At 42.3% G+C, this 144,179-nt stretch overlaps 1 protein-coding gene across 1 annotated transcript; it reads left to right on the top strand.

Annotated features, from left to right (window-relative positions):
* The first annotated feature begins 1,569 nt into the window (after positions 1–1,569).
* Positions 1,570–44,616, top strand: SLC13A1 (solute carrier family 13 member 1). Its single transcript, XM_065404416.1, has 15 exons — positions 1,570–1,668; positions 11,599–11,727; positions 14,618–14,754; positions 18,138–18,325; positions 18,432–18,489; positions 18,573–18,621; positions 20,431–20,591; positions 25,708–25,827; positions 32,540–32,638; positions 32,733–32,834; positions 38,088–38,191; positions 40,072–40,181; positions 42,641–42,802; positions 44,187–44,324; positions 44,473–44,616. The coding sequence occupies exons 1-15, from the start codon at positions 1,570–1,572 to the stop codon at positions 44,614–44,616; spliced, it is 1,800 nt and encodes a 599-aa protein (XP_065260488.1).
* Positions 44,617–144,179: the final 99,563 nt, after the last annotated feature.

Here is a 144,179-nt window from a genome sequence, read left to right on the forward strand (position 1 = left end):
CCTCTGCTGAGACCTAAACCCATGTTTTCTTGTCCAGATTCCTAAATCACATTTTATTAAAATCTTATAGAGTTGTTTCTTCCAGTTGTTCTGCATGTTGCTTTTTATTTTTATTTTTTGATTTAATTTTATTGTTTTGCAATCTGATTGCATTTTCCATGATGGAATTCTGCAAGGGTCAGAAGTGATTATTCATTGGGAGGGAATCAGAAAAAGGGAACATGATAAAAGTGTAGGTTTAAAGTGCATCAGATTGCATCCCCCTTAGTAGGTATGTGCGTACGTATGTATTAAATACTGCAGCTGGTCAGAGAGTCATTTCTGACCCCATATTGCTTATGAGTTCAGAAAAGGGAGCTCTTGAATACGTGGAAAGAAAAGTGGATAGTACTGTCTGCCACTCCATTGGCTAAATCCTATTAATGTCATGGCCTTTGCCCAATATCCATTGCTTCTGTCCCTCCCTTTGCTATTCAGAGAACTGACTCCTCATCAGGGCCCAGCACATTGCCATCTCCTCTTTACATCACCCGTAATTTGATGGGAGGCATCATGGGCATCAGTGAAGCGGGAGACATCCTGGCTCTGCTACTCGTCTGCTGTGCAGCCTCAAGCGAGACCCTCTACCTCTCTGTTTCCTCCTCTGTAAAAGGGAGATAATGATATTTTCCTTCCTTGGTGATCTATGGATGAAAAATGCTATTTAAGGGCTGAATATTAGTAAATTCCAGCTGCCAATCACTCTGCGCAGTGGAGGAAATGAAAATGGATCGGTGGCAGTGGGAGCCTGGCAAAGCTTTTCTGAGCTGAGTGCATCTCTCACAGCACATACGAGGCCATGGGCCATTACAGTCAGAGATGTGACTTTCACTCCATTCTACTTTACATTTTGTAGGCATGTGTTCTCAATTATGTCTTTCAAAAATGTCAGCTTATGTTGTGTTCATGCTAATGAAGCCTGTTTTTTCACTAACAGTAAAGCTGTATTAGAAGTGCCATGGGTAGGTAGAGAATTTTCTTCTTCCAGATCACATGTTTTCTGTGGATCTTGTTAGTTCCTGGGCTCCCTTTAAAACAGAGCAGGCTAGGCTTGAGCTTAACATAAATAAAATGTCAAGCATAGAGATATAACCTGTCTTTGGGCCTGAACTTGCAAGGGGCCACTCCTGTAAGTGTGGGGGTCTTCAGTTCCTATTTAGGTCAATGGTAGTTAAGAGCTTTCTCAATACCTTGCAGGATCTAGCTCTCTACGCCCTATTCCAGTTATAGGAATATATTATGGGGGAGAAGAAGATAGTAATGAGAAAACTACTACACCATAAATGCAGGCACATTTCTAGCCTTGGGTTTACAGGTGAACACCGATCTTATCTTCCTAGTGTTAGTAAAGACACTAAAACAATAAAGAGAAAGATTTGTTTTTAACTTAGCTTGACTAACCAGTCTGTTGCAAAGGCTAAAGGTGATAGTTTAGAGAAATATTAATCAGAGTCAACTATTTATAGGCCATCTGATTTTTTTTTTTTTTTGGTAGTTTCTACCAGAAAACTGAGCCGTCAGCTCTCAGCAATGAAAATTTTCAGTCAGCTTTGGATCTACCGAAGGTTCCTACTGATTCTCTTCACTCCACTGCTTTTACTTCCACTGCCTCTCATCATTCGAACCAAAGTAAGTGAACTGATGTTATAGGCAATTATTATATACTGTATGTCTGTGTGAGTTTCCCACGTCCTTTCAGAATGGCTAGATTCTCAAATATGTTTGCGTCAGGGATTATTTTCAGCACATTGCAGTGTTTTTACAGAAATATATAAAACAGAACAAGTTTAATGTAAACAGCAAAGTGACAATTATTTCTCACTAACATTGGGAATTGGACTTCCAAATCACATTGCCTATTCTGAAAATCCTACCCTGTTTGGTTTGTTTTAATTTTGGACACAATGAAGTTGCTCAATCTATTTGCAGTATATTTTACAGTATAGATGAACTAAAAAGGGGGAAATATGGGTTTTTGCCTTTTATTTTGTTTCTTCCTGATGTATAAAGAAGATCTCTGTGTTTCATATTTTTAAAAGGAAGGTTCTGCTTCTTCTTTACCTTAGAACTATCAGGAGTATCAATTTTCTTGTCTAACCTGGAGGTCTCTTTGGAAGACTGGAGAACTGGAGTAGGAGCTGTTGCATTCCTTATTTGAATACAATGGACAGGTGAAAAATTGTTTCACTGGCCTGTCCCAAAACGTTAAGTACAGATCTCAGCTATTCCACAACATCTGCAGCAGACCACGTTCCCCAGTCCCTCTTTGCTGCACTCTTAGGCCTGCCCTAGGCCCATGTTCCTGGAGCCCAAAGCAGAAATGAAGAGGTTTGCTACAGAGCAAGTGCTCCTGCTCCACTTGACAGGCTTCATTGGCTCATATGTGTAGAAAGAAGAAAAGGGAAGAATTTGATCTTAGATCTAGGCAGGCTGGACATGTCTTCCTAATAAAGTGGAATTCCTTATGTTTGTCCATTGCTCTAGTTACATTTAACCAACTTTTCCCTTCAACTGGTATCTTTTCCCCTGCTCTGCACTTGTTCTCAAGTGTGTCTGCCTGAATCTTTCAGATGAAATTTGCAGCAACTATTTTTAAAGGGGAAAAAATGCTTTGTGTAATCTAACAGCAAAAGCCAAATTTACATTTAAGAAAATGTCCAATTGTTGCACATAAGATCAGTGTTTTAGATTACAGTCCTTGCATTTACTGAGCATCTAACACCCAACCGAATTTGTCCCTTTGTGGAAAACGATAACATGATTATTGTTGGTGAAATGTGGCCATTCTTGTGTAATCAAGACATTCGTTAAAAGTCAATAATAATGTTAATGAAAAGATTTTTCTCTGAGCAGTAAAGTGATCTGAATGTTATGGGTATGCTAAATGTATTCTTAATCAGTCCATCTGTCACCAATCAAAGCAGGAATGTATTGATTTGAATTGTTTCTTGTCCTCCATCAAAGCAGCATGTTCTAGGAAGGAAAGTATGTCCTTTGAGGTTAAAAATGTATAAACTGAGACACTGCTTTAAAAATGAAAGAGATAGCAATAGATAAATGGAAACATGGGGCCAACTTCTCTGCTGGTATAAACTGGCACAGATCCAATTACTTCAATGGAGCAGCATTCATTTGCACCAGCAGAGAATTTGGCACATGGCCCAAACCACTGGATCCAGTTCAAACCAGTGAAAATGCCAGTGGAACAACACTGGGTTAAATTAAGAATCTCTGTTTGAATATGTCAGTATTAAAAGTGAGATCATGGCTGGCCCTGTGCAAAAGCACAAGTGGAAGAGGGGGCCCCAAACCTTCCATGCTTGTGCACACTTGCCCAGAGGCCAGTGGCAATGTGTCTGGGGAATGCAGAAAGTCCAGGTGGGTAGCACTGCCAGCCAGAGGCACTGGAACTAGGAGTGCTGAAGATACGGCAGCAGCCGAATACATGGCTTCCTTCACATACGGGGTTTACAGTTTTGTTCAATGACTTATTATAAAAAATCTTCCAGGGTCTCCGCTGCCAGCAGTGTTGCTATGCAAGAAGGATGAGAAGGGGGCAGGTGTGTTCAGAGTACGTATTCCCTCTCCACCACCCGGCTGAGCTGGCCAGTTTCTTTCAGGACTTAAAGCACCTAATGGTAGTTGAAATGATAGCAATTTGCTAGCAACCACTTTTAAAGTTTAATAAAAAAACCACCGCACCATGTTTCAGCTAATCTTAACTGCAAGAGCTGAGATTTATATTAAAGAAAACATCTAATTGTGTCATCACTGCTGATGCTAATGGGCATCCTTCCTGACAGGCTGTTTTAGGAAGCCAAAGTCTGCCCGGACATGCACACTCAGCCAGCTTTCCTTCTCTGGCAGAGGGCTCAATGTTAGGAATGGAGCACACTGGCAGGGCAATGTGATGAAGCTTGCAGTGCTGGTGCCTGTGCTGTACCTGTTTGGTGGGTTAAAAGGAGGGCTTCAAGCAATCCAGGACACTTTTATTTTTAAGTTTTGTTTATGGCATAAGCTTCCCTTTTCTCCCAGGATGAGGAGGTTGCAGGAAGTAGGGGGGAAGATTAAAAATTTCAAGCAATAAAGCGGATATATGAATGCACTTAATCAATTTCATTCATTTAAAAGCACTGTAATTAAGAGATGTATAATATGGTCTGGGACACAGAGAACTGATTCTTATAAACATGCTGGTTTTTTTTTTAATAGTTTCTTATAAGAAGGCCTCTCTGTAATGTATTTGGAAAATGAATATATGAATATTGTTCAAAAGGGCTAATCAAGAGTCAATGGCTACAGTAGTTTTACCATAACACAAAAAGCTATATTAAAAGAACATTTTTAAGACTGCAAAGGTAGGTAGAAAATGGCAGAATTAAGATTGCCTGTGCAACCTTAATGGGGCCCCCTTGTGTGTATGAATTATGATATAGATTTTAAATGATCACATATTATTTTTTCCTTAGGACCCCTCCTCAATCAGTGGATGGTGCTCACTAATTGCGCAGGTTTCAGTGGTTTGTTTTCTTCTCATTGTTCAAGGCCTTATTTACTGCACTCTATGCAAACCCTGCTCTGAAGACAGAGTTATTAGTTTCCTCATGGACTTTTCTGTAGTACTCATCACTGTGGCATCTGAGTGCATCCATAAATATTAATGAATTTATTTTCACAGCATCCATGAGAGGTGAGGGGGTGGTATTATCCCTATTCCTATCCCTATACCTAGCACCTGATTTTTCAGAGTACTTAGCATTAGTACTCTATATGTTCAATGTGCAGTTCTTATCTACTTCAGTCAAAGCTGTGAATGCTCAGAACTTATGCAAATTAGACCCCTGGATCTCAAGTCAGGTATCCTAGCATGGACAATTTCAGTGATTAAAGTTTGGCAAAGTAATAAGCAACTGAACACAAGGTCTTATAATGGGAAATGTTGAGCAACCTTAATAAAAAGCGGTGATACCAGCCCTGCCTACAATAAACAGATTTATCTATAGCTCATTTCCTAGCAATTTATGAGTTGTTGTCAAGGATAGTGGCTTCCATATTATGACATTGTGGTACAATGAATTCTGGAAGGCAGCCAGAATTCTCCTTGGTCAACATATACTTTTCTCAGGGCCCAGAGAATATGGCTGTGCAGCAACATAAATTGATGCATAATTGTTCTTCTTTTTAAACTACCCATGTAATTTTTCTCCAGAATCTACATTTTTCAAAAATGGCTCTATCGTCTACGATTGTGAAAACAACCTTCAAAATATTAAATTAATTTATGTTAAATTAATGAATGTCAGAATTTGCACTGTTTTCCTTAAAATAACTCTGTAGAGGTATGAACTGCCCCATTCAGGTCATGTCTTGAAATGTAATTGTAAACATGGAATCATCATCGAGCAGGTGTATTTCTAGTGGGGTCCTGTAAAGATAGGTTCTTGTTCCTCTGCTATTTAACATTTTTATCAGTGACCTGGAAGAAAACATAAAATCATCACTGATAACGTTTGCAGATGACATAAAAATTGGGGAAGTGGCAAATAATGACGCGAACAGGCCACTGATGCAGAGCGACCTGCATCATTTAGTAAAAATGGGCACAAACAAACAATATGTGTTTTAACATGGCTAGATGTAAATGGATACATCTAGGAACAAAGAATGTAGGCCATACTTACAGGATGGGGGACTCTATCCTGGGAAGCAGTGACTCTGAAAAAGATTTGGGGGTCGTGGTGGATAATAAGCGGAACATGAGCACCCACTGCGACACTGTGGCTAAAAGGACTAATGAAATCCTTGGATGCATAAACAATGGAATCTCAGTTAGGAGCAGAGAGGTTATTTTACCTCTATATTTGGCACTGGTGCGACCACTGCTGGAATACTGTGTCCAATTCTGGTGCTCACAATTCAAGAATGATGTTGATAAATTGGCGAGGGTTTAGAGAAGAGCCTTTAGAATGGTTAAAGGATTAGAAAACATGCCTTATAGTGATGGACTCAAAGAGTTCAATCTATACAGTGTAACAAAGAGAGAGCTGAGAAGTCATTTGATTACAGTCTATAAGTACCTGTATGAGGAACAAATATTTAATAATGGGCTCTTCAATCTAGCAGAGAAAGATATGACATGATCCAATGGCTGGAAGTTGAAGCTAGACAAATTCAGACTGCAAATAAGGTGTAAATTTTTAACTGTGAAAGTAATTAATCATTGGAACAATTTACCATGGGTCAATTGCTATCACTGGCAATTTTTAAATCAGGCCTGGATGTTTTCCTAAAAAATATGCTCCAGGAATTTTTTCGGGGAAGTGATATGGCCTGTGCTATACAGGAGGTCAGACTAGATAATCATTTCTGGCCTTGGAATTTATGGATCTATGACGTCTCAACTCTGAAGTCTCATGATAAGTTTAATATTGGTAATGCTTTCACTGCTGATCCTTTTAGCAGAAAAATCCATCTAGTCCCTCTGTATTGTTGTTGGATGAAGTAAGGTGTAGTTTTGTTGGGGTGGCAAATGAAGAATTCAACCCTGCATCCACTCCCAAATTTAGGCCCCTATTCAGCAAGGTACAGAGTGTGCATAACTTTAAACTCGTGCGTAGTTTCATTGATTGCAATGAGTTAATTTAAGCATGCACTCAATTATCTTACTGAATCAGGATTTTAAAGAGCAGATGCACCCACTCGCCCATATCAAAGGCTTCAGTTGCTTTGCAGCTACAAAAACAAAATGTTCCCACATCTCCCTGAGTGTCAGAAGCCTCAGCTATCACCTCTCCAACTGTCAAAACCCCTAAATTTCCACCAGCACTTTTGATAATGCTGTCATGCATTTTTTCAATACAAAAATCTGCAGGATGCAGATACATGCCTAGGATTACCTTTAGCCAATTATTATTACCCCATAGTGTTTGGCATAACTTTACAAGATGTTAATTTCTTAATATTTTTCTTTCTACCTGCTAATAGACTAAAAAGCAAACTGTTCTTGTGTGCAAGACTGAAGTTCAGAGCAAATGCTAAATCACTGCACTTGTTGAACGTATGAGAATTTTAGGACAAAATCTTGTCCTTCTCTGAGGGAGCTGAGGTGAGGAAGCAGAGCACTGCTGATCATAATACATCCAATACAAAAGCTACAAAAGCAGTTGCCAGGCAGGATGGCTCAGTGCCCCCTTTTGCTGCTGCCATCATCGTCCTCTGGGCACCATGGCCTACCCCTGCTTGTCTAACTCACTCAAGTGAGTATTCTGAAACTTCACTTCACTGGTACTACTTATGTAAGGGGAGTTAGCCCTATGTGTTCGAGTTGTTATGCTTTCTGTTCACTTGTCGGAATTATGCTGTAAGCTCTTCAAGGAAGGGACTGTCTTCACTGCATTGGTGTAGCACATATACATTTCTGGCACTAATAATATTAATAAATAATAATAATAAAAGAAGAATGTATTGCAATAGCTGAAAGTACTTGCATGGTGTAAAGATTGACCTAGTCTTGTATCCAAGTGTTGGGCCAAGTGTAGGCCCGGGTATGTAGACTCTGATTCTCATTTACAGTAAGGCCCCTTTACACCACTCTGGCTGTGTAAATAGAATCTAAAGTGGGGAGTAAATATAATGATTCATAATATTTGTATAGCAGTGGCAGACCTTCCAACAGTCCTGGGTTTTGCGGGACTATCCCGCTTTGACCCCCCAGACTCTCTGTCCTGGTTGAAGTGGAACATTCCTGTATTCAGAGCCACCCGAGATTGGGGGGAGGGGGGAGAAGAAATGGGGCAATTTGCTCTGGGACACCCTGTGATAGTCTATAGCTTTGGGGAGCATCCTGGAACCCCCATATTCCTCTTTTTTATATAATCATGATCTTACATATAGAGCATGCCTTGTAAGGTATCGGGGGAAAGGTTATGATCTGCTGAACATCATTTCTCTATCCGTATACATATATCATTAACGCATATGAAGTTATGAGAAATGTGTTGTATGGTGGTCACTAAAACATGCTGTAAGTTGGGGAATCAGCCAGATATTAGCTCCCCCGAGGCAACAGCAAGGAAAGTAGCCAACACCCGGGCCGGGTGTCAGTCAACCCACCAACAACCATTGTCCAGCAAGGGAGCTACAATGCAATGACTCACCTGCATGAAGCCACACCAGGGGAATTGCTCAACCTTGCCTGGAGACTCAGCAATGCCCCAAGACATGCCTGGACTTGTGCTCCCCAAGCACATGGGACTGAGTATATAAAAGAGACACAGTGGCCACATGCTGAGCCTTTCTCCTTCACCCACCTACGTTGCAAGCAACAAGGACACTCTGAAGGCTCCAACTGAGGGGACTGGCCCAGATTTCAAGGGTGAAATCTGTATATTAAGGACTGCAATATACAGTGGGGTGAGAAAAACTGCTTAGTCTAGTTGTTGCCCAGGCTAATCAGGTTGAGAGTTTAGACTGCGTGCTTATATTTTATTTCTTTTGGTAACTAACGCTGACTTTTTGCCTATCGATTAATATCACTTAAAATATATCTTTTGTAGTCAATAAACTTCTTTAACTTTTTATCTTTACTTGTGAGTTTGCCTGAAGTGTGTGGCAAATCTGCTCAGGTTTTGCAAAGGCTGGTGTATATCCACTTTCCATTGATGAAGTGGTGAACCAATTGATACATTTTCACTGCTCATCTTGAGCAGTGCAAGACAGTATATTCCTGAGCTACAATGCTGGGAGCTGGGGGGATTTGGCTCTAGTTCCTTTCTCTGTGTGATTCATGAGTGGCTCTGGGAGCATTCATGCAATCTTGCTGGGTGTGGGGGCTCCACATGCTATTGTGTTGAGTGATCACAGCTCCTGGAGGAGTTTGCTACTGGTCACTAGCAAAGCATTGTGAGAGACAGCCCAGGCTGGAGAGAGTTTAGGGGGCACAGTGGTCTCACAGTCCCAGGCTGCACCCCAGGGATCCCTTCACACCCCCATTAAAAATGGCCCCCAAACCAAGTGGCATTGTGACCTGGCACACAGGGTAGCAGCACCACTCAGGTTTGGCCCAGCTGCCCTTCCATCGTTGTCTACGGTGAAGTAGATGGGCCAAATCTGAGTGGCGCTGCATCTTGCTTTAGCCCCTTGAAATGTTGGGAGATATGCAGTAGTGACAAGGTGCCCCCCCCCCACCATGGGCCAGAGCCCCATTATGCTAGGCACAGAACAAGAAGAAACTCCCTACCGTGAAGAGTTTTTAATCTAAGCAACAATCTACATGTACAGTCTCATTAAATGCAATTTTTACCCACTTTAAGGGCCCTTTGTACTTCCCGTGTAGGGCAAGGGGCCTAACTGTAAACAAGAATCAGGCCCTCTTACTTCAATGATTAAAAAAGTTATCATATTTAATAAAATCCTGATCTGACATGACCCATGTCTTCAATTTCAGGTCAGGTTACCTACATTTTAGTATGTATAAATAAATGGCATATAAAGATACCATATCAAGACAACAAGGTGACCTACAAATATAGTGAAAGGTTATAGCAGGGATCATTTTTTAATTTTTTTTACTTAAAATAAATGTATGAAGTCATTTCAGGCCAGTAACTTCTGAGGCTTGAATGGCTCCTGGTATGCCAATTCCATGTTGGCAGAACAATCACACTGGATAAGGGTTTTTCTGGTACTTCTTCTTGGCACTGATCTAATGTTAGTAGAAAAAATGATAGCACGTAAAAGTCTAGTTCAGAAGTCATTGAGTCTCAGTGGAAAACTCCCATTATAAAATTACACAACCAAAAGCGGGAAAATAAATCATTCACTGAATCCTTCGGAAGTAGCTGCATTAAGCCACTAAGGATTTCACTGAACCTGACAAAGGTTATATGCAATCCTGCACATTAATTTGACTTTTGGGGGCCTAAATTTTGCTGATATCGGAGAAACTACATGAGATGCTTTCATACATATTCCAATGTAAACACCATACACAGCGATGCAAAGGATACCACTGCTTGCTTGCTTTTCTAAACTATTAGTATATTTTTACTGCAAATAAAAGGCGCTAGATTGAAGGTCCTGGAGAATGAAGGTGTCTTGTTATCCACAGAACAGACACTATCAGATAGCAACCTTCTCCACATGCCTCACAAATCCACCTCCTCTTTTTTTCTGCAGGATTCACCATTAGTTGGTGGGGAGCAGTCCAGTTTCTGCTAAATCTGTGAACAAAGGTGCAAATTAGTGTCAAATTTGATAGAAGTTTTGCAATACAGACACTTCCGCTTATTTCACATAGACCAAAAACTGCCAGTAGAAGGAATGTTTGGCCATTACTCCCTTGGGTTGGATTTGAACCAGCCTTCCTAAGGTAAAAACTGTATCCCATCATTTATCCCCAAAACTACATCTCTTAGTATTAGCCACTGTACATACATATGATGATCGTAACAAGTGGTGCCATCGTCTCCATCAGGGTATCAAAGTCCATGACAGAAGCTGGCTCCTACAGCCTGAACAGAAAAGAGCCTGTAGGAAGCAAGCAGCTCCCAAGCAAGATACATATATTTGCAATAACTGCCAAAGATTATGCAAATCTCAGATTGGACTGTTCAGTCACATGAGACATTGCAAACCATCATAGCCTGCAATTCCCACCGTCTCTTGTAGATGAAAGGATGCCAACAATACATATGCCATTTTCCTCTCCTGACCTCGCATGGTAAAAAAGGCACTTTTTTCAAGAGCAGAAGTATAAACCAGAGCTGTGCAAAGTATGCCTAACAGAATTCCAAACACAAGGCATTTGGTTTCAGTAGAAACCCAAAGCTCAGAGCAGGTTTGGCCAAACTCCAATTTTGGTAATTTCATTCTACCTACCCCAATTCCTTCTACAGTTTCAATTGCTGCAATGGTAGCTGCATTTCAGTGGTGAAGGTAAAGTGAATCCTGTGTTCAGGATTCAGAATGAAAGACATGTTAAAACTGCAAGACATAAGGACAACTGTATCGAAGCAGACTGGGTGAAATCCTTGCTCCATTGATGTCAACGACAAAATCTAATTATCTTCAGCAGGGCCAGGATTTCACGTACTGCTTGCACGGGAGTTCTCTGGGCAATCTTAAAGATCAAAAGGATATTTTTAGTTGCTGGGGGTTATGATTTATTTTAATTCTTGGGTGAAGAGAGGTTCCTGGCATAATCTACTTGTATAATTGTAGTTTCAAAATGTCTCATGAAGTGCCTGGAGCAAATAGCAGGCGTTTCTTTTTAATGGTGCATGTTTATAAACAGAGAAAAATAATAAATAAAATAATAAATAATAAAATAATAGTTCATCATAATGTTTTTTATTATTTATAAGGATATAAATCAAATTATCTGCTTCTGATGATAATATTAAGTACAATTAAGCTTTGGGCCCCAACTCAAAACTGAATTAAGTCAGCGCGAGTCCTTCTATCGACTTCTGTGGGGTTTGGATTAGTCCCCTATACCATTGTAGGATTGTTTGCTAGATGAATCCAATCTTATTTTTAATGATGTCTTGTGTATTCTAGGAAGCAGAATGTGCATACACGCTGTTTGTAGTTGCGATCTTTTGGCTCACAGAAGCTTTGCCACTGGCTGTTTCAGCTTTACTGCCTGCCTTAATGTTCCCAATGTTTGGTATTATGGCATCCAAGGAGGTAACCTTCCTCTTCTTCCCTATCTTCTTACGCTGCACATATTATATAGTCATAAACTGTGGAATCCCCAAAGAAAGAACTGCGTAATGCTGCAATTTCATCAGCTGTCTTTACTATGTGTTTCTGCAGCAATTATCACAATGGGGCCTCAAGCTCAGGACTACTCGCATGCTCAAAGTTAAGCACATAGATCTTTCTGGACCGAGATCTATTCAATTGGTTCCGCCTCATGCTCAAACCTGCAGCAGAAGCCAGCACAAATTATTGCAGGCATCATCTCTGAGCCAAAGTTGTCACATCTGTGAAATAGCGATAATAACACATCTCCCTTTGCAAAGTGCTTTGAGATCAATAGATGAAAAAGTGCTATGGACATCAGGGGCGTAGCCAGGTGGAGGGAACAGGGGAAGTGATAAAAAAAAAAGGCGCCACCCGCTGCGGCGCTTTTATTTTACTCACCTGGTGGCGCTCCGGGTCTTCGGTGGCACTGAAGGACCCGCCGCCGAAATGCCGCCAAAGACCCGCGGAGCGAGTGAAGGTCCCACCGCCGAAGTGCTGCCGAAGACCCGGAGCGCCGCCGGGTGAGTACAAAGGCGCCAGGAAATTGAAAGGAAATCGCTCCCCCCCAGTACGCTACTGATGGACATGCAAAGTGTTATTAAGGTTACACTACATTACATCAGAAATATGAAATGCTAAGGGCCCAATAACACCTACCTTGATATCAATGGGAATTGATACCAGTTGATCTCAAACCAGAAAAACATTTAAACATGTGACTAGTCCTGAGCTTGAGGCACCATTGTGATAGGCACTGTAGGATCGTGTTCTAAATCCTTATACCTCAAAGTGTTTGCAATGGAGAGGTAGCTGGATGGGTTAAATATAAAATGGACTAATGCAGCAGGCTTTCACCTTTAGCTTAGGTCATATGTGAAATGTGCTTGATGATCTTAGGTTGCTTACATCATGAACCTTATTATTAGGGCTGTCAAGCGATTAAAAAAATTAATCGCGATTAATTGCATGATTAAAAAAATTAATCGCGAGTAATCACATGGTTAATTGCTCTGTTAAACAAGAATAGAATACCATTTATTTAAATATCTTTGGATGTTTTCTACATTTTCAAATATATTGATTTCAATTACAACACAGAATACAAAGTGTACAGTGCTCACTTTATATTTATTTTTTATTACAAATATTTGCACTGTAAAAAATAAAAGAAATAGTATTTTTAAATTCACCTAATACAAGTACTGTAGTGCAAGCTCTTTATCATGAAAGTTGAACTTGCAAATGTAGAATTATGTACAAAAAATAACTGCATTCAAATATAAAATAATGTAAAACTTTAGAGCCTACAAGTCCACTCAGTCCTACTTCTTGTTCAGCCAATCACTCAGACAAGCAAGTTTGGTTGCAATTTGCAGGAGATAATGCTGCCTGCTTCTTGTTTACAATGTCACTTGAAAATGAGAACAGGCGTTTGCATGGCACTGTTGTAGCCGGTGTCGGAAGATATTTACGTGCCAGATGCGCTAAAGATTCATATGTTCCTTCATGCTTCAACCACCATTCCAGAGGACATGCGTCCATGCTGGTGATGGGTTCTGCTTGATAACAATTCAAAGCAGAGTGACGCATGTTCACTTTCATTATCTGAGTCAGATGCCACCAGCAGAAGTTTGATTTTCTTTTTTGGTGGTTTGGGTTCTGTAGTTTCCGCATCTGAGTGTTGCTCTTTTAAGACTTCTGAAAGCATGCTCCACACCTCGTCCCTCTCAAATTTTGGACAGCATTTCAGATTCTTAAATCTTGGGTCAAGTGCTGTAGCGATTTTTAGAAATCTCACATTGGTACTTTCTTTACACTTTGTCAAATCTGCTGTGAAAGTGTTCTTAAAACGAACATGTGCTGAGTCATCATCCAAGACTGCTATAACATGAAATGTGGGTAAAACAGAATAGGAGACATACAATTCTCCCCCAAGTTCAGTCACAAATTTAATTAACGTATTCTTTTTTTAATGAGCATCATCAGCATGGAAGCATGTCCTCTGGAAGCCGAAGCAAGAAGGGGCATACAAACATTTAGCATATCTGGCATGTAAATGCCTTGCAACGCCGGCTACAACGGTGCCATGCAAACGCCTGTTCTCATTTTCAAGTGACATTGTAAACAAGAAGCAGGCAGCATTATCTCCTGCAACTTGTAACCAAACTTGTTTGTCTGAGTGATTGGCTGAACAAGAGGTAGGACTGAGTGGACTTGTAGGCTGTAAAGTTTTACATTATTTTGTTTTGAGTGCAGTTATGTAACAAAAAAAATCTACATTTGTAAGTTACACTTTCACGATAAAGAGATTGCACTACAGTACTTGTAGGAGTTGAACTGAAAATACTATTTCTTTTGTTGACCATTTTTACAGTGCAAATATTTGTAATAAAAATAATATAAAATAAGCATTTGTACACTTCGTATTCTGTCTTCTACAGAAATCAATAAGTTTGAAAATGTAGAAAAACATCCAAAAATATGTAATAAATTTCAATTGGTATTCTATCGTTTAACAGTATGATTAATCTTGGATAATTTTTTTAATTGTGATTAATTTTTTTGAGTTAATCGCGTGAGTTAACTGCGATTAATCGACAGCCTTACTTATTATCCTCTTCCTTCCATTGTTTCACACCTATTTAACTCCATTACCCAGTGGGTTTAAGCAATAGCACTGACCTAATTAAAAGAAAATGGGACCTTTCCAGCACATATTTCAATGCATGCCTTAACTTGTTTCTGCTGAGGCTGATATTTTTTACTTGGTCATATTAAAAATGATAGATAAAAAGCACCTGTTTCAGCAACAAATTGTTTTTGATTTCAGGTGGCAGCTGCTTATTTCAAAGATTTTCATTTGCTATTAATTGGAGTAATTTGTTTGGCCACATCAATAGAAAAATGGAATTTGCACAAGAGAATTGCTTTGAAAATGGTGATGATAGTGGGTGTGAACCCTGCATGGTATGTACTAAATACTACATTGGAAAATGGTAATGCTCATGGAAAACTTGGTACTACAGAAATAATTGCCTACAGAGGGGTATTGTTTTGTTCCTTAGTAAAAATCCAGGCACCTTTTGCTGCCGAAATAAAATGAAAATATGTGAAATGCTTTGGTTGAACTATAGTAGGTGAAACATTATTCTTTTGCTGAAATTCTAATTATAGGGATAATTAGGATACGAATGAGTTCTATTTCTAATGCCTCTGATATTCACAATAACTATGTAATATTCAGAACAACTATATGATGAATTTGTGAATATATTTAAGATTCATATTTCTTAATGATTGGTCGTAAAGCCCACAATTGAAGAGTCACGTCACATGCTTATTAATAGTAATTTGTATTTTAGAAGTACTTGCAGTGTTCTGGGCACTTTCAAAATATACTGTAAAACAGTCCTCACCCCTAATAGTTCACAGTTTAAGGTAGGAAGGACAATAAGTCTGGTGGAGGAGAGGGGGCAAAACATATTTTACAAAAAGAAAATTGAGAGCCTCAGCTATCTACACCTAGGCTCCTCTTTGCCATTATCTGTGAAGAAAGCAGCTCCCAAACAGAACTGAACTTCTCCAACTCAGGCTATGTCTACACTACTGTACCGCTGCAGCCGCGCCATTGCAAGGTCTCCTGCGTAGCCACTCTATGCCAGCAGGAGATAGCTCTTCCGCTGGCATAATTAAACCACCCCCAATGAGTGGCAGTAGCTACATCAGCGGGAGATGCTCTGCCACTGACATAGCATTGTCCACACCAGCATTTTTGTCGGTGTAACTTTTATTGGTCAGGGGTGTGTTTTTTTTTCACACCCCTGACCGACAAAAGTTTTGCTGACAAAAGTGCTAGTGTAGACATAGCCTCAGAATGGTCAGATGATGCAGTGAAGGAACTGAAGATACTCATCATACATTCATCTCTTGATAATGAGCTAGCGATATCATATGAAGTGAAAACCCTACTCTTGGCTTCTGAACAAGAAGCTCTGGGCGGGGTAGAGGCCTCCATCAGCACCTCTGTAAGACTGGACAGGAAATGTGCTGTGTCAGTCTGGCTCCCCAGAATATGAGATTCTCATAATCCTACTTTAAGAAACAGACGTTAAAAGCTAGATGTTAAAAGGCCAGACAAAAAGAATTCAGATATTATCGGTGGAAAATGCCTATTAGATCATCTAATCTCTCCTTCTGGCAGTGCAGAATTATCCCTATTCTCCAATCCTTTGTCTGCCCTAGTTTTCAATAATTTCTCTAAAAGGCCTTCCACCACTTCCTTTAATAACTATTCTCTTCCCTGACAGGCTTTATTATTAGAAAAATGTTCCTGCTATTTTACATTTTACTGCGTTCAATTTTCTCCCATTACTCTTAACTATCCTCCTTGAGCCCCGTCAAGAATTCTATTCCTTCCTTGATGTTCATGCCTTTCAAATATTTGTACCGAGCTTTTGTATCTCCCCTTCTCGTTGGTTAGCCAAGCTTTGCACATTAGCTATTTTAATCTTTCCTAATCACTCACACTCGCCAGGCCTTTCATTTTGGCTGAAGTCTAGTAACCTGGCAGATGACCTGAATGCTGTGCTGAGTACTCTGCTGGGTAGCCCCCTGTGCAGTTATGGAGAAAGGAATTCTGCCCTCAAGCCATAGAGTGGACGTAGAGCCATTCCACAGGCAATACTGAAACCGTGAGGATTGCAGCAGTTCCGCTCTCCCACCGCCCCACCGCTAAACCACCATCTCCTCATGAGAAGGTTCTAAGTAGTGGAGGTTCCTCGAGCCTCACCCTCAGCCCCATCCAGCTCATGCCCAATTCTCACATGCCTACTGCAAACTACCAGACACAAGCTCTCTGTGCTGAGCTCTCTGCTTCTCTGAGCAGCAGCCTGCACCCGAGCCCTACCCTTGCATATAGGAACCACAGCAGTTTCTCTGACAGGAGACTATAAAGCCGCAGAAGTGAAAGCTGGGTTTGCCCATTTTTTCTTCTTCTCTAAATCCCCTCCAGTTTTGTACTATGTATTTTGCATTTCACAGTATTTTAGATGCAGTGTCACCAGTAAAATACAGAGAGGCCTACAACCTTGACAGTTTGAGATGTAATACCACCACTTTGTATGCAGGCCAAAATCATACAGGGTAGAGATGCCTTCTTAGTCAACCAGGCTAGCTGTGTTTTAAATGCTCAGTTGTGACATCTGTGCACCATCTGACCTGGAGTTCAGGTTAGAACTGTGCCCTAGACCTCAGCACTGACACGAGGTGAAATCGTGATCTCATTTAAGTCAATGGGGGTTTTGGCATTGACTTCAATGGAGCCTTTAGTCATTAGGGAGAGAAATGCCATGGGAGTAATTTTGAATTTTTAAAAAATACTCTAATTATTTTGCATATTTTTTTTTTAAATCTGCTCCTGCTGAGTTGAGTAATCCTTATAATTTATGTAACACCTTTCATCTAGGGAAGTTCCAAAGTGCTTTGCAACCTTTACAAACTGGTTGCAAAAAATTATATTCGTTCATTTCAATGAACCCACTGCTGAACTGCTGCCATCTCTTGGTGTGAAAAATGTCAGCTGTTTAACTGCACTCAATAATACACAACCATTTAGTACAGGAAGTGAAGCAGGCCGTATTAATTTAAAATTACAGAGAAAAATATAGGTAGACACATGATAAATTCCTAATTAAAACTTGTTCATGATGCTAGGTTTAACACGTCTGCTGTTTCAGAAGGTGACTTGGAGCATCAGTTTCTGGTGTACTTTCAGTGGTGGTAAATCCAATGAAGTCAACAGAGTTACATTGGTGTAAAACCACTGTAAGTGAGATCAGTGCCAGACCAAGGATCAGTAACAGCTGATACGATCTAACCTCAGTTTTATGTTTCCTTTGAAAGACAGTATGTGTTGCAGGTGACCCCTAATACCATCCAGGGATCAGTGCTGACTTTATGTATGCCTGCACTGCAATCAGAGCTGTGACTGCAGCATGTGTAGATGTCCATTTGAACTTGATATCATGACACATCAGACTGTTTCTTGAATCAAGTATTGTCCAAATGGATAATGATCCCATAAGTAAATAACATTACTCTTGTTTTAATTGCATAATATATTTAATCTGTACACAATTTTACAGTATATACGATTTGTATGAATAACTCTTCTTTTATATATTAAAAAAATCACAATCAAATTAACAGCTCTTATAACGCTGGTGTTTTTTATAGTCCCATCTTTATGCTGAAAAAGTTATCCTTTTGTATTAAATTGGATGCTGATAGCAAAGGTTAATGGAACAGTAATAGACTGGAATGGTAATAGACTGAAGTATTTCTCATTTCAGGCTTACGCTGGGTTTCATGATTAGCTGTGGCTTCTTGTCTATGTGGCTTAGCAACACCTCTACTGCTGCTATGGTGATGCCAATTGTAGAGGCTGTAGCTCAGCAGATCATGGGTGCTGAAGCAGAAGTCGATGCCTTAGAGATGAATTGTGCAACTGGATCCACCAATGAGGCATTGGAACTTGATGGTAGGCATAGATACAGTTTTGATATCGATCCACCCTCATTCTTCAGTTTGAAAGTGACCAGCTAAATTGAAGTATTTATCTTTCTAATTCCACTAATATTTTACAGAAAGTGTTAGTGAATGTGAAGCTAGTGACTGGAAAGAGAAAACAAAAGAAGTTAATGGGTACAATTTATGGATTTCATCATTCATATTTTAATAATTTAAGAAAAATAGTTCTTTTATTACAGTAAGGAATTTTTTTCCAGATACACCAATGGTGAGGGTCACACTGTGTGCAAGATTGAAAAGGAAAAGGTATTTAAGCTGTGATTATTTTGAGAAAAAAAACCATGCAGTTACTACATGTTAATTAACATAATTTTAACCTAGCGATCAAATCTAAGTTTTTACATAGTACCTTTCACTGTTATCTAAATGTTTAATTTTTTATATGTACACACACATATATATATAGATATTTAAATACATATGACATGCAGTTTTTATTATTTTATTGTTATTTCATTTATTTGAATGCTCACACTGTGCTTGGCGCTACATAACACTGTCACTGCCTCAAGGATCATATTACAACCTACTTCAAATACTCACAAATCAGTTCAGAGATATATAATACCTTGGGTTAGGGAACAAATTTGAGCCCCAGCCCTGCAAATGTCTATGCATTGCTTAATATGACACACTTGGGTAGTCCCACTGACTTCAGTGTGATTACTCCCACACATAAAGATAAGCACATATGTAAAGTATTTACAGGTTTGGGGCCTTGAGATGGAGCAGAAAGCTTCCAGAAGTCACTGCTGAACCACCTCTTGCAATAGTGAAATCAATGAGAGTTTTGCCATTGACTTAAATAGGCACAGAATAAGGACCTAAGTGTGTTTTAAGGAGGAATTTTAGTTCCCCCCATAATGGAGTTAAATTAGTACCTTCCACCAAAAGGCAAATAGTACACATCACCATCCAGTCAGGATTCCCCAGAATTTGAAATGTGTGTGGGCCAAATCCTGAAGTTATTAATCAGTTATTACTCATCCTTATTCTGGATTATTAATTTCAGTGAGAATTTTACTTGTGTAAAGACTGAGAAAAACTAGGGAAAAACTCTTCTCTGTAATATTTCTATCATCATAGTTAGAGCCCTACCAAATTCATGGCCATGAAAAACACGTCATGGACCATGAAATCTGGTCTCCCCCTGTGAATTCTGGTCTTTTTGTGTGCTTTTACCCTCTACTATACCGATTTCACAGGGGAGACCAGAGTTTCTCAAATTGGGGGTCCTGACCCAAAAGGGAGTTGCATGGGGGTTGCAAGGTTATTTTTGGGGGGATCGTGATATTGCCATCCTTTCTTCTGCACTGCTGCCTTCAGAGCTGGGTGGCTGGAGAGCAACGGCTGTTGGCCAGGCACCCAGCTCTGAAGGCAGCGCTCTGCCAGCAGCAGCGCAGAAGAGTGGCAATACCCTATACCATGCCACCCTTACTTCTGCGCTGCTGCCTTCAGAGCTGGACGGCCAGAGAGTGGCAGCTGCTAACTGAGGGCCCAGCTCTGCAGGCAGCAGCACAGAAGTAAGGGTGGCAATTCCATACAATCCTTACCTCTGCACTGCTGCTGGCAGTGGCTCTGCCTTCAGAGCTGGGTTCCTAGCCACTAACTGCCACTCTCCAGCTGCCCAGCTCTGAAGGCAGCGCCACCATCTGCAGCAGTGCAGAAGTAAGGGTAGCAGTACCGCAACCCCCCCTACAATAACATTGCAACCTCCACACACACAGAGCTCCTTTTTGGGTCAGGACTCCTACAATTACTACACCATGAAATTTCAGATTTTAATAGCTGAAATCATGAAATTTACTATTTTTAAAATCCTATTACTGTGAAGTTGACCAAAATGGACCGTAAATTTGGTAGGGCCCTAACCATAGTCCTAGGCACCAACAAATGCTGCATATGACAATACTCCTAGCAAATGAAACAGCCCTGTGGAATGCTGGGAAATCCTGAAAGCTGGTTGCTTCTTAAAGACACTGGTTTTTATGTAGAGTTTATAATGTCAGATGAACCCTTCTCATACATTAATCAATATGTATTCTTATTGAGCAGAATCTGCCCCCAGCTGAGACAGGAAGGAAATACAGAAACCAGAAAGACCAGATGATGTGCAAAGTGATGTGCTTGTGTATTGCTTATTCTTCTACCATTGGAGGGCTGACTACAATCACAGGAACATCAACAAATTTGATTTTTGCTGAGCAATTCAATACGTAAGAAATATCAAGTTATTTCTATACCTGTTACCCAGAAGTCCAAATGCTACTTTTTGTACTCTTAGCTGGTTCCCCCAAGTGTGTTATAGTCTGGAGTTTTAGACCATGGCTTGGCAGTGCCTGGCAGTGCCTGGCATCACGACTGACATCATGACTTTGTTGTTTTCCCATAAGACATACAATGAAATTCCATGATGATATCTGATTTGCGTACATTCAGTTGCATTGGAAAAGATTGCAAGGACTCATTCTACAAATGCAAAATGACAGCCAGATTCTGTCATCCTTCTCAAATTGAATAATACCTTATTCTTTGAATTCTCCCATTGAAACAGATGGGTTTATTCAAGGAGTTAGGTACCACTCAGTGTAAATACTGGCAACCAATGGCACAATATCTGGTCGTAAGAGACTTTTGTTCGTTGCTAAATAGAATTGGAGCTAAGTTTTTATTGCCTTTTAATTCCAAAGCAGCTGTGACAGCACCATTTAATCTTCCTGATACTATTTGGCATCTCTTTGAGTGATATCAGTGATCATTTTGTCAGTTTCACTTTGTGTCTCAAATGTCTCTAATGGGCTAATGTTATTTCTAAGTAGTAGGAATAATGTCTGACTGCTCCCTATGTTTTGTTAAAACTGGCATCATTGAAAATCGAACTTTTACAGCAGGGAATATACCATCATTTAGATTAAAAAAAACCCAGACAAACAAACCAAAACAGCTAAGGCCCCAGCTAAGGTCTATTTCCTCTTCTTCATCATCAGAATGGGACTTAAAATCAGTCTTATATCTGGACACTGAGCATTCTGCTGCTGTGAGGTAATCACCTGCTTCCTCAGCCTCTGGGAAAGAAAGAAACATGTTGGAGTGGAGCCAAAGTGCAGTGCACTCTTGTGCTCCTGTGCCAACTAGCATAACTTAGCGCAGCCCTGTGGCTACTCTAACTTGCACTAGGGGGTAGTTTGGTCCCCAGCTCATCCCAGGTAGCTCACAGCCAATTCCTGCTCTTGCTCACAGCTGAGGATTCAGCCCTATAGCTGATTTTCCACTCATTTGCACCAGTCTAAAGATAGGGTTTTCAAACCCTAAAACCTGTTTAATAGATTGTAAAATCAAATCTGTAGCACATAGTGGAAGTCATAAATAGTCTAAGACTTTTCATCTAAAAGCCCCTTTTTCATTTGCGTAAAACTTTTCTCAAACTTTCATCTTTTAAGACTGAAATTTTCTGGATCTGGTCTCTGACCAAACGTGTGTTTTTTTAGTTTGGACATTTTGAAGAAAAAAGTCCAACCATTTTCAAGAAGAGTTGGGGAAAGAATACGTTTGCCATTACTAAAAATAAATACATGAAAAAAAATTGTACAAGGTTTTATGAGCAGCTCTGGCGCCAAAGCAGGAGGGTAGGTAGGTAGATTTGGCACAGAGACACTCTAAACATATGACTTTCATTCTTCTTTGTTCCAACAGCATGAATCATACTCCACATATGTGTACTATTTTTCTAACAATAAGAGTTTGTTAAATAATGATCTCCTGGCATTGTACTGGCTCTGAAAGTGTGTATAAGTAAGCTGTGGAATATGCGATCTGACTAAAACATTTGAAACCCTTCTCATTCAGAACCTGTGTGTGACCCTTGCTGCATACTCAGGCAGGGAAGTAAGGAGGCCTGAACATTCTTTTCATTCCCCCGTGCTTGCTACTTGTAACACACATAGCAATGCAGAGGGGAGAGCAGCCACTGATGGGCTGCTACCCTTCCTGTGCCGGTGACCAGGGAGGGGAGGTGGGGAGTGGAGCCTTGGCTCTTACCCCACAATACACTGGCCACCACAGCTGAACTAGTATGGGGGGGTGGAAAGCAAACTGCACTAGGAGAAGGTCTGGTGCAGATTATGTCTCCCATGGAGCAATGAGGAAAGCAGGGACCAAATTATAACACAGAGTCTGCTTGTGGGGCAACACAATGACATGCTGCCCCTTTCTCAGGGTAGATTATGAGATCACAGTGTAGCCCTTAATGCACAGGGCTGTGCTAAATGAGACTGAGCCCTGCAGGAAAGACCTTTGTAAGTCTGTAGGGGTTCCTGCAAATTTCCAGAAATCTGTAGGAACAGCTAAGTGCTCATGCATTTAATGAAAAATCACTTAACTGATTCTGCTAGGCACCAGTTTCTTCCAGCAGCCTAGGAGGTCCCCAAGGCACTGGGGGTTAGGTTGAAGGAAACTGGCTCAAAGCCTATCTTCCAACTCCCCCTAGACTTTAACAGTCTTTTCAAGTGTGTGTAAGCAGCATTGTTCCCCATCCATCCTAGGAACACAGTATAGACTCACATCATCCAGTTTTACATCCTTCAGGGCATTTACTGATCATAAATCTCAAGCTTTTTTTCTCCTCAACCTTAGCATGGCTGTTCCCAGGGTTTTCACTGCAAACTCTTTTTTGTCCAAATGCCTAGTTCCCTCTGCTCCAAGAGAGGCTCCGAACCCATTTATATCCTGTTGGGAGTTAACTGAATTGCCCCACTAGTATGACCTACAGATCGTTGCACTATACTGTCATGGACAATTCAAAAACCTGATAACAGGATGATTCTGCAAAGGAGCCTTAAATCTAGAGTTGGCCACTTTGTTACAGTGCAGTTAAAATAGCATAATGGGGTTTCATATTCATTGTGTCTCACTGATTTCAATGTGAAATGCACTGAGTTTGCAAGTAAAGAAAGTTTTTCAGCTGGTCGTTCTTCCAAGACCCACTTTTAAGGCAGATTACCAAATGCAGAGGAAAGCCACAGAAAGGGTGATGCAGCCTTAAATTGCATTAACTTTTTGTAGGTTTGGGATGATGTGCTATCCCCAGATTACTTATTATCCAGCTACACATGCCTGGTCCCAGGGAGGGGGCGGCTGGAGATGGTGCCACAGAGGAGGTTGACTCCTGTCCCTACAACTGGACAGGGATGATCCTACAGAGGGGACCCTCTGTTTTCCTTCTGTTGGGCCCACTGAAAATTCCCTAGATTATTGCAAACATATTCAGGTAATTGACTTTGACCCGTATATAAACTCCACAAGGAAGAGTCAAGCCTTATCCAGAATTAATCATATAAATGCTTAAGAATGTTCTAAAAATAATAAAAACACATTACTAAGTAATAGCCTGTCCTTGGAAGGAAGGGAATTTTGTTTTCAATACTGAGAGTATAAGTCACTTTAATATAGGATGCATATTACAGTTTATCACAGAAGTTAAAGATGGAAAAAAGCTATTACAGCAGGTCATCCAGTCCATTTCTGTTCAAAGGCAAGATTGTATCAACGGGACAATCCCATCTGTGTCATCACTTAGGTCAACATATTAGATTAATTAGCATTTAAATAATTTTTAAATTCTAATGAGTCCAACAGTCTTTCAGAACAATACTTGCCAGAGGGCTAATGATTAGGTAATCTTAATCTTCAAGTTACTAGAACTACGTAAGTATAGCCTCAAATACCCCCAAAGTTACACTGCAATCTGACCCCAGTAAATGAGTAACTGAGAGCAGAACTTGCCCTGTAGTATAGAGAGGTAAAGAGCTTGTTCTTCCTGGCAAAAATTGCTAACTAATGTGAGCATAAATCAGGTACCAGGATGATAAGTACTATATCAAAACATTGGATAAATTGTGAAACTGAGTAATTGTAACAGTAAAGTCACTTGCCTACTATCTAAGAAAGAGGTATGTTCAAGGGAGTATTTTTAATCATTTAATAAGAAATAAACAGCCATGTAGTCAACAGAGTATGTATAATAATGTGCTATCTTTTCTTGTCTGAATTTAATTCCTGTTCCATGACAGCAATGAGTTCAAACATTGCTGTCTCAGCACTAGTTACAGATGAAGATTGGAACTTTAATCTCAAGAAGGAGGCAGACATTTTGGATCACTCCCAGATGGCATTATAATGACAGGATCTATTTTTTTTATTATTACTCTTATAATTAAATGAAATTAAAATTAGAGAAGCATATCTTTTTAATTATAAACTTGCACAGCACTTTGGAAAATGCTCCCTGCCCCCAAAGACCTATTTGAACATTACCAGAGGCTTTCCTTTAAAAATATTGGAATACAGAAGATTCAAGTGTAAAGAATTGTTAGGGTCTCTGACTAAATGTCCCAATTTCCTTTCCCTCTGACCCTAACAACGAGAGGAGAGACTGCCCCCATAGTATAGCATCTGCTCCATATGGAGTTAAAGGCTCTGTAGGTAGAGCTTGAGAGGGAAAAAATGTTGTTTATAGGAGAAAAGGTTTAAACACAACATTTGCTCATTTACCTCTTTCCCCAGTTGGTCTCCATCTCCTGCAACAGCCAGTCCTTTTCTTTCAGAAAATCCCACAACAACTCTACTTTCCTTAGATGTCTGCAGGTGGGGGGTGTTTGTGGCTGGGTGGCCCTTTTACCTGCAAACCGGCATGGTGGGTTCAGATTATATGGGGCCCCAACCAGATCGCAGGGCTCCACGCACCTCTCCCACAGGCTCCAACCCAGCAAATGTTCTTGGACATTTTATGAGCAATTATCATTGTTATTAAATGTGCATTGGCCCTTTTCCCTCCAATTCTTTCTTTCCCATCTCCATTGCCCATCTTAGAGCCCTAAGGCCCTATCTTCCTCCACTACTACCCCCTTCTCAGAGAAAGGCCCTTCCTTCTCTTCCTCCATTGCCCCAAAGTCCTAATGGCCCTGCCTCCTCCACCGCCATCCCCGTGAGCCATGAGGAGCCTTTACCACAGAGTAGATATTTAATTCTTTTGATCCAGGGAGCAATGGGGTATTCTGTTGCTGCTCTGATATTCAGTGCTCATGGCATGAGGGTTGGACACAGAGGTATGAGCAGCTCAGTTATTTTAATGGCCATTGTCATCATGGGACAGGATAAGAGTGAGGTGAGAGCAGGCCATTGACAGTCTCTGGCTGAAGATTCCTGCTCCACTGGAGGCAGCTGACAGCAGCAGCCTTTCCCGAGTATTCCTGTGCGGCAGAGCCTGATGGCATTTTATATATGGTTTGATTCCTCTTGCAATGCCTAATGTAAGTCTATTTTATTTTCATCCAGACGCTACCCAGATTGCCAATGCATCAATTTTGGATCCTGGTTTATACTTTGCATCCCCATCACTATTATTATTATGTTGCTCTCCTGGGTCTGGCTCCAGTGGCTTTTCCTTGGTTTCAAGTGAGTAAATGTTAAAAGCAAATAGTAAAATGACAGGTTGATAATGCATGAGATATTCTATACAGATAAAAAAGAACATCATATCTATATCTAATGCACACACTGTAGAATGGTGACAATTTATTGTTCTTTCATTGTCAAATAGCACAAATGAGTTCTCTGGAAGTGCTAGGAATTCACACTACCAGTTGTTATGGCTTCTCTGGACTGTCCAACAGGACACCACGGGAAAACTTATTCAAGGATTCATTTTGTAAAATATGTTGTACATTTCTATAGAATATATACACATCATTAGTAGAGAGTATCTGAGAGAAGAATTCAGATTTTACAGTTTGTGGTCCAAATCTTGATGTTATTGAAATAACAGTAGTTTCCTGGCTGATTTCAATGAGGCCAGCATTTGATTCTATGTTTGAACAATGTTTATCTAACAAACTTGATGAGCAGACTGACGTATTATATTTAGAGAAAAATACAATGGTTCCTGTTCACAGATATTCCTGTGTGTGTTTTTTGGGTGGGTTTGCTTCACCCCTGAGTTTTGTGCTTCAAGTTTTTGGATAGAATGACAGTTCTTTGGGCCCAATTCTCCATTGCCTTGCACTCTGGATACTTATTTACAGCTGTATGAAGTAGGTGCTCAAAAGTATGAAAAATGGAGCCAGGGTAATTTAGTGTGAAATGCGTCCCACATAGCATTTGCTTTCCACAGGTGTAAATGGCTGCTTAAGGTGAAGACAGTGGAAAATTAGGCCCTTTATATTTAATTTTAAATAGAAGCATCTTAAATTTCCTTCTCACTCCACTGATAGTTTGAAACGTTAACATTTCATTTTTCTAGGCCATTTTGACAGTGTTCTTATTAACACTGTGGAGTGGCTCACCTCAAGAGTGTGGACTGAAAGCCAAAATTGCTAATCTTGTCCCCTGTGAAAGATGCTACAGAACACTCTGATTAATGTGCTGGCTAGTTACACAGTAAAAACTTTCCCATTAGAAAAGAAGGCAATGTATTAACAGGAGAGAGTCTGATTCAGCGAAGACATAGATGACTTCCCTTAATTAGATGGATATGTTGTGTGCTTCATTTGTTCCTTTGGGAAAGCACACCCCTTCATGGGCAAACAAGCCAATTTGACTTTTAAGGCCTTTGTTCTTTCTGACAGAAATACTATGATGAATAATACTGCACAGGCATAATGATGATTGTCTAAAACATGAACTTCCAATGTTCGGACATGAGGTGGCTCTTAGCTATAGATATTTATTGGTAGACACACCAGTACTCCAGTCTTATGTGCCTGTTGTTGTTATTAATATCACTGCTTTGAGAAGCCTAGAGCCCTACTTGTGCTGGGTTCTGCATAAGCACATAGCAAGACACAGTGCCTGCCTCAAGTAGTTTACAATCTAAATAGAATAACAAAGAGTGAGATGGGACAGAGAGAGACAGAAGTAAAGTGACTTGCCTAAGACCACATCTTGGTCCACTGGCAGGGCTGGGTATTGTTATATTTGGACCCAGCAAAGAAGGAGATAGAGACATAGGCACAAAGAGATTTGACTGAACCACAGATCTCTATTGTGCTGGCTTTATTGTTCAGGCTGCAAAACTGAAATTAACATGAAAGTGAGGCTTTGCATTGGGGAGGATAGAGTGCTCAAACATTTAAAGGGGCAGGACATCACATTCTTCCAACCTACTATAAAAACTTTCCAAACACACATACATTATTGTTTACATAGCTAAAAATAAACACTATATAACTTAACTAAGAATTGTGGGCGGACTACAGCAGACTCTTAAAATGCAAGGGATTGTTCTGCGCTGGAATAGCAACTCACTAACTAAACAATTTAACTGGTTTTTGTATGCTCTTGGGACAATGTGGTGATGGTGGTCCAGCAGAGTTCTGAATAACAGGAACAGTCAGTGGTTAGGAATCAACTGCATCTAGTATGGAATCAACTGGATCGGGTACCACATTTTTTCCCAACAAGTCACTGAAACTAAGAGTTGCAAGAGAAGGAGGTTCAATTAGAGGAACAGATAGACTTACTGGAACATCCCTGGACTCTGGTACTCATCAAGACTGAAACTGGTCCATGTTATTTCCATAAAATACCATTGGATAGTTCTACCATGAACAAAACAGGTCCTGTGCATTTTACAAGTTCTCCAACTGTATTTGCAATTCTACATTAAGTCCCCAACTTGATGACGAGTCTCAAATGATTGATCAATTTGCATAGTTTGGGATTTGGCTACACATGAAGACATTTCAGGACGTAGCAGGTTCCAACAGGTACGCAAATACTGCTTCAAGAAAAGAGGTGTAGGTGACTCCTGGGTAGTAGCATGTGGAGGGTTCCTGGAGAGAAGCTAGAAATTGTCCAATTTCTGCTGATGACTCAAAATAGATTTGTTAGCTTTTAAGGCATGCTTAAGTGTTTACATAACGCATTCTGCTAGTTGATTTGTAGCAGGATAATATGGAGCAGAGCATATGTGCTGAATTTCATTTGAAGCTAGGAACCTGTGAAATTCTTCAGAACAGAATTGAGCTCCAATGTCACTCACCAACTGTACCAGTAAACCAAACTTGCTAAACAAAGTACAAATATGTCCAATGGTCTTAGTAACTGTTGTAGAAGTCATTCTGAAAACTTCTGGCCATTTTGAACATGTAATCTTCTAAAGGTCCAGCAAAGTCCACATGAATATGTATTCAAGGAGTCTGAGGCCATGACCAAGGCTGTAGACGAGATGGGTCAGGATCATGCTGAATTTGCTGACACATAGTACAGCACTTTACATTCCTCTCAATAGCTTTGTCAGTCCCCAGCCACCAGACATGACTCTAGGCTATGGTCTGCATCCGTACAATGCCAAAATCACCTTCATGAAGAGCTTCCAAAATCTGACCCTGAAGTGATTTTGGAACATTCACTCACATTCCCCATAAGATGCAACTATGATTCACAGATAATTCATATTGATGTGATACGAATTGTGTAAACTGGGGATTATGTTGATCCAGTGCCATACCATGTAGTACCATTCCCGTCATAGGCAAAAACACATTATCCTTAGCAGTTTCTTTGTGGATGTCTGTGCTAGTGATGAGTAACCTATCCCTCAAATTGAGATAGAATACTTCATCTGAAGTTCCTTTGGGTTGATGAGAGCTTGGGCATGACAGGAGTGACAGCTTATTGGCATTGCAGTGCTGAGTCTCTTTACAGAATTGAATAGCATAGGAGTGAGCTGAAAGACGTAATGCCCATCGTTGTATATGAGCAGCAGCTAATGATGGAAATCCATGTTTCAGTCCAAAAATTGAAAGTAATGGGTGATGATCCATCAGCAAGGTAAAATATCTATCATATTGATAGTTATGGAACTTCCGAATTCTGAAGATAATGTTGAGAGCTACTTGCTCTGGTTGCACATAGTTCTCAGGAGTAGTAAGTATTCATGATGCAAGGGCAGCTGGTTTCTTCATGCCATTAGGAAAAATGTGGGAAAGAACTGCACCCACACCATATGGTGAAGTATCGAAAGCCAACTGCAATAGTAGTGAAGTATCAAAATGTATAAGAACTTCAGCGGATGTCAACAGTTTCTTTGCTTCCTTAAATGCACACTCACACCCTTTTAGTCCATTTCCCTTTTTTCTTGGCATCTGACAGTTCATGTAAAGATGCCAATACTGTTGACAGATTAGGCAGAAATTCACCATAGTACTTAAGCAGTTCTAAGAATGAATATAACTGTGAAATGTTCTCTGTTGATGATGCCTGAAGATGGTGCGCTTTTTCTGGCAATTTCCTTAAGCCCATGGCACCAATTACATGTCCAAGGTATTCGACTGAAGGTTTGAAAAACTCACATTTGTCTCGACATAATCTTAGTCCATGGTCTTCCAAATGTTAAAGGCATCCAAATTTCAAAGATGATCCTTGTGATCCTTTCCTGTAACATGGATGTCATCCAAATAGCATTGAACTCCACTCAGTCCCTTCAGAATCTCATCCATGGCTTTCTGGAACAGAGGAGGTGCCAATGTGATACCAAAAGGCAACCAGTTGCAATAAATAAGTCTTTTTGTGTGTTGAATTTGAGATATTTGTGAGATGCTGGATCAATCTCTGAGCAAATCCAATTTACTGCAACACTGTCCACCACTAAGAGTGGCAAATAAATCTTCAGTAAGAGGATACTGGTCTGCATGTAAAACTGGACTCAGCATCACTTTGAGATCTCCACAAATTTGGACTGAGCCTCCTTCTTGAACACTGGTACAAGAGATGTAACCCACTCTTTGTGAAACCAATAACAAGACTCCAATGTTCACTAAACAGTCCAAATCAGCTTCTACCAGAGGCTTGAGAGCATAAGACATAACTCTGGGGTTGCAATATTATGGTTGGCTGTCAGACTTAACAGTGAGCTTCACTGACATGTTGCTCTGTCCAAAGATTTTGAAACAGAGCTTGAAGTGTCTGTCCAGTATTTCTTGAAGATTTTGAAGTGCTTTCGTGATCGCCCTGATCTCGGTTCAATTCACCTTGAGCATTTCAAGCCAAGATCTGCTAAATAATGGTGGATACTTTTGTTTTACCCTTGTATGTGATTGAACAACTGATAGTCCATCTAGTTGAACTTTTACCTGGAGTATCCTTTTAGGACTAACATTTCTCTGGTATCCCTTTTAGGACTAACATTTCAAAACCATGGAGGTTCCTTCTTGTGGAACTTGTGACAAAGTCTGGTGATAGGTGGATGCAGAAATCAATGACACAGCAGCTCCCCAGTATTAAGCTGAATTCTTGTAGGAACTCCTTCAATCAAGGGTGTGACCCAGATCCCATCTGTGACTCCATCTTCTGATAACACATGCAGTGCTAGATCTTGATCAGCATCACTACAGCTCTTGTCTTTTTCCACATTATGAATTCCCAACTTCCATCTTTTCTTAGGTTCAGTTGTCACAGGTGTCTTTTATGTATGTTTACTCTGTTACTGGTTGTTGAACTGTGCAACATCATGCTGATGTGTCCTTTCTTCTGCAAATGACCTGGTGTGCCCAGCAGTCCTTTTCAGCAGGCACAGCTTGTGCAAACTACCACATGGAAATTCCTTATGTTTCTGTGGTCCTCTGTCTTGCAGATTCACGAGATGAACTTTTCAGTGCACATTAAATTGCAGAGAATCCTTCTCTGTGGTTTCCATTGCAACTGCTACATCAACAGCCTTTCTGAATGTAACCTCTGATTGTAAGCCAGTAACTTCATTCCAATGTGGTCATTGTTTTTAACCCAGAGACTAACTGGTCATGCAGGGCATCACTTAACGTGTCTCCAAACTGACAATGCTCTGACAACTTCCTGAAAGCGGCAACAAACTCTCCACTTCCCTGATGTCACTAATGAAACCACTATCATTTAGCTATCATCGATGAGATAGGAGAAAAATATCCTGCATTGCTGCAGTAATTGCAGCATACGTGGCAGTTCTGGGCATAGTTGGAGACACAACAGTGTAAGCTTCAGACCCATCACAGTCAGCAAGGTTGAAATTCTTTGTCCATCTGGAATGGTGTTGCAGGTTACAAATTGCTCAGAATGTTTGAGATACACCACCCATTATTCACCAACATTGCCCATTAAAGATGCCATTTTACTGCTCTCCTGTTGAACTTCACACCTCCTGTACATCTCTTCCATAGGGAAATTCTCTCTTTTCTTTTCTTTTTTTTTTTTAATTGTACACTATCTGCTCTGGATCACCCTCTGCTGGCTGTGTGCTTACACTGCAAAATTCAGAATTCTTCCTTTGGCTGCATTTGGGCTCCCTCTGCTGGGTATAGACCCTGTAGTGCAGACTACAGGTTGTTTGCCTGCCTGCTTGCACCAGGTCAACAAAGATGGCTGCTTGCTTCTACTTCACTGTCTTGTTTGAACAGCTCCAACAGCAGAAACCTCTTCCTTTATTCTGCTTCTAATTGCCTACTTCCCCCTCTGTAGCTAACTGGTTCCCAGAAGCAAAAACAGCAGTCTGTCACCCTGTGCTTCCAGGTGAACTTTGTCCCCTTTTCACAGTATTATCTGGTTATTCTTTCTTTTTGTTGTTCAGGTAATGGGAGCACTGGACACTCATGGGCTATAAATCCTGTGTTGCCAATGTTATATTTCTGGACCCAGCAGAGAAGAAGAGAGTCACAGATACAGAGGGAACTTATAGAAAGACAACTGTCTGCTGTGCTCGCAAAACTGAAACTAACACAAAAGTGAGGTTTACACTGCAGAGTGCTCAAATATTTAAAGGGACAGGACATCACAGGAATAGATCTTAGGACTCTTCATTTCCTAGGCCTGTGCCTTAGCCACTAGACCATACTGCATCCTTGAAGAACCCAGGGCTATAGGTTGCCTCCTCTACCTTAATGACAAGCCTGAGTGTTGGGCTATATTTTGCTGCTGCCTCTGCCAAGCTCCCATTCACTTGTGTAGACTCTAGCCTGCTCAGTTTACTCCAAATCAGTATTGTAAAGTTCAGAGTGTGCACAATTAAATAGGAGATAATGAGCACTGGCTGGTAGAACTGAAATCTTAGCCTAGTAAATTGGTACACTTAGCTGGAAAGGCTGGGATCTGTGACTATCCTGTAAGAGTAACATTCCATTATTGTTAACTTACATTCCAGTTTCAAAGAAATGTTCCGATGTGGCAAGGAAAAAACAGCCAGAGAACAGGCCTCAGCACAGGTGATTAAAGAGGAGTACACAAAGCTTGGACCAATAAGGTAACACAGACTGCAAAACACCAGGCCATTTCAAAACGAGCACTGATTTAAATGTAAGGAAACCAGACACTAACAAATTGTGCTTTTGCTCCAGCTACCCAGAAATCATTACCCTTGTCCTGTTCATTTTAATGGCCCTATTGTGGTTTACAAGAGAACCTGGATTCATCCCTGGATGGTCTTCTCTTTTTCCTCAGTAAGTAAAACAGCTGAAATACCAACAATGACTGTATTGTATTTAATTAAATGTTTGCATTTTCTCCTAGATTTAAAGTGAACTTTAGTACTTGTGAAAGATTGTAGACTGACAGCACTGAAAATCTTTGTTTATCTACAAAATGGGTACAGCACAGGCAGCAATATTATTTCTTTGTACAATATTGAAAATGTAGTAGTACTAAAACGTACTAATTTTACAGAACAAATTCAAGGACATGGTGGACATTTGAGGCACTTCAGTCTAATTTTAGACATGCCCAATGAGTGAGATTGAGTACGGGGATGGATGGGGGTGGGGATTATGTAGTTATCTGAGAAATGAGGTTAGTTATGAGTGGGCACATCGTGGTGGTTCTTTTGAGTATGTAAAAATGTGCTTTGTTTACATTAACTCGCTGCTTATCAGCAATGCAGAGAAATGGGGTTTTAGAGTGGATTCGAATGAAGAGAGGGGATGTGGTTTGGTGAATAACCAATGAGATGACCAAACCAAACAAGTACGGCAAGCTTCTCCAGACTGTTCCCACCCTCTCCAGTGTGCCTCCAATTGAATCTGGAGGAAATACCTCCGGAGGAAAAGGTATTTCAATTTCCATGTCTTTTCAGTCCTTAGCCTCTCTGCTGAAACTCCAAACAGTGGTGCCAGATGTGATGTAGACAACCACCTACTAGGAATTCAATTGAAAGCACCACCTTGTTTCAGTCAAAACAGAAAACAAACATCTTGAACCATCATGACTGGTGTGTTACCTAAATGGAATAACCACCTAATCACATGTACATAACCTGTGCCCCTTTCTCACCTTCCCCTTCCTTTTTGCCTGTATGCAGTGTTGTTTTAGCCATGTCAATCCCAGGATACTAGAAAGTCAAGGTTCGTGGGGTAATATCTTTTACTGGACCAACTTCAGTTGGTGAGAGAGACAAGCTTTCAAGCTTACACAGTGTTCTTCTTCTGATCTGGGAAAGTAACTCAGGGCAGGCCTACACTTAAAATACTTCAACTGCACCGCTGTAGTGCTTAAGTGAAGTCTTTCCTGTTGGCATAATTAATCCACCTCCCTGAGAGGTGGCAGCTATGTCGATGGTAGAAGCTCTCCTGTCGTCACAGCGCTGTCTACACAGAGGGGTAGGGTCAGTATAATTACGTCACTCCAGGGTATGAATTTTTCACACTCTAAGCGACATAGTTATAACGATATAGGTCTGTAATGTAGACCTGGCCACAGAATGTCAAAGCTGAAAATGAGGTGGAACAAATTGTTTAGCACCTGTAGTTAACACATATTTCAAGGGACCATTCAAGGAGAAGTGGCCCGTTAACACCTTTCCTGTTGGGGAGGGGGCTGTTTATGACTTATTACAACAATCTATAATCCACTAACAACTCCCCTGAGCTGCGCTGCCCTCCCCACCATTCCTTTTCTCCCTCTGACTGGAGGGGTGTTAACCACCTTGTTTTTCTTTTTGCTGGTTATGTCTTCCATTTAGATTCTAAGATGTTGGGGGCAAGGATCTGTCCTTTTGGAGTTTTTCTGTGAAGCAACTAGCACACTCGTGTGTGTCATAAAATAATAAATATCAGTAACTTCATGCAGACCATAATGCAGTCACCAAATAGTGCATCTTTTGGTTATTTCTGGGCTTGGAAGGAATCCATCTGGTAGCCTACATTAAAATGTCCTATAACTCTTTATCACCCATTTCTCTGATGTCCTCCATCCACTCCTCCCTGTCCTACCTCACTCTTACATCGACGCCATAGTTTCCACACACAACTCTATCTTCTCATCCATTCTCAGCTTTTTTTGCACTTCTCTCAAACAGCCGTATTTATCCCTCACATGCCCAGGCTTGGCTCACTCCTTGCGTCTTCTTTCTCTGCTGCTGCTTGTGTGCCCCTGAATGACTCTTGAGAAAATCCAGAGACTAGCTATGCATGATTCCGCCACACAAGTGCATCCTCTGCTTTCAAATCCCTCCTCAACCTGCAATATCTGACTGACTTCTGCACACACAAAAATCAATGTGAGCCAGTGTGAAACAATCCCCCTCTCTCTGCCCCATTTCCCACAGCCTGCTATTTTCTCCTCCTTTAGCATGATCTCTGGTGCTAAAGTGTCCAACCTCCTCTCATTTGTATGTCCTTCAATCCTGTTCTGTCTCCTGACCTCCTCACGTCCTCCCTTTCCATCGCCCTTCATCTCACTTTCTCAAAAAGTCTGTCTTGACCCCACTTGCTTATCCGAGTACCACCCCATCTTCCTCTTCTTCTCTTCTAAATTTCTTGGGCACCTCATCAATAACTCAACTCCATTCTTACCCTTCTTGGTCTGTCTGCTGCCTTTGACATGTTGAACACTTGTTATACTGAAAACTCTCCTCCCCAAGCTCATGATTCTCTCACTTCTTCTGGTTCTATTCCTACCTTCCTAACCAATTCTTCTGCATATCCTCTTGTAGCTCCTCCTCCTTTTCAACTCTCCAGCTGTCTGTTGTTGTTCCCCCAGGGGCCTGTCCTTGGCCCCACTCTTCTCTCTATATATATCCTCTCCTTGGGCAACCTCATTCGTTCTGCTAGCTTTAAGTACTATCTATAATGACGCCCAGATCTATATCTCTTTCTCAGCTGGGATAGTAAGTTCTCTCCTTAGTATCTATAAATACACACACACACACACACACACACACACACACACGGAGTTGCCTGGTTTCCCAAAACTTACACAGGGAGGGTGTCGTAAGGAATAATTAGTTAATGGTTGTAGCTCTTTGAAAAAGTAAAGTGTTAAGTAGAGTTATTTTGTGACACCCAAAGAAAGATCATCAGTTTATAATGATCAGTATAACGCATCTTGGAGTTTTAAAATTGTTTTTTATCTTTTAAACATATTTCCTCAAACAATAGCAAAAATTCAAAAAAAATCTACCCCCACAGCAACAATAGAAGAGCTTCTGATCTTGCTCTTTCATGAAGCAACATCTTTTTAAAGAGGATTTTAAAGTGCTGAGCTAATCAAGCAATCAACCAATCAAGCAATCAAGCTGACTTGAACATGCCTACCTACTTTAAAATAGCATTTAATGTTCATATAGCATCACTTAATGACCTACCCCGATACTAAAAAAGCAATTGTAAACAACTTTTTAAAGGTGCACACACTGATATGTTCCTATATTATCTTCTCTGTTTATTGTTTATCAAACTATCTTGATCTTAAAAAGAGATGAGTGGAGTGTAGCTATACTATTCACAGGTACTGCACACGTGTGTTACTTGTGGATGTCCTTTAATGTTTTCATTTGGAATAGACTGCAAACATGTCTCGTTTCACATTAGGCTAAATCATGTTGTATTATATGATAGCTGACCTAACCTGTTGAAATACGAAGCCTGTACTGCTTTACAATGAAAGCATAAGAAACAACATGTTCTGCAATTCAATATGCTTCTTGTTATAATTAATTGATTGTATAATAATTTCCATAAAAATGAGCAGTTATATTCTTATTCTTACAGTCCTCCTCAGATTTATCAGAAATACAGTTTTGTCCAAGTTTTGTACATTGCAGTTTCAGAAGGGAGTTAAGAATTTGTTCAGGGGGTTGAATGACTTTAATTTTAATATAATAATGTACTGTGGAGTGCGTGCAAGGATGACATATATTGATTATATTTTTTTATTCAATTCTAATAGTAGGCCATCTACATGCACTTCTGGAAGGTGTTCAGATACACAGTGATGAATGTGGGACAAGAATCTGAATAGAATCATTCACATTAGGTTGCCACTGGGCCTATTTCCCAGGATTGCTTCAATTCAGCCCATTGTGAGATTTCCTTACAGGACAGTACCTAGCTGATATATGGGGCAATTAATTTTAAAGCACCTCATGCTGATACATATTTTGTATCCATGTATCATAAGTCAGGCAAATAGGTGCTTAAAAATCATATATTTCAATACACAGTGGTCTTTGGAAAACTACAGTTAGAGAGACACCCATGCCCATCATGCCAAACAGCAGTGACTGCTGCCATTTTTTAATTCCAGTTCAGGTATTGTTCTCCTTTTGAATCCATTTCTGTGTATGCAGTATTGTCCCAAGAGCAGAGTTTCCAGGAATAATGGAATTGCATCAGAAAATCTAATTCTGTAACCTCACTATTGTTCACAGATGTGTCTGCTGCCTAGACATAGTAGTTGCAGGCATTATATCATTACAAGCCAAATCCTACATTCCAGTACAACTCCCAGTGAGTTCATACCAGAGTACAGAATAGGATCCTCCTATAAATGTCTGCTTGGAATACCAGGGAGCATGTGGCTATACTAGGAACTGATGAAGTGGGAAGGTTGAGCAATATTGTCACATGAGTATTGTACATGCAGCCATAAGGGTATTGCAGTAGCAGGGGCATTAATGTGTCCCACATATTTCTAAAAATGATAGCCAGCAAAAACAAATCTTTTCCGTGGTAGCAGACAACAGAACAAAAATACTTTAAGGCACACTCCCAGACCATTCCTCTTTTTACATCCTTAAGAAGCTAGCTAGCAGTGTTCCTTTCACATGAGAGTTTGTGGGACAAAATTAGTTTTAGAAGAACTATGAGGTGGTTTCAGTGCAATATTCATATTAAAATATCTTTGAGTTTCACTCAGCATTGTTAATAGATTTAGGATATCCTAGGTTGCCCTGTTGGATTATACAATGTTATAAAGTGTAACAAAGTATGATGGTTTATTCCAAGGAAATAGCTAACATAATGTAAAACCTAAGGGTCAAATTATTCCTGGAACATATTAAACCAGGATAGGACCAAAAATATGTGGAAATGTAGCATGATGCTGGAAGGAAAAATACTCTGTATCAATCCAAAAATAAGGAGATCCCAGGGGTCCTTTGCAAAAAAAATAAATAAATACTAACAAGACATTGGCTCGGATCCTTCTTGCTCAAGCAAAATTCTCATTCTACTTAATGGGAGTTTTGGCTGAGTAAGAAGTGCAGAATTGGACACAATGGACTAGATCCTTGCCTATGCCTGAGAAGCACACAGCATAAATTGGGTGAGTATTTGTGTGTTAAGGTGGCATAAAGCTCACCTTTTCATTTAGTATTTATAATATTCTTCTTGTATAATATTTCTACAGAATATTATTTTTCCTGGAGCTATATATCCTTTATTCTTTGTTTACTAAACATACATTTAATCTCTCCTTAGATACCCAGGTTTTGCTACAGATTCAACAGCTGCCTTAATAATTGGCCTCCTCTTCTTCATTATTCCAGCAAAAACTTTGTCTAGGACTTCAAATGGAGAAAACAGTTGGGTATATTTTTATTGGACCTTTGCTAGAGCAAGGATTGTAGTGACCTTATGTGAATATAATTCAGTGTTTGTTCTAGGAACTCTATCAGGTATTTAAGCCCAACAGGTATAGTAGATTTTGTTAAATAAAAAGAAAAGTGGATAGGGGATGGAGGTTGTTAGAAAAACCTGATAGAAATAGAAAAATGTTCATGATATCAATTCAAATAGTTTTTGTTCCCATTTAAACATCTCCCTGCAGTGCTGGAAACCAGAACACAAGAGCGTTGACTTAGCGCCTGAGATCTAGGACTCATCTTCACTATCGGGGTAATTCAACCTAAATTACGCTACTTCATCTATGTGAATAACGTATCTGGAGTTGACATAGCGTAGGTTGACTTACCTCGGTGTCTTCACTGTGCTGCATTGACGGGAGACGCAATCTGGTCAACTTCCCTTACTCTTCTCGGGGAGCTGGAATACCAGAGTTGACCGGCGAGCACTCTGACGTCGATTTAGCGTGTCTTCACTAGACCCGGTAAATTGACACCCGTTGCATCGATTGCAGCAGTGTCAATCTCCCTGGTAGTGGAGACAAGCCTTCAGAAAGAAAAATTGACCTATGACGAGAAAGTGATACTGAGCTTAATTTCAGTGTCCAAACTGAGCGAAGACCAAATAGAACAAATTAAAAATAGCTGGATAAATGGCGAGAAGTACATTTGATTGTTAAAATTCTTTGGGCCAGATTTTGTTCAGTTTCACTCACGTAAATCCAGATTAACTCAAAGTCCATGTTACACTGAATGTTACTTTACATATTATTGTTGCTATAGTACATAAACTAGCTACATGTGTTCAAAAAAAGGGTTCACTGATATGTGCATATATGGGCCGGATTCTCATTTACAATAAGGTGGCTTTAAATAGCTTTGGCTGTGGAAAGAGGTTTTAAAAGGGGCATAAATGGAAAGGGGCCTTGAAATTTACACTTGCTTTAAGGTCCCCTTACAGTGGTAGAGTTGTGTAAAGTGTCTATAGCATAAATGAGAATCAGAATTGTGTATATATATATACGTTTTTCTAGATAACAAGTGTGGGATTTTTTGTGGGGGTGTTATTGGTTTGCGGGGGGGTTTCTTTTCTCACTAGGGGACTAATTCTGCCACCATCACAATGAGTAGTACCTTAGCGGGAAATTAATTCCTTGCCAAGGAAATCAAGTGGTAGTACTTGCAGAGTAAGAACAGACTCAGTGTAAGGGCAGCAGAAGTTCACTCTAAGTAGGCACATGATCCAAAGCCCATTGAATTCAGTGGAAACCTTTGCATTGACTTCAGTGGGCTTTGGATCAGACACTAGGGTTTGGTTTTTAACAAAATATTTTTAGCTCTTATTTAGATTAACCTTAGGAAAATATAAAATGGTGAATGAGTCTATTTTCATTCCTTTCTCCTGTCTTAGAAAGTAACTTACCTAGATTAGAATATGACCTGAGCTTGAATTCTGTATATACTCAAAACTCCTACTGAAATCAGTGAATTTTTTAGATGAACAAGGAATACAAGATCAGACCCTAAATGTGTCTCAGCGAAGCCCAGAATTTACACTGCAATCTATTTAAATAGAGTAGCCATCTTGCTGCATTAGTCCCATCAATAACTATCTTTCATAAGGGGGCAGCTTCTCAGCTGGTGTGAAGTATCATGGCTCCACTGAAGTCAATGGTGTAATGACAATTCAGAGCTGCATAGGGTCTTCCCCAGGAAGTTCAAGATGTTCAGAAGAAAAGCCTTCTTAATTTGATGATAAAGATTTGCCTTTAAATATTTCACTTGCATATCTGGAGAGAAGTTATATCGAGAAGTCTTTTTAAAACTTTTTTTCCCCCTAGCTATTTTTGATTACACTCCTCTGATTACTTGGAAGGAATTTCAGTCATGCATGCCCTGGGAGATAACGATTCTTGTTGGTGGAGGTTTTGCACTGGCAGAGGGCTGTGAGGTAATGCAATTTCTACAAGATTCTGAACAATTAACATGACCTGCGCAGAGAAAAACACAGACTACCGGCATATTCAAGGTTATTCTGTCATTTTACCAGTGTGTCTTGCTAACAATTAAACCTGGAACATGGAAATGCAGAGAAGATGCAAGAATATTCAGATAGGACACTAAAAAAAACAGATCCAAGCCTCAATTAACAGACTTCATAAATTATGTGCCTGAAGCTAGCAGCATCTAAGTCTTTGTGCACAGAAGTTTGACATAAAGACTTACTTGCTGAATTTCACTGTATATAAATGACTCCCAGTTAATCCAAATCCTTTGTTATCTGAACAGTTTGTATTTTTCTGCTGTTGAAAAAAAAAATCTAAAGGCAAGCAATGAATTGGAGAAAAAATACAAATATTTCGGTCAGTGAAGTCATTTCAAAATCTTTTAATCCTGTCGCAGTTTGTATTACTTGTTATTATTACTGTGGTAGCTGTTAGGGATCCAAAGAGGGATTTAGAATTCCATTGTATTAGAAACTATACAAACAAATAATACTCCAGAAAGCAGATTTGAATTTTGGTCTCCCGCATCCTAGGTTTGGCAAGAAACTGTGAGTGAGACAGACTCTGGAGCTATGTGGATGTTAGGGTATTCATCTAGCATGAGAGAGCCCCAAGTTCAAGTCCTACTCCACTGGTTAGTTAATTAATTATACACAGTAGAACAGCTTCAACTGGAGAGATTGAGAGGTACCCATCCCAGTGGCTAAGGCAATCTCCCTATAGTATAGGCTGGAGCTGAGTTTAAATCTCTTCTCAACATCAGGTAGTGAGGAGAACTGAGCCTGGCTGAGTGCCCCAACCACCAGGCTAAAAGTTATGAGAGCTCTGATTCCAGCCCCAAAAATTTAAAGGTTTCTCAGTTGAAACTATCCAGTGAAAACAACTTCACAGATAGTGTCAGGTTGCCCAAAACTGCATTTTTCAGTGAATAAACTATTTGCCAAAAAAATTCTTCCAGCTTTATTCTGCTTGGGTGGAGCTCCCATGTAGAGCACCACTGTTTTATCCCATAACTAAGGTGAGCAAGATTTGGCCCTAAAGGTTGTCAAGTAACATAAGAACGGCCATACTGGGTCAGACCAAAGGTCCATCTAGCCCAGTATCCTGTCTTCTGACAGTGGCCAATGCCAGGTGCCCCAGAGGGAATGAACAGAAGAGGCAATCACCAAGTGATCCATCCCCTGCCACTCACTCCCAGCTTCTAGCAAACAGAGGCTATGGACACCATCCCTGCCCATCCTGGCTAATAGCCATTGATTGACCTATCCTCCATGAATTTAGCTAGTTCTTTTTTGAGCAGACTAAAAACATTTGAGGTTAGAGTCATGGAGTCATAGACTTTAAGGTCAGAAGGGACCATTATGATCGTTTAGTCTGACCTCCTGCACAATGCAGGCCAGAGAATCTCACCCACCCACTCCCGCAACAAACCCCTAACCTATGTCTGAGCCATTGAAGTCCTCAAATCATGGTTTAAAGACTTCAAGGTGCAGAGAATCCTCCAGCAAGTGACTCGTGCCCCACGCTGCAGAGGAAGGCAAAAAACTCCAAGGGCCTCTGCCAATCTGCCATGGAAGAAAATTCCTTCCCGAAACCAAATATGGCGATCAGCTAAACCCTGAGCATGTGGGCAAGACTCGCTAGCCAGACACCCGCGAAAGAATTCTCTGTAGTAAATCAGATCCCACCCCATCTAACATCCCGTCACAGACCATTGGGCATATTTACCGCTAATAGTCAAAGATCAATGAATTGCCAAAATTAGGCTATCCCATCATACCATCTCCTCCATAAACTTATCAAACTTAGTCTTGAAGCCAGATATGTCTTTTGCCCCCACTGCTCCCCTTGGAAGGCTGTTCCAGAACTTCACTCCACTGAAGGTTAGAAACCTTTGTCTAATTTCAAGTCTAAACTTCTTGATGGCCAGTTTATATCCATTTGTTCTTGTGTCCACATTGGTACTGAGCTTAAATAATTCCTCTCCCTCCCTGGTAATTATCCCTCTGATATATTTATAGAGAGCCATCATATCTCCCTTCAGCCTTCTTTTGGTTAGGCTAAACAAGCCGAGCTCTTTGAGTCTCCTTTCATAAGACAGGTTTTCCATTCCTCAGATCATCCTAGTAGCCCTTCTCTGTACCTGTTCCAGGTTGTCTCTGTAAACATCTGTGAGGTATAAACATTGCAGTATAGTTTGTCCACTTGGCTTATGAGAAGAAATGCAATGTCTTGATATGAGAGCACTGCAATAAAAACACATGGTAGGATGAAGTATATTTTATGATCTGTGTTATCTCTAACTATACAAATATGCCACATATTAATAAGTGAATAAACTTCATTAATACTGTGTTGTTTAAATTTTTCATTCAATAATTGTATAATCCTATTCCTTATTCAGGTTTCAAAACTATCAGCTTGGATAGGAAGTAAATTAACCCCTCTGGGATCATTACCAATGTGGTCGATTATCCTAATATCATCTCTGATTGTCACCTCAGTAACAGAAGTGGCAAGCAATCCCGCTACCATCACTATATTCTTGCCTATACTAGCACCTTTGGTGAGTACTCTATCTAGGTCTGTTTTAACCTTCATGTTCCTTGCTCTATCCAAGAAAAATACACTATATAATTGTAATGTGTCTATAAACTCACACACACACACACTATACAGCTGCCAATCGTGGAGGCAGGCACCCACAGCTGCAACAGTAGAGAAAACAAAGCCTGCTATAAAGGGGAGAGTACAGAGCCAGAAGGGAAGGTAGAAAGCCCTGGGATAGCAAAGGGGTGACAGTCCTGTGCCAGGCTGCCTTCAAGAAAAAGTAAGGAGATGGCAAGTCCTAAAATTGAAGGACTGATAGACCTAATTGAAGGTGAGGGTCCAGGAACTGACCTGACTGAGAAGCAAAGTAAGGTGGGTCAGTCAGAAGAAGCTGAGACCCTTCAAGAGACCACCCCAAGAGACCATGACAATAATATATAATGGACTCTCAAAGCATGGGTGCCATCAGCTTAAAAACCAACCTGGTCAAAGAAATAGTTTAAAACAAACAAAAAACCTGATTTAAAAAAAAAATTCAAAATTTTGATGGAATTTTGAATGCTTTGAAAATCAAAAAATCCCCAACAAGCTCTAATCTTGTTTTTTAAAACTGAAGTGTTTCAAAGAAAATTTCTGATGGAGGGTTTTATCAACATTGAAATTTTTTGAGAAAACACTTTGTTGAGAAATCAAAAGTCAAAATCTTTGACAAGCTCAATCTGAAAAATAGTAGCAAGCCAACTGAGAATTGCTGAATATGTATTTCCCACTTTCTCAATCACTTCTCCATCTCTCCCTGTTCTCCTGATCAAATACTGGGGCAATGGCATAAAGTTCATCCTCTCCTTCCTTTTACCATCAGCACCCTCTGTGTTCTTTACCCTTCCACTCTTCTTCCTCCTTTGTAACCTACTATGTTCAGCTCCCCATCTTCTCGTCTTGCCTGGCTCCTATATAATTATCTTCTCCCACTGCTCCAGTCACATTACTTAACTTCCTGAATCCCTTTGCTAACTTCCTGTCTTTTACCACATCCAAATTCGAGTTCATCCCCTCTCTTTTAAAGCTCTTCCTTGAACTGTTGCACTGTATCTGTTAGAAAGTAAACACTCTGATGCAGGGGCCTTTGTTTTATTCTGTGGTTAATAAAACACTCTGTACTTACTATGCTAATGTTTATTAACTATAATTACAATAAGTATTGTAATGTAATCAAGCTGCAATTATAATATTTTGTTACACAATATAAACAAATAAGTCGTTCTTTCAAAAGGTTGTTTCTTTGTATTTGAACAAGTTATTCAGTTCATTCATGCGCTTGTATTATTGTAGCAAGTAAGCATTTGTAGGTATGTGTCCCTGGAAATCTGTTATTTCTCATTATCTTTACCATCTGGCAGGCTGAAGCTATTCATGTGAACCCACTTTATATTTTGATACCGGCTACACTGTGTACTTCATTTGCATTCCTGCTTCCCGTATCAAATCCACCCAATGCCATTGTATTTTCATATGGTCATTTGAACGTTATTGACATGGTGAGTTATTAACACAAATTCCATAACATCTAGTGTTGCTCTCTGATAATCACACTAATGCTAATGTCTGATTTTGCCATTTTGGAAATTTTCTTCAGAATTGCTTAGTTTTTCTGATACCAACTTTTGATTTTTATTATTACTCTAGGTGAAAGCTGGCTTGGGTGTTAATATCATCGGAGTTGCTGTAGTTATGCTTGCTGTCACAACATGGGCAGTGCCCCTGTTTGATCTTCAAACATATCCAAGTTGGGCACCAGATCTTTCCACTGTGAATAACACAGGGCCATAAAAACTAACTGGCAAGGTTTTTGTGGGGTTTTTTACTATTATTTGGTGAGTTAGTAGAAATGCAAAATACACCACAATAATGATAGTGATCCATGTTACTTTGAAGTCCATATTTCCCAGTCCCAGGGATTGATGATCTGCTGATCCTAATCAGGAATAATGTTATCCAAATATGGACTTTGCAAACACCATCAAGCTTGAATGTGTTTCTTATCCAGGTCGTCTTATTCAGATTTTACTTGTACATGTTGTTGAGTACCATCTGTGAATGTGCACATTCTTTATGAATGACAATTTGGCCCTGTTCTTAGGGTCCTAAAATAACAGGAGCTATCTATTTTAACATTTTAAATAATGTAGGAACATTTGCTGCTGGTCTGTAGAACACACTGTATTTTTGGTTGTTGGGTTTGTTTTTTTTCAAGTCATAAAATTTTAGATGATGATGATGATGATTACAAATGAAAGGTCAGGTTGGGGATTGTCTGAACAATCCATTCACTGCCCTGTCCATAAATCTGATCTTGTAGGAAAAGTACAATCTGTGGAGAGCTGCCTGGGTATTTATACTACCGCTTTTCTGTCAACGTTTCTCTGGCCATCCCCTCACTATCTGCAGGGAAAATCATTTAGACCCCAGTTCAGGAAAGCAATTAAGCATTTATTTAAATCTATCCCTATCCAGGACTGTACTTAAGCCAGGGGTTCTCACAACAAATTTTTTGGTGGCCTCAGAGTGTGGCCACCAACTCTTGCTGGTGGCCGCACTGACACCTTTTCCTAACATACTTAATTAACTTTAGGAAAAACAAATAAATATGCATGTATACACATCCAGATCATTGTAATTTATTTATGTAGGATTTTTTTGCAGACTCAATGCAAATAATGCTGTGAAAAGTGATATTTGTGTGTTTGTTAATATCACTTTTCACAGCAAGTCCTGGCAAGGTAAGACCTGAATGGAGGGGCTGGGGGTGAGGCAGCAGAGGCCGGGGCAATGGATGGGGGGGCTCTACCACTGCATGGTCGGAGGTGTGGCTCGGCACCTGGAGCTGGGGGTCAGCGCCCTGGCCCAGCACCCACTGGAGCCCAGGGTCATTGCCCACAGTTGCGTGGCCAGGGCCAGGAATTGGCACCCAGGGCTGGGGATCAGCACCCACTGCCATGCAGCCGGGGGTTGGCACCCGGAGCCAGCACCTGCTGCTGTGCGACTGGGCTGAGGGTCAGCACCCAGGGTCGGTGCCTGGGGTCCGTGCCCGCTGCTGCACAGACGGGGCTAGGAGTCAGTGTCCTGGGCCAGCACCTGTCGGAACCCAGGGTCAACATCCAGGAGCAGTGCCCGGGGTCAGCGGCCAGGACTGCGGGTCAGAGCACGTGGCCAGGGTTTGACTGCCAACATGTTTGGGACTGGCACTTGGGGTCTGCACGTGCTGTCTAACGGCCAGAGCTAAAGGTCAGCATCCAGAGCTAGCACCCGCCAGAGCCCAAGACCAGCACCGGGGATCTGCACTCAGGACCGGCAGCTGCTGGAGCTCAGGGTCAGCCCCTGGGGCTGGCACCCAGAGTAGGGTGAATCTGTGACTTAAGCATTTGCTTAAAGTTAAGGACACTTTAGAGTTGTCCTGGATAGAGATGCTCTCCTGAATTGGAGCCTATAAGAGTGAAGAATAAACTATCAGAATAATTCTCTGCTCAGGACCTGTCAAAACAATAGATGCATTCTTTAGATTAATACACAGTATACAGTCCTGGTGAGTTAAAATTCAACTCTCTTTAACAAGTTGATATCCCCTTCAGAATAGGTACAATTTTAAGCTTCCTAGACTGTATTAATGTTAGAAACATTAAAAAAAGTCCATGTGACTGAAGAGGAAGTTTGCAGTTAAAGCTGTTTAGAGATCATTTACATTGTTATAATGTGTTTTGCAGATTAAGAGCTATAACATTCGCCTCTTAGTGTGTTATAGTAGTTAGTGAGTTATGTGTACCATCATCCAAGTGTTAGACAGACTCAAGTCTGCATACTTGAGATCCGGTCCACCCTCGGGGCTGCCTTACAAACAGTGTAAACCCTAGTGGGATGGGACAATAGGAGTGTTTTTCCCCCTGGGGAACCTCACAAAAATAAGATTGGTGTTTCTTCAGGCAATCCCAGGGAACAAAATTTTACAAAGATATTTTCTTGGCGAGTTTAAAGAAAGGGGGCATATTGTCTTCTGCCATTGAAAACATGAAGTAAGCAAACCTCTTGTGCCTTTGCCACAATGAATGTGACATCCTTAGTTATCCATGGTTTGCAATCCCAAGGATATCTATTGTCTTAACAAGGCAATTCCTTATTGTCTAAGAGTCACACCCAGTGTTTTAATCTTGATACAGCAGAACTGATTGAAATTGTCATCTTGAATATGGCATTGTGGCCCACCAAGTTTATTGGTCCCAGCATGCAATACTCTATCAAATCAGAATGGAGCTCCTTGCATGCTTGGATACCTGTATTCTCTCCATCTTTATTAAAGAAAATGCTGACTGGTTACAGCCCCTTAACAGTTAATACCACTGTTTCATTATAAAACTGGTGTTTAGTTTGTACAGTAGAACTGTCAGTTAGCTTTACTGCTGTTTTATTTAGAGGCTTTTAATGATCCCATTGACAGCATAAAAAAAAAATCCAAGTAAACTAGAGAAAAGTTTAAACATTTCAAGAAAGGATGCACTCTTAAAAGTTATTTTTACCAACAGATTGCAATTGAAGTGAATAGTTTGCAGGGGGCAGGAGGGGGAAGTGAGAGTTGTACAGAAAATATAAACTGCAGTGATTTGTTCTGTCTATTTTTGGATATTTTAAAGCATGTAGCAGGGGACACTTCCCAATGCCTCCTGACATGCATTCCTGCTACCCTACCATGTTCTGGCTCTGGCTTGAAAGGGCCTTCAAAGAGTCCATGTTCTTTATGATTAGGCTTGGAAGGGTTAGATTTTTACTGGCAAATGTCAGTAAATATTGATTTCACTGTACACACACAAAATGAAGAAAAAATATTTCCATCAATGATGATTGAAATTTACAGATAGCGAAGTAACAAAAATGCTGCTTGAGAACTTATTAGTTTGATTTAAAGATATTTACCTTGTATATTTTGTCATGTGATGTCGACAATTTGTGTGTTAATGGTTATAAAGCTTTAACTTTTTGAATCTCAACATCTACTGTCATTAATTGTCTGACCCCCCTATTTTCTGATCCCCCTATAATTTCCCACAGGTGTGAAAATTTAAATAACTTAACTTAAATAAAAAAACCTTAAACCCATAATTTTGAGCAATTGAAAATTTAAATTGAAAAAATAATGCTTACAAATTAACAGATTTATGTCAAAATTATAAAAAAAATAAAAATCAAATTCTGCCAAACTTATTTAATATAAGGTGTTTGTCTACATGATCACTAACGATGAGGGAATATCATACTTTGGATGATATGGAGGAGGTATTGGGTGCATTACAAAATATAGTCCTTATTTAAACTTAGCAAATATTACTATTTTTATATAAATTTTATATTACTGTTTTCAAAATGAAATACAATGCTGTGAGTTGATTTTTATTCTTAGCAATATTTTAATTATGATATTACATGATAGTAGTGACAGCTAAAATGAGCACAATTTTCATTAAAAGAATGTTATCCTTTCATGAGTAAAGGAGTGGGTGGTTGAGTGAATGTGGGATTCCTGTGACTGAACCACTGTTAAACTTTTTTAAAAAAACTAAGACAATTCCCAGACAAAACAGCTTTGTTAAAGTGGAACTAAAATTGTTCAGACATAACTTTTTTGAAAAAGCTTTTAAAGAATATTTCAGTTAAAATATATCAGCGTATGTTCAATGTGCTCAGCCATTTGATGGTGTCATCATCAGCCAGGTGGAGAGCTGGTAGCCCGCTGTTGAAATAAGTTAGTGGGCACTCATCAAGGATATGCAACATAGTCGGAAATTGATCATACAGCAAAGGGCTGTATGTGTGGCAGGAGAAGAAGAGTGCAGTGGGCCCAGTCCACTCAACCAAATGAATATATCCTGTCTGCTGGGGGTAAATACTGGGGATTCCCTGCTGCCATCCCTGAGGTGGAAAAGGGGACGCCTGCTGATGCAGCTCCTGAGAGGAGGAACCCTGTTGCCACTGCTGGGAGAGAAGAAGGAGGGCCCATGCTGGTGTCCCAGCAAGTCAGGAGAGGAGGGGGACATGGAAAAAGGCCAGAACTATGGGGGAGGAGTTACGACGTGACTAGGTTTCCAGGATTGTCTAAATTCAGTCCTGGATGAGACATCAAGTGAGTAAGGCAAGTAGCATTTCATTTGTTAAGGGCAATGAATAAATTTTAGGGCCATGAGAACCTTACAAGTTTTTAACCATCGTTTCTGAATATCTGTGGGGGCAAATCCAAACCATTTCCAAATCTATTGAGAAACAAGAAAAAAATGGAAGAGATGCAATTCATCAAAGTCATTAATCCTAAATAAATGACTAAAAAAACCAACAGAGAGTCTTGTGGCACCTTTAAGACTAACAGATGTATTGGAGCATAAGCTTTCGTGGGTGAATGCCCACTTCGTCGGATGCATTCACCCACGAAAGCTTATGCTCCAATACATCTGTTAGTCTTAAAGGTGCCACAGGACTCTCTGTTACTTTTTACAGATCCAGACTAACACGGCTACCCCTCTGATACTTAAAAAAACCAAGACTTTCCTAATCTTGGTGGTTTTTGTTTTCACTGGGGATAAAACTAACTCCATGCACATCAGGCTCTATGTGGGTGAAATCCAGCCCACAGCCTTCAGCCCAGAGCCAGATTGTGGAGCTCTTGCACAGCCTTTCTAGTCTATAGGCCTCTCTGTCATCACTTGTAACTAGAGCTGCTTGAAATTTTTCACATTAAAGGCTTTTCTGCAGACAATCTTTTCTTAAAGTCACATTTTTTGTGAAAATTGTCAGCCTTGAAATTTTCCATTTTTCCTGAAGTTTGTGACATTTTAACACATTTTTAAAAAATCAAAATTTATATAAAAATTATTGAACATTTGTTTGATAAGGATTCTAAACAGAATTTTTATTTTAAAAAGCCATAAGAATGTCAAGGAAACTTTCACAAAACTCCGAAAATGGGTGCATTTGAAATCCTGTGAAACAGAAACAGTTTAGAAATCTCCCACAAAACTGTTTTTCTCTTTTTTGACCACTTCTGCCCATAACATAATCTCCCAGTTCCACTTATGCAGGGTTGGCACAAAGACTGCTTTTAAAAGTGTTTGATTACACAACTTAGCACCTGTCACAATTTTTGTGTTTGATATTAGCAGGGGGTGAAAAACAGTATTGCTCCAAATGGCATAAAACCTACTTTAGCAGTAATTTGGATGTTACAATTCTAACCTTGGACCTAAGTAACAAGTGGGGAATAGTTGTGTTCCTTAAACTCTCTCCTTCCCTGCTCAGCACAATGTTAATATGGCTGCCACGTCTCCTTTCATTATGATATCCCCTGGCAGCCATTATGAATTGTACCTGCCAACAAAAGCACTCAGCGTTCAAATGAGTAATGTGAATGGTTACTTTGTATTCAACAATAAGAAAGTGGAATGGACAAGGTACATCAACTATCCGCTCAAAGAGGACAGGTATTTTAGCCCAACTTCAGTAGGGTGGCCTGTCATGCTGTACAATCTGTACTGGTATGTCATTGGGCCCAGACCTGCAAGCTCCTAAGCATTTTTTGCTGAAGTCAATGGGAACTGAAGGCAGGTAGAGAATCTTGGAGGACCAGGATGAGGTTTAGTAAGTCAATGAAGTGGTTCAAAAGACATTGAAGAGATGAAGTAATTCAGCCTCCAAAGTTAACTTCTGTTCCTCCAGCAATCAAGAAACAACGAAGGGTAAAATGTTCAGAAGGTCTTGCATGACTTTGGAGCCTAAGTCCCATTTCAGAAAGTGACATAAAAACGTACTTAAACAGTCAGTGGGTGAGAGAGAGTGAGAATGACTCTATAGTCTAGTGGCTTGTGTACTTGCCTAGAAACCCCAGGCCCTGTTCCAATAGGTATGTAATTATTTTATACAAAATGGAACAGCTTCAAGAGGAGAGGTAGTGACCCACCCTGGAATACACATAGCCCAGTGGTTAGGGCACTCACCTGGGAAATCTGGCTTCAAGTCCCTGCTCCACATCAGGTAGAGGGAGAATTTGAACCCTGGTCTCCCACATCCTGGGTGAGTGCTCAACCCATTGGGCAAAAGGGAGTGGCCTCTGAATTTTCTGTAAAAAAGGCCTGACCTGGCTTGAACACTTAACTCCAGAAGAGTATTCATACCCATGAATCCTCAGCACAAGGAGTTGCCTAACTCCCTTTGATGGGCAGAGCCTAAGCCCCACCCTTCTCCTCATTATTTCCTACTGACGAGTTTAGGTGGCTCCCCACTCAGCATGCTGGTTTCTGTGAATCCCCTTCTCATGCACCTAACTTTCCCCATGCATTATACGGGGAGCTTGGGTGCCTAACTCAGGGCTGTGGACTCCAGTAGGTAGCAGGGACCTTCTACTTAAGCATTGCAACACTGAGTCTAAGGGCTTATCTCCACAAACATTTAGTTAGCGGCAAGCTGGGATGTGAATCTACCCTGCACTATCGTGCATGCACTAACTGTCCATGTGGCCCCTGCTGACACACATTAACAAACTGTTAATGTGCTTTGATTAGTCGCATTTCAATGAGGACTAGATCAAAGTGCATTAACAAACAGTTCATGTACATCACCAGGGCTAAATGGACAGTTAGTCCGTGCCAAGCTACTGCAGGGTAGATTCATAACCCATCTTGCCTCAAACTAACTGTTCATGTAGACAAGCCATACGTCCCCTTTGTAGATCTAGCCCTTAGAAGCTTAAGCCTAACTGAAAATCAATAGGACTGAGGCTCTGAAGTGGGAAATTAGGCTTCCAAATCAATTAGGTGCTTTTGAAAATGTGACCCTAAATCACAAGTTGGTCTCTGTATTTTTATTTACCATTCTCTTTCTATGGATTGTGGCCATATGGCTAAGCTTGTTGCTTTGCTTTGCCTGGCTTCCTTTCCTTTGGGTCATCTGGACTGGAGGAATTTTGCTGAAGTGAAAGCAAAAAGCATGCATTTACTAAGCATGGCTATATGTTCACTTCACACATTTCTGCTTCAGAATGCATCTCTTTATTGTAACGTTTATCTGAGAGAGTACCGAGGACGCCCTTTGAATAGCTGAGCAGAAACTAAAAGGTAATCCACCTAAAATGCAATAACGTGGTAATTTTGTGTATTTTATTTCTGAAGAATTTCCATATTTATGCTTGCTTTGTGAGCTTTAATAGAGCTTGATGAAGTGCCCACACTCTCCACGAGGCAGGCAACAGCATCTAAATTATTTAAGAGAGCATCCACAGCATTATAATGACTACTAACCCATCTCCGGGAATAAAGGTCAGCAAATATATTAGGGTCTTTGTTCATTGCTACTGACATTTTCCAGTGCCTTCCCCACAGCTTTTTGAAAAAGAGAAACAGAGTAAAATGCAAACACTGATTTAATGACAATCTCTGCCCCAATTTCGTGCTTAGAGTTGCTTACTGATAGTCAAGAATAGTTGGCTCTAAATGATAAGAATGTAATGAAGACTGGTAAACTGGAGAAAGATGGTTTTTAAATTATTTTTTTTTAATTTGTCATGGCATTATCTAATCACACTATGCAATTAAAATATGTAACAATATTCAGTTAGCCATTAATACATTAAACTCCAGAAACTACTTATTGAACTATTGGCCAGCTCACACTCAAACAAATAAAAAACACCTCATATAATAAAATGGCACCAGCTGTTTGGGAAGAGAGAGAGAAGGAAACATGGGGTTCTCTTCTCTACCCTGTCACTGATTCACTGTGTAAGTCTTTAGGGAAACTCTCAGTCTGATGACAATGGCAAAACTCCCACTTACTTTCTTCAAAGATGATCCTGGAGAATAACAGAAAAAGTTACTAAGTATTATTAGTGTTAGAATTCATATCTTCATGTTGGTATTGGAAAAAGGAAATCCAGGAGAAAGAATTATAAATTTCTGGGATTTATAAAGCCTTTAGGCAGGTGCCTGAAACCTTCATTGCAAACATTTGTTGAAGTTAGTAACATATGTTTAATATAAATTCTTGGCTTCTGGCACAGTGCAAGTCATTAGTAGAGCTGAGCAAATAATTGATTTTGGTTCAGGGGCCAAACAGAAAATTAAAAACTATGGTCTGGTTCATTCAAATTGAAACAAATATTTTCATCTAATCAAAAAAACACACACAGAGAAAAAACTATATTTCTCAGTTGACTGAAAAAAAATTAATTGTTTTTTTTCAGTTCAGCCTCTTTGGGTGTTTTTCACCTTTTTTTTTTTCCAATTGTCCAAGTTTGAAATTGAAATGCCATTTCAAGCCAAAAAGTCAAAGCAAAACATTTCAAAATGAAAAAATTGAAATGAAATGTTTTGAACTGGCTGAAACAAAATGTTTTGACTCTTTTGAACATTTTTCCTATTGCAACTATTTGCCAAATTCAGGAGTTTTGTCCCCCCCCCCCCCCATGCATTTTTGGCAAAAAAAATAAAATAAAAGCAATTTGTAGGGAAAAAAATTACCCAACTGTAGTCATTAGGTCACACCAGCCTCCAAATATGGTGAAGCATTCACTTTACCCACAAATGAAATGCAGCCAAAGCCCAGGTGGAACATGGCAGCTTCTTACCAGTAAAGAGTAACACTTACATAATTAACTAAAGCAGAAAGAAGAATACCATAACCATTTGAAAATGCAGTGAGACTGTTGGTGGGCAGAGGGTAATTATTATGAGAGGAGGGATAACTCAGTGGTTTGAGCATTGGCTTGCTAAACCCAGGGTTGTGAGTTCAATCCTTGAGGGGGCCACTTAGGGTTCTGAGGCAAAATCAGTACTTGGTCCTGCTAATGAAGGTAGGGGGCTGGACTCAATGACCTTTCAAGGTCCCTTTCAGTTCTAGGAGATAGGATAACTCCATTAATTTTTTTTTTTAATTCAAACTGGAACTTGGGCTGGATACTAGAGATGAAACGCTTACGCCTACAAGACCTTTGGAAGATGCAAATCACTAGAAAATTGCTAAGGAGCAGCAAGTGGGGGGCTGTGTTACTAAAAGGCAGATTATGGGGATGGTGTCATCTCCATGAGGCCAAAGCTGTGCAGTGTTGGAAGTGATTGCATAGTTGTCATGGAATCAGTAAGTCAAAATACAGGATCCGACAGACGCTGTCCAAAACCCTACACAGCCCAGAAATTTTAGGTGTTCAAAATCCAAATCCAGCACTAAATGTCATGGCTTCAGTCCTTAAATGCCACCATTACTAATCACATAATTCTAAAAATGTAGTGCTGGAAAGGACCGTGAAAGATCATTTAGTCCATTCTCCTCCACTGAGGCAGGACCAAGTAAACCTAGCCCATCCCTAACAGATATTTGTCCAACCTGTTCTTAAAAACCTCCAATGATGGGAATTCCAAAAACTCCCTGGAAGCCTACTCCAGAGCTTAACTATTCTTATAGTTAGAAAGTTTCTCCTAAGATCTAACCTAAATCTCCCTTGCTTCAAATTAAGCTAAATACTTCTTGTCCTACCTTCAGGGACATGGAGAACAATTACTCACTGTCCTCTTTATAATAGCTTTGAAGAGGAAGACTGTTATCTGTCCCCCCCTCAGTCTTCTCAAGACTGAAAAGTGTTTTTAACCTTTCCTCATAGATCAGGTTTTCTAAACTTTTTATCATTTATGTTGCTCTCCTCCAATTTGTCTACATCTTTCCTAAACATGGGGCCCAGAATTGGACACGGTACTTCAGTTGAGGCCTCATCAGAGCTGAGTAGATCAAGACAATTACCTCCCAGGTCTTATATTCAACAATCCCATTAATACACCCCAAAACAATATTAGCCTTTATTGCAACTGCATCACATTGTTGACTCATGTTCAATTTGTGATCGACTATAACCCCCAGATCCTTTTCAGCAATACTACTGCCTAGCCAGTTATTCCCCATTTTGTAGTTGTGCATTTGATTTTTTTCCTTCTTAAGTGCAGTAATCCCATACTATTGAGTATCATACCGGAAACAAATAACTAATGAGCTTGTTAGGTCAGTGCAGCTGGACATACATGCCCTGGCCTAATAGTCTGATAATTTAAATGGGTTTTACATTGAAATAAAGGTGTGAGGCAGCCTATTTAACACACATGGAGTTGCATGAACACAGTGCAAGGGAGATGCAATGGATTCTGTGATGCTTCTGTATGAATGCTGCTGTATAGAAACCCATCATAGTTAGGGCCCTACTAAATTCATGGTCCATTTTGGTCAATTTCACTGTCATAGCATTTTAAAAATTGTAAATTTCATGATTTCAGCTATTTAAATCGGCAATTTCACAGTGTTGTAATTGTAGGGGTCCTGACCCAAAAAGGAGTTGTTGGGGGGAACTTTAGAGGCAAAACTCTCTGCAGATCTCTGGCTCTTGGCTAGGAAAAAAGATTTGCTCCTGAATGTTGAAGTTATGAGGGACAAGGTGGGTGAGTGAAGTAATAATCTTTTATTGGACCAACTTCTGTTGGTGAATGAGACGAGCTTTCGAGCTACACAGATGTCATGGTTAGGGATAGTGTTACAGTGAAGTGATAGCAGCATGAGTTTAGCCTGTCAATTTAAAATTACTTAGAACAGCTTTGATTGAGGCCACTGGGTTTTTTTAAACAGCATTTGCTTGTTTTCATCGCATCAGTTGTTTATTTGGAATATTCTCTCCCACCCCCAAAGAAGGGTTTCTGCGTGTGTCATATGGACCTTTTAGATTCATGTCATTATGCAGGGCTGATGTCTACTGTGCAGAGCACACAATGTGAAAAACGCACACACAAAGGTGAAACTCCTCTTATGATTGTGCCTGCCCAGGAGCTGAGATTTCCTGGTCAGTGGTGAAGATCTGCTGGATCAGTAATATAATATCCCCAAAGCACATTTTGAAGTCAGGTATTGCTGGTTATTAACAAAGGCTAAAGTGCCTTTAAAGACCCAGTTTGGATATGAAGAAGGAAAGGCAAACACCCTTTCTCTCAGCTCTGTAGAAGAGAGGGGCCAGGGCCAGAAGCTCAATAAGCAAATGTTGTTCCTGGAGGGCTCACTCAGAGAGAATGTATGTCAGCTCCTGAGTCTGGGTGTTGGTAAGTCTTATGAAGTTTAATTTTTATCTGTCCAAAGTAGAGCTTTCCAATACCCCAATTTAATTCTCTAGCTAGGTTTTTGGTAATGCAGTTTCAATATGTTCCATTTTAATTTCTTGTTTGTTTTGCTTCATGACATTGGCCTTGTAAATAGTGGTAAAAATACCATAGTTATCATTTGCTTTGGTTGCAACTTATTTAAGAGGTGTCCTCTCAAAGCATCTCTGAGGGCATGTCTACCCTGCAGCTGGGAGCATGCTTCCCGAACTAGCATGCTAAAAAAGCCGTGTAGCTGGGGGTCGCATGGGCAGTGGCTTGGGCTATTCACCCGAGTACATATGCAGGGGGTCTTGGCAGATTTGTACTCAGGCAGCTGCAGCTCATGCTACCCCTGGCCACACTGCTATTTTTGGTGTGCTAGCTAGTGTGGCTGTCTAACGAGCAGGGGAGCACGCTCCCAGCTGCAGTGTAGATCCCTTAGAGTCACCTTACCCAAGTGGAACCAGACCATTATGAAAGAGTTGTCCTGAATGGCCTCATTAGCTGGGCAGTCAAGAGAGAATTTAAGAAACAAACCTCAGAATATGGCTTAAGCAATTGGTCCCATTCCAAGACTAACCAAAGACTTTGCCACAGGGGTGAACCATGGGTGTCTCCTAGAACTCCAGGCTGATTTATATGGGCAAACGCTGGATGGAAACAATATCAAGGTATCTCATAGATTTTTTTTTTAAGGCCAGAAGAGGTAATTATGATCATCTACTCCAATGTCTTGTATAACACAGGCCATAGAATTTCACCCAGCAATATCGGTGAGGCTGGCAACTCCATCGTTCAGGAAAGAGCTTAAAAATAGCACTACTCTGGGTGAGCACAGAGCCATGGCAAAGGAGGAGCTTCATTATAAATACATTAAAAGTTCTCTTCATGGGGTATTTTTGTTCCAAGCCATTTAAACTGAAGTTGGGTAACATAATGAACTTTTACTTCAAAACGGAAAGAGGGGGGCGAGGGGGCGGAATCCTAAGTATTCACTGACAGTGGTGGCATTTAGGGTGAGTAAATGGCAGATATGAAAATCAAATAATATTTGTATAATGGGGGGGAAAGAACCAATCATATATTCATCACTGGAATCCACAGAGCTCCTTATCTAACAAGATATGGCTGAATTCTTGTAAAAGTAGCAATAAAAGATTGACCTCATAGAGAATGGCCAGAAGATGCATGTTAGTTCTTCCTTTCATTCTCTGCTCCCCTTCTTCATCAAATGCAGCTATTCGTTTTTAAGGAAGAAATGTATTATTATTTACCTGAATGTTAAACTGTTGAAAAAACAAGAATTTCACTATAAAAAAATCAGCATTTAAAAGTGGAGAAAAATTGCTGATATCTTTCTTTAAAATATATAGATAAAGTAAATGCTTGTGTTTTAGAATTAATAATGTATGGGTTTCTCTAAGAAGTAGCAGAGTGACAGTATAAGGCAGGGGTATGCAACCTATGGCACGCATGCCAAAGGTGGCACGTGAGCTGATTTTCAGTGGCACTCACACTGCCCGGGTCCTGGCCACCGGTCCGGGGGGCTCTGCATTTTAATTGAATTTTAAATGAAGCTTCTTAAACATTTTAAAAACCTTATTTACTTTACATACAACAATAGTTTAGTTATATATTATAGACTTATAGAAAGAGACCTAAAAACGTTAAAATGTATTACTGGCACACGAAACCTTAAATTAGGGTGAATAAATGAAGACTCGGCACACCACTTCTGAAAGGTTGCCGATCCCTGGTATAAGGGATACCATTCCTCTGCAGTCAGGCCTGCAGCTAGCTAAGTGGCTGATTAGCCCCACCTGCAGCACCTGGGAAAAGAGCTGGAAACTTAACTGTCTGATCCTCATGAAAGAGAGTAGCAAGAAGCAGAGGGTAGAGCTTGCAACACTCTTCAGAAAGTAGAGGGGCCGGGGGTTATGCTCCCCATGGACTGTTACTGGAGCTACAGCAGAGAGGAATTATTCCAGAAACCAAACAGATGGAAGGGAGACAGTGCAAAGTCCTTTATTATGGAGGCTCTGAGGTAAGAGCCAGGAAATTTTGGGTTGCTGGAGTTACTGGTGTGAAAGGAAGACTTGGGGAAGGGACTGCCCAACCTGCACAGACTTTGAGGGAGGAGTCTGTGAGGGTTTGATTTGTTTCGTTAAGAAGGCTTAAAATAAAAACCAACTAACCCTGTTGGAAACTGCTTCCCTGGATTCTGTGAGAGAGCTCTGACAGAATTATCCCAGGGAGTGAGCTAGCTCAGTAAGGGCAAAACCTGGTCCAATAGGAGGAGGGTGCCATAAGATAGGCTCCAATTCTTTACCAGTAGGCAGTATATAGAGTTTGCTGTGGTAGTTATCAAAATGCTAATTATTGGCATCAATCCTACAAGATTCTGGCTCCAGTCCAGTAAACCATGTGCTTAAAATTAAGTCAGTGCTTACGTGCTTTACTGGATCTGTTTCTTGCCATCCTCAGGGTGTCTGAGAAGGAAGCCACTTTTATATGGCAGACAACTAGTTTTCCTTTTTTTTTTTTTTTGAATGTGTAACTTGAAAAAATGTTTTTACACTTTATACAGGTAAAACACTAAGGAAAGCCTTTATAAATGATATGTCAAGGTTTAATGAATTGGGTCCACAGGAAACTAAGATTTGTTTCTATTTACTACACCAATTAGCATGGGGTGTACAGAATCTTCAGCACATCCTGTGTCAGGGAACTCAAAAACACATTTCAGAATTACCAGGAGAGTACATATGAAACCAGAGCTTGAAAGTGGGGTGGCCTGACAGGCCCTTCAAAATGGAGATAAGGATGGAAGTGTAGGTTGTTGGGGGGTGGGGGGCAGCAAATGCCTTTTGCACTGGTGTTATACATTTTACAAGAATTTAAAGGGCAGGCCTTTTCAGGTCAATCTAAATGTAAATAAACATAAGAGATCTCCATATGGCTACTAGGGTTCTCAAAGGGATATTTTAATGAGTAATTTTTGTCTGTATTTCAGTAAGTATTGTAAATATATTAAAAAGAGTGAAAATGTGGGCAGACAGTCTATCAGGAAGCCTTCTCTGGGATTCCTTCTGAGGTTTATTACCAGTGGGAGCATTGCAGCTTTTTACCTGATAAATGCTGTCCTTCTTTTACTTTTCTTGACTCCAGCAGCCTCCTGTCTAATCTCCATTGGCTCTAGACTTATAGTGAGAGGTTGGCTCCCACCCCCTGGATGTTCTGTCATCCTGCTCTCTTTCTGATCCTGTGAAAACTTCCCCAGAGCCTCACCCCTGCCAGAGCCTTTCCTTGCTGCCAAAGTCTCTCCCTGTGGCAGGGGAAGGGCATCAATAGTGGGGAGCTGCCAGACCCTTTCTCCGCTGCTGGAGTGTTTCCCTGTGGTGGGGAAAGGCTCCAGCAACCGGGAGCTGCCAGAGCCTGTCCTCAAGGGCTCTCCCGTGCAAGAGCCTTTCCCCATTGACAGTCTTTTTCTGTAGCAGGGAAAGGCTTCAGCAGCAGGGAGGCAGCAGGATGCTACATGGCTAAAAATAGAAACATCAAGGGGGAGGCATGGCTTGAGAGATTAGAGAGCCATGTAAAGTAAGTACTCTAGTACATACTCATACCCTTCAGACATGTCTTAATTTTATGCACCTCATGATCTGCACTGCTATTTATACACCTGTGCTAGAGGGGCTACACATGTACATACACCACATGCCACCAAAAGAAGCATACGCTATGGGTACATCTACACGGCACACTTCTTTTGGCCGTGTCATGTATATATGGATATAGCCCCATAGCATGGGTGTATATATCAGTGTCGATGGTGAAGCACAGCTTAGGTGAGTAGAGTAAAGACATGCCTGAAGTGCGTGGGTATCCACTCGAGTACATGTCCTACATAGCTTCCTACTCGCCCAAGGTGGGCCGCCTCATCTATGCTGCTATTTTTAGCAGTGTAGTGTCTTACTGCCTCCCTGCAGTTGGAGCTTTTCCCTGCCACAGGGAAAGACTCCAGGTTCTTCATTTTATTTCCCTCCCTGACCCTGTTCCTCTTTAACAGTCTCTCTGTGTGAGTTTCATTCTACTCCACCTCTGCTCCTTTTTTTTTTTTTTGGTCCATTTATTTCTTTGGCTTTTTCCTGTCGGCCTGTCTGCTCCTCTTTGTGCAGCTCTCTCCTAGTCACTGAGCAAACCCAGTATTATTTCATACTTTCAATTTTATTAGTTTACTTCATATATGTGCATAAGCAGTATGTTAAATGAATGTTATTTAAGTTACAAAATCAAATGCTCAAAAGTTACAAAATGCCAGATTTATGGTTGCCTGTGAAACCGTAATTTGGCCTATTTGTGCATTCATCCTATGTGCTGAATGAAGCAGGATCTGAGAGAAAAAGTAGTTTGTGATCGTGTAATTAAAGACTGTATCATAATGCATATGTATGAGAGTGAAATTGAGGTTGCACCAGCACACAAGTGAGAGAAGGGAAATTGTAACTTTTTTTAACCCTTTACAACTCAGCTAAATGTGAATGGAATTTCACATTACAAAGAAAAGTCACTTCTAGGGTCTGAGGGTTTTTCCTCAGCTGAATATGAAAGGCCTACTGCTAACAATGGAGGTGTTGATGTTTCTCAAAGAAAAGCTTGCAGGAATCTTTTAAAATGGAAAGTTGTGGACAATCTTAATAAAGGGTTTCTAACAACTGCTTTCATAATATTATACAAATTATGTTTAAAATATTTTAAGGTAGCAAAGTTAACAAAATAATAAATGATTGTGTAATTAAGACTGTACCATAGTGTATATGCACAAGGGGTAGAATTAAGGTTGCACAGATCATCATAATTTTGGTGTTTCCTAACTTTTCAGTACTTGCACTTTGCACTCTTAACGTTCTTAGAACAGTATTTTGTATGTGATTTCCTAGGCTTAACTTTTTTTTTTTTTTTTTTTTTTTTTTTACTGAAAAAAAAAAACCCAGAAATTCCATGATGTGGTATCATATTGGTTCACCACATGGTTAATCAGCAAGGTTGAATCTTTAGATCCACCACAGAGACTCCTGCCACTTGAGCTAACTGAATAACCAATAGCCTTTGTGGATTGTCATCTTCTGTGTGGACCAGCACTAGAGGGAGATCAGAGACACAGTTTGCCAATGGATTTCACAGGTGTCTGCTGACAGCAATGGAACTGAGTTCTGCTCCAGGCTTTGGAGGGGAGTGTTCCTTAGTGAGCACAGACTCTCCTGCTCATTTCCCTCCCCGCCCCCAAGCTTGACCCCTTTCCCCCTACCCCTCCAACCTGTCCACATCCCCAGTCTTGTCTCTTCCCCACCAGTAGCTTCTTGTCCCAGTCCCATTCTCCTTGCCTTCCCAGTCTCTATTCCTCAGTTTTCTCATCCCAGTTCTAGTCTCCTTGCCCATCCAGTCCTATTTACCCACTCCAGGCTCACTATCCAAACCCCAGTGACCTAGCCAGTCCCAGTGTCCCCCAACCAGCTCCTTGTCCGATCTCTCTATCCACATCCTTCCCACTGACTCCCAGTCCTAGTCTCCCTTCCTGGGCTTCTCAACTTATCTGAATCTCTCTCTCTCTCCTCCTTTCTTGGCTCCTTGTCCTAGTCCCTTTGCCAAGTTAGTCCTGGTTCTCCATCTCATCATAAGAACATAAGAATGGCCCTACTGGGTAAGACCAAGAGTCCATCTAGCCCAGTATCCTGTTTTCCGACAGTGACCAGTACCAGGTGCCACAGAATGAACAAAACAGGTAATCATCAAGTGATCCATCCCCTGTCGCTCATTCCCAGCTTCTGGCAAACAGAGGCTAGGGATACCATTCCTGCCCATCCTGGCTAATAGCCATTGATGGACCTATCCTCCATGAATTTATCTAGTTCTTTTTTGAACCCTGTTATGGTCTTGTCCTTCACAACATCCTCTGGCAAGGAGTTCCACAGGTTGACTGTGCATTGTGTGAAGAAATACATCCTTTTATTTGTTTTAAATCTGCTGCCTATTAATTTCAATTGGTGACCCCTAGTTCTTGTGTTATGAGAAGTTGTAAACCACACTTTCTTATCTACTTTCTCTACACCAATCATAATTTTATAGACCTCAATCATATCTCCCTTTAGCCATCTCTTTTCCAAGCTGAAAAGTCCCAGCCTTATTAATCTCTCCTCAAACGGAACCGGTTCCATGCCATTATAATGATAACGGAACCGGTTATCATTTGTGTTGCCCTTTTCTGAACCTTTTCCAATTCCTATATATATATAATTTAAATTTTTTTTTTTGAGATGGGGTGACCACATCTGCACACACTATTCAAGATGTGGGCATACCATGGATTTATATAGAGGCAACATGATATTTTCTGTCCTATTATCTATCCCTTTCTTAATTATTCCAAGCATTCTGTTCGCTTTTTTGACTGCCGCTGCACATTGAGTGGATGTTTTCAGAGAACTATCCACAATGACTCCAAGATCTTTCTTCAGTGGTAACAGCTAATGTAGACCCCATCATTTTATATGTATATTGGGATTATGCTTTCCAATGTGCATTACTTTGCATTTATCAACATTAAACTTCATCTGCCATTTTGTTGCCCAGTCACCCAGTTTTGAGAGATCCTTTTGTAGCTCTTCGCAGTCTGCCTGGGTTTTAACTATCTTTAGTAATTTGTATCATCTGCAAATTTTACCACCTCACTGTTTATCCCTTTTTCCAGATTATTTATGAACATGTTGACTAGGACTGGTCCCAGAACAGACCCCTGGGGGACACCACTATTTACCTCTCTCCATTCTGAAAACTGACCATTTATACCTACCCTTTGTTTCCTATCTTTCAACCAGTTACCAATCCATAAGAGCACCTTCCCTCTTATCCCGTGGCTGCTTACTTTGAGTAAGAGCCTTTGGTGAGAGACCTTGTCAAAGGCTTTCTGAAAATCTAAGTACACTATCTCCACTGGATCCCCTTGGTCCACATGCTTGTTGACTCCCTCAAAGAATTCTAGTAGACTAATGAGGCATGATTTCCCTTTACTAAAACCATGTTGACTCTTCCTCAACAAATTATGTTCATCTATATGTCTGACAATATTGTTCTTTATTATAGTTTCAACCAGTTTGCCCAATACTGAAGTCAGGCTTACAGGCCTCTAATTGCCAGGATCACCTCTGGAGCCCTTTTTAAAAATTGGCATCACATTAGCTATCCTACAGTCATCTGGTACAGAAGCTGATTTAAATTATAGGTTACAGACTACAGTTCTGCAATTTCACATTTGAGTTCCTCAGAACTCTTGGGTGAATACCATCTGGTCCTGGTGACTTATTGCTGTTTAATTTACCAATTTGTTCCAAAATCTCCTCTAATGATACTTCAATCTGGGACAGTTCCTCAGATTTGTCACCTAAACAGAATGGGTCAGGTTTGGGAATCTCCCTCACATTCTCAGCCGTGAAGACCGATGCAAATAATTCATTTAGTTTCTCTGGAATAGCCTTATCCCCATTTAGTGCTCCTTTAGCACCTTGATTGTCCAGTGGCCCCACTGGTTGTTTAGCAGGCTTCCTGCTTCTGATGTACTTAAAAACATTTTTGCTATTACTTTTTGAGTCTTTGGCTAGCTGTTCTTCAAATTCTTTTTGGCTTTCCTAATTGTTATTTTACACTTCATTTGCCAGTGTTTATGCGCCTTTCTATTTTCCTCACTAGGATTTAACTTCCACTTTTTAAAGGATGCCTTTTTGCCTCTCACTGCTTCTTTTACTTTATTGTTTAGCCACAGTGGCTTTTTTTGTTTGTTTTTGGTTCTCTTACTATGTTTTTTAATTTGGGGTATACATTTAAGTTGAGCCTCTATTATGATGTCTTAAAAAATTTCCATGCAGCTTGCAGAGATTTCACTTTTGGCACTGTAAAGTTTAATTTCTGTTTAATTAACCTCTTCATTTTTTGTGTAGCTCCCCTTTCTGAAATTAAATGCTACAGTGTGGGGCTGCTGTGGTGTTTTTCCTGCCACAGGAATATTAAATTTAATTATATTATGGTCACTATTACCAAGTGGTCCAGCTATATTCACCTCTTGGACCAGATCCTGTGCTCCACTTAGGCCTAAATCAAGAATTGCCTCTCCTCTGGTGGGTTCCAGGACCAGCTGCTCCAAGAAGCAGTCATTTAAGGTATCAAGGAACTTTATCTTTGCATCCCATCCTGAGGTGACATGTACCCAGTCAATATGGGGATAACTGAAATCCCCCATTATTATTATTATTTATTGAGGTTTTTTTTTTATTTTAATAGCCTCTCTAATCTTCCTGAGCATTTCACATATCACAGTCACTATCATGAGCATTTCACAGTCACTATCACCATCCTGGTCAGGTGGTTGGTAATATATCCCTACTGCTATATTATTATTAGCGCATGGAATTTCTATCCATAGAGATTCTATGGTACAGTTTGAATCATTTACGATTTTTACTTCATTTGATTCTATGCTTTCTTTCACATATAATGCCACTTCCTCACCAGCACAACCTGTTCTGTCCTTCCGATATATTTTGTACCCTGATATTACTATATCCCATTGATTATCTTCATTCCACCAAGTTTCTATGATGCTTATTATATCAATATCCTCATTTAATACGAGGCACTCTAGTTCACCCATTTTATTATTTAGACTTCTAGCATTGGTATATAAGCACTTTTAAAAACTTGTCTCCTTTTAGCTGTCTGCCATTACACAATGTAATTGAATGGGACTTTTTTTTTTTTTTTTGACTGTTTCTGATCAAACCATCTCATAAGATCTGTTTCCTCTCCCCACTGCCTTTGTTTCCCTCCATGCTAGTTCCTAGTCCCAGTCAAACCACCACCACTTAGCTCCTCATCCAGTTTTATTGTCTCCCCTCCTCCCCACAGCCAACTGACTTGTCCCACTTCTTTCTCTCACTAACCTTCAGACTCCTTTGTTTTACTCCTCAACCCCCATCCCGGCTCCAGTCTCCTTGCCCAACCAGTCCCTGTTTCTCTTCCTTCTTTACAGTCCGGTCCCAGTCATTGTCCCAATCTACTCCTTTCACACACCCCAGTCTGGCTTTTGTCCCCTCCGCACTTCACTCGGACAGCATTCTCCTGCACGCTGTCCAGGTGACAACAGGGGGGTCACTGAGAAGACAGGAGACACTGGCTCCACTCTGGCCTAGAGCAGCCACTACAGAGAGAGTCCAACATGGCCCCCGGTAGCCTTGGACTGGAGGGATCTGCCAAGGCTGAATTCCCCACTCTGGCACTTCGAATGCAGAAGATGGGGGGCCTGCAAGAATTTTAAAAATTAATACTGGCCACTCCAGGCTTGTATTAAACTCCCAAGGTTACAGCTTTTCTCTGACCTTGGCTTGGTAAACGCTGCCACCACCCAAATGCAAAAAAACCAAAAAAAATCTCTTGGACCCAGGAAGGCGCACTTAGGAATTCCTCCATGTGGGGTACCCTCAAGCTCTCGCGCGCGCTCTCTCACTCACTCACTCACTCACTCACACACTGAGAATAATTTCCTTTGTTTTCTGCTATTGCTACCAGCTAATCAAACAACATGCACAAACCTCTTAGGACACCAAAATTTCAATCCTGTTCTTAAAAAAAGATAAATTTTATTAAAAACAAAAAAGAAGGAAAATACATCTGGAACTTAGGCTTTTGCTAGACTTTTAAAAGAGCAATTCCAAAAATTAAGCACCCAAAATAGCTTTCTTGGGGGTTCAGCTTAAAGGTTACAAGCAAACAAAAGCATCTGGGGTTAGCACAGAGGAGTCCAATAAGAAATAAACAGAAATAACCCTAATCAATCTTTCTAAACATTCCTGATCTACTTACACATTTGGGAGTTCCAGATAAGTAATTCTAAGTATGATCTGATGATTTATGATCATATCTGGCTTAAAGCTGCTTACAGCATTGCTGCTCTGTGTCTCCGCTCTCTGGAGAACAACCACAGACACAAAGGGAAAGCTTCTTTCCCAATTTTAAAAAGTTCTAGCCTTTCCATTGGCTCTTTTGGTCAGGTGACCTTTTCTTTACCTGGGGGACTTCGTTAACCCTTCGCAGGTAAAGCGAGCAGAGAACAGCCACCAAAAGGGACTTTATAGCTAACTTGCTGGCTGGTGTCCATAAAAGGGAGTTACACCCCCCCCTTCATTTATCACAGAATCATATTCATTTCCTCTGTGGGGAAGGGGAAAGTACGTGCACAGTCTGGTCATGCATAGGAGCAGTCTGTGATGGTGGCTTATGCAGAGTTTGATCACCACCAGGAGCTGTGTGAGGCTCGAGCATGCTCAATGAGGACAGAATCTTTGGAGATTTTAGCTGCTAAAAACAAAAGATTTCTACTGAGCATATGCATATTATAATTTTTTTTCAAGGGCTCATGTCTTGGCCAAATTTGGTTGGATTTTGATGCTCATGGCAAAAGGCACATCCCTCACAAAGGCCATTGCACTGTCAAACTTGAAATCCCTGTTTGAAAGCATGGGGACATCTGAGCCGTTGAAAGAAAAGGTCACCCAAATTTAACATGGCCAAAAACATAATTTTCCCTAGCTTCACTCTTACAAATGGTTGAACTGTTTTGGTTAAATTTTCCCCCAACTAATCATCCTCAGGCAGACACCTGATGTGTAAGATTTCAGCCCAAATGGCTAGTCTGCCAAAGTTATAAGCAACCAAAAACAGGGTCTTATAGTGGGAAGTGTTGGGCAACCTTAATATTAGGTGACGTTACCAGCTCCACCTATAATTTCAGAATTGTAGAAATGAACGAACACACACACACACACACACACACACACACACACACACACAATCCCAAGTTACCCAACAATCCTGCTGCACTATTCTATCTGTGAGGTCTGTGGAAAAACTATTTGTGCCTACCACAGCAGAGAAATTAATCAAGAATAGTTCACCCATGTGAACATATTATTCCTGTCGTGCAGCCAAGAACCATGCCATCTACAGTACAGTGAGCAATTGAATAGGTTCTGTTCTGGCAAATTAAAACTGCCTCGAGGCAGCTATTATTAATGCATACAACTTTTTCATGATTTCATACAAAATGTAGGGAAGAAAATATGTGCAACCTGCTGTTTTTTGGCTCAGTTTCTCCCCCTTCCCCTCCCTTTTCTTCAGGTTTGCAGCCTTTTTTGGACATGGAAACCATCCCTTCATATATCTGACAAGTTTCCAGATTTAGTCACAGAATCTGAGGTAAAATACTTACTCAGAGTACTTTGAATAAGAAGGCCACATAGTGCGAGTTTATTGTTCAAAGGAAATTAAAAATTGAAGTCGACAAGGGAAAAGTAGGGGCTGAAAAGGTACCGGGAATACTTAAAACCCTGTTGTTATGAATAATCTCTTTTTCTATATTTTTGCTTTAAAATAGCATGTTGGCTCAAGTGAAAATACTGTATGTTGGACACATCACTTTTTCCGGCATGCAAGCACAAAAATACATTTCCTTTCATTTTTAAGGTTGTCCAGTGATATTGAAAAATCAAATGATACATTCAATCTATGAGAGAGGCTGTGCAAACTGACCTCCTTCTCCTACCTTGCACCTTGCGTAGTCACTTACACCTGTGAAAAGCAGGTGGGTGTCAAATGCCACCAGATCAGAATTCTGCACTCTCACAAGTGGGGGCACTTAACACACACTTTGGGCTCACTTTGCAAAGGAGTAATAAAGTTCAGGATAGTGTAGAATCAGGCACATGATGGACATTTTAATGTTATGGCAGCAAAAATGTCTCAGATATGAATTCTTACACACAAGACATTATGGGGTGGTTTCTCTACTCTGCTCACGGGCTGCAAGTTCCCTACTGTGAATTCCACAGTGGGCATAATGCTGGCAAGTTGGCTCTTACACCTCCTTTTTTCTGCAGCATACATGTTGTGGGTGAGGAGAGCAGGGAGGAGGAATGGCTGCAGTGCAGTGCTCTCTGGCAATTTTCAACTGGCATATGGTCCCTTACGGGGCCATTGCCAGCCAGTGCAAATTAGAGCATCCTGAGCCAGGGATGTACAGAGAATCAGGGAGATCCTTTCTGCTGTACCCAGTGGGAAGCAGCAGACAAAATTCTGCCTGTATGTTTGCCTAAACAATGTGGTCCAGTAATTTTGTTCATCTAAGTGATGCATCACAGTCTTCAATATAGGAAATCTTTTTAGTTTGCTCCAATTCCAGAAATCAGACATAAGAAATTTAATGAATGGGTAATAGTCAAAACCACATTGTGGCATCTGGTTCTGAACATCATTCAACTGATTCTGATTTGTAAGGGCATTTAAACAGAAGGAGGGAGGAGACTCATTACTGATTGCTCTACAAGTAAAAAATAAAATAGTGTTTTGCTTGCAGTCACAGCAACTATGAAATCATATTTTAATACTCTTGTGACACTAAAGGAGAACATTAAAATGCTTTTATACAAAAGAAATTGTCAGTCTGAGAGAGCTCATTTTGTCTTAATACAATTTTATAACTATCTCGTTTCCCTAATATTTACCCTATAGTTTATTTCACTATAGACATAAATTATGCTCCTAGCTGGAGAGCTCTTAATAAGTGAAAGTGACACAGACAGGGAGACTACCTCACCAGTTCTTTTCTCCTCAGAACTCCTGGCTCTCATTTTAAGTCCTATCACATTAATTTCTTTTTCTTTCACAAATTATTTTTAGTCCAAGTTCCTTCAGATTGATGTGTGAAGTTATAAAACAAGACAGGTGCGTGAACTCCATCCCTTACTTTTTGGAGTTATGTCTGAACATTTTGCCAGTGGAGAAAACAGCCAACAATGAGATTTCTGCAGCAGGATTTTGCAGCACTTCTTAGGAAGGATGTTTGTACGATTAATAATGGTTGGTTGTTGAAAATTCAGGATATGAATCAGCCTCTCTATCCTGTTGTTTGGCTCTGATTCATTACACCGAGGGAAAAAAATGTAGTTTTGAAAAATCACTAGTGATGATTTAAAGCCACATTCTTGTGATAAGTAATAACTATTCTTCTAGATAGGTAATAACTACAGTCCAAGAGAAAGGAAGCTTCTGTTTGGAGCTGATTAAATATACTAACTGATAACTGTAATATCTTAGTATGCAATCTTTGGACAAGCTATTTCTGCTTCTTATGCCTATATTAATTTAGCTGTTAAATGATAGGCATAATCACTGGGAATGGAATGTTCCAATAAGAAAAACCTCTCATTGTGTTGATGTGCAACCTGGTATAAATGCAGAACCTGTCTGAAAAATAGATGTTGCCTTTATGCTGAATTACCCTGGGTCAATAATAGAGCTGTGACTGTATTCCACAAAGTAGGTATTTTTTTGAGCAGTCTTTGACCACAGCAATTTGTTTGTTTTTTCCCTTGGAAATAGGATTTATTTGGAGTAAAGTAGGATGTAAACATTCCATTAGCCTCCTGACATACAGCTTCATTGTCCCTTTCTCTTACCTTTTTATCCATGGAAACTTTCCTAGTCGTTCTTAGCTACTGACTCCTGTGGCTTCTGTAGCATACACGCTGACTCTTTAATTAAAATTGCATGCCAGGAAGTAACTGCCAGCTGAATCCATCCCTCCTACTGTTGCATTCTGTCAGCTCAGGGATATTTGGGAGTGGGAGAAAGGGGAATGTCAGTGGCTGTCTCTGAAACTAAATTTTGGAAACTGGAAAATGTATGTTGTGTGAAGATTAAATCAGGAAAATATCATAGCTTATTATACAACAAAAATGACTTATGAAGGTATAGAGTATTTTCTGAGTTATGAATATGCAAAAGAACATCAGGGAAAAAATAATAAGGAAGATGCTAACCTGATGGCTGATCTTGTGAAATCTTCCTACTAGGAGCAGTGCTATCCACTTTGACTTTTTCTATATTCTATCCTTGGACCTCCTGTATATTGGTCGTACCTTTTTGCAATCGGGTGGTCAGAACAGAACACAAAATTCCAGAGGAGAGGATACAGCTGATTTATATAATGGCATTGGAGTATTTTCTATCCTGTTGTGTAACCACTCTGTCTGTTTCCTCTCCTTTTCTTTTTCTGTGATCATCACTCCACATTGAGAAGAGGTTTTCATTTGACTGCCTGACTATGTCGAGGTCTTATCCTGAATGTCTACAGTTAAGTTAGAACTGAGCAATGTGTTTTTAAGTAGATCAAAATTACTCCTTCCACTGTGAACTACTTTCATTCTGCCTCTGTCTCTCTTGTCCCCAGTCTGTTCCCTACATTCCTCCCATTTTGCTCTGTGAATCCCAGTCATGCCCTGTGTTCCCCATTCTGTCCCCCTCATTATATCTTACCCCACATTCACCTGATAGGATAGACAACCAGGGGTGGCAGGCTTGTATAATTTTTGGTGGTGCCCAGAACGGGTCCAAGTACTCCCCTCCCACCCACACACACACCTGCCTTGTAAGCTGATAGATATTTTTTTAAATGTAAAAATGGACTGTAAGCATTTAACAGTTTCCCTGTATTGCACAATATTTTTTTCTTACAATAGTGATATTTAACTAAGAATATCAACTTTATTAATACTCGTTTGAATATGGAAACAACCAAGCACTCTTGGATCAATAACCCTCAAAAGCAAATACTTTCTAAAACTAAAACAAAATGTAGCCCCTTCTTTTGTGATGTTTTGAGCTATCCCTCCCCCTCAATCACATGATCCATTGTCTACAGCCAAGCCCTAAGATACAGCCGCATTTGCTCCAATCCCTCAGACAGAGACAAACACCTACAAGATCTCTAGCAGGCATTCTTAAAACTACAATACCCACCTGGGGAAGTGAAGAAACAGATTGACAGAGCCAGAAGGGTACCCAGAATCCCCTACTACAGGAAAGGCCCAACAAAGAAAGTAACAGAACGCCACTAGCCATCACCTACAGCCCCCAACTAAAACCTCTCCAACGCATCATCAAGGATCTACAACCTATTCTGAAGGATGATCCCTCACTTTCACAGACCTTGGGAGACAGGCCAGTCCTTGCTTACAGACAGCCCCCTAACCTGAAGCAAATACTCACCAGCAACTACACACCACACAACAGAAACACTAACCCAGGAACCAATCCCTGCAACAAACCCCATTGCCAACTCTGTCTGCATATCTATTCAAGGGACACCATTATAGGACCCAACCACATCAGCCAGACCATCAAGGGTTCATTCACCTGCACATCTACCAATATGATATATGCCATCATGTGCCAGCAATGCCCCTCTGCCATGTACATTTGCCAAACCGGACAGTCTCTACGCAACAAAAGAATAAATGGACACAAATCAGACATCAAGAATTGTAACATTCAAAAACCAGTAGACGAGCACTTCAGTCTCCCTGGACACTCAATAACAGACTTAAAAGTGGCCATTCTTCAACAAAAAAACTTCAAAAACAGACTTAAATGAGAAACTGCAGAACTGGAATTAATTTGCAAACTTGACACCATCCAATTAGGCCTGAATAAAGACTGGGAGTTGCTGGGTCACTACAAAAAATAATTTCCCCTCTGTTGATACTCACACCTTCTTGTCAACTGCTGGGAATGGGCCACATCCACCTTGATTGAATTGGCCTCGTTAGCACTGACTCCCCACTTGGTAAGGCAACTCCCATCTTTTCATGTGCTGTATATTTATACCTGCTTACTGTACTTTCCACTCCAGGCATCTGATGAAGTGGGTTATATCCCATGAAAGCTTATGCCCAAATAAATTTGTTAGTCTCTAAGGTGCCACAAGGACTCTTTTGTTTTTACTGATACAGACTAACACGGCTACCGCTCTGAAATCTATCTCCATCTAGGAAAGCACTACTAGACACATTGTCACACTGATCCTTGCCTATGTCGCAGTCAGGGCTGGCTCTAGGTTTTTTGCCACCCCAAAAAATTTTTTGGCTGCTCCCCACCCCAGCCCTAGGCTCTCACCCCCCCCCCCCACTAGTGCCCTCCGCCACCTGCATCCCCTGCCACCTCAGCCCTGGGCTCTCTCTTCCCGCACCCGCACCCGCTACAGCCCCAGCGCTGGGCTCCCCCCCTCCAGTTCTGACTCCGCCCGCTCCCCCCGTGCCTCCAGCCAGTCCGGTGCTGGCAGCGTCGGGGTAAGCAGCGGGGTTCCTGGGCCGCTCCTCAGCCCATGGTCCCTCCAGCCAGGGCTCCCGCCTCCAGGACCATCCGGGACCCGGAAGGGCAGAGCCGGAGGACCGCCCCGACGGGGGGCTGAGGAACCGGGGCAGGGTAGCCCCAGAGGGAGCGGAGCCCCAGAGAGCAGGACACAGGCCCCGCATGGCAGTGCCCCGCCCTCTATGGCCCTGCTGCTGCTTCTGGCCACCCTGCCGCAGTCCCTGGGTGGCTCGGGCCGCTTTGCCCAGCCCTGGCTGCGGCGCTGGGGGGCGGCCACCCTGCGGGGCACCTGCAGGCAGCTCCGTGTGCCCCGTGGGGCGGCCCCCAACCCAAGTGTCCCCTTCTCGGAGCCTGCCCGGCCCAGCCACAAGGTGCTGGGCACTTTTCCTCTGTGGCACGAACCGCAGTGGCCCCAGGGCGCCCCCTGCACATAACACGCTGCCAGGGCCAGCTCTAGGCTTTTGCCGCCGGAAGCACACACACACACACACAAAAAAAGGCACGCAGCTAGTCGACTATTGGCATAGTGGGGAGCCATCTGGTCTTTGTGAACAAGCATTTGATTAGCTGAAGGATTGATTTGGAAGCACATGGTACTTCACACAAACCAAGACCCATCCATGCCCAATGGGGAGGGTAGTTTTGGATGTGCACGATCCTCCCAGAGCCATTCTATTGCTTGATAATTTGCCCTCTTGACAGCAGGTTTAAAGGCACGCCTTGGTGGTGGCAATTTTTCTCCAGTTGTCTGTTTTTTGGAAAACATCCACCAACATAGTTCTGCAAGTGTCGTAATGTTGGTCTTCAAATAGTAAACTTGGCATTTGATTTCCTCCAGAGTGTAACTGTATCAGCCGTTCTGGGCACCTTCAGAGTGAGAAGAGAGTCTTTTGAGGCTGAATCAAATGCCTTCCAGTAAGATAACTTTGGTCTTTCAGCCAATCTTCCAGTAGTGTCACATCCTGAAAATGCAGTGATATTTAATAGTCCAAGTAATAGGAACGCATTTCTTAGGGATATACAGCAATGCTGTTCTCCAGCAGCAGCCACCAAAACAGAATCTTGAGGAAATCTTGGGTAGGTTTCACAGAGAGCACTAAAACATCTGTGTCTTGTGCAAAAATCTAGAGTTTAGTAGCTCTTCTCTTTGTGGTACTGATGACATGCAAGATCATTTTAGTGTCAGCTGACTCAGGGAAACTTTGAAGAAACTCCACTGAACAGTGAGAGGCAGCAACTTCATTATGCCCTGCAATGACAAAATTCTTCAAGCAATTTGAATGCTGGAGCATTTTTCTTGCAAGGTATGCATTTAATTAATCTTTTGTGGGAGTATGTGACAGTAGCTTCTTCATTATGACATTGGAGATGTCTGTGGAGCCAATGATTTTGTACTGGACAGATGCAATACCATGGAGTCTCTTCTTTTTGGTAACATTTTTAATTGAGTCCTGTGCATACCTGTCCGACATTAGGTGGACCTTGTCATAGGTCCAGTATTTTCTCTGTAGCCTCATAATGAAGTGTTCTGCTAAGATTTGGCTGGTGTTAAGTTTCTGATTGGCTAGAGCTTGTACCTCAGCTATACCATCTATGATTGCTACTCTGGAAGGCCTTGGCTGGCATAAGATACTGGTCACATTGTCAGTAGATACTAGCTTAGGAAGACCAAGCAAGATGTGGAATAGTTTGCTTTTCAACTAGCTCATATGCATTGTTCCATTCCATTTGAACATTGATCATGTACCATGGAGAACTCTTACTTTCTCAAAGTCTCACCTTGATCAATATCACACTGAGATCTGGATGTTGTCAGGAGACAAGCAAACAATAACCAGTCTGCAGTTACTTCTCTAACAGTCCCTGCCACCTTCACTCTGACTTTCATCTTGACTGGAGCCCATACACTTATGGAGCCCATACATTTATGGAGACTGAAGTGCGTGGCTGGTAGTAGGGGAACCTGAGCCCTCCCACTCCTTCTGCTTGCCCAGAACCCAATCAGGTGTGCACCCTGGGCCAGGGTGTCACCTAGCCTACTACTTAGGTTACTTCCTACTGCATCCCTGCCTCACCAGAGGCATGATGAAGGCCTGGCTAATAGCCTGCAATGTGTCCTCTCAGAAGGGAGACAGGAGTTTCCCTTCCCTCCTAATGAATAGGTGTTTTGCTGTCTTTTGCTTTGCTGTTGACTAGCAGCTCTGGATTGAAGCTTAGTTTAGGGCAGTGCAGGGATCCTACTGGATTTCTGCAGGAGCTACTAGGGCGGGTCTGCTCCCTGGCACTGCCTGAGCTGTACTGTGCTTTTTAAAGCTCCCCCTCCATTTAGAACACATCCAGCAGGTGTGGCTGGGCAGAGCCTCCTGTGGCCAGATTAGCTCCTCAATCCTCTGTTGCCCAGTGTGAGGTTTGTACACCCCATCACAGGAATTCATCCCAGCCAGGCTTAATGTTTTGTTTGAAATTCAATGGAGTTCTGGGGCTGTCGTGAAAAACTAGGGAAGAGCACTTGGATGCAGGGTTATGCCTACCCCCACCCCTCCCAGCCCCCAACTCCTCCAACACTTTTAACTGCTCTGTTTTTGTGTTCTAGGGCTTCAGCTGAACCAACTGCACAGAAGGGAAATGTTGACCTTTTAACAACCCAATTCCTTTTAGAAATTCTTCCCATGAGTCAGACTTTTCTGTGCCTCTTATTTCTGGGAGGCACTAGTCAATCATCACTGAAGAGTTAGTGAAATCCTTTTTTTGCTTTAGATCTATCCAAGTCCTAACAGATTGAGTAAAGAGCAGCAAAGACTCAACCGTCTTCATGCATTGCTGCATCATCTTGAAAGTTGATTTTGTTGCAGATTCAAGTTCATTGAATTGCTTGATCTGTTCTGTGATATTGCAGCTCTCCATCGTGGGCAATAGGTCAGTGAGAGTGGAATGTACACTGGATGTGTAGAACTGTTCTTGCAAGTCCTGTACCCTTTGGGAAATGATTTCAAACACTTCAGTATGCTGTTCAAAGAAGAAATATTGTGGCATATTAAACAAAGCTGATAACCAATACCGCTGACCTGTTTCTTTTCTGCCAATGATGGCAAATCAGCTTGAGGCACTCCTTCCATTTATAGTAATCTGTAACATTCAAAACATTAATCAGGTTCCATGTTGTGAGCATTAACTGACAACACAGTACTGTCAGTTGCAGGCCACAATTTAATTTTGTGAGGGCTGCGTGTTTCACATGCCTGTGTTTAAAAAAAAAAAATCAACTTTATTATACTTTTTATACATTTTTTGAATATATAGCAATATAATTGTTCTGGGTTTGTCGTGTTTCATACCATGCTGTTTGTGGGGGGAAAGGGCTTTCAAATGATACCCAACTTGACCTGTTTCTGATGACATAGTATCAAAATTTCCTCCAAATGAGAGAACTGGGAGCTAGGGGGAAGGGAGGCAGTCCCACGCTATGCCACAGAAGATGACACCATTGTAATTATGATTCTGTGGATTTTTACAGATCTAATGACACCTGACTTACCTGTCTATCACTAATTTGCCCACAGAGTTACATATGCTCCCAGACTGACTGTGAGCAGAGAAAGCAGTAGGCTGGCTGTAATCCAGCAATGTTGAGCCCTGGTGGTAAAGAGGAGGAAGTGTGAGGTAAACCCTACAGCCTGCAGCTTCAATGGATGCATAAGAATACAGCATGCCTGTTAGCAGGTGTGATGGGGAGAAGAGTCAATAGCATGAATCTCACATGAGGTGTGTAAAATTTGATAGCACTGCAGGTCTAGGCAGTAGGAAGAAGAGGACTGGTTACAGACGTTTACTCTCAGGTAAAATAACAATGTGTCCCTGAAAACAGGAAAGTCCCAGTTTTCAAGTGATCCTAATAGATTGATATAAGTGTTTTTGTCTGTCTGTTTTTTGTAACTCCCTGCAGGGTCCGGCCACCTGACAAGCTGAGCCAATTACTCTGACCATGCAGTTCAAGGATTGGCCCCATCAGGCCTGTCACATGCTACTACTTTAAAATCTGTCAGTGAGTCCACTACAGTTGCATAAATGCTTCATCCAGCCCTCAGTCTTTGTGTAACATCAGACCCATTTTTGTTTTGAAAAGTTGCTCATCCTACCCTTGGGGGGTCTACTACACTAAGGTATGAGTGGGATGGAGGAGTCAGGAGCTATACCCAGAGAGGGAAGTTAAGAGATGTTGGGGTTGGGAAGGGGACTGACTAAGAATTCAAACGCTTCACCAGAGAGAGAAAGGGGCAGGCAGACAAAAGCTCTTCCTGTTCTTCCAAGAAACTAGTTAAAATATTTGTATTCCCCAGCTTGTCTATTTCCCTTTGTAAGTCATGTGCTGTATGAAAGCCCTCTAAAGAGCTGTGAGGCTCCAAGAGAGGCAGGTACCTTCTGCTCTGATGCTTTGAATCCCTTCTGTCTTACTGCTGCCTGTAAGGTCCCAAAAGTCATCTTGGGTGAAAAGAAAGCAAGGTATTTAATTAGCTTCTTAGTTGTAAAATGAAGAAAAGAAAAAAGGGGGGACAGGGGGAAGGAAGAGAGATGGGAATTTTTATTCTCTATATTATGTTTTCTAAATGAACAGACAGAGGAAGGACTTTTCTTCAAGGCTGTGTCAAGTAGCCCTGATCATGTGAAGGCTTTGTTGTCTCGAGGAAAATTGAGTCTCTGAAACTTGTTTAGCCTTGACATAATGAAACCTCATGTTTTATAGCTTCCTATACAATTCCACCATTGATTTATTTTTAAAGAAACATTGTTTCCTGTAGCTGGTTTCTTGGGTTTTCTTTTTTTAACCAAAACACAGAGAAGCTATGTAGATCTACTTAATTGCTGCTTTATAAACAAAAAAGCAAAGTTAAGAATCAGCTCTTCTGAGACCATATTAAATTCATTTTTCTTATTCAAAACTGCCATGGAGGAATGTAAGAGAGCCATCATACAATGGTGAAGATTCAGTGCTAATACTGTGACACTTTGGGAGTTCAACCAGAGCCAGTAAGGGGTTTTGTCCCTGCCTGCCCTGTAACTGTGGGTGCTTCTGTGCTGTGCAGATTTGGCTCAGAGCCCTGCCACCAGCAGCCTGCTTACAGCACAATGATCTCACCTTGGCTTCCACCAGCCTGAATCTACCTTGCAAGGTGACAGTACCAGCCCCTCCAGTCCTGAGTGTACCCAAAATTGTCTCCTGTTCAGTGCTCAGCCCCTCCCACTGTAGTATGCTCAAAGCCTTGGCTGCTTCTTTTTCTAGACAAGTACACAGCATCAGCCTGTTAATTTGGCTGAGGATTTTAGTCTTCAGTTTGAAACACTGCCCTGAGATGGTTGTGTAACAAATAAGATTAAGCTATTAATAAAAAACAGATATTTAAGTGATCTGAAGTAGAAGGAATTGGGATAGAAATGGTTACAGATGAACACAAATAAAAATACGCTTCTAAGACTAAAACCTAACTTAACACACTAAAGTCTTTTGTTCAGAGTAATTTTCTCACCACAGTCATTCTTCCATCATGGCTGGTCAGTCTTTGGCCATCATCCAACACACAGCTCAAAGCACTGGGTTTCTTTGTCTCCTCAGATGAAAGATGCCAAAGTAGCTTTCTCTCTACTTGTATTCTCAACGTTTCTTTGTTTTCAAAGTCAAGATGCCCTCCTGGAGGCTCAGCTTGTCATATCCACCAGGGAGCAGATGCCACATTAATATTTGCAGTCTCCTCCCCACATCATGATAGTTAGGTGGCATGACACAGGGCCAGAAAGGGATACAGAACTTTCAGGCTAATTAACCCAGATTCAACCTTTAGAGGCATATTAGCAGATAATGGTTGTGTTTTTATGAGTTTACATATGTATTGTTAGAGGTTGACAATGTAATCAAACAGTTCCTGTCTATTGCTGTATTCTGCTAATTCAGAGATCAAAAGGAGATATTAACATTTTTAGTGAACTGTGATTGTAGTGATATCAGTATCTTCATTTCTCTTTGAAGTATATAGCAAACTACCTGTAAATGGCAGGAGATGGGCAATTGCTTTATGTTACTCCATGAAACTAATTACCTGTGTATACATAGGAAATAGGAAGTCTACTTCAAAGCTAGGATAATTGCTTATTGTTCACCCAAGGACTACATGCTGTCAAGAGGCTGCCTCAGAACTGTATAAAGGGCTTTTGGGGCCTGATACTTTCATCTCAAATCTGCTGATGCTTCATCAGCTTGAGCAACAAGATCTCCAGTTCCATTCTGGATCACCCTGATATTGAACATTGGGCTGAACCTATGGACTAATTCTGAAAGAACTCTTTTCAACTCTAAAGCTCATCATCTCTACTATGAAACTGACCTAAGAACTCTATTCATGTCTGTATGTATCTTTTAACCAATACTCTCTCTTTTCTTTTTTAAATAAATTTAATTTAGTTCATACGAATTGGCTATAAGTGTGTAAGATCTGAAATACTCATTAACCTGGAGGGTAATGTGTCTGATCCTTTGGGATTGATAGAATTTTTTATATGATGAACAAGATTTTCAGTAATCCTAATCCTATTTGATTTGGCTGTCTGGGTGGGAGCCCAAAGGCTGGGTTGCTTTAAGGGAACTGTATGTCTGGCTTCTGGGTAACCAGTAAAGTATTATAGAAGTTGTTTTGTTGCTAGCTTGATGAATCTAAGTATTAGAATAATCACAAGTCTTGGGGATTCTTTGCCCCATTCTTTGCAGTTTGCCCTAATTGAGCAATCTCAGCGTGGCCCCCCGGGATCCCAGTCACAGGTGGCTATCTCCCCCACTCGCTAATGTGATGGCTTTTTTTACTTTGCATGTATATGTGCTTTTCAGTGTTTTAGGACACATCTAGCTAAATTTACATTGGAGACACTGTCAAGCTTGGGAAACAACATTTCTTTGTCTAGGGCATGGTGACTTAAGCCCTATTTGACAAACAGATTAAGAACACATTTCTGGCCTGTATCTAACTTTTCATATCTCACCTGTATGTACACCCTGCAAAAACAGTAATGACCAGTGTGTTACCAGTTTGCATATGACAACTTACATGACACCTTTTTAGATACCCCCCCCCCCACTCACTGTTGTCATAATCTGTATGATGAGCTGATCAGGCCATCTGAGATTCACTGCTAGATACCAGGGAGCCCCTTGCCATCTGGCATTGGGGTGTTGTTAGGGTCACACCTGCCCTCCTTACAAAGCTACAGAAGGGCTAGTCCCTCGCTGACCTGTAGGTAACAGGTCAGAACCCTCTTTCCTGGGTAGGGCATCAGCCACTATATTTTCTTCCCCTTTATATGTACCACTTCCATGTCATATTCTTGGAGTGGTATGATCCATTATACCAGCTTGGGTCTGTGCAGCCAGATCAATGGAGAGTGGTCAATTGAGACCCTGAATTTCTTTTTAGGGCTTGATCTGCCTGATTGCCCACACTATGGTAATAACATTCTTTCTCCATGACAGTATTTTTTAAATCCGTTTCTTGCTTCAGAAAGCAATGGGGTGGTTTTTGTTACTTTCCCCTGACTGCGTCAGTACAGCATCTAAACCAATGTCTGATGCATCTATATAGAATTCAAATATTTTTGTCAGAATTTGAACTGGCCAGAACAGGGTTTAAAGCGTATTATCAGTGAGTATCCATAATTCCTCAGAGTATTAGTATTTCACAATGATATTAATCACCAGTTTTATAGTACAGTAATAGTGTAGGCAATCAGTTGATTGAATTGTTTATTCTTTGGGGTTCCGACCCCTGTTCTCCCCTTTGGGAGGGACTGGACTCTGTCACAAACATCAAAATGCTCTTAATATGGTACCTGCTCTTTGTGTTCATCAACTTCAAAGTACTATGGAAGCAAATAGATGCAGCTTCAAAGCCACTCGGCTTCTAGGTCCAAGAGTCATCAATATTTAAATGACAAAAGCATCCCTTCAGTTTCATCCTGCTTCGATAAGCAGATATATTGTCAGCAGAGCTCTGATCAGTGAAAATTCTAAAATAAAAAGCTCTGTGTTGCAAGCCACTATAAATGCATTTGCAGTTGGTTTGAACACCCTGAGATTAAAGGGAACTAAGAACTAGAACTCCCTGCTTTCAGGTAATTTCTGATCTACCATCTCCTCTGACCAGGACCCCTAAGACACCATCATCTTGCTGCTCAGTTTTTTATGCCAAATTCCTGACTCCTAAAGAGAGGTGACATTGTAGTCAAACATAGACAGATGGAGAGCATAGCACTTGCAATTGATGCACTTCTCCCCACTGTTTCATGTTTCTAGAATAGGAACATCTTTGGATCTATACTCCTGATTCTTCAAACATAGAGTGAAAGCCTGACCCCATTAAAGCCAATGGCAAAACTCCCTTTGACGTTAGCAAAGCCAGTATTTCACCTGCATTTTGGTTCTGATTGACTTTGGGTGGTTAATCATCTAATATTAAAATATGCATGACCATAAAATCAACACAACAGTACAACTATTTTTTTAAATAATCCCCACGTAAATTACACTTTTCAAGTCTGAATTCATTAATAGTTCAAATTCACTTCAGCCTTCAGTTTTTAAATTAAAACTGAAAAAAGTGCCATACCACACCCAAAACATGTGAATTTAAAATGAATAAAAACAAGCATGAAAAATAATCCTAGAACTTGCTTTTGTATTTTTTTCTTGAGAGGGCATCCAGGACCATTGAAATGCAAATTCAAAACATGCTCGAAACTGATCTGTTTATATGAACCAGCAACACTATCTCTGGCTCCTATCTGCATTTTTGCTCTGATTTTCTATAATTACTGTTTATTGAATAAAACCGACCAGACCTGTTTACAATCTACTTTTGGATCCACTCCAAGATCCTGGGTTCAGAAGTTTGACGAGACTCAAGCATTCTTTTGTTGAAATTTCAATAAGGAAAAAGGAGCAGAAAAGGAGGGGGGGGGAGAGAAAAATTCTACTAAATAATTAAGTACATTGTATTTTAAAAAATGTTTTGAAAACTAATCATGGTTGCTAAGTAACAACAATGTACTTAGCCTTTTATATCACTGACAAAACTCGAACACTCCAAAGCAAGGAAGTGAATAGCTATGGATTTCTGAAAGCCGGTGTTTTGTTTTGGGAATTTCCCAGGCCTGTGTGTGTATGTTGGCTAGTTGTTTGGGTTTTTATAACCACTTTCACTTTTATAACATTTTAAATGTATGGGCTGGAGAGAATCGCTAGATGGTTAAATTAAAGAAGGTGGTGCTGGCCAAACTGAAAATGACTGGGACTCAACATCCACGTTCACACATGAGCTTTGACACTGCCAATGAATACTTACTTTCTACAAGCATACAGCGCCCCTGGGTCCCTAGACACTTACCAGGCTGCTGTGCTTGGAGCCCAACAGGTTCACCCATGTGCTTTTAAGCTTCATGAGACACAGCAGAATTTAGACACGCCCTTTGGCTTTGAGTTTCTAGGCACACTTTTGGGGTGCAGATCCTTCATCTAGCACCCCCCCAGAGAACTGAGGTCCTGCAGTCCAGCTGTCTAGACTTTGAGACTAGTGCCAGCTCTCCCCAGTAGTTTAAATGCACCCTTCAAAGTTCCTGCCCTGCTAGTACTCTGGTTTACAGTCAACCCTTCAAGGGCACATGACAGCTGAAATACCTAACACAGAGATTTTGCAAAAGGGATTTCTAAAACAATTACTTTTTACTTTTATGTAAGGGGACTGTTGGCCCCTTACTTAAACTCAGTGGGGTGTTTTGGTTGGCTAGCTCCCAGTACCAAAAAGAAGGGGAAGGGTCGATGGGAAATCAGGACCCTGAGACTGACAGTTCCCAGGAACAAGGGGGAGAGGCCAATGCTCCAGGTCAGCCTGATTGATCACAGGGTGGGCAGGTTAATCAGGAAGTCAGGAGGGCAGGGGGGTCCCACCCTCTGGGTGAGCTGGAATTGCCTGGGTCAGACAGAGTGGGGCCGAGCTAAGGAGAGAGCAGGGGCCCAAGCTGAACTGGGGAGCAGGGCCGTGCCAGCCATAGAGAACCAGCCCAGGGGGAGCAGATCCATGATGGGAGCAGAGCTGCAGCAACAAGAGCCACAGAAGCAGCCCCGAGAGCAGACCTGTGCTGGGAGGAGAACTGCAGCAACTAGAGCCAGAGGGGCCAGAAAAAGCAGCCCAGGGGCCTGGAGGCAGAGCAGCAGCATCAGTGCGGAGGCAGAATGGAGCTGGAGCTGGGGCTGGAGCAATCCGGAGCCAAATTGGGTGAGCCGCTGGGTAGAGTGAGGGGTGATCCTAGGCAGCGGGCCCAGCACAGGGAGATGCCCCCAGCCAAGAGGCCTTGCAGGCCAGACTTGGAGGAGGATCGTAACTCTGATGGGGGGCTGACACTGGAAAGAAGGGCCCTGCCACCTAGAGCCTGATGGTGTCTGGCCACTGCCAGAGCAAGTGTCCGACCCGCGGCATCCCTGAAGCACAGCCAGGGCCTGAGAAGGAGGCCTGGGACTTGTGAGGAACAGACTGTGAACTGCCCTTACATTCCAGAGACGCTGGTTGTGACGTCCCCGTGCCACAGGGCGGGGTTATGTGTTTTCCTTTAACCTTCCCCATTTTTTTCCTTATTTTTTTTTAATTGATTGCTGTTTAATAAATTGTATTTGCTTTGAACTGTATGTAATGATCAGTGGGTCAGGGAAGTGTCCAGTGCGGAGAGAGCACCCCAGAGTGAAGACACCCTAGCCCCTGCCCTAATTGACCATGATAAGGTTGGGGGTCGAGCCAGGGCCGGCTCTAGGCACCAACAAACCAAGCTGGTGCTTGGGGCGGCATATTTTTAGGGGCGGCCTGGCCAGTGCCAGAATGCCGCCCCTAAAAATGTGCCCCGGCCGCCCTAGCTCACCTCCGCTGCTGCTGATTTGCAAAACAGCTGATTTGCGCGCCGCTGCTCGCCCTCCTTCCCAGGCTCTCAAACCTGGGAGGGAGGGGGAGATCCCGAGCGGCCGCGGCACGCGAAACAGCTGATTCACGCGCTGCTGCTCCCCCTCCCTCCCAGGTTTGAGAGCCTGGGAGGGAGGGGGAGACTCCGAGTGGCCACGGCGCACGCGCCACTTCTCCCCCTCCCTCCTAGGCTTGAGAGCCTGGGGGGAGGAGGCAGGGCTGGGGATTTGGGGAAGGGGCGGAGCTGAGGCGGGGCCGGGGGGGGGGTAAGAAAAAAACGGGGGGGGAGGGGGGCCAAAATTGTTTCTGCTTGGGGCGGCAAAAATCCTAGAGCCGGCCCTGGGTCGAGCCCCCCAGGAATCTTGGACCCAGCCTTGTTGGATTACGAGGACTCTGCCACACAGGAGAGTGGAAGGGGAGCCCTCGAGGTCAGGCAGGCATCTTGGTAAAGGAAGTGGGACCGAGGACTCAGATCCTTTCGCTAGTCCATTTCACTGGGGTAGTGTAAAAACCAGGAAAGTTCCCCACAATAGCGGGCCTATTCCCCCACTTACAGTTAGATAGCATGAAAGATATACAGATCAAGACTAAAACAATAGAACACTTATATGCCATCCCTGCCTCAGTTTCCTCATCTCTCTGGGGCGTTCTTTAGGACTTGGGAAAGTGTCTTCTAAGGAGTCCAAATCCTCCTCCTCCCCCTACCCTAGTTCATATAGCTTCTCCTATGGAACATGGAGTGTCTCTTGTCTCTTCTCCATCTCTCTAAAATGGCTGGTGAGATAACCTACCTATTATAACTTCCCGTCCCCTTTGTCAACTGACCCCCTGATCAGCATCATCAGATGATCAAAGTCCCCCACCTGGTAATCCATTGCTTAGTTACTAATCCACCTGGATGGACTGATTTTCTTGATTCTGCCATGGTGCTTCCTTTTGAACAGGAGATATAGCCCTGTATCACGAGCCTTGGAATTTCATCCCAGACTGGAGGAAACCAAAAGTACTTAGCCTTATGATGAAGCTCCCCACGGCTACCCACATGGAAGAGAGAAGTAATCCTGCCAAAAAGGGGTAAACTTCTCATAAAGGAAGTGAACTAAATCTATGCAGCACTTCCATAAACCACTGGGCTGATCTTTTATGTCAATTCCATATGATTTGAGGCTGTACAGGAATTTGGAAGCTCAGTCAGTCAAAGCTAGGGAGCACGTATAGCTCAGAAACCTATATTGTTTCCAGCCCCAAAACCCTTCAAAAGTTATTGACACTCAGACCATCTTAAGCTTCTGACCTAAGGCTTCTTTACCCCTGAGGGTAAAAGGAGGCTAGTTCAGGCCGCTGTCTGCAGCAGTGAGGAGAGAGGCTGGCAGTCTGCAGATGGGAAAGGGATGAACAACCCTAAAAAGCAGCTGTCATCTTTTCAAGTCTTAAACAATTATACACCAGTAAGTTATAGTACAGGAGCCTCCGGGCTTGTCTACACTTACAGCACTGCAGTGGCACAGCTGGTAGCTCTTAGTGAAGATGCAACCTACACTGACGGGAGAGCTTCAGAAAATCTCAAGGGTGTGGTAGTTCAGAAAATCCACACCCTTGAGCGACACAGTTATAAGTTTGTATTGTAGACCACTGTTCACAAATGCAAAATAATTTAACAATTTCTGAGTAGGACAGGTCTGACTGTCTCAGACCTCCAACTCAGGTGGTTGAAACGTACATGTTTACCAAAAGGGGGGAAATGATGGAAGTAGAGCTGCTAGGGAATTCAGAATGGGAATTTTTTTTATGTTAGGAATGTTTTTGCAGGAAGGAAAAACCATTTCCCACCCAGCTCTAAATGAAAGCCTGGTGGTAGATGCCTAGTCTCAAAGATAAGCTAATCTAGTAATTAATAATGCTATATATGTCTCCAATGCTGTGGCACCAACTTTCTTAAACACTGGGACTCAGTTATCTCCTTATCTAACGGCTTTGTACTGTAGTAGGAGGTGATTTAAACTGCTCTATTGACCCTGTGCTGTGCTGTGCAGAAATTCACCCTCGGAGTTTAAACCTCTGGAGAAGTCTGTCTTTTTGAAGACGATTTGAAGAGGCACACTTGGTGAATGTGTGGTGCAACAGGAACCCAGATATTAAACAGTTTACCTAACCCTCTGTTCAACAGAATTCTCGTTCTCTTATCAACTGCTTTGTTTAATCCCAAGGACATATGCTGAGATGATTACATGTAGCCTGAGAATGGTGTGACTACTCAGACTGCCTTTCCACACCTATCTCTTTTATCCATAGTGGAGTTCACTACCTCAGCCTCTGCAGAGACAGGCAGGCCCTTATGTGCACAGAAATGTAGCTCTGGCTACAATTACTAACAAGTACAAGCGTTTTATTAGAATTAAAATACTTCCAACACAAAATGAAATTAACCCAAGATGGGAAGCCTTGAAAGTGATTGTGCTCTTCACGTTATCGCTAGTCTTAAAAGCACTAAAAGTCAAATTGATTCTAACTGTTTGGGTCTGGATTCACGAACAGGAGAGTGATATCAATTTGTTATACACAGCTATATGAGGATTCGGAGAATGCCAGAGCACAACTACTAAACAGAAGGCATCTAGTAACATAAACTTTTTTACATTTAAAGCAAAATAGAGTTGATATGAGACAGAGACAAAAATGACCATCTGATTTGGTTAATAAAGCAGGCAGAAATGTCAAGGGTAACACTTCAAATTGAATTAGATAATGGACACTTAACTTCAGACCCCAAAGGCATCAATTAATGAGTTTTCCATTATTCTGACATCTATACACAACTAGCCAAAGCACTGATGGTTCAAGCTCGGAGGTTTTGTTACAATCACTAGATCTTCCGAATGTTGACAGAGAGCTGGCCTTGCAGCTGGAGGGGACCATGGCAAGCAAAAATTCAGGCAGTTAAAAATGTATACAAAATAATAAATCACCAGGGCTGGAGGGCTTCCCAAATAATTTTCATTAGAAAATTATTAAGGCTCTGGCTGAGATAGTCAGCTTTGCACTACAAGAATTAATCCCACAAGTGCCCACATATAGCACATATCTCCTTCTTCTATTAACCTAATAAAGATCTTTGGAAATGCTTTGCTTACTGGCCTATACATTTCAACTGAGATGTGAAGAGTCTAGCTAAAACTCTCATATCTTCTCAGTTTGAACCACCCCACCAATCCAGGTTTATTTGTTTTGCAGGTGTGAACATTTAAGATATTTAGGTTTGGCCCTAGGCTGCTCACAGACTCATAGACTTTAAGGTCAGATGGGACCATTATGATCAGGGCCGGCTCCAGGCACCAGATGAGAAAGCACATGCCTGGGGCGGCACATTGTAAGGGGCGGCATTCCGGCCAATCTTGGGGTGGCACATTCCAGCCGCCCTGCCGTGGTTCTTTTTTTTTTTTTTGCTTTGGCAGCCCGGTCCGCAGCCCCCGGCTGGCTCCCCGTGCTCCGCCAGTCCCAGCCCAGCCCTGCAGTGGCACGGACCCCGCCCCGGGGGGCAGGAACTAGTGATCCCCGCCACTCACGGTGCCACCGGGCTCCCTGAGACGCGCCACTCCCTGCCGCCTGCACCGGCCTCCGCCTTACGTGCCGCTCTGAGCCTGGCCCGGCCGAGCCACCTTTAAAGGAGCAGCTGAGCAAGCACCTCCTGCAGCCCCGGGGGGGCTCCGCCTGCCCGGCTGGGGGGACCCCCTCTCACCCAGCTGCGAGCGGGCTGCAGCGCCGCCCTTCACCCCCCTGCAAGCCGCCTTGACCGCCCTTTACGTGCTCCCTGCGGTTGCCTTTTTTTTTTTTTGCATTGGCAGTCCGGCCGCCTTTTTTTTTTTTTTTTGCTTGGGGCGGCAAAAAAACTAGAGCCAGCCCTGATTATGATCATCTAGTCTGACCTCCTGCACAATGCAGGCCACAGAATCTCACCCACCCACTCCTGTAACAAACCCCTAACCTACATCTGAGTTACTGAAGTCCTCAAATCGTGGTTTAAAGACCTCAAGGTGCAGAGAATCCTCCAGCAAGTGACCCATGCTGCAGAGGAAGGCGAAAAACCTCCAGGGCCTCTGCCAATCTGCTCTGGAGGAAAATTTCTTCCCGACCCCAAATATGGCCATCAGCTAAACCCTGAGCATGTGGGCAAGACTCACCAGCCAGCACCCAGGAAAGAATTCTCTGTAGTAACTCAGATCCCACCCCATCTAACATCCCATCACAGGCCATTGAGCATATTTACCGCTAATAATCAAAGATCAATTAATTGCCAAAATTTAGGCTATCCCATCATACTATCCCCTCCATAAACTTATCAAGCTTAGTCTTGAAGCCAGATATGTCTTTTGCCCCCAATGCTCCCATTGGAAAGCTGTTCCAGAACTTCACTCCACTGATGGTTAGAAACCTTCGTCTAATTTCAAGTCTAAATTTCCTAATGTCCAGTTTATATCCATTTGTTCTTGTGTCCACATTGGTACTGAGCTTAAATAATTCCTCTCCCTCCCTGATATTTATCCCTCTGATATATTTATAAAGAGCAATCATATCTCCCCTCAGCCTTCTTTTGGTTAGGCTAAACAAGCCGAGCTCTTTGAGTCTCCTTTCATAAGACAGGTTTTCCATTCCTTGGATCATCCTAATAGCCCTTCTCTGTACCTGTTCCAGTTTGAATTCATCCTTCTTAAAAATGGGAGACCAGAGCTGCACACAATATTCCAGATGAGGTCTCACCAGTGCCTTGTATAACGGTACTAACACCTCCTTATCTTTACTGGAAATACCTCGCCTGATGCGTCCCAAGACCGCATTAGCTTTTTTAATGGCCATATCACATTGGCGGCTCATAGTCATTCTGTGATCAACCAATACTCCTAGATCCTTCTCCTCCTCTGTTACTTCCAACTGATGCATCCCCAATTTATAACAAAAATTCTTGTTATTAATCCCTAAATGCATGACCTTGCACTTTTCACTATTACTTTTCATCCTATTACTATTACTCCAGTTTACAAGGTCATCCAGATCTTCCTGTATGATATCCCGGTCCTTCTCTGTATTAGCAATACCTCCCAGCTTTGTGTCATCTGCAAACTTTATTAGCACATTCCCACTTTTTGTGCCAAGGTCAGAAATAAAAAGATTAAACAAGATTGTTCCCAAAACCGATCCCTGAGGAACTCCACTAGTAACCTCCTTCCAGCCTGACCGTTCACCTTTCAATATGACCCGTTGTAGTCTCCCCTTTAACCAGTTCCTTATCCACCTTTCAATTTTCATATTGATCCCCATCTTTTCCAATTTAGCTAATAATTCCCCATGTGGAACTGTATCAAATGCCTTACTGAAATCGAGGTAAATTCGATCCACTGCATTTCCTTTGTCTAAAAAATCTGTTACCTTCTCAAAGAAGGAGATCAAGTTGGTTTGGCACGATCTACCTTTTGTAAAACCATGTTGTATTTTGTCCCAATTACCATTAACCAAAATGTCCTTAACTACTTTCTCCTTCAAAAATTTTTCAAAGACCTTGCATACTACAGATGTCAAACTAACAGGCCTATAGTTACCCGGATCACTTTTTTTTCCCTTTCTTAAAAATAGGAACTATGTTAGCAATTCTCCAGTCATACGGTACAACCCCTGAGTTTACAGATTCATTAAAAATTCTTGCTATGGGCTTGCAATTTCATGTGCCAGTTCCTTTAATATTCTTGGATAAAGATTATCTGGGCCCCCCCCTGATTTAGTCCCATTAAGCTGTTCGAGTTTGGCTTCTACCTCGGATGTGGTAATATCTACCTCCATATCCTCATTCCCATTTGTCATCCTACCATTATCCCTAAGCTCCTCATTAGCCTCATTAAAGACTGAGGCAAAGTATTTGTTTAGATATTGGGCCATCCCTAGATTATCCTTAACCTCCACTCCATCCTCAGTGTTTAGCGGTCCCACTTCTTCTTTCTTTGTTTTCTTCTTATTTATATGGCTATAGAACCTTTTACTATTGGTTTTAATTCCCTTTGCAAGGTCAAACTCTACATGGCTTTTAGCCTTTCTCACTTTATCCCTACATGTTCTGACCTCAATAAGGTAGCTTTCCTTGCTAATCCCTCCCATCTTCCACTCCTTGTAGGCTTTCTGCTTTTTCTTAATCACCTCTCTGAGATGCTTGCTCATCCAGCTTGGTCTACACCTCCTGCCTATGAATTTTTTCCCCTTTCTTGGGATGCATGATAGTTTCTGCAACTTTGACTTGAAGTAATTCCAGGCCTCCTCTGCCTTTAGATCCATGAGTTCTTCAGTCCAATCCACTTCCCTAACTAATTTCCTTAATTATTTAAAGTTAGCCCTTTTGAAATAAAAAACCCTAGTCCCAGATCTATTTTTGTTTATCCTTCCATCTAGTTTGAACTGAATTAGCTCATGATCCCTCAAACCAAGGTTGTCCCCTACAACCATTTCTTCTATGAGGTCCTCACTTCTCACCGAAACTAAATTTAAAATGGCATCCCCTCTTGTTGATTCTTCAACTACTTGGTGAAGGAATCCATCAGCTATCGCATCCAGGAAAATCTGAGCCCTATGATTATTACTAGCACTAGGATATAGTCCTCCAGTCTGTATCTGGGAAGTTAAAGTCTCCCATGATCACACAATTCCCATTAGTGTTTACTTCATTAAAAATATTAAAGAGGTCTCTATCCATATGCAAATCAGATCCCGGTGGTCTGTAGCACACCCCAAGCACTATCCCAGGGGAGGCTCTATTAGCTTTCTTTCACAATGTGATTTTTGCCCAGACAGACTCTGTCTTATCCATTCCATCATTTCTTATTTCTTTACGGTCTACCTCATCATTGATATACAATGCTACTCCACCACCTTTGCCTTTATTTCTGTCTTTCCTAAACAGCACATACCCTTCAATACCTGTACTCCAGTCATGACTACTATTCCACCATGTTTCTGTTATCCCTATAATATCTGGTTTCACTTCCTGCACCAGTAGCTCTAGTTCCTCCATTTTGTTACCTAGGCTACTTGCATTAGTGTACAAACATCTTAATTTTTGCCGTTTGGCTTCACTGACATTCTTTACCCGATTAAGCACAGACATTCTACCACCAGTATCACCTATTAAACCGGTATCTACACTACCCTTCCTCTTTATGTCCATCTCATACCCACGGCTGTATCCTTTCTTACTTCGTTTTCTTCCCTCTCAATGTTAAATTCCGGCGTGGAGATTACCTGGACATCTCCCAACCATCTCCCCCAAATTCTTAGTTTAAAGCTCTCTTAATCAGTTGTGCCAGCCTCCATCCTAGAAGTCTATTTCACTCCTTACTCAGATGAAGTCCATCCTGAGAGAACAGTCCTCTGTCCATGAATGCTTCCAGGTGGCCATACATCCCAAAGCCCTCCTTATAGCACCACTGTCTGAGCCATCTGTTGATCGCCGTAATCTTGTCACACCTTTGTCGCCCTTCTCTAGGAACCGGCAGAATCCCACTGAAGATCACCTGAGCCTCGATTTCCTTAAGCGTCTTCCCCAGCCTTGCATAGTCTCCCTTGATATGTTCCAGCGAGAATCTAGCCGTATCATTTGTTCCCACATGGAGGACAATCAGTGCATTCTTTCCCACTCTCGTTAGGATCCTCTTCGGCCTCAGGTCCACATCCCGTATCTTAGCACCTGGCAGACAGCACACCCTTCTGTTCTCTGGATCAGCTCTAGTTACAGGCTTGTCTATTCTTCTCAGTAAGGATTCCCCAATCATGTAGACCTGCCTTTTCCTGGTGATGGTGTGATTCTCCGGTCTATCCCCTGTTCCCTCTGGCTGCAAGTCCTCTCGATTCCTATTGTCCCTTGCAATCCTCTGCAACCCATCCCGTATCCTCCTGGGGCTCATATTTGGTGTTGTTATCTCCATTGACTCTTCCCCTCTTCCTGTAGGACTAGCTGCTCTTCTCTTCTTCCTTGCCCTCTCACCTTCAGCGACCACCTGCTGTGCCCCTTCTTCATTTTCCAATTCCGCAAACCTGTTCCTGAGCTCTATTTCTCCTTCACTAATCCGTCTTTTCCTCTGCCTGGTTCTCTTAGTCACATGCTTCCACTGTCCGCTTTCCTCACCCAACAGTCTCCCCTCAGAGTTATTTGGTCCTGCTTCCATCTGCAAGTCTGAGCTTTTCCCTTCAGCCTCCTCATGTCTTTGCTCCATCATCTGCTCGAACCCCCTTCTAAACTCAACCAGAGTTTCCACCTGCATCTCCAATCCTCGGATCTTTTCTTCCATCAGCTCTATCAGGCGGCACTTCATGCAGATGAAACTCTTTTCAGGTACCCCCTCCAGGATCATGTACATGCCGCAGCTTCCACATCCAGTCATCTTCATTGTGTCTTCCACTGCTGCCTCTGTATCTGTCATAGCCTTCCCACCTAAAACCTGTTAGTCTGGGAAACACAAACCAAACCAAACACCACCACCCACAGCAAAACAAACCCCCAACGGGCACCAGAACACTGGAAGACCACCACCCAGTCCCTTCACTAGCCTGTCTATTCCTCTGTCTAGCTCTCTGTCTATTCCTCGGCTGCTGCTAGTGGTGTCCAGCTCCTTTCCCGACTCTAATAATTGGCTTACATCAGTTTATAGTTTTAAGGCTACCTTTACAACGAAAAGGGCTAGTGAATCACTTTTTAAAAGTACGATCCTCGTTTCATTTGTAGTTTCCCCTAAAGGGTATGTCTACACTACAGGATTAATCCGAATTTATATAATTCGAATTTAGGAAACCGATTTTATAAATTCGAATGTATTCGGCCACACTATGCACCATTAATTCGGTGGTGTGCGTCCAAGCTACCATAGTAGCATCGATTTCCAGAGCGTTGCATTGTGGGTAGCTTTTACATAGCTATCCCATAGTTCCTGCAGTCTCCACCCCCCTTGGAATTCTGGGTTGAGACCCCAGTGCATGATGGGGCAAAAAACATTGTCGCAGGTAGTTCTGGGTACAGCCTCCCCCTCCCTCCCTGAAAGCAACGGCAGACAACCATTTCGCGCCTTTTTTCCTGAGTGAACTCTGCAGACTCCATTCTGCATCAAGCATGGATCCCGTTGTGCTCCAGAATGCAGTCTTGAACATTATAAACACCTCACGCTTTCTCGTGGAGTTTATGCTTACACAGGACCAGAAAAAAGAGGCGAGGAGGAGGAGGCGGCGATTGCAGCGCAGCGACCAGCGTGATGAGGACATGGACACGGACACAGAATTCTCTGAGACCGCGGGCCCCGGTGCTTTGGAGATTATGATGTTAATGGGCCAGGTTATAGGCTTGGAACGCCGATTCTGGGCCCGGGAAACAAGCACAGACTGGTGGGACCGCATAGTGTTGCAGGTGTGGGACGATTCCCAGTGGCTGAGAAACTTTCGCATGCGTAAGGGCACTTTCATGGAACTTTGTGACTTGCTTTCCCCTGCCCTGAAGCGCCAGAATACCAAGATGAGAGCAGCCCTCACAGTTGAGAAGCGAGTGGCGATAGCCCTGTGGAAGCTTGCAACGCCAGACAGCTACCGGTCAGTCGGGAATCAATTTGGAGTGGGCAAATCTACTGTGGGGGCTGCTGTGATGCAAGTAGCCAAAGCAATCACGGAGGTGCTGCTACGAAAGGTGGTGACTCTGGGAAATGTGCAGGTCATAGTGGATGGCTTTGCTGCAATGGGATTCCCTAACTGTGGTGGGGCAATAGATGGAACCCATATTCCTATCTTGGCACCGGAGCACCAGGGTACCCAGTACATAAACCGCAAGGGGTACTTCTCAATGGTGCTGCAAGCACTTGTGGATCACAAGGGACGTTTCACCAACATCCATGTGGGCTGGCCGGGAAGGGTTCATGACGCTCGCGTCTTCAGGAACACCAATCTGTTTAAACGGCTGCAGCAAGGGACTTACTTTCCGGACCAGAAAATAACCGTGGGGGATGTTGAAATGCCAATTGTTATTCTTGGGGACCCAGCCTACCCCTTAATGCCATGGCTCATGAAGCCATACACAGGCAGCCTGGACAGGAGTCAGGAGTTGTTCAACTACAGGCTGAGCAAGTGCAGAATGGTGGTAGAATGTGCATTTGGCCGTTTAAAAGGTCGCTGGCGATCCTTATTGACTCGCTCAGACCTCAGCCAAACCAATATCCCCATTGTTATTACTGCTTGCTGTGTGCTTCACAATCTCTGTGAGAGCAAGGGGGAGACCTTTATGGCAGGGTGGGAGGCTGAGGCAAATCGCCTGGCTGCTGATTACTCGCAGCCAGACACCAGGGCGATTAGAAGAGCACACGATGAAGCGCTGCGCATTAGGGAAGCTTTGAAAACCAGTTTCATGACTGGCCAGGCTACAGTGTGAAATTTATGTTTGTTTATCCTTCCTGAAAACCCGCCCCCTTTATTGACTCATTCTCTGTAAGGAACCCACCCTCCCCCTTCCCCCAGCTTGCTTTCAAAGGAAATAAAGTCACCATTGTTTAAAAATCATTTATTCTTTATTAATTGATTATAAAAAGAGGGAGAGAACCTGAGTGGGGTTTGGGAGGAGGATCAGCGGGAAGGAAAAGCCCAGTAAAAAAAGGTTAAGAAAATGGCAGCCTTTTGCTTGGGCTGTCCACTGGGGTGGAATGGGAGGGTGTACGGAGCCTCCCCCCCCCCCCGTGTTCTTAAACGTCTGGGTGAGGAGGCTATGGAACATGGTGAGGAGGTAGGGGGGTTATACAGGGGCTGTAGCGGCACAGAACCTGAGTGGGGTTTGGGAGGAGGATCTGCGGGAAGGAAAAGCCCAGTAAAAAAAGGTTAAAAAAATGGCAGCCTTTTGCTTGGGCTGTCCACTGGGGTGGAATGGGAGGGTGTACAGAGCCTCCCCCCCCGTGTTCTTACACGTCTGGGTGTGGAGGCTATGGAACATGGTGAGGAGGTAGGGGGGTTATACAGGGGCTGTAGCGGCACTCTGTTCTCCAGCAGCCGTTCCTGAAGCTCCACCAGACGCCGGAGCATGTCTGTTTGCTCACGCAGCAGCCCCAGCGTTGCTTCCCGACTCCTCTGATCTTCCTGCCGCCACCTCTCATCTCGAGCGTCTCTCCTCTCCTCACGTTGGTCCCTTCTGTCCTCACGTTGGTCCCTCATGTCCTCACGTTGGTCCCTCCTGTCCTCACGGTCACTGGCTTCTTTCCTATACTTGCAAACCGTCTCCTTCCACTCATTCAGATGAGCTCTTTCATTCCTGGTGGATTGCATGATTTCGGAAAACATCTCTTCTCTCGTCTTTTTTTTACGACGCCTTATCTGGGATAGCCTTCGGGAAGGAGGAGGGAGGCTTGAAACATTTGCACCTGCTGGAGGGAGTGAAAAAAGGAGAGAATTTTTTTAAAAGATACATTTTTCAGAACAATGCTTATACTCTTTCACGGTGTATACTATTCACATTACATAGCACATGTGATTTCTGTGCAAGGTCGCATTTTGCCTCTTAATATTGAGTGCCTGTGGCTTTGCTGCTAGAGATCACAGACGCAGGTCCGGGCAACAGAATTCACCTTGCATGCTGCCATGGTAAGCCACTGTCTTTAGGCTTCTGCGCCCTGCTTTCCCACATACCAAGCAAAGCCCGTTGTGCTGCAGTTTTCCTGTTAGCTTGTTTTCTGCTGCTGAAGGTTAACACCCCCCCCCCATCCAATTCTCTGGGATGAGTGCTTTCTCCCTCCCCCCACCGCGTGGCTGGTATCAGGGAAGATCCCTGCAGGAACCAAACTAACAACACCCCCCCCCCACCCGCCATGAATTCTCTGGGATGAGTGCTTTCTCCCTCCCCCCACCGCGTGGCTGGTATCAGGGAAGATCCCTGCAGGAACCAAACTAACACCCCCCCCCCACCCGCCATGAATTCTCTGGGATGAGTGCTTTCTCCCTCCCCCCACCGCGTGGCTGGTATCAGGGAAGATCCCTGCAGGAACCAAACTAACACCCCCCCCCCACCCGCCATGAATTCTCTGGGATGAGTGCTTTCTCCCTCCCCCCACCGCGTGGCTGGTATCAGGGAAGATCCCTGCAGGAACCAAACTAACACCCCCCCCCCACCCGCCATGAATTCTCTGGGATGAGTGCTTTCTCCCTCCCCCCACCGCGTGGCTGGTATCAGGGAAGATCCCTGCAGGAACCAAACTAACACCCCCCCCCACCCGCCATGAATTCTCTGGGATGAGTGCTTTCTCCCTCCCCCCACCGCGTGGCTGGTATCAGGGAAGATCCCTGCAGGAACCAAACTAACACCCCCCCCCCACCCGCCATGAATTCTCTGGGATGAGTGCTTTCTCCCTCCCCCCACCGCGTGGCTGGTATCAGGGAAGATCCCTGCAGGAACCAAACTAACACCCCCCCCCACCCGCCATGAATTCTCTGGGATGAGTGCTTTCTCCCTCCCCCCACCGCGTGGCTGGTATCAGGGAAGATCCCTGCAGGAACCAAACTAACACCCCCCCCCCACCCGCCATGAATTCTCTGGGATGAGTGCTTTCTCCCTCCCCCCACCGCGTGGCTGGTATCAGGGAAGATCCCTGCTAGCAAAACGCGAAAAGCTCTGGGCCAATCCTCCCCCCCCCCTTTGCACTTGGCTAAATGCAGGGAAGGATTTCTTTTCAGCCACAGGCAAACAGCCCAGTAGGAACGGCCACCTCTGTCCCCTTAATTAAATTCCCTTATTTCAACCAGGTTACCCTAAGCGATATCACTCTCCTGAGGATTACACAGCAAGATAAAGAACGGATGTTGCTTGAATGCCAGCAAACACCGGGACCATACGCTGCCAGGCTCTGTCAGGCAATGATACCAGATTACTTGCTACTAGCATGGCGTGGTCAAGTGTCCTACCATGGAGGACGGAATAAGGCTGCACTGCCCAGAAACCTTGTGGCAAGGCTTTTGGAGTACCTCCAGGAGAGCTTCATGGAGATGTCCCTGGAGGATTTCCGCTCCATCCCCAGACATGTTAACAGACTTTTCCAGTAGCTGTACTGGCTGCGAATGCATCCCAAGTGCTCAGGGCAAATTAATCATTAAAAATGCTTGCTTTTAAACCATGTTTTATATTTTAAAAGGTAAACTCACCTGAGGTCCCTTCCATGGGGTCATGGTCTTGGGTGCTGGCTTGGGAGGCTTGGGAGGGTACTTCAGTCAGGGTGAGAAACAGATCCTGGCTGTTGGGGAGAACGGAGAGCTGGGTGCTCTCTGCCAGCTCGTCCTCCTCCTCCTCCTCTTCCCCTTCCACGGAATCATCAGGTGTACCTGATGAGATTATCCCCAGCTCGGAATCCACAGTCAGAGGTGGGGTAGTGGTGGCGGCCCCCCCTAGAAATGCATTTAGCTCAGCGTAGAAGCGGCATGTCCGCGGCTCTGACCCGGAGCGACCGTTTGCCTCCTTTGCTTTTTGATAGGCTTGTCTGAGCTCCTTGACTTTCACGCGGCACTGATCTGTGTCCCTATTGTGGCCTCTCTCCATCATGCCCTTGGAAATTTTTTCATAAGTTTTGGCATTTCGTCTTTTCGAACGCAGTTCTGCTAGCACTGAATCCTCTCCCCATATAGAGATCAAATCCAGTACCTCCTGTACGGTCCATGCTGGTGCTCTTTTTCGATTATCAGCCTGCATGGTTACCTGTGCTGATGAGCTCTCTGTGGTCACCTGTGCTCTCCACGCTGTGCAAACAGGAAATGAAATTCAAATGTTCCCGGGGCTTTTCCTGTCCACCTGGCCAGTGCATGCGAGTTCAGATTGCTGGCCAGAGCGGTCACAATGGTGCACTGTGGGATAGCTCCTGGAGGCCAATAACATCGAATTGCGGCCACACTAACCTTAATTCGGATTAACAATACCGATTTTGACGCTACTCCTCTCGTCGAGGAGGAGTACAGAAATCGAATTAAAGGGCCCTTTAATTCGAATTAACTGGCTTCGTTGTGTGGACGGGTCAAGCGTTAATTCGAATTAAGGCAGCTAAATCCGAATTAAAGTCGTAGTGTAGACCAGGCCAAAGGCTCGACCCAAGACACTGGGCTTCACCCAAGCCCAACAGCCAGCCTTGTGGTTAATTAATGCTTAATTTTACATTAACATGACAGTGATATGGGAAGACACCACCCACACTCTTAAGGATAGTTTGATTTTTTTCACTTTTGCCATTTTAGAGTGAGTAACTTGTAGTCCCTTTCAGAAGACAAATTCAGTTTACCAGAATGATTGTCCGTATCTAGCAACATAGCTGAGGAAAGAGATCAAGGGCACCATGCAGCATGGTAGGGAAGAGAGAGGAGTTGCTATCCAGCGGGGAGTGGGTGTGCCACACAGTGTTCCAGATCCAAGTGCATACCAATCAAATTATTCATAGTGCACTGAAAAATGTGTGCTTTCAAACACTGGTTTATATCCGTTGCGAAGAAGAGATACTGAATGATACTTCTGTACTACTGGAGGGGGGGGGGGAGTGAGTGTATCTACAGAACAACCTTAATCTTTTCCCTTTAATATGTTATCTCAAGTTGCCTTTTGTTACACTTAACAAATACACTGGATCTATTTCTTCTCTATATGTAAACTAAAATGTAGTGCTCTATACATATCTGTAACAGGAGGATCCCATATGAGCAGGTGTGTCAAATAACATTTGATTTAATTGACAGAGCATCATGGCTATTAGGCAGCTCAAGCAGAGGCCAAAGGATGGGGTAGACAGGCTGATTTAATCATTTACCCATGGCCTGTCAGAACAGAAGAGAAGCCTTCAGTTCTGTATCCATTAGCATTTCAATAGAGCATGTGACTGCATATTTGCTTCTAAAAAACATACAATGTTAAGGTCTGCCTAAGTCCTCAGAAGACCCCTATAAAGACTCTTCCACAGGGCAATAGATAAATGAAGGCCCCCATAGGGATTCATGGTTTTTTGGATAAATATGCCCTTTGGCTTTACAAATGCCTTTTTAGGATAAATGGCTTTGTACATTTCAATGCATCAAAGTCAAAGAGACTAGTCAACTCTTCCAAGGAGAAAAATCTTATTCTTTATACCTGAATGCATGAAAAATGAAATTCTATATTGATTCAAATGTATTGTGTGATCCAGACTTTTTATTTGTCTCTATTATTGCTAAATAACTAATTATTACTGATCTGAACCATTTGCTCAAATCACAAAAGACATCCTTTGGTTTGTGGATTCACTGGATAATATTAATCTTTCTGCACAGGTGCTGATTCTTTCAGAGGTTTGGGGAAGCTGTTTGTGCTCATGCATCAACCAATATTTTTCTCTCACAGAAATTTCAATCCAGGTTTAAGTGTGATTAAGTTGAGCATTGAAACAAGATGCCCAGTGGTATTTTCAGAAGCAGAGGTTGAGCTCATATTCCTAGAAACTACATTACTGTGGCATGTCTTTTGAAAACTTCACGTCATTTCCTGTCATTTGCTCAATTCAGTACATCATCTCAATTCTCAACTATGATTATCCTTTGAAGGTAGGCCTAGCACTGTGCATCCCTGTTTGCCAGATATTGAGGTTTGTTCCATGTAAGCAGAGTCTGAATGAGCTCTCCCCTGACATCTAATGGTGAGCTGTGGAAAAGGACTTCAGGAGCTGATCTCGTTTGCATGGACATACCCACCCTGCCTAGGTGCTCAGCATGATGGGATTGCTTGCTCAAATTATCACCTGTGGCTGGTGTTGCATCCCCAGTCTCCTTGTTATTGGGGCAGGAGTAATAAAGGGTTGTTATCCTTGTTGTGTGAACTGAGGGCAGCAGAACTGTACCTGACATACCCGATGGAGGGACTCACCCTCAACTGTATTGCACTCGCTAGGCAGGGGGCATGGGTTCCAAAGCCCAATGAGTTGAGAGAGGGTGGGGACCCTGTTTAAGGGTTCTAGACAGCATTTGACCCTTCCTCTCTCCAAGGTATAATAAAAGAGCTAATTTAGGCTCAATTGAGGGTCTTGTTACACACTGCAGAGCTGAAATCACTGATATCTAGGTCTAAGTATTAGACCTACTTTGGGATAGTGTCTCTATTGCAAGAGACTGGCCAGTGTGCACCAGCAGTGAGGCTCCCCCACTAACAGCTGAAATCACTGAGAGTTAAAATCACTGAGAGCTGTGTTAAGTGGGGGGCCCTGAAGACATCTTGGCAAGTGGCCAGCCGGGTTGCTGGTGGAGAGGCGTGGCCAGCAGGGTGGCTGGCGGAGAGGCACAGCAAGAGGCCAGCAGGGCAGCTGGTGGACAGGCGTGGTAAGTGGCCAGCAGGGTGGCTGGCGGAGAGGCACAGCCAGCAGGGCAGCTGATGGAAAGGTGCGGCAAGTGGCCATCAGGGAAGCTGGCGGAGTGGCACAGCGAGTGACCAGCAGGGCGGCTGGTGGAGAGGGCCAGAGCAGAGCCGCACAGAGAGGCATGGCAATCGGCCATTGGGGCGACGAGCAAGTGCCCGAGCAGCAGAGCGTGTAAGGTGCCTCCTTACCCCCACCTTCCGCCCAGGGTGGGAGGTGAACTCTGCGAATGAGCCTCTGAACTCTGGGGCTGCACTGGCTAAGGACAGCAACTGTGAGTGCGGTGCAGAGCAGAGATGGGCACGTTAAAGGGACTTTTGGGTTGCTGAACTTAAGAACCTGAGGGGAAAAGGGCACTGCCCAACTTACTTGGGGGTGGGTCTTTTGCTCATGGTTTATGAACCCTAGTTGTGATGTTTTCCCAAATTAATGCTGAGTTACTTCCCTCCTTTTATTAAAAGGTTTTGCTACACTCAGATTCTGTCCTTGAGAGAGGGGAAGTATTGCCTCTATGAGGGGTGGTGTGTAATTGTCCCAAGTCACTGGGTGAGTGAGTTTTGTGTTGTATTGTTGAAACGAAACCCCTAGATACTGAACCCAGCCCTTGTTGCTGCTGGCTCCACCTGGCAGAAGGGCTACATATGAAAACAGGAGATATGCGAGACTGGCCAAACTTTCTATAAGTATCCTCTTTCTGTTTGACTACCTAAAGGTTTTCATATTTTCCTTTCTGTAAATCCTGCATATGCTTTGAGTCAAATTTGCTCTCACTCAGATCAATGGGGATATGTGGATGTAAATGGGGGAATGAAATTTGGCCCTATGTCCCAATACTGTCAAAGGGTGAATTATTAATGATTAGTGTCAGAATGCCTCTCTGGATCTTATGGGAGCCTATTTGATCCAGTGGGTAGGGCAATAAACTAAGGCTACATCTGTACTTGTAGCTGGGGGTGTGATTCCCAGGTTCAGTAGACATACTTATGCTTGCTCTCATTGAGCTAGTGGCTAAAAATAGCGTAGCCATGGTAACACAGGCAGTGGCAAATGGTGGTATGGGTTAACTGCCACGAGTATTTACCCAGGGGTCCAGGAGAGTTCGTACTCAGGGCCAGTTAGCCTGTGCCACCTCTTGCTGCTGCCTGTGCTACACCAGCACTACTTCTATGTGCTAGCTTAATGACAGCTAACGTATGTTTGCTCAAGCTGGGAATCACACCCCTATCTCCAAGGGTAAACCTAGCCTAAGAGTTGGGAGATGTGGCTTCTATTTCTGACGTTGGGCATGTCACTTCCCTGGGTCTCAGTTTCCCTATCTGTAAACTGGACATAATACTTATCTTCCTTTGTAAATCACTTTAGTGCTTTTCATCCATGGATGTCAGAAAGAGCAAAAAAGTCTTTATTACTACATCTCATCTTCTTCTCCAAACTGCATTTTATGCTAAACTAAAAACCTAATCAGAAGTTCAGCATTATCCTTGGCCCATCATGTTTCTATGGTTACAAAGTCTGCATCTTTCATCTTCAGAGCCCAGCAAGAATTCACCCATTTTAAGATTGCCTTGCCCTGCCTCCATGACCCACCCTTATCAAGGATTGATTATCACCTTCCTGTTTTGCAAGCCTCATTCTGTCATGCACTGAAATCATTTCTGAATTGGTCAGAGAATCTGAGCACAAAGCAATATTTTTTTTCAGTAGTAGCCAGAGTTGCCATCATTAATGATAAAAAAATATCAGAAGGGATATCAAACCTGGGGCTTCAGAGTTTAAGCCAGTCTCTATTAGAGGTTAAGAGGAGGCCTAATGTGAAGGGACAGTTTTTCCCTCATATGCTTACTGTGGGGTTCTTACACACCTTCCTGAGTGGGCCACTGTCAGAGACAGGATGATGGATTAGATGGACATTGGGTCCAATCCCATATGGAAACTCCTATGTTCCAGTATTACTTGATTATTCTGTACAATGTTGTATGAGTCACTAGAAGGCAGTAAAGCTGCTCTCTAGCTCGCGCTGTGAACATCTGTGTAAAAAAGGTCTGGTTAAGGTATTCATTTAAGATTCCCTTAACCTCCCTCTGGTATTGGAATTAGAGAGAGGCAAATTTTTGTGGACATTATTTATGACATTATTTATGAATTTGACACAAATTCACTGAATACTTTTGACCAAAAAAAAAGTATTCAGCCTAGATTCACAAAGGGGCTTAGGCACCATTTACAAAATGAGAAGAAAGGGAGGTTTCACCATTTCAGCCCACAGTGGGCTTTTTGTTGACTTTTCTGATTCAGTGAAAATTCAAAAGATGTTCAGATTTGGTTCACTTCAAACCACTAGGGTTTTTTGGTTTTTCAGACCTGGCAACAAACCAGAAAAACAATTATTCCCCCAACTCTAATAGCAAAGCCCATCCTTTCTAAGGCTGAAATCAGAAGATGGCGGCTATCAAGCCATCGGCAGGGTTCCTGTGTATTCCTAATTTGCAATTCCTTTCTTTCAAATATCTGGGAATTTTAGCTCTAGTGTCAGTGCAAATTACCATATAATAGCTCAAAGATGTCTTGATGTGTTGATCTTCTCACTGTGACTTCATTGCAGCATGCTTAAAGAATGATAACCTGCACTGCTACTCTGAGAGCTGGTAGCTGTGGCTCTTGGAAGATGGATTTTGTCGCTTTATGATGCTTCCAGCTCCCTTTTGTTTGGGGAGAAAAGCTCTAAATTCCCCATGTTCCAGCCAGCTGGGTTGCCTGCTGAACCACAACTTCTAGACTTTATTCTGAATATGCCCATTTGGAGTTGTCTAAATGTGAGCCTGCCTGCTGTGATCACATCTCTGTGACACAGAATAATTATAGATGGATTCCTTCTTCCTGATTTCTCAAGGATCTTTTTTTTTTTTTATTGACAAAAAAGTTCTATCTTAAGTATTACTGTATTTCTGAGCTTATTTCCAGCATGAGTGCTGGTCACTTTGGGCTAGATCACCATTAGCCTTGTGATGCATCACAGAGGAGTAAGGGGGTGTAAGGCACCTCCTCACTCCTGTGTGCCAGCTACCCATGTCACGGGTAACAGCATGCAAGAGGAAGGCAGCCTCTGTGAGGCTGCTACTCCCCCTCCTGTGCAGGGGGTGGAAAGTGTATTTCTTTTTTATTTAGATATCTATACATAAATGCAAGAGGGATGGGGAACTAACAGGAAGAACTGGAAGTCAGTACACAAGCTAAATTATTACTTTGGCATCACTGTCTGACTGGGTGGGATAAATCTCATTGGTGGAATATTGGTATAAAGGGCTATAGCTTGTTCAGTAAAGACAGGCAGGGGGAAAAGGGAGGAGTTGTTGCATTATATATCAAAAATATATACACTTGTTCTGAGGTCTAGAAGGAGGTAAGAGGCAGACCACTTGAAAGTCTCTGTATCAGAGGGGTAGCCGCGTTAGTCTGGGTCTGTAAAAAGCAACAAAAAGTCCTGTGGCACCTTATGCGTCTGAGAAAGTGGATATTCACCCAGGAAAGCTTATGCTCCAATACGTCTGTTAGTCTATAAGGTGCCACAGGACTCTTTGTTGCTTTTTGAAAGTCTCTGGGTGAAGATAAAAAGGGGGGAGATCAGGGACAATGTCATGGTAGGTGTCTACTACAGACCACCAAATCAAGAGGAGGAGGTGGATAAGGTATTTCTAGAACAAATACCAGAAATAGCCAAAACACAATACCTGGTAGTAATGGAGGACTTTAATTGCCGGATATGCATTGGAAAAGTAATACAGCAAAACACAAAACCTCCAATAAGTTCTTGGACTGTACCGCGGATGACAACTTGTTTCAGAAGGTAGAGGAAAAAACTAGTGGGACATCCATTTTGGACTTGATTCTAACTAACAGGGGGAAATTGGTTGCAAATGTGAAGGTAAAAGGAAATTTGGGTGAAAATGATCACAAAATTATAGATTTCATGATTCTAAAAAAAGGAAGAAGTGAAAGCAGCAGAATAAAAAGAAGACTTTAACAAATTCAGAGATCTGATAGGAAGAAAATCTAAGGAAAAAAGGAGTTCAGAAGAGCTGGCAGTTTCTCAGAGGCAATATTAATGGCACAACAGCATCCAACAATAGTAAGAGGCCGATAGGAAGAGGCTGGACCAGGAACTGTTTAATCACCTGAAAATCAAAAAGGAATACTATAGAAAAGTGGAAACATGGACAAATTGCTAAGGCTGAGTACAAAAAAATAGCATAAACACATAGGGACAAAATCAAAATCAGAAAAGGTAAGGGCTGCTTTACATGGAGATACTCAGAAAAATTAATCCAAATTAACTACAGATGTACATTTAATATGGATTAATCAAACTGCATTAAACGCCTGTGTGGACACTCTCATTCAGAATTAAAGTGGCCTGAATTCAGTGTATCTTAATTCACTGTGGAAGTGAAGACAAGCCCTGTGTAGTAGACAAGCCCTAGTAGGCACAAAATGAGTTACATCTAGCAAGGGACATAAAAGGCACCTCTGTTCTATAATAACATTAGGAACAAGAAGAAAAGTGTAGGTGCTAACTATTTAGTGGAGAAGGTGAGCTAATAATGGGTGACATCAAGAAGCGCTGATGTGTGTTTAATGCCTATTTTGCTGCAGTCTTCACTAAAAAAGTTAATTGTGACCAGATGCTTAACACAATCAACATTTTACAAGGGGTAAGGAACACAAGCCAGAATAGGAAAAGGAACAGGTTAAAGAATATTTAGATATGTTAGATGTATTCAAGACAGCAGGGCCTGATGAAATTCACCTTCGGGCACTTAAGGAAATTGCTTTCGCTATCTCAGAAAGATTAGCAATTATATTTGAGAACTCATGGAGGGTGGTGAGGTCTCAAAGAGAAGGAGAAGGACAAACATAGTACTGTGTTTAGGAAGAGGAACAAAGCGGATCTGGGGAATTATAGACCAGCCAACCTAATTTGATACCTGGAAAGATACTGGAACAAATTAACAATCAATTTGTAAGCACCTTGAGGATAACAAGTAGTAGCCAACATGGATTTGTCCAGAACAAATAATGTCAAACCAACCTAATCACCTTCCTTGACAGGGTTACTGACCTGGTAGATGGGGGGGAAGCAGTAGATGTGATATATCTTGATTTTAGTAAGGTTTTTGACACAGTCCCACATGACATTCTCATAAGCAAGCTAGGGAAATATGGTCTAGAAGAAATTACGATAAGGCGGGTGCATAACTGGTTGAAAAAACTATATTCAAAAATAGTTATCAATGGTTCACTGTCAAACTAGGAGTATCTAGTGCTGTCCCGCAGGAGTCTGTCCTGGGTCTGGCACTATTCAATATTATCATTAATTACTTGGATAATGGAGTGAAGAATATGCTTATAAAATTTGCAGATGACAACAATCTGGGAGGAGGTGCAAGCACTTTGCAGAACAGAATTAGAGTTCAAAATGACCTTGACAAATTGGACTGAAATCAACAAGATGAAATTCAATAAAGACAAGTGCAAAGTACTATACTTAGGCAGGAAAAATCAAATGCACATATACAAAATAAACAACTGGCTAGGCAGTAGTACTGCAGAAAAGGATTTGAGGTTATAGTGGATCACTAATTGAATATGAGCCAAAAATGTGATGCAATAGCAAAAAAAGCTATTATCATTCTGGGGTGTATTGACAGCAGTGTCATATGTAAGACACTGAAAGTAATGTCCCCCTCTACTCAGCATCAGCGAGGTGTCAGCAGGAGTATTGTATCCAGTTTTGAGCTCCTCACTTTAAAAATTAGAGCGAGTCCAGAGAGAGTAACAAAAGTGATAAAAGGTTTAGAAAATCTGACCTGGGGGGAAGATTTTAAAAACTGGGCATGTTTAGTTTTGAGAAAAGAAGATTGATGGGGGACCTGATAACAGTCTTCAAATATGTTAAGAACTGTTATAAACAGGACTGTGAGTAAGTGTTCTCCAAGTATTCACCCAAGAGTTCTGAAGGAACTCAAATGTGAAATTGCAGGACTACTAACTGTCATCTGTAACCTATCATTTAAATCAGCTTCTGTACCAAATGGCTGGAGCATAGCTAATGTGATGCCAATTTTTAAAAAGGGCTCCAGAGGTGACCCCAACAATTACAGGCCGGTAAGCCTGACTTCAGTAAAGGGCAAACTGGTTGAAACTATAGTAAAGAACAAAATTGTCAGACACATAGATGAACATAATTTGTTGGGGAATAGTTCATATGGTTTTTGTAAAGGGAAATCATGCCTCACCAATCTACTAGAATTCTTTGAGGGGGTCAACAAGCATGTGGACAAAGGGGGATCCAGCGGATGTAGTGTACTTAGATTTTAGGTCCCTCACCAAAGGCTCTTAAGCAAAGTAAGCAGTCATGGGATCAGAGGGAAGGTTCTCTCATCGATTGGTAACTGGTTAAAAGATAGGAAACAAAGGGTAGGAATAAATGGTCAGTTTTCAGAATGGAGAGAGGTAAATAGTGGTGTCCCCCAGGGGTCTGTAGTGGGCCCAGTCCTATTCAACATATTCATAAATGATCTGGAAAAAAGGGTAAACAGTGAGGTGGCAAAATTTGCAGATGATACAAACCTACTCAAGATAGTTAAGTCCCAGGCAGACTGCGAAGAGCTACAAAAGGATTTCTCAAAACTAGGTGACTGTGCAACAAAATGGCAGATGACATTCAATGTTGATAAATGCAAAGTAATGAACATTGGAAAACATAATCCCAACTATATATATATATATATATATAAAATCATGGGGTCTAAATTAGCTGTTACCACTCAAGAAAGAGATCTTGGAGGCATTGTGGATAGTTCTCTGAAAACATCCACTCAATGTGGCAGTCAAAAAAGCTAACAGAATGTTGGGAATCATTAAGACAGGGATAGATAATAAGACAGAAAATATCATATTGCCTCTATATAAATCCATGGTACGCCCAAATCTTGAATACTGTGTGCAGATGTGGTCGCCTCATCTCAAAATAGATATATTGGACTTGGAAAAGGTTCAGAAAAGGGCAACACAAATGATTAGGGGTATGGAACGGGTTCCGTCTGAGGAGAGATTAATAAGACTGGGACTTTTTAGCTTGGAAAAGAGATGACTAAGGGGGGATATGATAGAGGTCTATAAAATTATGACTGGTGTGGAGAAAATAAATAAGGAAGTGTTTTTACTCCTTCTCATAACACAAGAACTAGGGGCCACCAAATGAAATTAATAGGCAGCAGGTTTAAAACAAACAAAAGGAAGTATTTTTTCACACAATGCACAGTCAACCCGTGGAACTCCTTGCCAGAGGATCTTGTGAAGACCAAGACTATAACAGGGTTCAGAAAAGAACTAGATAAAATCATGGAGGATAGGTCCATCAGTGGCTATTAGCCAGGATGGGCAAAGATGGTGTCCCTAGCCTCTGTTTGCCAGAAGCTGGGAATGGGCGACAGGGGATGGATCACTTGATGATTACCTGTTCTGTTCATTCCCTCTGGGGCACCTGGCATTGGCAACTGTCGGAAGACAGGATACTTGGCTAGATGGACCTTTGGTCTAACCCAGTATGGCTGTTCTTATGTTCTTATGTCCACTGAAGGCAGGACGAGAAGTAATCCGCTTAATCTTCAGCAAGGGAGATTTAGGTTAGTTATTAGGAAAAACTTTCTATCTGTAAGAGTAGTTAAGCATTGTAGTAAGCTTCCAAGGAAGGTGGTGGAATCCCCATCATTGGAGGTTTTCAAAAACAGGTTGGACAAATGCCTGTCAGGGATGGTTTAGGTATGTTTGGTCCTGCCACAGCAGAGGGGCTAAATTAAATGACTTCTTAAGGTCCCTGCCTTCCCTACATTTCTATGATATTTTGGGATATTCCTTTAGTGAAAGAATATTAGTGTGTATGAATTAACAGTGGGGCTAAGATGAGCTCTAGTTCTGTTGTTAGCGCAAAGGTCTAACTGAACAGAATCTAGCAGAACCAGAATGCCATGAATTCAAGAGGTGGATTAAATAGAACACACATAAGGGAATAGAAGTACCATTCACTGAAAGTACTGCTAAGCTTCAAAACAGCTAGGTGGCCAATAAGAAGAGTGTGAGAGACTCACAATTGTCACTATTAATCATAACAGTGTGATACCAGTTTGCAATGTCAGGAGAGAAAGGAGAAGGGACGGACATGATAAACTGTTCTCATTATTATAACCTGGAGAGACAGACCATAGATAATGTGGTTCCAGAATTCACTAACTAGTAAACCAATAGAGGGAATGAGGGGGAATTAATGCTGTAGACTGACTCTGCAAGCCCAGAGATGTTATGGTTTTGTTATAGACTTTACCTGGAAACAAACACCTTGCTGCTAAAGAAAGCTAAATGAGAGGCCTTAGTTTGTTCTGGCAATAGGGTAGGACAGGAGAGCAGAGGAGTCAACACTATATCACTCCCATAAACAGGGCCCTCCCTAGCCATTCTGGAGCACTACGCAGGGGTGTGTGGGGCCCCAGGTCTCCGCTGGTGGGGGGGGAGGGCTGGCTTGGGGGGCAGAGGGGAACCTCCCCCCAACACTCACTGGTGGCATGGCTGGGACCGGGTCACTGCACTTCCTGCTACCAGCAGGGCCGGCTCCAGGCACCAGCTTACCAAGCAGGTGCTTGGGGCAGCCACTTCGGAGAGGGGCGGCAGGTCCAGCTGTTCGGCGGCAATTCGGCGGACGGTCCCTCACTCCTGCTCAGAGCGAAGGACCTCCCGCCGAATTGCCACCGCAGATCGCGATCGCAGCTTTTTTGTTTTTTGTTTGGCTGCTTGGGGCGGCCAAAACCCTGGAGCCGGCCCTGGCTACCAGTGAGTGCAGGCCCGGCCCGGCTGCAGTCCTCAGGGGAGTGGAGGTGGGGCAGGGGCAGGAAGGGGTGGGTTGTGGGTGGATCAGGGATGGGGGGCTTTGGGAAAGGGGTGGAGTGGGGGCGGGGGCTTTGGGGAATGATCCTGCCATGCCCTCACTCCTCCCCCCCCCCCCCCCCCCCGCCCCGGAGCCTCCTGCACGAGTTAGTTTCCCAGACTTGAAAAAGAGCTCTGTGTAAGCTCAAAACTTGTCTCTCTCACCAACAGAAATTGGTCCAATAAAAGATATTAGTCCACCCACCTTGTCTCTCTAATATCCTGGGACCAGCGCAGCTACAACAACGCTGGATATTTAATAAGAGTAATTTTTAATTCCTTTGGATTCTTGGAGTAGTGAGACATTTTCTCAGAATTTTGCAGAAAATTTTGGGTTACATCCTCAACTGGTGTAAGTCAGCACTGCTCTATTGGCTTGACACTGATTTACACCAGCTGACTTTACCCTCAGAGTAAATGGTGTAATTTTGGTTATGTTTAAGATTTGTTTTTATGCCTTACAAAAGGTTTAAATATGCTTTTAACTAGAAAAACTGAACCCAGTTTGACCATGAAGTAGTTGCCAGTTCCTCCATAATTAACACATTCACCAAATATGTCAAAACTGGCTTGTCAGCATTTTGAATTTTCCAAGTACGAAAGAAGGGGATGCAACAGATAACTGGATACCAATTACAGCAAATTGCAATTAAGATTATTGGAAGATGAAGACCCTCGGGGAACTACAGTGCCACTTAATTGTAAACCTGATAATCAGATAGTTCAACCTTCTTCTAAAGAAATGAATCATCTTAGACTATAACAATTAATTTAAAAGAAGTTACTCATTCTGGGCTATTGAAACAACACAGACAAAATCTTTCAAACGTCAGGTCTTCTGTCTTCAAAGAAGCAAATTAATTTCTGACCTGATAACAGCCATTCTTTGGGCCCAATATTCCCCCACTATCCTCTCCCTGAAAATAACCAGGAGACCCAAATCTTGCAAGTTGTTCTATGAAGGCACCTCTGTGTCAGCACTGAATCCCTTTGGCATCAATGGTCCATCGAGGCAGAACCATTTGCAGGATCAGCGCCATAGCAACTATGTCTTCTCTACTGCCTTGGAAATAGGGAACTGGCAAATGTCATGAAAAACACACAATATGCACAGCTAGAAATTCTAAGGGCCGAATCCTTCTTGCCTTATACACAGGGATAATATTGACATCAGGCAAACAACATTTGGCTGAGAGCAGGGGGTAGTCAATAAGCAGCCTGCGGTGCAAATCTGGACTGCCAGAGGCTTTACAGTGGACCGTGCAGGGACTCAGGGCTGCATGTATTTGTTATTGGAAAGACTTAAATCATAAAAGATGAAGAATTCATGTGTTCTAAGTGTTATTTTCTTTCAAACTCTGATACTTATGTTAACTTTTCAGCCTTTTGTGGTTTATTTTTAATATGTTTATCTATATACAGATATGCCTACAATAATTTTATTTCACAAAACATATTCAAAACTTGACAGTTGTCTGTGTGGTTAGATGTTCGGCTGCTTGTGTGTGTTCTCCCTGTGTGCTGCCCCAGTTCTGCGCAGACAGACGGCACAGCAGACCTTGAACGAACCACCCAATGACCACAAGATCGGTTAAGGCATTGAAGGCACCAGGCCAGGTTTATTGTTGACAAAGCACAGTAATAGTGTCTGGCAGACTCTATGAGACTACTAAGATATGTGACAATGGACACAGCTCAGTGAATGGTGGGACTTTCCATTCCCCCCTTGGTTGAACAAAAATACAGTAACTCCTGGGGGGGGGAGGGATAGCTCAGTGGTTTGAGCATTGGCCTGCTAAACCTAGGGTTATGAGTTCAATCAAAACTTAGGGATCTGGGACAAAATCAGTACTTGGTCCTGCTAGTGAAGGCAGGGGGCTGGACTCAATGACCTTTCAAGGTCCCTTCAAGTTCTAGGAGATAGGATATCTCCATTAATTTATTTATTTTCCTCACTTACCAAGTCATCCCGGTTAAAGTTGTTTCGTTATTAAGTTGCTGTTCTATAAGAGAACATGCTCATTTAAAGTTGTGCAGTGTTCTAACACCCTCCACCCCACCCCCAGCACCTCCCTCCCACCAGTGGGCCCCACAGATCAGCGCCTCCCTCTCCACGCCTCCTGCCCGCCACAATCAGCTGTTTCGTGGCATGCAGAGAGGCTGGGAGGGAGGGGGAAGAGCGAGGACGCGGCGCACTTGGTGGAGGGGGCAGAACTGGGCACGAATAGGCGGGGTGGGACCTTTGGGGAAGGGGTGGAGTGGGGGTGGGGCCTGGGGCAGAGCCAGGGGTTGAGCACCCCCCAGCAGTTTGAAAAGTCGGCGCCTGCAGCGCCAGAAGCCGATGGCTGTCTCCAGCTCTGCAGGGAACTAGAGGCCCAGTGCCTCTGCATTGTGTGTCCTGAGCGTACTATGCAACCTGAAAGATTGGTTCCCTTAGGACAGGGGTTCTCAACCTTTTTCTTTCTGAGGCTCCCTCAACATGCTATAAAAACCCACCTACGTCACAATAACTTGTTTTCTACATATAAAAGCCAGGGCTGGCATTAGGGGGGTAACAAGCAGGGCAATTGCCTGGGGCCTGTAATGATGCTGTCTTTGGTGGGACACTACTGAGAGTATCAATTCAGGACAAATTGCTTAGAGCAGGGCAGTTACAGCCCAAAGCTGGAGTTCCTTTACTGTTAAGGCACCAAACCAGTCAAACAGAGAGGACTTTGGTTTTACCCCACCGGTTAACCATAAGTCATACAAGCAATTTCCTTAGACACTCCATTCTCCCAGTATCACCACCAACACCGCTCCTTATGGGGATGACTGGTTATGAAAACCAATACCCGAGTAAAAGAAAAAAGGTTCTCCCAATCCCAAAGGACCAAGCCCTAGACCCAGATTAATATACAAGTCAGATCTTACCCGCAAATCACACTGTTGCCAATCCTTTAGAATCTAAAATCTAAAGGTTTATTCATAAAAAGAAAGAAATATAGATGAGAGCTAAAATTGGTTGGAATCAATTAAATGGAATCAATTGCAAACAGTAATGGCAAAGTTCTTGGTTCAGGCTTGTAGCAGTGATGGAATAAACTGCAGGTTCAAATCAAATCTCTGGAGTACATCCACAACTTGGAGGGGTCATTCAGTCCTTTGTTCAGAGCTTCAGTTTGTAGCAAAGTTCCTTCAGAGGTAAGAAGCAGGATTGAAGACAAAATGGAGGGGTTTCCAGGGCCTTTTATATCCTCTGCCATGTAGAAGCATGGACGGCTCTAGGTTTTTTGCCGCCCCAAGCAAAAAATTTGTCACCCCAAGCTCTGAGAGCGCAACCGCCCAAGCCAAAAAAAAAATAAAAATGGCCGGAATGCCACCCCTGGAATTGTGCCGCCCCAAGCCACCTCTTTGTTCTTACTGTAGAAGATCACAGCAGTGAGATGGAGTTTGGAGTCATATGGGCAAGTCACATGTCCATGCATGACTCAGTTCTTTACAGGGAGAGCAGCTATTGCTCACATGCTACCTTGAACGTTCCCAGGAAGCCTCCTTATGTGGATTGGAGTCTCTCAAGGTCCATTGTCCGTTAAGTGTTTGGAGTCTCCCAAGGACCATTGTCAGTAATTCCTTTTTCAAGAAGCTGACCAAATGCTTCACTAATGCTATTTAGAATCAAACACATTGAGCTACAAGTACAAAGCCAATATTTATAACTTCAAATACATAAATGATACATGCATACAGATAGCATATTCATAACCAGAAAATCATAACCTTTTCATAGACACCTCACTCGACAACCATTGTACGATATTTGCTGCAAATATAGAACAGTGGTTGCAACAATACAGTTACGGTTCATGTCAGTAACGTCACAGGGCCCCATGCGACAGGGGCCCCCGCAAAGCTAAGTTGTTCAGGCTTTGGCTTCAGCCCCTGGTAGCAGGGCTCAGGGCCCCAGGCTTCAGCACCATGCGGTGGGCCTTTGGCTTTCTGCCCTGGGCCCCAGCGAGTCTAACACTGGCCCTGCTTGGAGGACCCCCTGAAACCTGCTCGCGGCCCCCCATAGGCCCCAGACCTGCCGCTTGCCTACTCTGCCTGGCTCCCGTGTCGAGCCCAAACCTGCAGAGCTTGCACAGGGAGGACTCTGCAAGCCTAGGAGTGGGGGTGCTGTTGGCCCACACCCTCACCAGAGCTCTGGGCCAGAGGATATTCACTTACCTAGTCACAGCTGTGAGTCAAACCGCATATAATGTCTTTTGTCTGGCAGAAAAATTTTCCCTGCAACCTAACACTTCCCCCGCCCCCACCCCCCATTTACATTAATTCTTATGGGGAAATTGGATTTACTTAACATCATTTCACTTAAAAGTCACATTTTTCAGGAACATAACTACAACGTTAAGTGAGGAGTTACTGTACTCCCTCTGAGATACATCTTTATACCCTGATACAAACAAGTTAGTACTACCTCTGACTTAGTTACTTCTGACGTGGCTATTATCACCCATCACCTTGTACATGTTGGTTCGATCAAAACATCTCTATTACATACTGTCATCCTGACCTTATCTTTTAGGAGGGGTCAGTGTGTTCCTGTTATCTTTGGGGAATGTTTTTGTACCATCCTTGATATTGGGATGTTCTGGTACCACTTGATATGGGATGTATTTGCATGAGTACTCTGTGCTTAGCACTTCTTAGGAATGTGTATTTCTGTAATATTAGCCCTGTTATTGCCAGATTCTGTGAGCAGGTCTTGCCTTATACCAGGCCTCTGATACAAGGTCTTATGTCTCAGGCTCTCTTCCTACTACAGTCTGAAAGTGTTTAGATGCTAATATTTGCTTTTATTTGACATTTTATCTAAGTACTTTCTAAGTACTTACATCTTTCTTGGCAGTTATTTTTAGGTTATACAGTGGTTTGATTTTATTTTTCATTTAATGCACTAAAAATATAAGTAACAGGTCCTGGGTATATTTCACAGCATTGTATGTGTGGGGCACTTGCAGTGTGAAAAATGTTTCTCTGGAGTGTGGACCTTGACTAAATCTTGACCAAGAAATTTGGACCTTGACAAAAAGTAATTTCCTACCCCTGGCCTTAGGTTGTACACTAGAGCAGTGGTTCCCAAACTTGTTCCGCCGCTTGTGCAGGGAAAGCCCCTGGCGGGCCGGGCCGGTTTGTGTACCTGCCGCATCCGCAGGTTCGGCCAATCGCGGCTCCCAGTGGCCATGGTTCGCTGCTCCAGGCCAATGGGAGCTGCTGGAAGCGGTGGCCAGTATGTCCCTTGGCCCGTGCCGCTTCCAGCAGCTCCCATTGGCCTGGAGCAGTGAACTGCGGCCACTGGGAGCCGCGATTGGCCGAACCCGCGGATGCGGCAGGTACACAAACCGGCCCGGCCCGCCAGGGGCTTTCCCTGAACAAGCGGCGGAACAAGTTTGGGAACCACTGCACTAGGGAATTCATTAAAATCTATTAAGTATATGTGACAGTCCTGAGATCTTAAAATATAAAATATTGAATATTTCTGATAATTAAACAACACAACAAATATTTAAACAAAACAAATAGAAAAAATCAATATGTATATTTTTAAATCAAAGCTTCTAAAAGAAGCTCCTGCAGCTGTCCCAGTGCAGGTCCCTTCTTGCCAGCTGAAGCCATTGTGTGCCAGCACATGAAGTCCGGTATTTAAAATGCTGTCCCAGTATTGCCTACATTTGCAGAATTAAATTGGGTCCCATTTTCAACATGCTTCCAGACTTTGCTTAAAAAAATGAAAAGCTCCACATCATTTATTTGCTCTTGCTACAGGTCACCTACTTTAAATCACTGAGAATAAAGGATAATCTATTTAGAGTGTAAAACCCTCCTGTACAATATCCCTACACTCATTCTCCCATTATGTTAAATATGGGAATGAAGTTGAAATGTAACACTGGTCTACAATTTTTGAGAAGTCATCTGCTTCAGAGATAAAATGTGCTATTTATTATGTATTTTGATGTGCTGAATTCAAATATGACAATTAAAACAACTGATTGGCTACTGTTTCTAAGATATTTAAGTTTTTACATTTTATGTCTATGTATATTGTGTAGATAGTAGAGTTTTAATCATAAATTGTAAACCTAGGTCTTTTCATGTGTTTATGGTTGCTTTACATGATAATATTTCACCTGTCCTGTTTATGTAACACTTTAAAAATCAGCAAAAGGGTTATATAAATAAAATGTATTATGAAACAAAAGGCAAAAATCTATTATGTACATAGTTTAGTCCTATTCAGTGTCTACTCGGCGCTTCTTGGCTTGTCTCTTGTATTCATTAAATGGAGCATCTCTTGTCACTGTCCAGCAATAGTCTGCAAGCATTGATGGGCTCCATTTGCCCTCATAGCATTTCTCCATTGTTGCAATGTCCTGGTGAAATCGCTCGCCGTGCTCATCGCTCACTGCTCCGCAGTTCGGTGGAAAAAAATCTAGATGAGAGTGCAAAAAAATGTATCTTTAGTGACATGTTGCAACCGAGGCTTTTGTATGCCTTGAGGAGGTTTTCCACCAACAACCTGTAGTTGTCTGCCTTGTTGTTTCCGAGAAAATTTATTGCCACTAACTGGAAGGCTTTCCATGCCGTCTTTTCCTTGCCACGCAGTGCATGCTCAAATGCATCATCTCGAAGAAGTTCACGAATCTGAGGACCAACAAAGACACCTTCCTTTATCTTAGCTTCACTTAACCTTGGAAATTTTCCACGGAGGTACTTGAAAGCTGCTTGTGTTTTGTCAATGGCCTTGACAAAGTTCTTCATCAGACCCAGCTTGATGTGTAAGGGTGGTAACAAAATCTTCCTTGATTCAACAAGTGGTGGATGCTGAACGCTTTTCCTCCCAGGCTCCAATGACTGTCGGAGTGGCCAATCTTTCTTGATGTAGTGGGAATCTCTTGCACGACTATCCCATTTGCAGAGAAAACAGCAGTACTTTGTGTATCCAGTCTGCAGACCAAGCAAGAGAGCAACAACCTTCAAATGGCCACAAAGCTGCCACTGATGTTGGTCATAGTTTATGCACCTCAAAAGTTGTTTCATGTTGTCATAGGTTTCCTTCATATGGACTGCATGACCAACTGGAATTGATGGCAAAACATTGCCATTATGCAGTAAAACAGCTTTAAGACTCGTCTTCGATGAATCAATGAACAGTCTCCACTCATCTGGATCGTGAACGATGTTGAGGGCTGCCATCACACCATCGATGTTGTTGCAGGCTACAAGATCACCTTCCATGAAGAAGAATGGGACAAGATCCTTTTGACGGTCACGGAACATGGAAACCCTAACATCACCTGCCAGGAGATTCCACTGCTGTAGTCTGGAGCCCAACAGCTCTGCCTTACTCTTGGGTAGTTCCAAATCCCTGACAAGGTCATTCAGTTCACCTTGTGTTATGAGGTGTGGTTCAGAGGAGGAGGATGGGAGAAAATGTGGGTCCTGTGTCATTGATGGTTCAGGACCAGAAGTTTCATCCTCTTCCTCGTCTGACTCAAGTGAGAATGATTCTGGTGCATCAGGAACCGGCAGTCCTTCTCCGTGGGATACTGGGTGTATAGCTGATGGAATGTTTGGATAATGCACAGTCCACTTTTTCTTCTTTGACACACCTTTCCCAACTGGAGGCACCATGCAGAAGTAACAATTGCTGGTATGATCTGTTGGCTCTCTCCAAATCATTGGCACTGCAAAAGGCATAGATTTCCTTTTCCTGTTCAACCACTGGCGAAGATTTGTTGCACAAGTGTTGCAGCATATGTGTGGGGCCCACCTCTTGTCCTGATCTCCAATTTTGCAGCCAAAAGAAAGGTGATAGGCTTTCTTAACCATAGTGGTTATACTGCGCTTTTGTGATGCAAAAGTCACTTCACCACAAACATAGCAAAAGTTATCTGCACTGTTCACACAAGTACGAGGCATCTCTGCTCCCTTTGGCTAAACAGAAATGTGTCCCTTTGCAAAATCAAACACTGACAAATAAGAGAGCACGACACTGTATGATTTCTAGAGCTGATATAGGGCAATTTGTTCAGCAGAGTGATGTAAGCTTCGTTATGATTGCATCATCCATGACTTCTAGGAATAACATGATATAATTCATATCATGTATGATGCAATACCAGCTTCAGATTGCATCATTCATTGTTTTGCCTAAAAAGCAAGTACTGTCCAAACCCAGTCATAGATTTATTCATAGATCCAGTCAAAGATGTATTTTAGTCATTTCTGGTTTAAATTGAGATCCCTTCCCTTTATAACTCACTTATCCTCCGCCATTCCCAAGTCAAGGGTCGTATATACTGACCCAATAGCATATCTTGAAAACTAGAGCCAATCAACAATTTTAAGCATCATTTTCGTTCTCAGTGACCCAGAATTAGTAAAGTTTGACTACATTTATTTCAGAAGCATTTTGGCTGTAGAGCAGTGATAATAGATAGGGAAGGAGTGAAGATATATGTGGGAGGTGGTTCAGGGTGGAGAAAGAAGGAAGGAGCTGGAAGAGAAAAAATAATGGGCCAGATCTCTTTACCCCTGGGGTACTTTTGGGGTGCCATTTGGCCACTTCTATTGCCCATCCAAATCCCAAGGGTTTTTGGTGGGTGAGGGACAAGAATCTGCCTTTACACCCCTTACCCCCTCCACACACACTCTTTCTCTGTCTCCCTCTCTTTCCCCTTATTATGACTCTAAGTCTAGAGGCAGACAGTGTCTCATAAAGCCCACTGCGGCAAGTAGTACAATCAAGAGTTTTCTAGTAACTATACACTAGGAAGTAAAGTTTCCTAATTCCAAGCCTAAAATTGCCAGGATTTATGAAGCATTATCTCTCCCTGTAACTTAATCCACTGACTTCAGTGGAAGAGGAAAAAAACACCTTTTCCCACTGTTATGTGTGAGTGGATGGAGGTGGGAAGTTTCTTGGCCATCTCAAAAGATCCTTTGGAATTGAGAAGTTGGGGGTGGGGACAACCATTTTGTCTAGCAGCCTCTCCAAGCTTCAAAAATGGGGGGAAACAGCCAGCCAGCACAACACAAGAAGGCAGAGAGGGAAAGTCGAGTGGAGTGGCAATGATCAGTGTCCCAGTGCTAGAGAGGTTGGACTCATGTGGTGAGAAGGGATACAATGTTCCTTTTAACATGTTTTTTCTTTTAACTCAAACATCCAAGGAGATCCGAAGAGGCTCATTCTGCCTGCAGGATTGGCATGGCTCTAGTACAGAGGTTATTTCAAAGGACTTGTGTCAAGGCTGTATCCCCACTTTGAACTTCAGGGTACAAATGTAGGGGCCTGCATGAGGACTTCTAAGCTTAACTACCAGCTTAGTTCTGGTCCGCTGCCACCATTCCCTACCCTGGGAAGCTTTTAGAAACTTTTCACCAATTCCCTGGTGAATACAGATCCAAACTCCTTGGATCTTAAACAAGGAGAAATTGACCCTTCCCCCCTCCTTCCTTTCACCAACTCCTGGTGAATACAGATCCAAACACCCTTGGATCTTAAAACAAGGATAAATTGACCCTTCCCCCCTCCTTCCTTTCACCAACTCCTGGTGAATACAGATCCAAACCCCCTTGGATCTTAAAACAAGGAGAAATTGACCCTTCCCCCCTCCTTCCTTTCACCAACTCCTGGTGAAAACAGATCCAAACCCCCTTGGATCTTAAAACAAGGAGAAATCAATCAGGTTCTTAAAAAGAAGGCTTTTAATTAAAGAAAAAGGTAAAAATCATCTCTGTAAAATCAGTATGGAAAATAGCTTTACAGGGTAATCAAACTTAAAGAGCTCAAAGGACCCCCCCTCTGTCTTAGGTTCAAAGTACAGCAAACAAAGATAAACACTCTAGTAAAAGGTACATTTACAAGTTGAGAAAATAAAGTAAAACTAAGACGCCTTGCCTGGCTTTTTATTTACAAGTTTGAAATAAGAGAGACTTGTTTAGAAAGATGGGGAGAACCTGGATTGATGTCTGGTCCCTCTCAGTCCCAAGAGCGAACAACCCCTTAAAACAAAGAGCACACTCAAAAGCCTTTCCCCCCCCCCCAAGATTTGAAAGTATCTTGTCCCCTTATTGGTCCTTTGTGTCAGGTGTCAGCCAGGTTACCCGAGCTTCTTAACCCTTTACAGGTAAAAGGATTTTGGAGTCTCTGGCCAGGAGGGATTTTAGTACTGTACACAGGAGAGCTGTTACCCTTCCCTTTATAGTTATGACAACTTGTCACTTGGAGGCTTATTGGTTCTAAAGAAGGATAACTTGCAACTCACTGTCTGACTACGGGCAAGTCCTTGGATGTTTTTGCTCTGCTGTCAATAGAGCTTTATAACTCAGCATAATTTCTTTCATTTAAAATACTATAGTATGAGGTGCATCCAAAGGAATGAAGTGAAACCACATTATTCCAACAAACTTTCACAGCTCTCACACAGCAGCACCTGCCTCTCCTAAAGCTGGCAGCAGGCAGCACCATCCTTCAAAACATCACTTTGTTTCAGTTCCCATTCCCCAGCATTCCTCCCAAGTCACACCCACCTGCTGTCCAACTAATGAGGGAGAAGAAGCCCATTACGGGCTGAATTTCAGAATCCAGACAGAGTTTGTAGGTTTAGCAGTTATCAAAATGTTAGTTTTTGTATGGAGTCATTGAGACAATGCCATTTTTTTCAGAGGTAGCACTTCTGTACGTTGTTTGGCACAGTGGGGAGTGGAAAGAGCTGGAAGTGAGCAGTTATTATTAATCACCAGCCATTAAGAACTTATGTGAATGTATACATATGCATATTTCTATGTACTTTGATCTTTGCAATACCTAGCCCAGGAACTAGTAATCTTCTGGTTACCCCTAAATGTAAATGTCTTGCATTGCTACAGGTGCTGAATATACAACACAGCAAATTGAAGGACTGACATCCTATCAGTAGATGGAGTTTAAGATTACAGTTACCATTGTATTGAACTGAAGGACACCAGTCTGAGTTGTGGATACACCTTTTTGTTTTGCCCAGGGAGCTGGGAATCTGATCTGTATTACCTTAACAACAAATCTTAAGAAAGCTATCACATCTCAACTCCATGCTATTACACCATGCAACAGACTACACTAACTAAGGATATGTCTACACTACGAAATTAGGTCGATTTTATAGAAATCGATTTTTTAGAATTCGATTTTATACAGTCTATTGCGTATGTCCATACTAAGCGCATTAAGTCGGCGGAGTGCGTCCTCGCTACCGCGGCTAGCATCAACGTACAGAGCGGTGCACTGTAGGTAGCTATCCCACAGTTCCCGCAGTCTCCGCTGCCCATTGGAATTCTGAGTTAAGCTCCCAATGCCTGATGGGGCAAAAACTGTCGTGGGTGGTTTTGGGTACATGTCGTCAGGCCCCCCCCCCTTCCGTGAAAGCAACGGCAGACAATCATTTCGCGTCTTTTTTCTGGGGTCCTGTCCGCCGGCCCCGCTCAGCCCACTGCCTGCCTGGGGTTCCGATCATCATGCTCAGAAACATGCAGGATCAAGCCCTTTATGCTTAATTTTATTTCATTCTAGAATGTTTCCATTTTGGTAGATTCTCCAGACATGGCTATGTCACAGCAGCACTCTCACACTGTTAGGCAGGGACTGCAGCTGTGTTCTGTAGTCCAGAATAAGCATGAGGGCTCCTGTGTCTTCAGTCTGTCATGCTGGCAAGTGGTGTCACGTAGGAATCCTTCCTATCACCTTCAGAATATTGAGGATGGCCAAATGACCATCTGAGTGGAGCATAAACATTAGGGATAAACCACCTTTCTTTTCGTGCAACAAAAAATTATTTCAGCTTTTAAGTGTGGCTTGCAAGCTGCTTTATAACTATGAGCTAATTTAAACTTCTTATGTTTTGGCTAAGATTAGCTCATGCAGTGACATTTAAATTTCATTTGCTAGCTGTAATTTTGCTGTGCGGAATGTTGCAGATAAGAGAAAATGGCAGATTATGTAAATAACCATTTATAAAAACAGCAGCTTTTTTCATTCCATTGTCTTGAACATCCTACCCAAATTGCCTTATGCATGTTTTTCATTTTAAATATGCACTACTAATACCAGAGGCTTTGCTGTAACAAATATTTCCAAGTTGCACCCATATACCAAAGAGAAAAGTTGTCCTAAGCTAAAAGGCTACAGAAATCCAACCATTTGGCCAGACTCCAAATAAATAATCTTCCCAAATGAAGGACATGAAATACAAAAAACCCATCTGCTATATGTGGCAATAGCATTAAAAAGGTGCAAGTGACATTTGAAGCAAAACTACTGGCCAACATAGAGCAAGTCACATCAAAAATGTTGCCTATCAGATCATTTATGAGCCTTTTCAATTTATGGCAGTGAGACCTTGACATGGATCGTCTAGCTGAAGCTTCATAAAAGCCCTAGTCCTAAACTCTGCCTCATTCCATACTGCAAGAAATCACAATTTGACTATTTTTGTGTAAGGGCTGTGCTTACATACAAATAAGCATTGTCATTTAATAGAAGCACTATAAGAATTGGGAAAGCATTTGTTCTCTGTCAAGGACAAGGCTTTTCAAATCATGTTTAGAAGAAAAACTGTGAAGGATAACTAAATATGATTCCCTCCTTGTTAATAAAGTCCTCTGAGATTTTTTAAAAAAAGAAGATGGATGTGATGTGGCTGGAAGTTTAAATACAAATGAATATATTTAAATTTTAGATAAAAGTATTTTATAAACACACTATATGTGTATAAGGGAAGATGCAGAACAACAAAGTAGCTTAAAGCCAGCATAAAATCCTATGGATGAGTATTGTACAGATATCTACATAACAGACCAATGATGGTGTCTCTGTGCTCTGAAAAATAATTTGATTTGGACTGTAAGCTGTAAACTATGAATATTCATTTAACATGGATATAATGAGCCTGATTAGAGAAGAAAGTGTGTGTGTGTGTGCGTAGAGAGAAGGGGTAGAAAGGGTCAGTTTGAGATGCATTAAATGTTATCTGAGATTTGTTAAAATAAGGATGTGGATGGAACGTATCCTAGTTTGTATGGAGATGAATATTCTGAAAGGACCACAAAAGCTACCTACAGGCAAACATAGATTATTGTTATTAGAATGGGTTCTTACTGTGATATAAGACAACAAAACTTTGAATAACTCCTGTTCTAAAAGTATGATCAGCCTCAAGAATGTATGGGCCAAATTCTGGGGTATTATACGTTCAAAGAGTAGAGTTCGGTAGATGCTTGGACTCTGCAGCTGTGGAAGACTATGTGGATCCTGACTATGGTATTGCCACATACATTACCAGTTTCTATTGGCACCTCCCAAGCCAGAAAGAAGAAAAGATCTCTGCTCTGAGGAGTTTCCAAACCCAAATTACACTGGATGTAATGAGGAGGAAATAAGACAGTTGGGGGAGGAGAAAATGGAGGTAACATCAATAAGATTATGTGATCACTCATTAAGGGCAAGGAAAAGGCACAGTGTAGTAAAAGGGCTGGACCTCTTCTTTCTTTTGTCAGGGAGGAGGGGATAAATGGATATCTTAAAGGAAGCTGGTTAGTTTTCAGTAGATGTGGTGTGAGAAATGGGTCTTGGACTGGAAGGAGAAGGGGGAGCCTTGCTGATAGGCTCATGGAAGGTATTCTAGGTGTCACAGCTTGTGTGGGGGGAAAAAACTCAAACATGTTTGTGAGAGACTTGGTGGAATGGGATATTTAGGCTGGCATTGTTGATGGAGCAGGAGGGACATGGGGCAATGCAGAAAGAGAATGTCAGCTAAATATGGGAAGGCAGAGTTAGGCAGGGTCTTGAAGGTGAGGACAATAAGTTTAAACTTGATGCAGAAGAGAAGGAAGAGACAGTGCAGGGAATCAAAGATGGGGCAATGTTGTCAGCTCGATAGGCAAGGCATATGATTTCACCATCAGCATTCTGAATGGGCTGAAGAAGGCAATGTGGGTGTCTGAGCCAGGAAAGGAGGAGGTTACAGTATTCAGGACAGGAAATGATGAGGACATGATAAGAGTTTTTTGCTGTCTGAATGGACAGAAATAGTTGGATATTAAAGATGCTGTGGAGGAAGAAGCAGAAGGATCTGGCCACCACCAGGATGTGTGAGATGAATGAAAGAGACGAGCCAATGATGACATGTTAAATGGTTGAGGTATAGAGGAAGAATGACCAACAAGATGGAAGAACCAGGAGAGGACCTAAGTCAAAGAAAGACAGAACTTCTAGAGGGGGAGTGTAATCAGCTATGTCAAAAACAGCTGAGAGAACAAGGGGGATGAGGATGCTACGTAGGCTCTGAGATTTGACCGGGAAGATGCCAGTGGAACCCATTAGTGAGAGTGGTTTCAGTGGAAAGCACAGGAAGTAGATGGACAGAAGGGGACCCAGGATGGAGTTAGGGCTAGATTTTCAGAAGTGCTGAGCTCCCATAATTCTTAATTTAAATAAATGTTCAGCACCTCTGAATATCAGGTCCAAGATATCTCAAGTCAGGCACCCAAAACTAGTGGTCAGTTTTGAAAAATTGGGCACAGACACCTCCTCAATGGAGTCTTACTATGACTGAATAAACGGGTAGCAAAAAAAAAAAAAGTGAAGAGATTGCATGAAACAGTTTTTTTAAATGGTGCTTTTAGGAGGAAACTGATTTTAAAGTTACCATTTTTGAGACTATTTCCTGCAGAAAAGGACCAAGGGGTTACAGTGGATGAGAAGCTGGATATGAGTCAGGATATACAGCCTACATATACAGCCCAAAATGCTGTTAGCCAAGAAGGCTAACAGCATTTTGGGCTGTATATGTAGGGGCATTGCCAGCAGATCGAGGGATGTAATCATTCCCCTCTATTTGGCATTGGTGAGGCCTCATCTGAAGTAGTGTGTCCAGTTTTGGGCCTCACACTACAAGAAGGATGTGGAAAACTGGGAAAGAGTCCAGTGGAGGGCAACAAAAATGATTAGGGGGCTGGAGCACATGACTTATGAGGAGAGGCTGAGGGAACGGGGATTGTTTAGTCTGTAGAAGAGAAGAATGAGGGGGGATTTGATAGCTGCTTTCAACTACCTGAAAGGGGTTCCAAAGGGGATGGATCTAGACTGTTCTCAGTGGTAGCAGATGACAGAACAAGGAGTAATGGTCTCAAGTTGCACTGGGGGAGGTTTAGGTTGGACATTAGGAAAAACTTTTTCACTAGGAGGGTGGTGGAGCACTGGAATGGGTTACCTAGGGAGGTGGTGGAATCTCCTTCCTTAGAGGTTTTTAAGGCCCGGCTTGACGAAGCCCTGGCTGGGATGATTTAGTTGGGGATTGGTCCTGCTTTGAGCAGGGGGTTGGACTAGATGACCTCCTGAGGTCCCTTCCAACCCTGATATTCTATGATTCTATGATTTCTGTGCACAGTACATTAAATATTTTCTGTATCCATATAATGTTACTAGTGCAGCAATCAGCTACAATGTAAAGGAATAAAGATGGGTTTATTTTTTAACAATCAATACAAATCTCTTAAAAAGAAGAAAAACCACTACACTTAAATTTCTAATTTCTGTTCTTTGCCATGAGGGGAAGACCCAGACTGCATGCCAAGGGCCTGATTCTGACCTCACACTGACTTTCCCCCAGAGTAATTCCATTGTCTTTAGTCCTGATTTACACTGATGTAAATCTGAAAAGAATCATGCCCCTTGTCTTTCATCCCCACTCCTACATACAAAATGGGGTGACTCATGTCAAGCAACACCAAGCCCTCCAGCAAGCTCTGAAGGGGAGTCCCATCTCATTAGTTTCTCAACTGGAAGCTACAGAGGTTTCAAGGGTGAGGTCAATAAAATGAAGGAAGGTGGGAATCCTAATAACGCTGACAGAGATGCAGAGGAACCCTGACTGTCTTGCCTGCTCTCCACATCTTTCAGATCTAGCAACAGTAAGTTGCTGTGCTGGCAGCTGTTAAAGAAAGGATTGGTATAAATCAGAGGAAAAGTAAAAGAAATTATAATCTTCCTTTGATTGCAGTTTTATTACATTTTACTGAACTGCTGTACAACATAAATATATCTGAATGGAGTTGGCCTATTAAGTCATCTAAAATTTGTATATGTGTAGTGCTTTCTTCATTACATATTAACAGTTACAATGCTTTAGCATAGCAAAGTTGAATCAACATAGAATTTTCTCTGCTGAACATAAATTCTACTAGAAAGCACTTAACTACACATGGATCCATATGGGAATCATTGTGCTGCTTTGCTGTAATAAATAGAGGTGTGCGCCTGCCCATATGTCAAGAATCGCTAATGCAATGGACCCCATGTAATGAAGAATTATAATGGTGGCTGCCATTGCTTTAAAAAGCATTCAGATCTAAAGGAAAATTCAATCCAAAACATCTCTGAAACGCTTGTGGTGACTCACTGGCTTAGCATGATGCAAGTGATCATGCCAGGGCCCATGAGATTATGGAGGCCCAACCAGCAGAGGAACAGGAAGTGGTTCCCTGCCAGGCTGCTAAGGAAGTGCTCCCAGCGTCTCTCCAGGGGCTCCCCGCCTCCAGCATGGGTAAGATTGTGACCATACTCAGGCTCTGTGCAGCCCAGGGCTGCTCCTAACAGCACTGCTGCCCTGGACTCACACAGCATCTGATGCTTCAGCAGCAAGGACTTCTTGTGGAAAGGTGCGGGGGGCAGATTGAGGGATGCAGCGATTGGTGGTGGCTAGGCAGAGTGTGTAGGCTGGGCTGGGCTGGAATAAGGGTATGCAGTGTGGGGGGCCAGGTGAGGGGTGCCTGAGTCCCATTGTGGTTGAGCTGAATGGCTCCAGGGGAAGTGTTGCAGGTGGTGTGGTCCTCAGCCCTGGGGAGTGAGGAAAAGGAAGCCAGGGGAGGGGGCCCCTAACCTATTCTTGTACCAGGGCCCTCTGGGGCCTTGTTATGCCACTGTGGATGGCTGTTCACAAATTCATAATAGAGAGCTGACTCCGCCTAACTGCAAAAGGAATTCAAATGTATAAGAAAATGTATGTGAGGCCTAAAGTAATGGATTAATACACAAGCTAAAGGCTAGATTTTTATTCTGATATTTTTAGCTCCTACTAACTGCATCAGCAGATAGGAAAACATGAACTTGAGTCTCCTGCAGAAGAGCTTGACACTTTGAGAAATGAAAAGTGAGCTAAATAGAGTCATTATAGAAATCCCTCTGGTAAATTTACAGGGGGGAAAAGTTGAAGCCAGATGCTTCTATTAACTGGCTTGTCCAATTTAGAGAGTGAGAACCAGTTCCTGATCTAATTTTCACCCGTGTAAATCCAAAGTGGCCGACATCAGTGGAGTTGCTCCAGATTTCCACCGTTGTTACTGAGACCAGACTCTGGCTTCAAGCTTTCAATTGTCTAAAAGGTGAAAAGAAACCTTTAATGAAATTAAATTGAATTAGGTACAGTGACAACAGATTTGATACCATCAGTATTTTGTCTTTTGATGTTGTTTTTAATATTCCAGGCAAGCAGGTAGATTTTATAATGTTCTGTGTGGGTGCCTCCAAAATCTGTCCCTATTTTGCATTCGCTGAACAGGTGTTGTTTTTATATATCTGCAGATGGCAACAGGGCCAGAAAGGATATCAAAGCACCAGGTAAACAGCCATTTTACAATAGTGTGGTACCATTTCTTCTTTCAGTGTATTGACATCAAGGTAGAGTGACCATATGTCCCATTTTGGCTGGGACAGTCCCGTTTTTAAGCCCTGTCCTGGCCATCCCAAAAATTGGGCATTTGTCCTGTTTGCTCTTGACAAATGCCCAGTTTTGCCAAAACAAAAGTGGGGTGTGACCTTTAGCGGGGGCACTGAGGAACATGCAGGGTTCAACGCCAGCCCCGTGTGAGGGAAGGAAAGGCTCGGGTCAGCAGCTCGAGCTAGGCAGCCCTGCCTGGGAGGGTTGGCGGGCAGCTTGGGCCGACGGCAAGTAGGCCGAGGGGAATGAGTGGTGCAGGTCAGCCCGGCGTGGTGGGGAGGGGTAAGCAGCGTGGGCCAGGGAGATGAGCAGCTCGGGCTGGGGCGGGGAAGGAGGAGTCAGTGGCGTGAGCCAGGAGAGTGAGCGGTGTGGGCCAGTGGGGGAGTGGTAAGTGGTGCGGGCCAACCCTACATGTGGGGAGAGGGAGGCCTTTGACTAGCCCAAGGCAGTGTCCTGTTTTCTCTTTTGGGAAATATGGTCACCCTACATCAAGACTAAGTTCTCTAGGAGAAGCCCCCAATGCTGAAGCCTAGAATTAGCATGGAATTAGGTGGAGTAGTCTAGTGGTTCTCAGGTTTCAGAGTGGTATCCGTGTTAGTCTGTATCAGCAAAAAGAACGAGGAGTACTTGTGGCACCTTAGAGACTAACAAATTTATTTAAGCATAAGCTTTTAGCCCACGAAAGCTTATGCTTAAATAAATTTGTTAGTCTCTAAGGTGCCACAAGTACTCCTCGTTCTTCTTAGTGGTTCTCAGATTTTCTGAAAGCGAGGAACTGTTTTCCAATAAGAAGGTGTGGGGAGGAATATCCATCACATTCTCAGAACCGTATAGACTTTCTAAAGAAATGTCTCTCAAACTAAAGGGAGGGGAAGGATAGCTCAGTGGTTTGAGCATTGGCCTGTTAAATCCAGGGTTGTGAGTTCAATCCTTGAGGGGGCCACTTAGGGATTGGGGCAAAATCAGTACTTGGTCCTGCTAGTGAAGGCAGGGGGTTGGACTCAATGACCTTTCAAGGTCCCTTCCAGTTCTAGGAGATAGGATATCTCCATTAATTTATATTTATATTTTATTTATTTTAAGGACATTTTTTGTATAACAAATTTTCTTGGGGATTTTCTTCGATACTTTTCTTTTTATATTTATATTATATTCCCTATGGTTTGGGCAAAGGCTGAGATATGTCCTTGGGCAAGTTGACAGGAGCTTTTCTGATGCCTTCATTTATTGGCTATCTACACTAATTTGTTTCCCGTAGATTATTTTGATGCCAGTGCGTGGTCACCATTTTGGGCTAGATTGTGCCCTAACTTCTAGGCCTACATGTGGGGTGGCATGTAACTGCATTGCCTCAGAGGGAGCGGTGGGAAAGTATTGTGACTTAAGCAGTATGTCTACACTACAGTCAGAGGTGTGACTGCAGCATGTCTAGTCATACCCAAGCTAACTTTGATCTAGCTAGCTCGAGTAATCATAGCAGTGAAGCTGCTGCAGCGTGGACAGCAGCACAGGCTACCTGCTTAAGTACATACCCAAGGTCGTGGGCAGACGTCACTGCTATTGTTATTTAAGCTAGCCAAATTAAAGCTAGAGCAGGTGTGTCTACACGTGCTGCAGTGACAGCTCTGAGCTCTGATTGCAGTAGACAATTCCTTCCCTAGTTTTTCTTTGCTCAGGAGTGAGGGGAGTAGTTACTGCTGTCCTTTACAGGGTGCAGGTTACTTCCTCCACCTTGTGCTGACTCAGTCCTGCCAGGCCGACTTTGATACATTGGAGTGGAGCCAAGATTCCATCCACTTCCCACCCCTTTCCACTCCCTACATGCTTTAAGCCTCCATACATGCCTGAAAACCCATGTAAAGGCAAGTGTCAATTTTGCCCTATGGGACTTTTAAGCCTAAATTTGAGAGTGCCAAGAACTCTTGTATAGGTGTGTTTTAAATATTGTTTACAACTAAAGAAATAATAATAAGCTCCAACGTGCAGTGTCCATTTCAGTGTTGCACAAACATGAGCACACAAATACTTTTCTCTTGTAACAACCCAGGCATGACAATAATTGAAAATGAGTGCAGGAAAAAGTGGGATGAATTCAAGCTAACTGTGGTTCAGAGAGATTATTTGCATGTATAGAAGACTGAAAACAGTTACATAATATTGGCATTCATAGATTTGCTAAGGTACTAAATGGAACGAAGAACAGTATGTTTCTAAGCAAAACAAAATAAAACATAAGTCGATTGGCGGTTAAGAATGATTATAGTTTTGTTGTATTCTAAACTACTGGAACACTGCACTTGATCACAGTCTGCATTTTGGATTAGTAAATATTTGACAATATTTACATTAACAAATTCCACCTGTTGAACTGAACACTAGTAACCTTCATGATATAAGTCATTATTTCCAGGATTGCATTTTCACAGCAAAGCCTGTGGACATTAACAAGGCCTTTAAATGTGTAAACCACTTAAAATACAATTATAAAAACCATTATGCAAATCTAGAAAGGTTTAAGGGCATGGGCCTGATATGTGCTGAGCACCCACAACAGTCATTGACTTAATTTCTTAGGGTCAATCGCTAAGAAACTTAATTTTCTTCTCTCTAGAACTCCTCAGTGATGTATCCAGTCCATGCACAATAATGCAATAAAATGTTACTTTTAAAAGGCCCAATCCTTCTCCTAGTGCAAAATTCTCATTTATTTTAATGGCACAGGATTACATCCATCTAGCACTTTTTGTCCCAAACTACATCATAAACAGTGTATAATCAGGGGTCACTTAATCCACTTTACCAGCAGCCAAGTCTGAAATACAACCTAGCAACAGTTTAACAGCAAATACAACTACACAACAGTTGGGGACAAGAAGCAAGACAAATACCATAGCCAATTAAAACTTCAGGGGAAATTTAGGAGTTCAACATATGATTATCCAAACTGGAACACCGTTGTTAAAATCCTTGCTTTTGAGAAAGTGCCATGGTGTATTTTGTAAAGAGTTGTAAAATATTCTACTCCAGTCCTGAAAACGTTCACATAATCAGCCTTTGTTCAAAGCTGACTTCTATTTATGAACCTATTGTAGTGCACTCAAACATAGATTTAGTCTGTGAGCTCTTAGTTAAAGCTGAACACAAACTTTTTTGCTTTGTCTGAATATCCCTGAACATTCTGAATTTGCTGCTCACCAGTGTATATTTGTGATTATAGTTTTTGGCTGAGAAACGTCCCATGATTTAGTATGGCTGCTAGTTCCACTTGCATCCCCTAGTGGAAATACCAGATGAGAATTTTCAGTTGGTTGCAACTGGCCAAACTAGGTTATGGAACAAAACCATGATCTATAGCTCCAATGGTTTCTGGAGTTACTCCTCCCCCAGTTTAAACCAATAGAGACCAGTAGAAACCACCTGAAAAATTCTAATGGATTTCTGGCAAATAAGCTAACTGATAGGGGGTTGGAGAATTGAACTTTGCCTGTTGGTTCACACGGAGAATGAGGCATGGAAGAGCCAATTTCATTCAAAATCAAACCTTCGGGACTTGGAAACTGATGTGATTCATACCAGTTCTGAGTACAAATGTTTCCAAATCAGACCCTTGATCTGCACACCTGAAACTTTGGAGAAGTTGGAATCTCAACCCAGATCAGGATTCAAATTCCCCATATGCATAATGGGGTCCTATATCTCTAATGGGCCCTGAATGTGAACAGCCCTCAACTTTGGGGAGATTAAAATCTGCCCTTATTATTATTAAATTTGTATTACAGTTGTGCCTCAAGACCTTAACCAGCCCTGGGCCCAATTTGTGCTAGACACTGTACAAACACACAGAGATGCTCCCTATGTTGAAGAGCTCATAATTTAAATAGGTAAGACAAAGGACAGGAGACACTACGCATTATTATCCCCATTACAGATGGAAACTGAAACACAGAGAACGACTTCTCTGAGGTCACACCAGAAGTCTGTGGCACAGTCAGGAACTGGACTCAGGTATCCTGCATCCCAGTGCTTTAACTACAAGACAATCCTGCTGCCACTAAGCCTAAAAACTCTAGTTCTGGCATGAAAGAAATGTGAATGTTTCAAACCAACCCTGGAAGGGCTTGCACAGCAATAATAGTCAATGCTCACAAGAAATACAGTCTTTTACTTAATCTATAATCCAAGAGGCAGCACCTCCAGCAGCATAGTGCCCTTTCATACTATGCTTGGGCACTAGTTCAGTACCAAATCAGAAGGGAGAACACTATCTATTAAATTTCCAGCAGCACTTAAAACAACAACTGTGCGTTCCTTAGAGGATCCACATCTAACCTGACCCTGCTAAACTTGTGAGATCTGATGAGCTCACAGACTGAGGTGGCACAGCAGAAGGAAAAACAAGCAATGTACGATATTACAGAAATAGAAAATGGAACATATTGTAGTCAGATCAGCCACTAGCCTATAGAGAGTACAAGAGTAATTAAACAATACTTTCTAATCAGCCTTAAGTCTTTAGGCTTATAATGTAACATATTATTAGATTATTTGCCAACACAGAGAGGAGCAGCTCTTGCTTTGACACAGATCTGAGCTCACTTCCTTGCTTTTGATTATGACTGTCCTCTACCAGAACCAGGATTTTTTTCTGCACTGGTTTCTTACGAAACCTTTGTAAAACTCATCCCCTGGATTTTTCTTGGGAGACTGCAACCAAAATATACCCAATAAAAACATCAAATTGCTTAGCACCTGAAAAATACAATTTCTGAATTGTCTTGCTTAGAACTATATGTTTTGCTGTCAGATAAATGAACTTTACCTGCATCTAAAAACAAAATAAATTATTAATACCGTTTATATATATATTCTGTTATGTTTTCTAAGAACTGTATTTGACAGCAATCAAAATATATTTCTAGCTGGCACTGTAGAACAAGACTAGGCATATGTCTCATTAAGTTAACTGCTTAGATTTTTGTAGGTATTTTAGGAATGGAAAAAACAACACACGTACATCCTTTCATCAACACAGGCAGCTTTCATTAATGTTCGTGAATTGTCCATAGCCATACTTTACCCAGGTCCATTAGGCAAGTGACAGGCCCCACTAAGAAGAATGAGCCAAAAAATGATCAATCATGAAAAGTTAAACACTTAAGGGCCATATCCTCTGCTAGTGTACATGGCTGTAGCGCAGCTGATATCAATGGAGTTGCACTGATTTACACCAGCTGATGATCTGGCCCCTTAAGAGCAAGATACAAAAGTTCAGTTTTTCTATTGATATGTATGGAGATAGTCTACATGAGCATTTTAATCTGTTCCCCTGCATAGTACAGAATGGGATTATCTCGTCAGTTACAGTATTACACACACTTTGAGGGGGTGAATAGAGGGGTTTTTTTTAGGGTTTTTACCGTTTGATTTTAGAGACTCTCTCTCTCTTTCCTATTCTATACTAATGAAGAAATATCAGTCTTTACGGAAATTTAAACTTCTAGGGTCTTACCCTGTAAAGCCCTCCAGATAAGAAATCCCCACTGAAGTCAATGAGTTCTGCTAGCAACATCAGGTCTTCTGTTTACTTTGATTTTGTATCACAGGCCTTATGAAAAGAGATCTAGTGGGCATTCATCTGCTATATATGTAGAGTATTTCATTCTCCCACAAACTTCAGTAGTACTTTAAAAATTCTTTTTTTTCTTTAGCTGCTTTTTTGTCTCGCTATATCCCAGGTTCTTTACTTGTGCAGAACTGTCAGATCTCTTGCTCCCCATATCACCTGTGCATCAAACACTCATTCAGGCACTCTCTCTGTCTTTAGCCAATTGGCAATTATTAGCTGCCACCCAGTGACCTTCCCGTTGTGACATGCCATTCATTAGAAGGAATACTCTAGATTCATGGCTAACTTGTTAAAAATGTACACCTCTACCCCGATATAACGCGACCCGATATAACACGAATTCGGATATAACGCGGTAAAGCAGTGCTCTGGGGGGAGGGGGGGAGGGAGGGGGCTGTGCACTCCGGCGAATCAAAGCAAGTTCTATATAATGCGGTTTCACCTATAACGCGGTAAGATTTTTTGGCTCCCGAGGACAGCGTTATATCGGGGTAGAGGTGTATTTGTTTTAAATAAGCAGCAGTCTATACCCCTTACTGGACTTCAGGAGTGTCGAATGTTAGCAGAGTCTCAGTATTATAATGTAACAGTCTTTAAAGTAACCTCACAATCTCATCCTCAGTGACTTCATTTTCCATGCTTATGATACACCCAACCCCTCAGCTGTACATTTTCTTGCCCTCAGCTCGTCATTCAAGCTGATTCAACTGTCCCACTCACCGAAAGAGCTGCTCACTTGATTTGATATTCACCAAGCACTGCTCTCTCTCTGATGAATTCCCACTCTCTGACCATTACCTGGTCTCATTCAGCATTGCCTATCAGCCCCTCCCTGTCTCATGCCTTGTCATCATTTGGCCTTTCCATGACCTCCAGTCCATCGACACTGATGACTTCTTGTCTTCTCTCAGCCTTCTCTTCCCTATCCCCTCTTCCCTTTCTTCCATCTTTATGGTTGTAATTCTTTCCTTGCTTCATTTTCCTTCACCCCTAGACATTTTTGACCATCTTTCCCACTGGAAGGTCTGCCCTACCAACCCCCAGTCCAGGCTCACTCCCAACATCTTTTCAGATGTTCCAGTTCTCATGCTGTGGAGTGTCCCTGGTGGAAACCCCATGAACAGGCTGACTTCCTCCATTACAAATTTGTTTTCTCCTCCTTCAGTTCTGCCCTGTTCGCTAAACAACTTTACTACTCCAACTTAATTGAATCGCCTAAGCCATGATCCCAGCCACCTTTTTGACACCTTTGACTCACTCCTCAACCCTGCTCACTCCTCCTGCTTCTGTACATAATCTTACTAATTTCTTCCAAGAGAATATTGACAAAATACGGCTAATCTTACCCCTCCCCGGGGCTGGCCTTTCCTTCCCCTTTTCCCTCCTACAACTTTCTCCCTCCTTCTTCCCTACAGATGCAGAAGTTTCTCATCTGATCTACTCTTATAACTCCTCCTTTTGCCCCAGTGACCCCATCCCAACCCATCCCATCTTCTGATCTCCCTCACACCAACTCTCATCCCTACCCTTATTCTTTTTTTTAACCTCTCACTCTCTCCTGTCTCTTTCCCCTCACACTACAAACATTCTTTAGTCTCTCCCGTCTTAAAAAAACACAGTTTGACCCCACTTGCCGCTCCAGCTGCTGCCCCATCTCTCTTCTCCTTTTCATCTATAAGCTCATAGAACATTCTGTCTTCAATCACTGTCTGGAGCTCCTTTCCTCCAATTCCACCCTAGACCCCCTCAATTATGGCATCTACCCTTTGCACCCCACTGAACGTGCTCTTGCCAAAGTCTCTAATGACCTCTTTCTAGCCAAAGCTCAGAATTAGCACTCTAGCCTCTATCCTTGACCTGCTAACTGCCTTTACACAGTCAACCATGCTCTTCTTCTTGAAATCTTGTCCTCCCTTGTCTGCTGGGAATCTGGCCTCTCCCAGTTCTCCTCCTGTCTCTTTAATCACTCTTTCTGAGGATCCTTTGGAGGATCCTCCTTTCCCTTCTTCAGCTTTCTGTAGGAGTTTCACAGTGCTCTGTCCTTGTTCCCCTTCTCTTTTTCCTTTACACATTCTCTCTGGGTAATCAAATCCACAAACACAAATTCAATTGCCATCTCTATGCTGATGACTCACAGATCTACCTCTCGACTCCAGACCTGTCTCTTTCCATCCAAACTATAATCTCAACCCACCTCTCTGACATCTCCTCATGGAAGTCTAGCTGCTAAATCAAGCTCAACATGAGTAAAATAGAGTGCTTAATCTTTCCATCCTAGCCCTCCCCTTTTATTTCTTTTCTCAGTCACTATGGACAGCACCACCATCCTGCCTGTCATTCAGGCCCATAACCTGGGCATCATCTTTGACTCAGACCTCTCTCTAGGTTCTCACATCCAGACTATCTCTAAATCTTGCAGATTCTTTCTGCATAAAATCTCTAAGGTATGAACTTTCCTGTCCACCCACACAGCTAAAACTCTTGTCCAGCCTGTCATCATCTCACATCTCAGTTATTTCAAAGTCCTTCTCTCTGGCCTTAACAAGTTCAATCTTGCCCTGCTCATATCCACTCAGAATGCTGCTGCAAAGTTCATTTTCCTAGCTCACAGCTTTGACCCTGTCACCCCTCTCTTTGAATCCCTCCACTGCTCCCTCTACTCTACTGCCTCAAACATAAGTTGCTTATATTCACTTTCAAGGCATTCATGGCCTTTCCACACCCTCTATCATCTTTAATTCAGTATTGAAAAGCCATCTCCTACCTCTAATCAGTCCATGATGCCACCCTTGTTAAATTTTCAAACAAGTTCCTTTGTTCTTTCTCCCATGCTTCCCCTCATGCTTGTGTGAAGCTCCCCATAAACATCCTCAAAACAACCTCAATATCCTCCTTCCAAACCCACCTTAAAATTTTCCTTTGCTGTTATGCCTACAAAAAACTTGACAATGCCCCCCCACACATACATCTAAGAACATAACATAAGAACATAAGAAAGGCCGTACTGGGTCAGACCAAAGGTCCATCTAGCCCAGTATCTGTCTACCGACAGTGGCCAATGCCAGGTGCCCCAGAGGGAGTGAACCTAACAGGCAATGATCAAGTGATCTCTCTCCTGCCATCCATCTCCATCCTCTGACGAACAGAGGCTAGGGACACCATTCTTACCCATCCTGGCTAATAGCCATTTATGGACTTAGCCACCATGAATTTATCCAGTCCCCTTTTAAACATTGTTATAGTCCTAGCCTTCACAACCTCCTCAGGTAAGGAGTTCCACAAGTTGACTGTGCGCTGCGTGAAGAAGAACTTCCTTTTATTTGTTTTAAACCTGCTGCCTATTAATTTCATTTGGTGACCCCTAGTTCTTGTATTATGGGAATAAGTAAATAACTTTTCCTTATCCACTTTCTCAACATCACTCATGATTTTATATACCTCTATCATGTCCCCCCTTAGTCTTCTCTTTTCCAAACTGAAGAGTCCTAGCCTCTTTAATCTTTCCTCATATGGGACCCTCTCTAAACCCTTAATCATTTTAGTTGCTCTTTTCTGAACCTTTTCTAGTGCTAGAATATCTTTTTTGAGGTGAGGAGACCACATCTGTACACAGTATTCGAGATGTGGGCGTACCATGGATTTATATAAGGGCAATAATATATTCTCAGTCTTATTCTCTATCCCCTTTTTAATGATTCCTAACATCCTGTTTGCTTTTTTGACCGCCTCTGCACACTGCGTGGACATCTTTAGAGAACTATCCACGATGACGCCAAGATCTTTTTCCTGACTCGTTGTAGCTAAATTAGCCCCCATCATGTTGTATGTATAGTTGGGGTTATTTTTTCCAATGTGCATTACTTTACATTTATCCACATTAAATTTCATTTGCCATTTTGCTGCCCAATCACTTAGTTTTGTGAGATCTTTTTGAAGTTCTTCACAATCTGCTTTGGTCTTAACTATCTTGAGTAGTTTAGTATCATCTGCAAACTTTGCCACCTCACTGTTTACCCCTTTCTCCAGATCATTTATGAATAAATTGAATAGGATTGGTCCTAGGACTGACCCTTGGGGAACACCACTAGTTACCCCTCTCCATTCTGAGAATTTACCATTAATTCCTACCCTTTGTTCCCTGTCCTTTAACCAGTTCTCAATCCATGAAAGGACCTTCCCTTTTATCCCATGACAGCTTAATTTACGTAAGAGTCTTTGGTGAGGGACCTTGTCAAAGGCTTTCTGGAAATCTGTTGTCTCTTGTCTTATACTGTACTTAGATTGTAAACACTTTGGGGGCAGGAATTGTCTTGTTTTGTATTTATGCAGTGCCTAGCAAAATGGGGTCCTGGTCAATACAAATAATAACAACAACTGTTTAAATAAACAGGGCTAAATTTGCTCTGTTATACTGTTTAATTTTAGGGTAATACCACTGGCACCACTGGTAATATCACTTCCATAGAATTACTTTGGATTTACACCAGTTGAAAGGAGAGCAGGATTCAGCCCGTGTACGGTAGGTCACTTTTCTACCTGCATAGCATTGTACTGATTAAAATATGGTTTTACACCATGAAAGATGGTTGTAGTAGGTCCCTTTGTTTTCTTAATGTGTATTATTTAACTGAGGAAAAATGAAAAGCTATCTGTTAAGCACAGGTGTCCTTCCTTACTTAAGTGTTCAGATAAAGACCTTATAAAATGAGCTACATCGTTTAACAATACAAATAGTTATCTGTGCTGATGAGCTCACGTTGTTAACTCATATGATCCCAGCTGTGTGGCTCTTTCATAGTCTCTTCTACTCTCAACATTTCACACTTTTTGGAGTTATCAGTGTATCTTTGCTTAGTACACTTAACAGAGCCCTGTTCTATGGTCTACTAAAGCATTTATCACAATCATCATTGTATGCTCTTAAACAAAATTACAAAACAGAGTGACAAACTAGGGCAAGAAAATAACACAAGCTTATGTGTGATATAGAAAGAGAAATACAATAGTGTCCAGGTCTATTTTCCGCTCTGGATATAAACAAAACAACATTAAACATAAAAAAATCCTTCACCTGTGGATACAAAGAATACTGGATTTTGCCAGGGATCATTCTTTTTGCAGTTGAAGAAATGAATTCTGTGCAGTAGGGTCAAGGAGAAAGAGATTCCTTTATACAGACTTTTAAGAGTAAATTTCCATTGTGTTTTGCTAAGTTGCAGCCAGTGACATTGACTGACTGAGTCACATGTTCAAAAGCCTATGTAACACTTTGTAACTTTAATTCCATTAGTGTCATGGTGGCCAGGTTTAAGGCCAGCAGCTAATGGTTGAAAAAAGAAAAACAAATATGGTTTATCTGAAGCCAGCTCAGTCCTAAAAGAACTGCAATTTGTGAGGGATCCTGCACAGGAACAATTTACAACCGCAACAAAGTGGCAACGCCGAAAAGATTGCAATATATGTTCATATAACTAGCCCAAATATGCTATAAAAGATTCATCCAACAGGTTACTAGATGGCACTATTGCTCAGTACAGCTGCAGCAAGGACTACATTTCCTTGTCAATAAAAAGCCCAAGTCCTCAGCAGACATTCTGAATTTGGATCCATCCCTAACAAAAAGTTTATTGTGCCTCTGTTTAGAATGCATATAAAAGAAAGGAAAGTTATTTTGAACATGCATTTAAATAAGAGAGACTTTGACTCTTTTCCAAAAGTGTTTTTAATGAATTATTATTATTATTATTATTATTATTTTGGTATGAGGATATTTTTAGGTAAACATGAAAGCTACATAGATAGGCAGACAAGTTTTAGGTGTGGTTTTATGTACAACCAAGTACCCTCCAGTACAGAATTGGTGCATTAGTGCTCAATAACAAAGCAGACTTTTAATGTATTTAAATAGATTCTGTGCCATATTTATTATTCTGATAGATGTCTTGGAAATGTTCTCATCAGCTAAATGCTTTAATTCATTACAGATTTTGAGCTAAAGCCAAGTTGCAGTAGGGATGACGGTTATATTAAAAATACTTTTTTCATGTAATTGTCAATTTTTTTAGACAACTGATAAGTTAATTTTAATATGACTGATTGTCCAAGAGAATGCCATTGGAGTGTCCGTGGCTCACAGAAGGATACCAGTCAGATTATGAGTGTGACAAAAGGTAAACCAATGGATAGTAGGTGCAAACAGATACACCAGTGACAAATATTTGATTATTAAAATGATGAGCTTTTCAGGGATCTGCTTGACCAAGAACAATGCTGTCTGGCAGCAGCATGGCCAGGATTTAGCTCTGCAATGATAATGACCTTGGGTGAGATTCTGTGCTGCATCTCAAATATGGGCAGCACGGATCTCTCAGACCACATAAGATGCTGAGATGGGTTCAAGACACCTTAGTGCCCTCCCTATCCTGGACTGTTTTGGGGATAGGAGGGACCCCTTGCGTAACTTAGGGCGTGTCTACATGTACTGGAGGATCGATGTGTCAGCGGTCGATTTAGCGGGTCTAGTGAAGACCCGCTAAATCGACCGCCAATCGCTCTCCCGTCGACTCCTGTACTCCACTGGATCGAGAAGAGTAAGGGGAGTCAATGGGAGTGTAAGGGGAGTCTCCCATCAACATCGCGTAATGTGGACCCCGCAGTAAGTAGATCTAATCTACATGGATTCATGTAACTCAAACTGTGTAGCTATTCACATAACTCAAATTGTGTAGCTTAGATTGACTTTTCCTTTTAGTGTAGACAAGGCATTAGACTGTGCTGGGGGCCAGTCCAAGTTACAGCAACCTTTCCCTGGGCTGCAGCGCTTTCTGGAATCTCACAGCACTGCAAGCAGGGCCGGCTCTAGGATTTTTGCCGCCCCAAGCAAAAACAATTTTGGCCGCCCCCCGTTTTTTTCTTACCCCACCCCTGGCCCCGCCTCAACTCCGCCCCTTCCCCAAATCCCCAGCCCTGCCTCCTTCCCCCAGGCTCTCAAGCCTAGGAGGGAGAGAGGAAGGGAGGGAGGGAGGGGGAGAAGCGGCGCGCGCGCCGCGGCCACTCGGAGTCTCCCCCTCCCTCCCAGGTTTGAGAGCCTGGGAGGGAGGGGGAGCAGCGGCGCGCGAATCAGCTGTTTCGCGCGCCGCGGCCGCTCGGGATCTCCCCCTCCCTCCCAGGTTTGAGAGCCTGGGAGGGAGGGGGAGCAGCGGCACGCGAATCAGCTGTTTCCCGTGCCGTGGCGCGCAAGCAGCAGCAGCGGAGGTGAGCTCGGGCGGCCGGGGCACATTTTTAGGGGCGGCAGGGGCGGCATTCTGGCGCCGGCCATGCCGCCCCTAAAAATGTGCCGCCCCAAGCACCAGCTTGTTTTGCTGGTGCCTAGAGCCGGCCCTGACTGCAAGTCCTTCCCTGGCATACCCTGTATGCCAGCATTGGGTAGGGGCTCCTCAGAAGGCAGACTTATGGCTGTCTTCCACAGTTCCTCCACCAGGGAAATCCTTCTCTGGCTAGATATTGGGCTTTTAGGGCCCTTTTATGCCTTTTCATCCTTTTTACCTGGCATAAGGGGTCAGGGCAGTGGGTGAGTATCTCTCCTCTTGCATTTGTATATATCACTTTCCAGCCAAATAGAGCTAGAAGTACTCTACAACTTTTCCTGAACTGATGCTTAAAGGTCTCCAAATAGTAACCACTTTGTCCCCCACTGAAGCACGGCCAACTCTGAGGATAATTATGGCAATAGTTTAATAGTGTATATCAGCACTACATGAAAATATAGGATAGTTGTTGCAGAATAGCCTATCCAGTGGAAACTGAAGGTAGGACTTAGGGCTAGATTGTAACTACAATACTGAACATGAGATTGTTCCAAGACAGCTGTGTTAACCCCCCCGACCTCACTTTTCTCAAACATAGGATCTGTCATGACGAGTGGTCAGTGTTATGGATTTGGAACTGTCTGTACTAATCTATGAATACTGTATCTTGATTGAGTTATTGTGATGTTTACTGTGTGCATATATTGAGTTCATTTAACAACAGAATTGTCAGGAAGTACAACCAGAAAGGGGGAGGTGGATCCAGACATATGCTTCATAGCAAACACTTGAGTGACAATTCAACAGCCATTCACTTTGATGCCCTGGCTCAGCCCCCCCCCCCCCCCCAAAAGCTCATTAAACTAGTTTTGGGCATTAAGTCCAAGCCCTGGAAACTGAGAAGAAAGAATTTTGGCTGGATTTAAAGACAGGGATTCAAGGATAAGTGGAGAGAGCATTAAAGGGAAGACTGAGGCTAGGTCTACACTACAGTGGGGGGTCGACCTAAGATACGCAACTTCAGCTACGTGAATAGCGTAGCTGAAGTTGCGTATTTTAGGTCGACTTACCTGGCTGTGAGGACGGCGGCAAGTCGACCGCTGCCGCCTCTTGCCGTGGTGGATTTCCGGAGTCGACGGCAGAGCGATCAGGGATCGATTTTATCGCATCTTCACTAGACGCGATAAGTCGATCCCCAATAGACCGATTGCTACCCGCCGATCCGGCGGGTAGTGAAGACGTGCCCTGAGACCCAGCCCCACAGAGGTTAGGGGTGTAGAGTAAGATAGGCCGATCTAGGACTCTAGGTAAGATGGACATGCATGAAGACCTTTTGTTGTTTTATAAATCCTTAAGTTACACTTTGTTCCTACTTTTAAGAATGTACAGTAGCTATTTTTACGAAAACCGTTTTGATGAACTGTAATGCACTGGTCACTGAAGGGAATAACTGCAGGTGCCTGAATCCAGTCCAACCTGTAGGATAAGGTCAATACACAGGATGCTATAGTGCAGGACCCAGTTTAAAAGTGGAGAACCGCATTGTTCTACCCCCCCATGAAAAGGAATAGCTTGAGGCCTGAGAATAGAGGAAGTGCACTGGAAAGACTAGAGAGGGGTCAGAGGTGTAGCCTGTAACCATGACAGTCAGGACCTGGTTGTATGTCTCCCTGGAAAGGTAGCGCCCCTGCATCAGCACAATGCTCAGTATTGCCAATCCCCCAGATCATGAGTCAGACTCCAGAAATCACAAGACTGGCTTAATAATCATGAGATTTTTTTTTTAAATGGATAAATTTTGAGGGTTTTTTTCCTATTTGATTTTTGAGCTTTTAGCGTTCACTTAGGTCATGTTTTCAAGACTTTTTTCTGCAATCAGCAGGGTTAGAAACTTATTCTTTTTTTTTAAAAATGAAATCTGAGATTCTCACCTAATCACATGAATCTAGGCACTATGGCTTTAAGAACACCAAATAGCATGGCACACAATAAAATTATGTGTTGCTAACACTGAGTGTGCTGGTTCAGTACAGTCTGGAGGGAACAAATGTTACCCTCTGAATTATCAACTCAGCTTTTCTTCTGCCTTGGTTTTCTCTAGAGAGCTTCCATCCAAACACTGCTGCAGCCCAGCCCTACCTTGCTTACCAGCTCTGACGAGACCACAGCTTGAGGTGATATGAATGCAGACAATAGGCAAAACAGAGTTGTGGTCGTGATGATTGGCTGAAACACCCAGGCCTATAATTGTCTGATAATACTGTACGGTCTCTTCTGCATGGCAGTATCATGTTAAGCGAAGTTGTCTCACTGCTCTTGCTCAATAAGAGGCAATGTACACAAATCAAAGCAAAGCTGTAGCAAAATTAAGCAATGAATGCATAAGCAATTAGGAGGTGCAGAAAGCCTCAGCAACTAGGAAAGCAGTGGCTATACAAGACATTGCAGCAAAGAAAAATAAGGCTAAAGAAGCCTTGGGGTATTTGCATCCTAAGGTCAGACAGAACTCTTATTTATTCTTCTAGCATTTGCAGAATTTATTAGGGAAGGTGGAGGCAAATGACTGTTATACACAACACTTTCTGGCTGATCTTTAAAGCAAGAGATTTCAGAAAAGAGCACCACACCAACTTTCATGTGTGACCTTACATCTGTTGCTCACTTGATTGACTGGTCAGCAGGGGAACCCCCCAAACCTCCCCCCCCCCACACATACTGAAAGGACTCTCCAGAGCATATTCAATGAGGTGTGCTGATGTCAGTCTCAGCATGGCAAATGGACTGGGCATAAGCAGAGATCCTGCTCTGCAGGAAGGCTTGGTGTGGAGCACCTAATAAGATATCCCTCACTGACTGGAAAAAAGGAGATTTCATCCCCTTTAAGACCAATGATTGTTCTGGACAAGGTCTGTAGACCAACTACTACAGAAGCTAATTTTAGCTAGAGATTATACCCTCCGGATGTTCAGCAGAAATTTCTTTAGGTAGAAGGAAATTAAGGCCGGAAACAGGCTGCCAAGTGCAGCAATTGTATCCATCATGAAGACCATGTATGTTTGTGAGATTTGAGATATATAAATTGGACAAGCTGTGGCAGAAAATGACAGTACAGATATAAATGCTATAGACAGAAAAGACATTCCTTGAGAAACCACCTTTCTGCCTTCTGTACTGAAATTTTACAATTGCAAGCTTATAACCTAAGGCAGTATTCACAGCAAATATATAAATTATAATGCAATACAATTTATTTTATATAGTGTCTTTTCATACAAACTCTCTCCAGAAATGCTTTTCCACACTAAAGAAGACCATTACAAAGTCAATAGATGAAGTGAGAGAAAATAGAGGGAGTGATTAAGTGGTATATTTAAGGAAAGCTTGTCACAAACTATGTGTGGGTAGGAAATGTTGTAAAGGTATGAAACTAATATCTGTATTGAAGATATTATGCACAGATTCATAGGTTTTAATAGCTATCTAAGATGGGAACCCACAGAAGTGATTAACTGTTACTGTATGCCCCAACAGCTCACTAATGAGTTGGATTAACAGCTGAGTGCTTGAAGGTATGTAAGTGAAAACAAACAGAAGCTTCAAAAGAGGTTTGATTCCTGGTGGTTGAGAGAGAGGATTACTGAAATCAGATGGGTTTCCTTTTGTAAAGCAAAACAGCTATAGTTAGGGAGGTACCCCTCACATGGATCCTCCAGACAAACCCTCAACCCCAGTGTTTTTAATTGACACATGGATAGGGTGGTTAAAGGGTACATGATTTAGTATGACAACCTAAGCATGTGTCCTTAAGAAATATTTTAAAATGTGTGGGGAGAAGTTAAGACTTAGGGCCTGATCTACAGTACCTTGCAGCTTGTGTAGTGATTTATACCTGTGCAAAGTGAGTGTATAATAATAAACTCTGACTTCTCCGCTAATATACACCTGTGATAATTTTATGCTGCTTTTGCCCAGACATAAATAACTACACAAGGTGTAAGCTAATAGAGAATTAGGACCAGACTCTCACAGCTGTTGGTACATGGAAGAATGGAAGAATCAGTCAAAGGAAAATTGGCTGGCTCAGGGTTGAAGACAGCTGTTAGATTTAGTGTTGTTCTATACTTGTGAGTTATAAATTGCACATTGCTCATGTTGTCTAATATCCCTACTCAAGAGTACACCTACTTATCAACCAAGTAGCCTAGGATACAGTGTTCTATATTTGTGGCAATTTATTGTACTTCCAATGAGGAAATAACCCATACCTGAAGTCTTTTGTGATACTTTGGAAACTGAGGTATGCAAGAAAGAAACAAAAAGTCCAAGAAAGACTAGAAGAAATGTGAGGGGGAAATTGCTAGTATGCTTATATTCCTCTGGTGTTATTACAGTGTCTTCTAAACCCAAATTGAGGACCTCAGCTTTAAATCTTTTGTGTAAATAAATATTAGTCTCTACTTTTATTTATTTATTTTTAAGCTGAAAACATTTTCAGGCTGAAGACCTATGTATTTATCATAAGACATTTTTAGCCTGCATCAGTGTAGATAACTAAGCACTTGTCCAACTGCTGCACTTAAACTTATTTCCCTTTAAGGTTCTGATTCAGGAAAACACTTAAGCATGTGCTTAAATCCATCCCTCTTCAAGACCTCATTTAAGCATATGCTTAACTTTAGGTACATGATTAAATCTCATTGACTTCAATGGGACTTAATTACACACATAAGTGCCATCCTGAATAGAGATCACGGCATACAATAGTATTTTTCTTGTATGTCTTAACTTCTATAATTGTGTTATATGCGCTTAAAGGTCACAGATTAGTCTTTCAGATACAGGTAATCTAATTTTAGCCAAGTTACACAAACAACTGTCTTC

Source organism: Emys orbicularis, chromosome 1, assembly GCF_028017835.1.
Source record: "Emys orbicularis isolate rEmyOrb1 chromosome 1, rEmyOrb1.hap1, whole genome shotgun sequence".
Classification (NCBI taxonomy): domain Eukaryota; kingdom Metazoa; phylum Chordata; order Testudines; family Emydidae; genus Emys; species Emys orbicularis.

Excerpts from the sequence above, each read along its gene's own strand:
- SLC13A1 (XM_065404416.1), top strand. The coding sequence starts at position 1,570 with ATGAAAATTTTCAGTCAGCTTTGGATCTACCGAAGGTTCCTACTGATT. Across the intron at positions 1,669-11,598 it reads CTCTCATCATTCGAACCAAA|GAAGCAGAATGTGCATACAC; the intron begins GTAAGTGAACTG and ends TGTGTATTCTAG. Across the intron at positions 14,755-18,137 it reads GTGGGTGTGAACCCTGCATG|GCTTACGCTGGGTTTCATGA; the intron begins GTATGTACTAAA and ends TTCTCATTTCAG.